The sequence below is a fragment of the Leucopleurus acutus genome (assembly GCF_964270905.1).
Source record: "Leucopleurus acutus genome assembly, chromosome: 20".
In the NCBI taxonomy this organism is placed as follows: Eukaryota; Metazoa; Chordata; class Mammalia; order Artiodactyla; family Delphinidae; genus Leucopleurus; species Leucopleurus acutus.
Window position 1 is genome coordinate 59175461 of NC_139162.1, and position 144179 is coordinate 59319639.

The following is a 144179-nucleotide window of genomic DNA, read 5'->3' on the forward strand; positions in this document are numbered from 1 at the left end:
AACTGAAAAAAAAATCAAGAAGTGGGCAGAAGGTCTAAGTAGACATTTCTCCAAAGAAGACATACAGATGGCCAATAGGCACATGAAAAGATGCTCCACATCGCTAATTATTAGAACAATGCAAATCAAAACTACAATGAGGTATTGCCTCATACCAGTCAAAATGGCCATCAATAAAAATCTACAAATAAATGCTGGAGGGGGTGTGGAGAAAAGGAAACCCTCCTACGTTGCTGGTCAGAATGTAAATTTGTGCAGCAACTATGAAAAGAAGCATGGAGGTTCCTAATAAAACTAAAAATAGAGTTGCTGGGGCTTCCCTGGTGGCACAGTGGTTAAGAATCTGCCTGCCAATGCAAGGGACACAGGTTCGAGCCCTGGCCCAGGAAGATCCCACATGCTGCGGAGTAACAAAGCCGTGTGCCACAACGACTGAGCCTGCGCTCTACAGCCCACAAGCCACAACTACTGAGCCCACATGCCACAACTACTGAAGCCCGAGTGCCTAGAGCCCATTCTCCCAACGAGAGAAGCTAATGCAATGAGAAGCCCACGCACTGCAACCAAGAGTAGCCCCCACTCGCCGTAACCAGAGAAAGCCCGCACACAGCAATGAAGACCCAACACAGCCACAAATAAAAAATAAAATAAATAAATTTATAAAAATATAAATAAAATAAAAATAGAATTGTCATATGAACCAGCAATCCCACTCCTGGGCACATATCCAGACAAAACTATAATTCGAAAATATACATGCACCACTGTGTTCATAGCACCACTATTCACAACAGCCAAGACATGAAAGCAACCCGTATGTCATCAACAGATGAATGGATAAAGAAGATGTGATAAATATATACAATGGGATATTGCTCAGCCATAAAACAGAGTGAAATAGTGTCATTTGCATCTACATGGATGGACCTAGAGGTTATCATATTAGTGAAGTCAGACAGAGAACGACAAAGAACATATGATATTACTTATATGTGAAATCTAAAATGAGACACAAATGAATCTACAAAACAGAAACAGACTCACAGAGATAGAAAACAGACTTGTGGTGGCCAAGTGGAAGACAGGGGAGGGATGGATTGGGAGTTTGGGATTAGCAGATGCAAACTATTATATATAGGATGGATAAACAACAAGGTCTTACTGTGCAACACAGGAAACTATATTCAGTACCCTGTAATAAACCATATGTATATATGTAATAAACAGTACGTGTGTGTGTGTATATATATCTGAATCACTTTGCTATACAGCAGAAATTAACACAGCATTGTAAGTCAACTATATTTCAATGAAATAAATTTTTAAAAAATTAGGTTGAGATTATACCATCAATTAGTTTGAAGACACTTTTATAAAGTAGGCCTTATTCTTCTTGTCCTTTCCTCCTGGGTCAAATGTATAACAGATAGAAACTAACCACGATTACTCCAGTTTGTACTCATATCACACAGAACTTTAACTGTTGAACAAACCATTAATACCAATTACACCATGGGATGCCTGATCCAATATCAAGTTTGTAAACCTTGTATCAAGCCTGCAGAATCCACTAACTTTGGAAATTCAAACTGAAATGAAGCCAACTATCCCATGACTTCTCCAAAACTAGTCATACGACAATCGATTGGAAACCATAGGCAATCAAATGAATGTAGACAGAAACAGCTCTACCCTTCCTTTTTTTTTTTCCTTTTAGATGAAGATGGTATTTAAGGTGATGTCTTGGGCCATGTCAGGGTGTTACTCAATTTCCTGGGTATCTCCCATGCACATAGGAGGTACACATGTTAGTTAACTTGTTTGTGCAACTATATGAAGGTAGCTAATACCACAAAACTGTATACGTAAAGTGAATTAAATGGCAAATGGCATGTTTTTTATTTTTAATGACAAAGAAACAAAAGTTTAGTGCTGATACTTCTTACAACGTAAATGAACATTAAAAACATTCTTAGTGAAAAAAGCCATGCAGAAAAGGCCACCCAGATCCCATACTCATCTTGCCTGCTTCAAATCCATCAAGGTTGTCCAAATGAGGGGGAAACTCAGTAATGGGTCCAGAAAAAGAAAACTGGATCGGGAGGGAATAGGACATTTTTATACAGTTGGGACAACAGGTGAAATTTGAGTATTAAATTCTAATGTAGACATCATGGTTTCCTCATTTAGGGGTTATGTATATGTATACATAACCTTATGTATAGGAGAGTGTCCCTCTCCCTATCCCATGGCTTCTCCAGAACGAGTCATGGTTTTGTGAGCATTTTGTGAAGTGGCAAATGTGAGTACTTTTGCCATTACTGAAGCTTTTCTGTACATTTTCAATTACTGGAAAGTAAATCACTTTTCAAAACATGTCAGTACTATGCCAGAAAATCAGATAAAACAGTTAACAAACTTTGTTATAGAGGCCAAGACTTACCCAGACAAAGTTCAACCAAAATTGTGACTGGTATTTCCTTTGTAGGAGTCCACATGGTATTAAGAGGCACAGTGAGAGGGACTTCCCTGGTGACGCAGTGGTTAAGAATCCGTCTGCCAATTCAGGGAACACGGGTTCAACCCCTGGTCCGGGAAGATCCCACATGCCGTGGAGCAACTAAGCCCGTGGGCCACAACTACTGAGCCTGTGCTCTAGAGTCCATGCATCACAAGAGAAGCCACTGCAATGAGAAGCCCACGTACTGCAACGAAGAGTAGCCCCCTCTCGCTGCAACTAGAGAAAGCCCGCATACAGCAACAAAGACCCAACACAGCCAAAAATAAATGAAATAAATTTGTTTTTAAAAAAGACATCATGAGAGGAGTATATTAGTAGCTACCAAGTCTTGGGTCCTGCGATTACCTGGGATGCAGTAGAAACAGTGAGATTTTAGCATTAAAATTTTTCACATTACTTCAAAAAAATGTTAAAAAAATAAATTCAGTAAAGTTGCAAAACATGGAATCAATACGCACAAATCAGTTTTGTTTCTATACACTTAACGAACCATCAGAAAGAAAAATTAAGAAAACAATCCCATTTACAACTCCATCAAAAAGAACAAACTATTTAGGAGTAAATTCAACCAAGGAGATGAAAGACCTATACTCAGGGAACTATAAAGCATTGATAAAGAAATTAAAGACACAATAGAAAACAATATTCCATGCTCATGCATCAGAAAAATTACTATTATTAGTGTTTATTCTACCCAAAGCCATCAACAAACAGAACCAGGAAAACCAGACACCAGCCTCCAAAGAATGACACTGGTCACCATCTACACTGCACATAAAACTAACTAAAAGCCCACAGTATTCTACATTAAACCTTTTCTCTCCTGAGTCCCCTGAAGATGCACCCCACCCACCCCACAGTCAGCTGCACAGGAGGATTCGCCACACCTTCTCATTTTTTCCTCTCGTGACATCTCCTCACCAGTGGGTCCTGAGAAAAGCCAGCTCCAGTCAGTATAGACACTGCCCCGTGGTCCAGAAACCTAAGCCCCGACAGGAGACAAAGCTCCCGTCAGTTTGTCACAGAGCAAAGTCTGTGGGCCGGATGCACCTGTGCCCCCAGGGTCAGACAGGTGTGTACATTGCCCACTGTGGGACATCAGAGAAGTACCGGGAGCGCCACACTCACAAACCCAGAGGCCTCATCCTGAATGCTGTTCTGCTGTTTATACTAAGTTTGGAAATCCAAACTGAAATGAAGCCAAGTATCTCACTGTATCTTCTCAAAACATGGTTAACAATTAATTAGAAACCGTATGTAATGAAATGAATGTAGACACAAACTTTACAACGTAAACCAAAATTCACTCAAAAGTGCCCACAGACAAGTTTAAATTACCAAACTATAAAAATTCTAGAAGAAAACAGAAAATCTAGGACTTCCCTTGTAGTGCAGTGATTAAGAATCCGCCTGCCAATGCACGGGACACAGGTTCGAGCCCTGGTCCAGGAAGATCCGCAGAGCAACTAAGCCCACGCGCCACAACTACTGAGCCTGTGCTCTAGAGCCCATGCTCCACAATTAGAGAAGCCACCGCAATAAGAAGCCCGCGCACAGCAATGAAGAGTAACCCCCGCTTGCCGCAACTAGAGAAAGCCCACGTATAGCAATGAAGACCCAACGCAGCCAAAAATAAATAAATAAATAAATTTATTAAAAAAAAAGAAAATCTACATGACCTTGGGTCTGGTGATGCGTTTTAAATACACAACACCAAAAGTCAATCTACAAAAGAAAAATAATTGATAATGTGGACTTTATAAAATTAAAAATTTCTACTCTATGAAAGAACTTATTCAGAAAACCAAAAGACAAACCACAAACTGGAAGAAACTATTTCCAAAACACATATCTGCTAAAAGGTTTGTACTCAAATTATACCAAACAGTGCCATTAAAATTTGGTAAAGATTGAAACACACACCTGGCCAAAGAAGATAAACAGATACTAAAACAAGCATACAAGAATATACTCAAGATGCTGGTGGAATGCATGTACAACCAAGATTGGAAGATGGTTTGGCAGTTTTTTCCAAATCTAAATAGTCTTACCTTAGGATCCAAGAAGCGTACGTCTTGTGTTTAGACAACTGCTTTGAAAACCTGTGTTCAAACAAAAACTAGGATCAAGTAATGCACAGCAGCTCTATGCATAATGGCTAAAAGCTTAAAGATATCAGGATGTCCTTCTGTAGATGAATTCATAAGCAAATTAGGGCACATCCATGTCAAGGGGAGTAGAATACACCACCCCAATATATGTCCCTTTGACAAAAGGATTATTTTGGACTGATTAATTTAAAAAAGAGCAGACCCAGGAGAATTTTTGAAAACCAAGTAGAAAATGCCCTTTTAGGAGGTAAATTTACATTTATTAAGGGTATCTCCATTTGTAAGGGTATGTCCCTCTCTGCACAGGAATTGAATGATGACTAAATATCAAGAAAGACTTGTCACGACTTCCCTGGTGGTCCAATGGTTAAGACTCCACACTCCCAGTGCAGGGGCCTGGGTTCGATCCCTGGTCACGGGGCTAGATCTCACATGCTGCAGCTAACCCCTGGTGCAGCCAAATAAATAAATATTAAAAAAAAAAGCTTGTCAATGAAATAGGTCTGGATGTAAATCTGCATAACAATCATCCCCTTGTTTACTGTGCTTTGCCTAAAACCTCCCTTAAATGGCGTCCTCCATTCCCTAACATCTTTCTTCTGTTCTTAGCTGAAGGTAGCCTTTAAGGTAATGGCTTGGGCCAGACTAAGTTTTCCTGGGTGTCTTTCAAGTATACAGGAGGTATGTATAGTGTATATTAATCTACTGATTGTTTTTTTCCAGTTCATCTCCCTTTCATTACAAGGGGGATCTCAATGAAGAACATAGAAGGGTAGAGGGAAAATTATTTTTCCTCTCCTATACATGCAATGCAATAATATTCAGAGATATAAAGGAATGAATCATCAACCCGTGCAAAAAAAATAGATGAATCTAACACTTATATTGCTAATATATTCTTTTACGAACCCAGTCTGAAGTGCTACACACTCTATGACCTCATTTATATGACATTCTAGAAAAGGCAAAACAGACATGGTAAACAGTTTATGGAATATGTGATTGAAAGGTCCGTATGATACTTTAGTGGTGAATACCTGTCACTATGCATTTGTCTACACCCACAGATTTTTTTACAACCCAACAAGTAAATTATAATCTATTCAAATTTACTTACTTCGGATATGGGAGTGTCAAAGACTGGCATAGAGAATGTAACAAACAATCTAACTGATTTAGAAAAGTATGAAAAAAACTCACGGTTGGTGGTGGGACAAAATGGGCTGACCTAAGTTAACTTTGGCAATGAGAGGACTCTGTAGGCCAAAGGCAAAATATGCCATACATACACAGTGGACTCTGTAAGTTCTTTCCCATGGGGAGTAGTAGCTAACAGTACTGGCACTACTATATCAGTCATCGGATGGAACAAGCACTGCATTTATTTATTTATTTTTAGGTTCACTTTTCTATTGATTTTTTTTACATCTTTATTAGAGTATAATTGCTTTACAATGGTGTGTTAGTTTCTGCTTTATAACAAAGTGAATCAGTTATACATATACCTATGTTCCCGTATCTCTTCCCTCTTGTGTCTCCCTCCCTATCCCACCCCTCCAGGCGGTCACAAAGCACCGAGCTGATCTCCCTGTGCTATGCGGCTGCTTCCCACTAGCTATCTATTTGACATTTGGTAGTGTATGTATGTCCATGCCTCTCTCTCGTTTTGTCACAGCTCACCCTTCCCCCTCCCCATATCCTCAAGTCCATTCTTTAGTAGGTCTGTGTCTTTATTCCTGTCTTATCCCTACGTTCTTCATGACATTATTTTTTCTTAAATTCCATATATATGTGTTAGCATACGGTATTTGTCTTTCTCTTTCTGACTTACTTCACTCTGTATGACAGACTCTAGGTCTATCCACCTCATTACAAATAGCTCAATTTTGTTTCTTTTTATGGCTGAGTAATATTCCATTGTATATATGTGCCATGACAAATGGTGGAAACCAGGTTTCTTACCACTGGAGTGAGAAGTCACAAACAAAGGAAGGTTGCAATATCCATGTCATAACAGATCAGGTTGGAGACATCAGTATAAACTATCTTTAGCCTAACAGAGACATACATAGTTCCACATGGAAATCTTTAGGATTATGTGTATATGCATAGGCTGGGATACATGCATATATTTCGATGTACTGTCAGCTGAGCATATTTAGCTCCCACATGTAAGTTTTTAATACCATTCGCTAATAAAAGGAACAAGGGCTCTGTGAAGAAAGGGCTGATGTTAGGACTGAGACAGTAAATATATGAAACAGGATAATCTTAAAATATCATAAAGTAAAGAAGTACCAAAAATTTAAAAAACCCCAAAAAGAAAAATTATGTAAAATGAAAACAGGAGCAAATGGAAAAAGCTCTCAACAGCCAAAGCAAGAATTAACTAGGCAGTCTAATAATGTAGTGCTGGATTATAACCAAGAGTTTACACTAATTATTCACGTGTCCAAACTGGTATAAATAAATTACAGAGTTTTTGATGAATGGTGTTAAATAGAAATCTCCTATGCAGAAAGCTTCTAAACAATGTATAGAGCCACTCAGCTGTCCATCAAGGATGTGAAGCTAACCCCTCTCTCCTCAAGTGTGGCTTCTGCATTATGACTGCCTCCTACATAAGACACACAGGATGGACATGGGAAAAAATTAACCTCACTGTGGGAAAACTTCACAAACACTACCTCAGCCTGGTGACCAAAGTTAAGAATATAAGGAAGAAGTTCCCTTAAGAGCCTGTTCTCTTGATATACAGTGAAGAGGAGTCAATTTACCTCTGTGATCTGCTTTTTCAAAGCCAAGTCTAATTACAACAAAATCACCAAGCAAATCCCAGTGCCCGGCAATCTATACAACACCTGAGCAGCCCTCCTCCACACTGTCAAGGTCATGGAAACAAGGAGAGTCTGAGCAACTGTCAGAGTCCAGAAGAGACTAAACAGACATGATGACCCCATGTCCTATGAGACCCTGGAACAAGGAAAGGTATAACAAAGGGAACATGAATAGAGACCTCAGTTAATAGTAAAGTATCAATATTTGTTCATTATTTGTGATGATTCTGTAGAAAATTAGACAGGAAAAGTTAAACGTCAAATAAGAGAAACCTACTGTAACAAACTGGAAATCTAGAGGAGAAGGGGGATTTCTTTGTAAAAACACATTACCAAAATGGACCCTAAATGAAGGAAAACACAAAAAGGCCAATTAACCACTGAGGAACCTTTTCCCCTACTGGCTATCCTATCACTGTTCCAGGCTTTCCCTCTCCCGGGACAGAGAAGGAGCAGGGACAGAGCTGTTTGGCAGCTCCCCTAGTATATGACCCCACCCAGTGTCTTCACCTCCCCCAGCCACGCCTACCCAGTGAGGACACCTGAGGAAGGGTCAGGGATTATTGACTGAGATGAATCAACCAGGACTTTTTCTTTTCCCAGCGACTGGACACACTTACGGAAGTAAAATAAATTAGTATTTATTGTAAGGGTAGAAATAATTTAATACTTGCAAGTGGCAACTTGAAGAATGAGTTTGGACCTGGCAGGTCTAGTGTCTCACACTGTCTCTGTGTGACCTTATTTCTTTCCAAACCTTTGTCCCGCTCAGTGCCTTTGGGGGACCCCATTCACAGGCACAGTCTCTCTCACTGCCCTTGGGCCAACAGAAATTCTAGGCTGACAACAACCCACCATCCTTTTTCCAAGAAAATTTTCTCTTTTCTTGGGTTCTAAGAAAGTCATGGTTTTGAATACCTTTGGCCTGGCTTGGGTTTAACTCTCATCCTTGACCCATCACCAGAAGATGGAAAATGGGACTGGCTAGATGTGGGTTGTAAACCCATCTTCGAGCTGGGTGGAACATGGGCTCATCCTTCTGGAACTATCTGGACTGGAAGCAGGTGAGATGTAATTCCCAAAGGAAAACTGAGGCACTAGGCTTGGACATGAGAATAGATGCTGGCTGGGAGAAAGCAGCAGATTCTATGTCAATGACGGCTCACTGCACAACACAGAATCTGACACAAGAGGAAGAAAGGGGTTCACTTAGGGTCAGGGGCTGCAGCGACTCATCCAGTGCTCTTACTGTCCTCCCAAGACTACAAGAAGTTCTTTCACTTGCTGAAAAGGCAGGATCATTTTTGTCGGTAAACTCAAGTCTCCTGCCTTGGGCATCAGGTCCTCACATCTCAGAGGCTGGCCCAGAACAGCCCATGTGCCCTCAGAAGACACACACACCTCATTCCTGCCCCTGAGAGGTGGGAGCCCTGAGTTATGCCGTCTCCCTGGCCATATTAATTGCCCATCCTTGAAAAGCAATACCGCTCCTTTTCCAGTTTCTTCTCTCTCCTTTTCTAAGGGAAGAAACCAAATGCTAGGGTGGTAAGGAAACTCTTGTGCAATGAATTAATGGGAGGCTCAAGAATTCTTCCATGCCATGGAACCCATAATTGGCAGGCTTTCCAGAGGCCACATCGATGCATATGGCTCTCCAGGACAATCCAGTCTCAGTGTGAACTTCCCATTGGGAGGCCCAGTTTCTCCCATAACTTTGATTCTTAATGAATATGAATGTCAAAATTTCTAACAACTAGTTCTAAATTATTACCCACACTTGTTATTGGTAGGCTTTACTTGACTAGTCATTATGTTGTAATATTTCACTGTGGTTTTTAACTTGTATTTCCCTGATGATGGGGGAAGTTGACCACCTTTACTGGTTTATCGGTTCTTTGGATTTTCTTCTCTGTGAAAAGCCTGTTCAAGTCTTTTGCCCATTTTTCTATTGGGTAGTCTGTCTTAGTGATTTGATTTTCAGAAATACTTTATTATACTCTGGGTACTAGTTTTGTGCCATGCAACTGTATTACAAATATATCATCTTCCATTGTGGGTGTTTTAATTTTCATTTCCTTTGTGGCTCATGAAGATCAACATCTTTTTATGTTTATTAAGCATTTGGACATGCTCTTGTGAGAAGGGTTCAACTCTTTTTGTACAGTTTTTTAATGTGTTGTGTAATTTGCAAGAGGTTACTGATTTGTAGGAGTTCTTTTTAATATATCATGGGTATAAGTTCTTTGTCAGATAAATATACTATGTTTTTTTTTCTGCCCATGGGTTTCTTTTATACACTATTATGCTTGTCTTGTTGAACATAAATTCTTAATAAAATTCCATTATAATTAAAAAAAATTTCTAACACCTAAGAGGACAAAGGATTGAAGGGCCATGGTGTGCTGTATGGTTGTTGTGTCAGGGACACACTCAAATATTTAGAGGGTTATTACCTCTCTTGGCAGGCTACGAGGCTGTGAAGGCTGTGAAGGGGAGGCCCTTTTCTCAACCACATGGATGTTGGTAGTTGAAACATCTTAAAGGAATGTCTACACTGCCCAGGTAGCTGTTCCATTACTCAGCAGCATGGTCAGCTCACTAATTGTCCGTGGGGTCTTGACAGGGCCCAGGCTGAACTGAGCTAGAGGACCACAGATGCCTGCCTGAATGGTCAGAGGCCAAGGACTGTCCTGCCTGAGACTTGATTGTCTATTGCTACCCACTCAGATGGGACAAAGGATGCCTGCAGCCCCAGGAGGGCCCCACCAGCCCTCAAGTAGGCAGGGGGCTGGCAGGTTGCTACACCCAGTCCTGCATTAATCCACACATGTCCACTGAATGCCCTCCTGTCTGGGCACTCTGCTGGAACTGGGGCTGCCCAGGCAGAGCAGGGCCAACACCACCTTTCCCAGATGGGAGGGCAGGAATGACTGTACTGTTAACAAGGATGCAACCATGCATGATTCCAGACACCCTCCACAACCCGTGACTGACATCGAGTTCGATGTGAAACACTCAGAGACAGTACAGAAATTTCATTCTTCTCTCAGAGCCCAGGACTGGGGGATAGAAAGACAGTGGTCCAGCTCACCTCCCTGACTCATGTGTGACCCTGGGCAAATCCTATCCATCCTGGAGACCTCAGAGAAGATAAAGGAAGGGCAATGGGGGCCAGTTATGTTTAAACCTAACCCTAACCCTAAGGAACACAAACCTCTAACCCTAACACCCTAACCCCAGACCCCTAGACCCTCTACCCTGACTCTCAAACCCTGACCCCTGACCCTTAAACTCTGACCTGACTCAAACCCCAGACCTAAACCCTAGCCCAGTGGATACTGAGGGATGATGGTACTCTGGAATAAACCAAGGGATTCATGACCTTGCATTTAGCAACAGTTTCTTAGATCTGACACTAAAACACAAGCAATGAAAGAAAAAAAACAGATAATCTGGAGTTCCACAAAATTACAAACCTTTGTACACCAAAAGAGGCTCTCCAGAAAGTAAAAAGACCGCCCACAGAATGGAAGAAAACATAGGCACATTATATATCTAATAAGAGTCTTTATCCAGAATATATCAAGAACTTTTTACCACTCAGTAAAAGGGCAACACAATTTTTGAAATGCACAAAGGACTTGCATGGACTGTTCTCCACACAAGGCATACAAGCGGTCAACAAACACATGAAAAGATGTTACACATCAGTAGTCATGATGGAAATGCAAATTAAAACCACAATGTGATAGCCCTTCACACACACTAGAATGGTTATATCAAAAATAAATAAAAATAACAAATGTTGGCAACAATGTAGGGAAATGGGGACCCTTAGACTTTACTTATAGAAATGTAAAATGGTGCAATCTATGTGTACAAATCTTTGGCATTTTCTCAAAAAAATAAAAATGTAACTATCATATGTTTCAACAATTCCACTCCTAGATATATACCCAAAGAACAGATAACAGTGTTCAAATAAAAATGTATACACCGATATTCATAGCAGCACTGTTCACAATAACCCAAGGTAGAAACAATTAAAATGTCCACCAGTGGGTGAATGGATAAACAAAATAAGGTAGATCCGTAAGCTGCATTATTCTGTCATATGAAGGAATAAAGTAAAATTGTGCAGTTGCTGTGGAAAACAGTATGGCGGCTCCTCAAAAACTTAAACATGGAATTAACATATGATCCCTCAATTCTGCTCCAGGGTATACACCCAAAATATTAGAAAGCAAGGAATGGAACAGATATCTGTACCCCATATTCATAGCAACATTATTCACAATAGCCAAAAGGTGGAAGCAACACAAGTGTCCTTCAACAGATGAATGGATAAGTACAGTGTAGTATATACACAATGGAATATGATTCAACCTTTAAAACTAAGGTAATTCTCACACAGGTTGCAATGTGGATGAACCTTGAAGTCATTATGCTAAGTGAAACCAGCCAGACACAAAAAGGACAAACATTCTATGATTCCACTAGTATGAGGTATCCAGATAAGTCAAATTCAAAGACAAAGTAGACAAAGGTTGCCAGGGGTTGAGGGGAATAAGTATTTAATGGTTACAGTTTCACTTGGGGAAAATGAAAATGTTCTGGAGGTGGGTGGTGAGGACATTTTTACAACAATGTGAATGTATTTACTGCTATAGAAGTGTATAATTAAAATGACTTAAATGATAAATGTTATGTGTTTTCAATCACAATGAAAAAAACGATACATGTTACAATATGGATAAACACTGAAAACATCCTAAGTGAAAGAAGCCATACAGGAAAAGCCATGAGATCATACTCATCTTGTACACTTTCAATCCATGAAGGTTTTTAAAATGAGGGAAAGCTCAGTGATGGTTCCAGAAAAAGAAACCTGGATTAGAATGGGAAAACATTTCCACAAAGTTGGGGCAGCTGGTGAAAGCTGAAGTGGTCCTGTGGATTGGATTATAATGTGGAAACCATAATTATCCCTCATTTTGGGGTTATGTCCTGGTTCCCTGGGAGACTGGCCTTGTGTTGGCTAAAACACACTGCAGTATTTGGTGTGAATGTAGAAAACTTTGTATTGCTATTTAAAATTTAAACTTTAAATTTGAAATTTACTAGAAAATACCTTTCAATACATGTCAGTAACATTACAGAAAATCAGAGATGACATCCAACATTGCTAGAGAGGTCAAGACTTACCCAGACCAAATTCAACCAAAGTGGTGATGCTAATCACTTTGTCCACATGGTATTGAGAGGCACCGTGGGAAGATAATATTAGGAGCTACTAGGTCTTGGGTGCAGTGGATGACCTGGATGTAGAGGAAAACAGTGGGATTTCTGAATTCTAGGTTTCCACATAAAACCACCAAAAAAACCTGTCAGAACTAAAAAAATGAATTCAGTAAAACTGCAGGATCATTTGTGACTCTATACACTAATGATGAACTATCAGAAAGAGGAATTAAGAAAACAATTCCATTTATAATCTCATCCCCCAAAAAACTAGGAATAAATTCAACCAAGGGCTTGAAAGACCTGCACACTGAACACTAAGACATTGATGAAAGAAACTGAACAGACACAAATCAATGGAAAGATATCCCGCGCGCGTGGGTGAAAATACTGTGAAAATGCCCATGCTACCCAAAGCAATGTACACATACACGCAACCACTACCAAAATTCAATGACATTTCATAGAATCAGGACAAACGATCTTAACATCTGTGTGGAGCCACAAAGGACCCAGAAGAGCCAAAGCGACCCTGAGGAAGGAGAACAGGCTGGAGGCATCTCGCTCCCTGACTTCACACTACATTACGAAGCTACAGTCCCAAAAAAGTGTGGAATGGGCACAGAAACAGGCACACGGAGCAGAGAGCCCAGAAATAAACCTACAGGTATGCGGTCAGTTCATTCACAAGAAAGGAGCCAAGAACACACACCAGGGAAAGGACAGTCCCCTCAATGAACGATGCTGGGAAAACCAGACGCCACACATCAAAGAACAACACTGCACTCTGTCTACACCACACACAAAAGGGGCCAAAAACGCAGTTTTCCACATCAAGCCCTTCCTCTCCTGGGTCCTCTGAAGACAGACACCCTCAGCGGTCAGCAACGTACAGGAACCTTGTCCCCACTTTTCCTCACCTTCTCCCTCAGCGGCATCACCTCCTGGCAGGTCCTGAGGAGACCAGGCTCCTGTCAGCATGAACTGGACCCCACAGTGTCCCAAAGCTGAAGCCCCAGCGGGTCCTGAGGAGACCCGGCTTCTGTTAGTGTGGACTTGACCCCGGCTTGTCCCGAAGCCTGGCCATCAGCGTGGACTCAGCCCAGCGTGTTCTAGAAGCCAAAGCCCCAGCAGGTCCTGAGGAGACAGGGCTCCTCTCCGCATGAACATGAACAGTATGATCTGAACAGACATCCCGCCGAAAAAGATATACAGATAGTAAAAGTCATACAGAAACAAGCTCAGCATCATATACCATTAGGGAATTACAAATTAAAATCATGAGCTATCACAGCACACCTATTAGGACTGCTAAGCTCCAAAACTATGACAATACCAATTGCTAGAGGGCGAGGAACAAAAGGAACTCTCCCTCATAGCTGGGGGGATGCATGTGCTGCCACTTTGTAAGACAATTTGGCAGTTTTTTCCAAAGCTAAACAAGTCTCACGTTGGGATCCAACAATCACACTTCCAGTATTTAGGCAACTGCTTTGAAAATCTATGTCCAAATGCAAAGAAGGATGCAATTATGAAGAGCAGCACTTCCATAATGGCTAAAAACTTGAAGAAATCAGGATATCCTTCAAAAGATGAATGCATAAGCAAATTGGGGTACATCCATGTCAAGGCGAGTAGAATATGCTACCCCAATATATGTCTCTCTGGCATAAGGATTATTGGTCTGCTTAAAAAAAAAAAAAAAGGCTTCCCTGATGGCTAAGTGGTTAAGAGTCCGCCTGCTGATTCAGGGGACACAGGTTCGAGCCCTGGTCCAGGAAGACCTCTCATGCCGCAGAGCAACTAAGCCTGTGCACCACAACTACTGAGCCTGCACTCTAGAGCCCGCGAATGACAACTACTGAGCCCGCGTGCCACAACTACTGAAGCCCGCATGCCTAGAGCCTGTGCTCCATGACAAGAAAAACCACCACAATGAGAAGCCCGCGCACCGCAATGAAGAGTAGCTCCTGCTTGCCACAACCAGAGAAAAGCCTGCACGCAGCAACGAAGACCCAATGCAGCCAAAAATAATAAACTTTTAAAAAAATCTCAGAAAACTGAGATTGCCGTTTTATGAAGGACATTTACAACAGAGAAATCTCCACTTATAAGGGTATGTCCCTCTTTGCACCAAACATAGAAGGATAATTAAATCTTAAATAACTATTTTCAATGGAGAAGTCCTGACTTAAATGTGCAAACAGTCATACCCTTGTTTACTGTGCTTTGCATGATAACCTGCCATAACTGGCCTTCCCCCCATCCCCAGCATCTTTCTTCTGTTTTTAGCTGAAGACGGTATTTAAGGGGATGGTTTTGGTCATTTCAGGGAGTGACTCAGTTTTCCGTGGTATCCCCCCTGTATTCAGAAGGTATACATGTTATTAAACTTCTGCTTTTCTCCTGGTAATCTGTCTTTTATTACAGGGGCAGGGGGCCTCAACCAAGAACCTAGAAAAGTAGAGGGAAAATTGTTTTTCCTCCCATACACATGCAGTGGAATACTACTCAGCAGAAAGGAATGCACCATCAACCTATGGAAAGACATGGATAAATCTTCAGTATATACTGCTAAGTGAAAGAATCCAGTCTGCGGAGGCTGCACACAGTATGACCCCATTGATGACATTCTGGGAAAGGCAAAGCTACATAGATGATAAGCAGATCATGGGGTGGGGGTTTGAAGTAGTCCATGTGATACTCTAGGGTAGATACCTGTCACTATGCATTTGTCTAAACCCATAGATGTGCATAGCCCAAGGGGCCAATCATAATCTATTCAAATTTAGTTATTTAGGATGTAGGAGTGTTGCAGGATGGAATACATAATGTCACAGAATCTAAATGTATTAGAAATATATGGAAGCAACTCACTGTAGGGGATGGGATAAAAGGTGCTGACCTAAGTCACCTTTGGAAATGAATGGAATCTGCAGACTAAAGGCAAAATGGACCGTATATAAATAGTGGGCTTTATTCTATGAAGTTCTTTCCAGGCTGTAGTAGCTAACAATTCTGAAACCTCTGCACATGTAACCTGGAAAGGAGCAATGCACAGATAAATGGCAGATGGTGGGAGCCAGGGAGCCAGCCACAGCCTTGCTGTGGGCGTGGGAAGTTACAGATAAGCAAGGGGAGAGACTCTGCCCTCGTAATCCTGGATCTGGGCTTCCTGGGAGGATGTTGACTGGCCGGGGGAAACACACAGATCTTCATGCTGGGAACACCCTGCAGACATAGGAATTTCACACCCCATCTTTCCACCCATACCTGCTGGAAACATTCAGCCCTCCATAATCAGTCAATTGCAGCTTTTAAGACATTGTCACCCCCAGGCAGATAAAGGAGTATGAGGGTTTTGCTTACCCCTAAGCTGTCCCAGAATCCAGGCCCTGGGGGTGGAGCCAGGTTGGGGGTTCCTGGGCCTCTGACCAGCAGGTGAGAGGAGGGAGGAAGACCGGTCCTGAGGACAGAGGTTCCCTGAAGTCTGTGAGCCCCGGTGCCCTGATGGGGTTCATTCCCAGTGAGGACATGGGCGGAGCCTGCAGTGGTTCTCTGTTCTCCCTGGGCCCTTTGATGAAGCCATGGCAGCACTGGGCCCAGACGTCTCCTGGAGGTGTCTCAAACTCTGACACAGCGGTTTTACAAAGGAACAAGAGAATGGAGCTGAGCCCCTAATGGCCACTCCTTTCTGGCTCTGAATTGCTTCCAACAGGACCGCAGTCACCTGCACATAGTCTGCTGTGACCTACCTGCCCCCACTGGCCTTTCCTCTCCCTCCCTGTGATGATTCCCATGACATTTCCAGCCTGCACCCCTCTCCCAGGCCAGACGCCTCTGTCCAGCCACTGCATCCCCATCTCACCTTGGGGGCTAACAGACCCCTCAGAAGACTGGGCCCGCAGCTCCCCACACCCAGGAGGAGCCCCAACTTCACAGGTTGCCCAGCCCAGGCACAGGGTGTAACCGAGCAGGAGGACCCTACAGGGCCTTCCCAGGACAGACCCCTCCCCCACATGCTCTGCTGTAGCTCCTCTCTGAAGTACCTGGATAACAGTGTCTGATGCACGCTTCCTGAGTTGTTTTACAGATGCTAAAACCACCACCAAGTGGAAGAACTTAACTACTTGATGATCATGAACAGGTAGCCCCGGAGCTTCTGGCGCCTAAGAATTTATAATGTTAACCGCCTGTTACCTCACCATCAACCAGAGAATTGCGCACCAGCTGATCACATACCCTGCGACGCCCCTCCTTCACCGGGCCTTTCATATTGCTTTACTGAAATCCTTCAGGGAGCTTGGGGTTTTAGAGCACAGGCCACCTGGCCTCCTTGTATTGGCACTTTTACAATTGAAGCTGCACTTTCCTCCACCACACCCGGTGTCAGTAGACTGGCTTTACTGCACTCGGGCAAGCCGACCCACGATTTCTTCGGTAACACTGGGGCCTCCCAGGCTCCCACCCTCCTTGTGCCCCAGTGACTGTCATCTGCTCCTCCAATCTTGTTGCAGCAAAAGTAGAAATGAAGTTTCCCCTGCCCTGAGAACAAGGAAAACAAAGGGAACAGCGAACAGGCTGGAGAAGAAACATAACCTGGCCTGAAAGTGCTCATCACTCCTTGTTTTACTTTGTCACTAATCTGTAATAACTAGATTTGTACTTTACAAAGCTAACCTCACTCCCTGACACTATGTAATTTACATTCAGCACCCATCACCCCTGACTCTGTGTGAGTTACATCCCCTGCCTCTCACTCCCTAACCTTATTATGTCCAGCACTTACATGCTATACGCCCCTCATAACAAATCACCCCCTATAGTTTTTGCATTTCAGAAACGAGGTCACCGCCGATAAACCAGAGGCAAACATATGCAATTACCAGGCAGCCTGATGCCAGCTATGACAGTTTTGAAATAATGCAGAAGAAAGGAGGAATGCAAGACCTTCACTACTTTTATCCTCATCCTATACCCCAGACTGTGGGAGCCCCACATATAAAATTTTTCCTGATTCTCAAGGAGAGGGGGCTGCCCAGTTCTTGAGGCGCTAGCCAGCTGTGTCTTCCCTTCTGCCTGACAGAAAAATAAAGCCATCTCTCTCTTCCTCCAAAACCCATCTCCGTATTTCTGTTCGGCCTCGGTGCACAGGGAAGCCGAGATTTCGACAACAGTCTGTGGCCAGTTCCCACACTAATTCCCCTCTACACCCACAGCCCTGGCCCAAGGCCGATCTTGTGCCTGGTTCCTCCATCAGGCCTGACAAAGCTCCCTGCCCGCACGGTGCATCTCACATCCCACCCCAACCTGGTCTTTCTGAAGCATAAACGAGACTGACTCTCTCCCGCCTGTAATCCCCCAAATGTTTCCCCACTTTCGCTAGGGTATCTGCCGGGAGAGACATCTGCCAAGGCCCTGAGAGTCCCCGGCATCCCCACTAGGCTGCTGGCTCCTGAGTGCCCTGACAATGAGCACCTCAGCAGGCCGGGAGACACGGCAGGAAACCCCAGAACTGCTCACCTCAGGACGGGGCCGGCACTGCCACGGCCTGATCAGAGACAGCAGAGAAGGTTCCCCAGCTGGGACACAAACTCTGCACGAGTGGCCTCTCCTTGAGCCATTACATCAACTCGTGTGACTTGAGGGAAGGAAGGACTGAAGCACACTTGGCTCCTAAGGAGGATGGTATAGGCTCAGTCACGTCCCTCCAAATTCACATGCTGAATCCCTAACCCCCAGGACCCCAGGATGTGGCTGTATTTGGAGATAGGATTTTTAAAGAGGTGATCAAGGTAAAAATGAGGTCACTAGGGTGTATCCTAATCCAATAGGATTGATGTCCTACAAGAAGAGATTAGGACACAGATAGGCACAGGGGGAGACCATGTGAGGACCTGGGGAGAAGATGGCTGTCTAAGCACCAAGGAGAGAGGCCTCAGGAGAAGCCAGCGTGCACACACCTTGATCTCCGACAGCATCCAGGACTGGGAGATAGGTCTGTTGCCCAAGCTGCCCTGTCTGTGCTATTTGTTACGGCGGTCCTGAGTAGACTCACACGCAGGGTTAACTCAGGGCTCAGACTGGACAGAGCCCACTCTCCATCCCCCTGTACATGGGTTACAGGAACCCCAGGAACTGAGGAGGGGGTCCCTGAGGGGAGGCACGAGATAGAAGATGCTAGGCATTAACATGGCTGCATTCACGTTAAACGTGCCTGAAGTCCAATCACACAAGATGGTTTTGTCCTGTATGTACATCGGCACCTTCAGTCTGAACTGCAGATCTCTGGCTTCACCAGCTTCACTGAAAGCATTAGCTTCACCTGCTGTGGACTGTCTCCTATAGGATTTCCAGAACCACAAAGCATCGAAGCTTCACAGGACCCAGTGTCTGTGCGCTACCGTCCAGGTGACCCTCACAACAGGGACGCGCAGCTGCCCATCAGAACCCATTTCCCTTTTTCCTGTTCACAGCTACCCTGCACCTCCCAGCCTTCCCACCCCTTACAGCTGGGGCACAGTGTCTCATGTTACCAAGGGGAAGGGGTGGAGGTGGTGAGGGCCTTGGCCAGCCTGCATCCTAGGACAGAGGGCATGATGCCCACCTGGTCACCCCACCCTGCTGGTTGGAGCTCTCACCTGGAAGCAGGGAGGAGAAACAAGGGGGCCAGAGCCTGGGACCTGACACCCACCTGCCCTGGACTCTCACAAGAAGGGGACAGACACATCTTGAGCTCCAGCCCAGTTTTGGGAGACACTTTGTTCCAGCAACAAACTTCTGCCTTAAAAGCCAAGGTGCTTTACAAACCCCTCCCCAGCTGTCACAGAAAGGCTTCATCTCATCACACTTTTCTCAAACCCCAGCTCACACGGAGACCACCTCTCAGGGGATGGTGCTTCAGAGCATCCCCTTTAAAAGATCCCTGGAGTTCAGCTCTCCCAGCCCTGTCTTCAGTTTAAGGGAGAAGCTTCCTTGACAAACCTTCTCAGTTTCCTTGACAACCAAACTTTTCAATCTCCCAAACTCTTCTCCTTCAAACATTCCTATTATAGGCTGGATGAGCCTAAAGAGACAGTGCTGTCATCACGTGCCAGAAACCGATTCCCCCAAGCCCGTAGTTATTGGTCACATGATGCTATTGATGATGAAATCCCAGAAGAGTCAGCTTTGCAATATAACCATTTCTGGACTCGGCACTGGGTCCCTTTCTACGGACAGAGTGGAGTGGCTGTTTCTGCCGGCCCCTTGGTGGAAGAGCTCACCTAATGAAGCCAGGACTTCATCCCTTCCAGGTGATTCCAGGGTCCTCATTCTCCCCAGACCCCACCCACATGGCTGCTGTCTGTGCCAGTCCATACGGGACCTTGGCAATCTCCTAAAATGAGGGTTATTTTATACACAGGCAATGGGTTGAATGCTGGTCCTGAAAGATGTGCCCCCCCAGAACACGTGAACAGGACCATATCTGGGAAAAGGTCTTTCTATATGTAGTTAAGGATCTCAAAGTGAGGTCATCTTGGGTTAGGGTGGCCCTCAATCCAATTGAGAAAGTCCTTATGAGAGACAAAAGAGGAGAAACACAGACACAGAGGAGAAGCCACGTGAAGACAGAGGCAGAGACGGGAGGGATGCAGCCGCAAGCCTGGGGATGCCTGGAGCCCCCAAAAGCTGGAAAAGGCAGGAAGAACCCTATCCTGGAGCCTCTGGAAAGACTTCCGTCCTGCAACACCTTGATCTCAGATGTCTGGTCTCCAGGCCTGCGGGGAGGATGAATTCCTGTTGTTCTAAACCACCCAGCTTGTGGTCATTTGTTACAGAAGCCACAGAGCAGTCACACAGACCCTGCTCTGTAGGATCCTGGAGTGCGGGTCTCATTAAAGGCCGACAGAGGCTGGATTGCAGAGCCCTTAGAGTCAGCACTGGGCCCCAGAAATCGTAAAGCAGAGGCTGGACACCAGAATGTTGAGGGGTCAGTCAGAAGCCCATTCCTAAGGGTGCCGGCTGCACACGGCCTCCCCAGGATTTTACGCCTGTTCATGCTGGGGATAAGTATTTCCATCCTGATTCAGGGCCTCTGATGTCACCGTTCACGTTGCTAATTAAGAACCCACTAGTTACACAGATGAAAACCCTATCAAGGCACTTGCTCCAGTGGTAAACCATTCTGAAGTTGGTCAGATGTGGGGAATCGTCTCGCATGCAGCCAGCAGCTCCCCCGCAAGGAGTGTCCTCATTGCAAGGCTGGGGGACGGTGCCGAGGCGTCTGTGAGTAAACGTGAGCTGAGCCCCAGGCCAGCTGCTGCTGAACTGTTCCCACCCTTCCCAGGTAAAACACCTGAATGTGTGCAAGGACTTGAAAGCCTACAGGAAGGGCCGTGGAGCCACACCAGCGACAGCACGCAGGCCGACTTGGTGCCTGCAGGCCAGCCAGGATGGTCCTGGCCACGGGCGCTCCTCTGGAAGCTTTCCATTTCCCTGCCTGAGATACCCCTCCTGTCCCGGCCCCCACTGCTTTTTTCCTTCCTCACCTCTGCCTGGGGAGAAATTCCAGCGGCAGGTATGGGTGACACATCCTCTTCTTTAGCAGGTGGCAGCCCAGCAACTCCTGCAGAAAGTTCAGCAGAGCCCCACTAACACAAGGACACCCACAAAGCCGTGGACCCTACTCCCTCCCACCAGCCCAACCCGAGACTGCTGACGGGGCAGAGAATATGGCGTCAGGCACAGCTGCAGGGGCTCTTGCTGCCTGGAGCGGTTTATATTGACCTCAAACCAGGCACACCTGGGAAGGGCTGGCCAGCCGGGTCATGCTGCCCAGGTCAGGCAATCCTCGCCCATCACGGGCTCACAGTTGCAGCAAATGGACCTTGCTGCACCGGCCAGGTCCAAGGAACAGGTGTGGGCTCCTGAGGGTCAGGATAGACAAGGGGCTGCAGCTCTAGCTTGTTTTCTAATAATTTTATCTGGTCCATGAGTGGGAGACAACTTCAAGAAGACCCTTTCCTAATGAGAGGAACCCAGGAGTCAGGGAGAGGAGGGGTGGTGGGTGGAGCCAGGGGCCTGGTGCCCCGGCTGCAGTGGAAGTTTCTGGAAGACCAGGCAGAGGGAGGCCGTCCAGAGTGAAGCCCAGGGTCACAGACCTGTCGGAGCTGCTGTCTGTTCGTTCAAGTCCTGCTCTGAGGTGCTCTGTGTCAGCTCTGAGCGACAGGTGAGCTGGGGGTGCTCTGCATTGAGGGCTACGTGCACGGTTCCTGCGTGCCCAGACTTGCTGGGTGCCTGCCCAGGCGAGCTCTGTATCCTGGGAGGGGCCTGACCACGAGAGCCCCGTGGGCTGCTGGGTGCCTGTCCAGGTGAGCTCCATACCTGGGGAGGGGCCTGACCACTAGAGCCCCGTGGGCTGCTGGGTGCCTGTCCAGGTGAGCTCCATATCCTGGGAGGGGCCTGACAACGAGAGCCCCGTGGGCTGCTGGGTACCTGCCCAGATCAGCTCCATACCTGGGGAGGGGCCTGACCACGAGAGCCCCGTGGGCTGCTGGGTGCCTGTCCAGGTGAGCTCCATATCCTGGGAGGGGCCTGGCCATGAGAGCCCAGTGGGCTGCTGGGTACCTGCACAGGTGAGCTCCATATCCAGGGAGGGGCCTGACCACGAGAGCCCCGTGGGCTGCTGGGTGCCTGCTCAGGTGAGCTCCATATCCTGGGAGGGGCCTGGCCATGAGAGCCCCGTGGGCTGCTGGGTTCCTGCCCAGGTGAGCTCCATATCCTGGGAGGGGCCTGACCACGAGAGCCCTGTGTGCTGGGAGGGGAGTATATGTATGAGCGTCCTCTCTGTGCAGCCAGCAGAGAGTTGCTTAGCAACTTCCCTGTGGGCAGTGCTGGGATGAAATGAGAACCACGGACCAGCAGATGCCATGGACCCCCTGAACCCCTGTCCATCCAGGGTGATGAGGTCAGTAGGTGGGTGCTGGCCACTGTGCTGCATGAGGGAGGCCCCACGGGTACCTCTTGTGTCTTCCACCTGACACCACGGAGGCTTCCCCAGGACAGAGAGCCTGTCTGGGGCAGGTGGGAGCTCCTGGTGACGCTGCAGGGGACATGAGAGGGACGGACCAGGCAGGAGGGGCTGGGAGCCCAGGCAGAGCCATGGGGCTCGGGGCCGAGGGGGCCTTTCTGGGTCTGAGCTGGGAGTGGACGTGCAGGTGGTGAGTGTGATCCAGGAAAGCTGCCCTGGTGACGTGAGGCTGATCGTGCTTCAGTGACAAGCTTCCGGGTGATCCCAGAACAGGATAGTGAGATGGATCCTGTTAGAAGAAGGTAAGTGAATCCCCCCAGGAGGAGGCTCTGTGAGCTGGCCCCGGGAGGGGGTGAAGGGAACAGGCGTGGAAGCTGCGGGGAGTGGGCAGTCCCCCTGGGCGGGCGGCGGGTGCAGACCCCACTCCGTGGTCCCACAGCTGTGCTTCCGGCTGGATTACTTGGCTTCTCGGAGCCTCAGCTTCCCGGTCTGCTCATGGGGTGATGGTAGCATAGATTGACTAGTAATTTGCTCAGAACAGGGTAGGAAGGGGTCTAGTGGAAATTCCACAGAACACCGTCAGTGTGGGAATCGCAGGCCCTGTTTCCCGCAGGTCTGTCTTCAGGATGGGGAGAGCAAAGCCGAGCAGACTTGCAGCAGAGCCTGGGGACGGGCTCCGTTTGGTGGGTCCCCCCGTTTCCTGAGTCTCGGAAGGAGCAGCTCCAGCGGGCAGTGGCCGGTTCACCGCACACCTGGGAGCATCCAGACCTCAAGGCCCAGCAGCCCCGAGCCCTGTGTCTGGGCCCCCGGGAGGAAGGTGGGACAGGCCGGCGTCCTCCTCGGCCCTCTTCCTGCCCAGAACACTTGGGGTCCGGGCCGTCATTAGGGAGAAGCAGGGATGGGGGTGTCCCATGTGGGAACAGGACACGGAGCACCTTGTGCACGTGGACATCCACACCGGGAATGTGGGTCGGTGGGACGCGGGCACCGGGAGGGGCAGGCGGTGGGCCTGCGGAAGCAGGGCGGGGCCGGGGGTCCTGGGGGTGGATGCGAGCTTTGCCTGTGCCGGGCCTCAGACTCCACAGGGCTTCCCTCCCCTGGTCACTGGGCAGGAGGGGCCGAGCAGCGTTGGTGGAGGGACCACTCGCGTCCCCAGGCCCTGCCAGCATCAGCCCTCCAGGTTATGGGTCGGGGAGCCTGAGAGGCACAGGCCCAGCTGTGCCCGCAGGGAGGCCTGGAGGGGTCGGGCGGGAAGCACGGGTGTGGTATCGCCTGTGCGGAAGCTCCCGAGCCAGTGTCCAGTGGGAGTCCTCACCGCGCACATGGGTTTCAAGTCCACGGCTCAGATCACCTTCTAGCCGCTTGGTTTGTTTTCTAGACACAAAGTCCTAATATCTCCTATATCCCCTGCCCGTGAAAAGGCACGTCTCACTTGGCACCAGGTGCTGCCTCTGGTCCCCCCTGACTGGACGCTCAGCAGCCAGTGTCACCACGTCACGACTGTCAGGGGGTGTCAGGCGTGGGGGGACGAGAGCACACGGTCCAGGCCCATGAGGGGCCGTGCCGTCCACGGAGCCGGTGCTGTGGCTGTAGGTGTTCCCTCCCCACCCCGCGGGCAGAGACCACCGTCCCCTTACAGACTGTTACCAAGTGAAGTCATGTGCACCCTGCTCGGGTCCCAGCCTGCGAGGCGCTCTGCCCCAGCGGGGAAGGTTTCCTTTTCCCACGTGGGTTCAAGTAGGCAAAGAACAGAACCAAAGCCGAGACCAACAGCACAGGCTCTATTCAGTGGCCAAAGGGTGGAGAAGCGGGAACTGAGTTCACAGATCGCCTTCTCGCCCTCCTGGAGAGAGTGGTTTAATTTTAAAGAGTAAAGACAAAGGGAGGAGGAGGGAGGCTAGTGATGGGATGAAGAGGCCTTCCGGGGAAGGGGAGGGGCTTCTTCCAAAGGGATGGGGTACCACCTCCTTTTACCCATTTCTGGTCCTTCATGTCCAGCCGTGGCCGCCAGTAGGTGTGTCACTTAATATGCTGATGTAGTAAACTCAACACGTGATGAGACTCGGGTCGGTTGGAGGTCACATTCATTGCCATCTTGGTCCCAGCTGGTTCCATCTGTTTGTTTGTAGCTTCCTTTCTTATCTCTGGACCCGTTAAATACTTAGGGGAACTCCTGCTGAAGGTGGGGGTGGAGGACAGCCCTGTGAAATGTGGGTGCACGGGGCTTGAGCAGGGCCTGGAGCAGCTCTGACAGCAAGAGGAGGCTGAGACGGGCGGTCAGTCTGACGCTCGCACTGGGGCCTGTGCTCGGCATGCGGAGGGGGTCAGCCGGGGGCACGTGTCAGGGAAGGTTCTCGGTGTCTACACAGAAGATGTGAACGTGGGCCCAGATGCAGAGCTGCCTGCAGACGCTGCTACAGAAACCCCCGATTCTTTCCTGAGAAAACTGCTGGGCGGTCATTCAGGCAACAGGGCAAACAGCTTGCTCTGGAGGCTCTTGTGGGGAAGTGGGGCGTAGCAACAGGGGCTCAGCCTGCATAACCCCAGAAGCCCTCCCAGGACAGCTCCAGAACCGCTTCTGGAATGGCAAGGAGAAGTGGGTCTTCCACCTACTAGACGTGGAGGAGAGGGCTGGGGTCTGCAGGGCCGCCCTCACCTTCAGGTATCGGCTGGGAGGCTCACAGGACCCAGCACATGCTCGTGACTTGTGTCCTCACAGCTGAGATGGGTCACAGCATGCAGTAGGGATACCCGGGAGGGAGGGGCCCTGCTCCAGTCACCTCATGACCCTTCATGCCCCCTCCTTCCCTCGAGGGTCTCTAGGATGTCTCTTCCCCCAGCGACGAAGGGCAGAACCATGACAGTTACCCCCACCCCCGTCCCCCCAGGGAAGCTCATTAGAGGTTTGGTACCCGGCTGGGGGCTGGTCACGTGGTGTTGTCTGCCCTCACCCTCCAAAATGCCGGTGCCCAGAAGGGGAGCCGGGGTTCAGCACGAGCCACCTGGTTTGTGCAAACAGCACAGGCGCAGCGGGCTGCCCCTAACGGGAGGAGGGAAGGTTTAGATCAGGCCAGGGAGCTGCTCACCAGCTGCATTAGCTTCCCGGGGCAGCTGTGACGAACGACCACAAATGGAGGCTCAGAGCAACAGAAACCTGTCCTCTCTCAGTCCCGGAGACCAGACGTCTGAGGTCAAGGTGTCCCAGGCCCGCGCTCCCTCCGGAGGCTCCAGGGGAGGGTCCTTCCCGCCTCTTCCAGCTTCTGGGGGCTCCAGGCCTCCCTGGGCTTGTGGCCTCATCCCTCCTGTCTCTGCCTCCATCTTCACATGGTGTCTCCTGTGTGTCTGTGTCTCTCCTCTAGTCTCTTAGAAGGACACTGTCACTGATTCAGGGCCACCCTGATCCAGATGACCTCATCTTCAGATCCATAACTAATTATACCTGCAAAGACTCTACTTCCAAATAAGGTTCCATTCTCAGATTCTGGGAGCCATGACATGGACATAACTTTTGGGGGGACCTCCCCATTCAACCCACTGTAGTACCAGTTCCCAGATGCCAGCCGACCTTCCTCAGGACAGCATCAGGCTGGTGATGTTCTGTGTTTCCTCACGGAGTTGTCTCTTGTTTCTTGTGGTAACAGTGAGGTTGGGTGGGGGGCGCTTCTGGCTGACCTCCCGGTCATTTCAGGGACCACGCTGACGTGTCCTTCCCGGGAGGGTGCGAGCACGGCCAGGGCTCCCTGGGAATACTCCACACTGACCTCTTGGTGGTCAGGCACCTGCATGGGCTGGACCGGTCCCCGGCACCTTCTACCACATCCACAGCCTGATGGACTCTGTGCGGGCCTATGACCAGGAGGTGTGGACCGGCAGGATCGGTGGGAGCCCTCCTGCCTGCCACGTGGCCTCCAGCCCACCACAGACCCTCCAGTCCTGCCATGGACACCCCCGTCGCATTAATCCCCAAGAGGGCTTCTGGGAGGGGTGAGAACTTGGCCATGAAGAAGACAGGGCAGGCCCTAACTGCAGCAGGTGGAGGCAAGGACTGGGGGTGCTTGGCCATTTGTCCACCAAAGACCCAGGATGTGGGCTCCGACTTGATGGGTCCATCTCCACCTGGGCTCACCTGGGGGGTCGCTGCAGGGATAGTGCGTCCTTGGGTGATTTCCAACTCTCCCCACATCAGCCTCACTCCCTGGGCCCCCCTCCCCCATTAATAGTCTTTAAATAGTGTCTCTCACCCATCAGGCCTGCGTGGGAGATTTTAATATTGTTTGGGAGTCCAGTGACCAGCGCCCATGTGTCCTGTGTGTCTTGGGAGGGGAGGGAGCCTCGCTCTCACATTCCTGCCCCAGTGCACCTGGGGTCGGGGGCAGCAGACCCAGGCTGTGTTCCGGCAGAAGCTCCCTTTCTGTGAACAAGTCTTCCCCCACTCCCGTTATCCTCCCTGGAGACTCAGGAGGCCACAGCATCGGGGCACCTCCAGCACCAGGACCCCACCCTAGGGAATCTCTCAAGAGCAGGGACCAGGCCTGGGGGCGGAGGGGAGGAGGGAGCCGGCCTCTTCAGGATCCCCGGGGCTAGGAAGCCTCCTATGCAGGAGGGCCTTGGACTCAGCTTAACTACCACCCAGGGTCTCCTACCCCTCCCCTGGTAGGGGGGCCCTTCAGATTCCAGGGCCCCAAGATCCTCCCCACCGACTTCTGACCCCAACTTCAGAGTCAGGGCTCCTCCGTGGCTTTTTTTTCTTGCTCCCAGAATTCCCTGAAGCTGTTATACCCAGGGTTTATTATGGTGAAGGATGCAAGTTAAAATCAGCGAGGACAGGGGGACGAGCGGGGTCCAGCCTCCTCGGCTGTGGCAGCCCAGGGAAGCCCACCTGAGTCCTGAAGTGCAGGGTTTATTGGGGTCTGTCACGTCAATGTGGGGACCGCCATGTGCCTGACCTTAGCCTCCAGCTCCCGGGGGTGGGGGGGACTCAGGAAGTCCCACCGTGTATCACGCCGTCAGCACAGACCAGCCTGGAGCGAGGCACATGGAGCACGGACACTCCCGTCAGACTCAAGGTGACCTCTGGAGCCAGGACAGAGGCCCGGCCTCTCTGTGGGCAGATGAACCCACACCGCACAGGCCCTGGTGCAGTGTCCGTTCCGTGGGGTCAGCATGGGTGCACGCGGCTCAGCCAGTGTCTGTGTCTCAGCCTGTGACCACAGACCACACTGTCCTGCTCTTCTCACAAGAGTGAGGCCAATGGAGGGACAACAGGGGTGGGAACAAAGCCGGGTCATGGTCCGGCTGGGTAAGAAAGTGTCCAAGGAGCGAAAACCCGGCTGCCCTTGCCTGGTGAGCCGAGAGCTGACGTCCACCCTGTGGGCAGCCCCTACCCCCACGTCCCGAGGTAAGGCTGCCTTTCCTGCACCTTGGGGCAGGGTCATGCCTGAGTATACAGCAGGACGCACAGCAGTGCACGCAGCAGGCCTGATGCCTGCCCTTGCCATGTACTTGGGGGCTTGCTGAGGGTGGAACATCCCGACAGGACATGGGCCGACCCCGGGGAGGATGTAGGGGTGAAGTGTTTGGGAGCCTCTCGAGGGGATCCTCACCTGTCTGCACAGGTGGATTGAGGACACAGATCAACGGTAGGAAGAGTTTTGGTGAGGATGGGACAGCAAATGCAGCCCCTTTAGAGTAATACTGCCTGGTCCCCAATCCATGGGTCGCAAAGGAAGTGTTTGGGAGCCTCTCGAGGGGATCCTCACCTGTCTGCACAGGTGGATTGAGGACACAGATCAACGGTAGGAAGGCGGGGGAGGCCAGTCCGGGGTCATCACTGAGGCTGGAGGAGGGGTGTAGAGCTGGGGGTGACGGCGGTGGGGACGAGGGTCTGATCACAGGACAGGGAGGAGACAGAGCATCCGAGGCAGCGGGGAAGGTGGAAGACTGTGTCCGATGGGAGGACGGAGAGACCAGCAGGCGGCGCTGTAGGCGCGGGTAGCAGGGCTGCTCCCTGCAGGACAGCGCCAGAGCCCCGCACCACTGGAAACCCCGCGGTGTCCGGACAGAACCCCAGAGGATGGGAGGCCGGATGGGCGGGAAGGGTTTGGAAAAGTCACCCCATCTCCACATGTCCTGGGGGAGGGGTCCCCGCTCCAGCCTCGTTCCTTAGAGTCTCCCCACCTGGGGAAGTCAGCACACTCAACAGCCGGTCGTGCACGGCTTGGAATTTGTCCGGAGGATGAAAGGGAATGAGGGGAAGGAATGACAGACAAGCTCTACGTGTTCGGACAGCACATGACACTCTAATTTCCCATCAGGAAGAGGAATTTCCCAAAGGCTCAGGCCGCCCCTGTAACCAGAATGGGGCTTGAAGCGATCCTGCCACTTTGTGGCCGGTTCCAGAAACAAGTTGAAGACAGGTGCTCAGGGGCACGGCAATCCACAACGCCTGCAGGGTTGTAAATGACAACTATGGTGGGAAAATGTCTTGGGGTAAGTAACTGAAAAGGACTTGAAAACAAGGCAGAATTGCAGGAACCGGATTGCAAGAGGTAGATTGGACTCGCCGTTAAAGCACGTGAAAGCTGCTCAACATTGCCTACGAGTCAGTTGGCCAAAAAGGGCGTAAAGGTGTAAATCCATACGCCCTTGTGCCAACCAAACATGCGGGAAAAACAAATCAACACTACAAAGATGTGTCACTTTGCCCAGTCAGAATGGCCATCCTCACAATGTGTAAAAACAAGAAATGGAGGAGAGGACGTGGTGAAAAGGGAATCCTGCTGCGCTGATGGTGGGAATGTCAACTGCTAACAGCCACGCTGCAGAAGGGTATGATGTTTCCTAAAAATTCTAAAACACAGAGCTATAGGGACTTCCCTGGTGGCGCAGTGGTTAAGAATCCAACTGCCAATGCAGAGGACACGGGTTCGAGCCCCGGTGCGGAAAGATAACACATGCCGCGGAGCAACTAAGCCCGTGTGCCACGACTACTGAGCCTGTGCTCTAGAGCCCGTGAGCCACAAGTACTGAAGTCTAACGCCTAGAGCCTGTGCTCCGCAAGAAGAGAAGCCAGTGCAATGAGAAGCCCATGCACTACAATGAAGAGTAGCCCCAACTTGCTGCAACTAGAGAAAGCCCGCACGCAATAACAGAGACCCAACCCAGGCAAAAAAAATGAATTAATTTAAAAAATAGAGCTACAGAGCATATGACACCTCCACGCCTGGGTGTATATCTCGGGATAACCATAAATCCATAGGACACAGGAACTTCAACTATTAGTGCAGCCCTTTTGCAGGAGCCTCGACTTGGAGACAATGTAAATGTCCTTGGAAGGAAAAACTGGATAAAGAAGATGTGGTACTTCTGTACAATGGAATATTACTCAGCCATGAAATCAATGAAATAAGGCCAGTTGCAGCAACTCAGGTGGACTTAGGTACGATCATTCTAAGTGATATAAGTCAGACACAAAAAGACACTTAGCATAAGAGATCACTTATAGGTGGAATCTAAAAATGGCTGCACATGAACTAAATTACAAAACAGAAACAGAGTCACACATTTAGAAAACAAACTTATGGCTGCTAAAGGGGAAAGGTGGGGTGGGGTGAGGCATAAACCAGAGGGTTGAAATTAGCACAGATACGTTCCAAAGACCAAATAGGTAATCGACAAGACCTACTCTATAGCTCAAAGAACTGGACTCAGCACACTCTAGCCACCAGAAAAGAATATATACGACTGGTAAGAATCCGAAAAAGAATTTATGGATGTCTCTCTGTAAGTGAATCAAGTGGATGTGCAGCAGCAAGAAAGACAGCATTCAAAGTGAGCTACACCCCATTATAAAAATAAATTACAAAAAAAGACAGAGAGAAACTGTTAGAAAATTCGTTCAGGGGCTGTGATGCAACCTGCATTGACCCCACCTAGATCCACAGCTAGACAGGACATAAGGCTGGACACTCGTGGGGATGAGAGTTTTGGTGAGGATGGGACAGCAAATGCAGCCCCTTTAGAGTAATACTGCCTGGTCCCCAATCCATGGGTCGCAAATCTTCAGGTGCAGGGGACCCTTTGTACAGCTAAAACATGCGTGGGACACACAGAGGATGGTACCCCATGTGATCGGGAAAGGTTTCTAAAACACACCTCATTTTTCATCTCCTGGTGCTCGGGTTCGCCATTCCAGCCTCTTTCCTAACAATCTCCCCACTTGGGGAATTCTGCACCTTCAACATCCTGTTTCGCACACTTTGGAATTTGTCCGAAGGATGAAGCGGAAGGGGGGGAAACAATGAGAGACAAGCCCTAGGTGTTTGGACAGGCACATGCCACTCTAATTTCCAATTAGGAAGAGGAACTGACCAAACGCTCACCTTGCCTCCGGAACCAGAATAGGGCTTGAAACAATCCTGTTTTGTGGACAGATCCCAAAGAAACAAGTTGAAAAATGGAGCTCAGGGGCACTGCAATTCACAATGCTGCAGGGTTGTAAAAGATTCCTAACATCGAAAAATGCCTTAAGGTAAGTCATGAAACTGGACTTGAAAGCAAGACAGAATTGCAGGAAAGGGATTTAAAGAGGTAGATTGGACTCGCCATTAAAGCATATGAAAAGCGGCTGAACTTCGCCAACGATGCAGTTGGCCAAAAAGGGCGTATGCGTTTTTCCAGAATATATTCAGGAAAAACGCATACGCCCTTTTTGGCCAACCAAACAGGTGCGCAGTGAAAATCAACAATCCAAAGAGGTATCACTTCATATCAATCAGAAGGGCCATCCTCACAAAGTGTAAAAACAAGAAATGCAGGATAGGACGTGGAGAAAAGGGAGACCCGTTACGATGATTGTGGGAATGTAAATTGCCGAGGGCACTCTGAAGAAGTGTATTGTGTTTCCTAAAAAATCTAAGAAACAGAGCTACAGAGCATAGGGCACTTCCACTCATGGCTGTATATTTGGGGAAACCAAAATTCGACAGGACGCAGGCACCCCAACGTTTAGTGCTGCTCTGTTTACAAGAGCCTCGACTTGGATACAACCTAAATGTCCTTAAAAGGAAAAAGTGGATAAAGAAGATGTGGTACTTATGTACAATGGAATATTACTCACCCATGAAGTCAATGAAATCAGGCCAGTTGCAGGAACTCAGGTGGACGTATGTACGATCATTCTAAGTGACATAAGTCAGGGAGAAAAATAGACTTATCATAAGATATCACTTACAGGTGAAATCAAAAAATGACTACACATGAACTAAATGACAAAACAGAAACAGAGTCATAGATTTAGAAAACACACTTACGATTGCTAAAGTGGAAAGGTTGGGTGAGGTGAGGCATAAAACAGGAGGTTGAAATGAGCACAGGTACCATTCCATAGACCAAATAGGGAATCAACAAGACATACTCTAAAGCACAAAGAACTGGATAAAGCACACTCTAGACACCGGAAGAGAATAGATACGACTGGTAAGAATCTGAAGAAGAATTTATTGATGTCTCTCTGTAACTGAATCAAGTGGATGTACAGCAGCAAGAAACACAGCACTGAAAATCACCTACACCTCATTATAAAGATAAATTCCAAAAACAAAAACAGAGAGAGAGAGAGAGAAATTATTACAAAATTCGTCCAGGGGCTGTGATGCAACCTGGATTGGCGACATCTAGATCCACAGATAGTTGAGACCTAAGGCTGGATGCTCGTTGGGCTGAGAGGCTTCATGAGGATGAGTCAGCAAATGCAGCCCCTTTAGAGTAATACTGCCTGGTCCCCATTCCAGGGGTCCCAAATCACCAGGTGCATGGGACCCTTCCTACAGCTAAAACATGCATGGGACACGCAGACGATGGTACACCGTCGGTTCGGGAAGAGTTTGGAAAAGGCACCTCATCTCCTCATCTCCTGGTGCTCAGGTTCTGCCCACCAGCCTCTTTCCTAACAATCTCCCCTCTTGGGGAATCAGCACCTTCAATATCCTGTTTTGAACAGTTTCGAATTTGTCCAGAGGATGAAGAGGAAGGGGGGGAACCAATGAGAGACAAGTCCTACATGCTTGCACAGGCACATGTCACTCTAATTTCCAATCAGGAGGACGAAATGACCAAAGGCTCAGCTTGCCTCCAGAACCAGAATAGGGCTTGAAGCAATCCTGCTGTTTTGTGGCCAGTTTCCCAAAAAGCAAGTTATAAAGTGGAGCTGAGGGGCACTGCAATTCACAAACCTGCAGGGCCGTAAATGATACCATCGTCGAAAAATACCGTGAGGTAAGTCAACAAAAAGGATTTGAAAGCAAGGCAGAATTGCAGGAAAGGCATTTCAACAGGTAGACTGGCCTCGCCCTTAAAGCACATGAAAAACGGCTGAACTTCGCCAAGGATGCAGTCGGCCAAATAGGGCGTATGCGTTTCTCCTGAATATTCAGGAGAAACGCATACGCCCTTTTTTGCCAAACAAAAAAGCGGGTGCTTCCCTGGTGGCGCAGTGGTTGGGAGTCTGCCTGCCGATGGAGGGGACACGGGTTCGTGCCCTTGTCTGGGAGGATCCCGCGTGCCGTGGAGCGGCTGGGCCCGTGAGCCATGGCCGCTGAGCCTGCGCGTCCGGAGCCTGTGCTCCACAACGTGAGGGGCCGCAGCGGTGAGAGGCCCGCGTATAGCAAAAAAAAAAAAAAAAAAAACAAAAAAAAAAAAAACCAAAAGCGGACAATGCAAATCAACAACTACAGAGGTATCACATCGCAGCCGTCAGAAGGGCCATCCTCACAAAGGGTAAAAACCACAAATGCAGGACAGGGCGTGGGGAAAAGGGAGCCCTGTTACACTGACGGGGGGTGGGGGGAATGTAAGTTGCCAACGGCCACTCTGGAGAAGTATATGGTGTTTCCTAAAACATCTAAAAAACAGAGCTACAGAGCCTAGGGCACTTCCACTCATGGGCGTATATCTTGGAAAACCCAAAAATCGACAGGACACAGGCACCCCAACGTGTACCGCTGCTCTGTTTACAAGAGCCTAGACCTGGGTACAACTTAAATGTCCTTGGAAGGAAACAGTGGATAAAGAAGATTTAGTACTTATGTTCAATGGAATATTGCTCAGCCCTGAAATCAATGAAATAAGGCCAGTTGCAGCAACTCGGGGGGACTTAACTACGGTCATTGAGAGTGAAATAAGTCAGACAAAATGAATGTTATCATAAGATGTCACTTATAGCGGGAATCTAAAAATCGCCACACATGAACTGAATTACAAAACAGAACACAGTCACACATTTACAAAACACACTTATGGTCGCTTAAGGGTAAAGGTGCAGTGGGGTGACGCATAAACCAGGAGGTTGAAATTGGCACAGATATCATTCCATAAACCGATACTGGAATCGACAAGACCTACTCATTGCTCAAAGAACTGGACTCAACACACCCTATTCACAGGGAAAGAATATATCTGACTAGTAGAAACTGAAAAACAATTTATTGATGTCTCTCCGTAAGTGCATCAAGTGGATGTATAGAAGCAAGAAACACAGCAATGAAAATCAGCTACAACCCATTATAAAAATAACTTTAAAAAAAAGACAGGGAGAGAGAGGAATTCTTACAAAATTCGATCGGGGGCTGCGATGCAACCTGGATTGACCACATCTAGACCCACAGCTGGATGGGACCTAAGGCTGGACACTCGTCAGGCTGAGAGGATTGGTGAGGATAGGCCAGCAAATGTAGCCCCTTTAGAGTAATACTGCCTGGTCCCCATTCTATGGGCCCCAAATCTCCAGGTGCAGGGAAATCTTCCTACAGCTAAAACATGCATGGGACACACAGAGGATGGTCCACCCTCTGATCGGGAAGAGTTTGGAAAAGGCCCCTCATCTTCTGGTGCTCGGGTTCCCTCCTCCAGCCTCTTTCTTAACAATCTCCCCACTTGGGGAACCAGCACCTTCAACATCCTCTTTCAAACAGCTTGGAATTTGTCCAGAGCGTGAACTGGAAGGGGGGGGGGCAATGAGAGACCAGCCTTAGGTGTTTGCACAGGCACATGTCGCTCTAATTTCCAATCAGGAAGAAGAATTGACCAAAGGCTCAGCTTGCCCCCCTGGAACAAGAATAGGGCTTGACGCAATCCTGCTCTTTTGTGGCCAGTTCCCTAAAAAGCAAGTTGAAAAATGGAGCTGAGGGGCACTGCAATTCACAAACCTGCAGGGCTGTAAATGATACCTATCATCGAAAAATATCTTGAGGTAAGTCAATGAAAAGGATTTGAAAGCAAGGCAGAATTGCAGGAAAGGGATTTCAAGAGGTAAATTGGACTCACCCTTAAAGCACATGAAAAGCGGCAGAACTTCGCCAAGGATGCAGTTGGCCAAAAAGGGCGTATGTGTTTTTCCTGAATATATTCAGAAAAATTGCATACGCCCTTTTTGGCCCACCAGACAAGCAGGCGATACAAATCAATACTACAAAGAGGTATCACTTCGCATCTGAAGGCAGGGCCATCCTCACAATTGTTAAAAACCAGAAATGCAGGACAGGGTGGGGAGAAAGTGGAGCCCTGTCAAGCTGATGGGGGGAATGTAAATTGCCAAAGGCCACTCTGGAGAAGTGTATTGCGTTTCCTAAAACATCTAAACAGCACAGCTACAGAGCACATAGCACTTCCATTCATGGGCTTACAGCTTGGAAAGCAAAGAGTCGACAGGACGCAGGCACCAAAACGTTTAGTGCTGCTCTGTTTACAAGAGCCTCGACTTGGGTACAACTTAAATGTCCTTGGAAGGAAAAAATGGATAAAGAAGATTGGGTACTTATGTACAATGGAATATTACTCAGCCCTGAAATCAGTGAAATAAAGCCAGTTGCAGCAACTCGGGGGAACATAGGTATGGGCATTGAGAGTGAAGTAAGTCAGAAAGAAAAAGAAACTTATCATAAGATATCACTTATAGGGGGAATTTAAAAATTACCACACATGAACTGAATTACAAAACAGAACAGAGTCATACATTTAGAAAACACACTTATGGCTGCTTAAGGGGAAAGGTGCGGTATGGTGATGCATAAACCAGGAGGTTGAAATTGGCACAGACACCGTTCCATAAACAAATAATGTAATGGACAAGACCTACTCCCTGCTCAAAGAACTGGACTCAGCACACTCTATTCACAGGAAAAGAACACATCTGACTAGTAAATACTGAAAAAGAATTTATTGATGTCTCTCTGTAAGTGAATCAAGTGGATGTACAGCAGCAAGACACACAGATTTGAAAATCAGCTTTACTCCATTATAAAAATAAATTAAAAAGAAAGACAGTGAGAGAGAGAGGAATTCTTACAAAATTCATTCAGGGGCTGTGATGCAACTCGATTAACCACATCTAGGCCCACAGCTGGATGGGACCTAAGGCTGAACACTCATGGGGCTGAGAGGATAGGTGAGGGTGGGCCACCATATGCAGCCCCTTTAGAGTAATACTGCCTGGGCCCCATTCCATGGGTCCCAAATCTCCAGGTGCAGGGAAATCTTCCTACAGCTAACATATGCGTGGGACACCCAAAGGATGGTACACCATCTAATCAGGAAAAGTTTGGAAAAGGCCCCTAATCTCCTCATCTCCTGGTGCCCGGGTTCCCACCTCCAGCCTCCTTCCTAACAATCTCCCCACTTGGGGAAGTCAGCACCTTCAAACCCTCTTTCGCACAGTTTGGAATTTGTCCAGAGGATGAAGAGAAAGGGGTGGAACCAATGAGAGACAAGCCATAGATGTTTGCACAGGCACTTGTCACTCTAATTTCCAATCAGGAAGAAGAATTGACCAAGGGCTTAGCTTGCCTCAGGAACCAGAATAGGGCTGGAAGCAACCCTGCTGTTTTGTGGCCAGTTCCCAAAAAAGCAAGTTGAAAAATGGAGCTCAAGGGCACTGCAATTCACAATCCTGCAGGCTTGTAAATGATACCCATCGTAGTAAAATATCTTGAGGTAAGTCAACGAAAAGGGTTTGAAAGCAAGGCAGAATTGCAGGAAAGGGATTTCAAGAGGTAGATTGGACTTGCCATTAAAGCTCGTGAAAAGCGGCTTAACTTCACCTATGCACTTGGCCAAAAAGGCGTATGCGTTTTTCCTGAATATATTCAGGGAGACCGCATACGCCCTTTTAGGACAACCAAACGAACGGGCAATGCAAATCAACACTACAAAGAGGTGTCACTTTGCATCGGACAGAAGGGCCAAGCTCACAAAGTGTAGAAACCAGAAATGCAGGACAGGGCGAGGAGAAAAAGCAGCCCTGCTTCGCTGATGGTTGGAATGTAACTTGCCAAAGGCAACTCTGGAGAAGTATATTGTGTTTCCTAAAAATTCTAAGAAACAGAGCTACAGAGCACACGGCACTTCCACTCATGGGCGTATATCTTGGGAAAACCAAAAATCGACAGGACGCAGGCACCCCAACGTTTAGTGCTGCTCTGTTTACAAGAGCCTAGACTTGGATACAACCTAAATGTTCTTGGAAGGAAAAAATGGATTAAGAAGATGTGGTACTTATGTTCAATGGAATATTACTCAGCCTTGAAATCAATGGAATAAGGCCAGTTGCAGCGACTCGGGTGGATTTTGGTTTGATCATTCTAATTGAAATATGTCCGACAGAAAAGAGACTTCTTATAAGATATCACTTACAGGTGGAATCTAAAAATTGCTACACATGAACTAAATTACAAACAGAAACAGAGACACACATTTAGTAAACACACTTTTGTTTGCTAAAGGGGAAGGTGGAGTGGGGTGAGGCATAAAGCAGGAGGTTGAAATTAGCACAGATACATTCCAAAGACCAAATAGGTAATCGACAAGACCTACCCTATAGCTCAAGGAACTGGACTCAATACACTTTAGTCACCGGAAAAGAATATATATGACTGGTAAGAATCTGAAAAAGAATTTACTTATGTCTCTCTGTAAGTGAATCAAGTCGATGTACAGCAGCAAGAACAGGGCATTGAAAGTCAGCTATACCTCATTATAAAAATAAATTACAAATAAAAAAACAAAGACACTGAGAGAGATAGAAATTCATACAGAATTCGTTCAGTGGCTGTGTTCCAACCTGAACTGACCATGTCTAGACCCACAGGTGGATGGGACCTAAGGTTAGACACTTGTGGGGTGAGAGGCTTTTTAAGGATGGGTACGCAAATGTAGCCCCTTTAGAGTAATACTGCCTGGTCCCCGTTCCATGGGTCCCAAATCTCCAGGGACAGGGGATCCTTCCCACAGATAAAACATGCATGGGACACCCAAAGGATCGTACACCGTCTGATCAGGAAAAGTTTGGAAAAGGCACCTCATCTCCTCATCTCTCTGTGGTAGGCTTTCTCCCTCGAGCCTTTCTTAATCTCCCCACTTGGGGAAATCAGCACCTTCAACATCCTATTTTGCACAGTTTGGAATTTGTCTGGAGGATGAAGCAGAAATTGGGAACCAATGAGAGACAAGCCCTAGATATTTGGACAGCCACATGCCACTATAATTTCCAATCAGGAAGAGGAATTGACCAAAGGCTCAGCTTGCCCCCAGAACCAGAATAGGGCTTGAAGCAACCCTCCTGTTTTGTGGAAAGTTCCCAAAAAAGCAAGTTGAAAAATGGTGCTCCAGGGCACTGCAATTCACAAACCTGCAGGCTTGTAAATGATACCTATTGTTGAAAAATCTCTTGAGGTAAGTCATCAAAAAGGACTTCAAAGCAAGACAGAATTGCAAGACAGAATTCGCCAATGATGCAGTTGGCCAAATGGGTGTATGCTTTTTTCCTGAATATACTGAGGAAAAACGCGTACGCCCTTTTTGGCCTACCAAACAGGCGGGCAATGCAAATCAACACTACAAGCAGGTATCACTTCGCATCAGTCAGAAGGGCTGTCCTCGCAAAGTGTAAAAAGCAGAAATTCAGGACAGGGCATGGAGAAATGGGAGCCCTCTATGCTGCTGGTGGGAATGTAATTTGCCAACGGCCACTCTAGAGAAGTGTAATGTGTTTCCTAAAAAATCTATAAAACAGATGTACAGAGCATACGGAACTTCCAGTCATCAGCATACATCTTTGGAAAAAAAAATCCGCAGGACACAAGCACCACAACGTTTAGTGCCACTCTCTTTACAATAGCCTTGAGTTGGTACAACCTAAATGTCCTTGGAAGGAAAACACGGATAAAGCAGATGTTGTACTTATGTACAATGAAATATTACACAGCCATGAAATCAATGAAATAAGGCCAGTTGAAGCAACTCTGGTGGACTTAGGCACGATCATTCTAAGTGAAATAAGTCAGACAGAAAAAGAGACTTATCATAACATATCACTTATAGGTGGAATCTAAAATTTGCTACACATGAACTAAATTACAAAACAGAAACAGAGTCAGACATTTAGGGCTTCCCTGTTGGCGCAGTTGCTAAGAAACCACCAGCCAATGCAGGGGACTCTGGTTCAAGCCCTGATCCGGGAAGATCCCACATGCCATGGAGTAACTAAGCCAGTGCACCACAAATACTGAGCCTGCACTCTACAGCTCATGAGCCACAACTACTGAGCCCACGTGCCACAATTACTGAAGCCGGCACGCCTAAAGCCTGTGCTCCGCAACCAGAAAAGCCACCGCAATAAGAAGCCCGTGCACCGCACCTAAGACCCAACGCAGCCAAAAAATTAATCAATTAATTAATTAAAAAAAAGAACAAGTTGCCAGCTGCCTTATTGTCTGGTGAGGGACCAATTTCTGGTTAATAATGTGGGTTTTCTGGCTCTGCAATGAAATGATGTAATGGGCATAAGATCTTCTGTTGCTACATTTATTAGGTCACTAATCCCATGTTTGAGGTCTCTGGCCTCATGACCTAATCACCCCCCAAAAGCCCTATCTCCTAATACCATCAACATGGGAGCTGGGCTTCAAAATTTGAAAATTAGAGGTACAATATATTTACACCATAACAGGGACCACAGAGTTAGATGATTTTTCTTTTCATGTTAAAGGTTTTGCACATATATATTTATTATATAATCCTCAAACCCTTGGTTTTTTTTAAGATTCTTTTCCCATATAAGCCAGTGCAGAGCACTGAGTAGAGTTCCCTGTGCTATACAGCAGGTCCATATCAATACTTATCCATTTAATATATACTAGTGTGTATATGTCAGTCCCATTCTCCCAATTTATCCCTCCCCCACTTATCCCCTGGTAACCATAAGTTTGTGTTCTATATACATGATTCATTTGTGTTTTGTAAATAAGTTCTTTTGTACCATTTTCTTTTTAGATTCTGCATATAAGCAATATCATATGATATCTTTCTGTGTCTGACTTGCTTCACTCAGTGTAACAATCTCTCATTCCAACCATGTTGCTGAGAAACCCTTACTTGTTAGGGATAACTGTCAATTTTTTCCAGTATCATCAGCAATTCTTTCTGGCAGACATGTGATAACACTTTTTAAACAGGGATATTGAGACCAAGCTTCCTAACCTGCAAACAAACAAGACATCATCATATAGTGAAAACTTCGAACATCAAAGGATGAAAGCTCTTGGTCTAAATCCTTTTTCACCCACTGCTGACAGAGGCAGAGGAGTTTGACTCACTAATCTTCCTTACGTGCACTTTTTCCTAATGGGGTATTCCACCTAAAACTTATAAGAAGTGGGATTGCATCATGGAACACACCAATCTCTACTACAGGTTCTGAAGCAGCAAAAAAGAAATTAAAATAAAAACATGATGAATCCTTCCAAAGTGTTCTGTCTACATTGTTATAGTAGTTTCTCTCACACTGTGAACCCTTTTCAAATCCTGTCACTTGAACCTGTTTTTATTTTTTTCAACAAAATAATGTTAATCTGCAGTCACACGCTCCAGTAATATTACACTATCCCTTGTGCAAGGATGTAGGGATTTGAGGAGCTATGGGAGGATATCATGAGAGGTTGCCTAGAGTAATTAGGACATTTCATTTAATGTTGGCTCTTCTCCCTAAGATGTCTGCTGTCCTCTTCTTTTGTAGCTACTAGCATTGAGAAAGTGACCAAGGCCCTTCTCTTTTCTTGCCCATGAATGCAGCTCTGATTAACCCCACAGACCTTGCTGCTTCCAGAATCCCCTGAACCTACTGACCCTCCATGCATGGCATGACATAGATAAGGATGGTGACGTGTATACTTGTATAAAACATGCTATGAAATTTTCGAGTCTTCCCTTCCTCATAATTCCAAAGAATAGATTTCTTTGGATTTCTGCTTAATGCTGCTGGAGGTAGTACATAAGTTGAGGGAGGTATCAGGGCACACCAAAAGAGAGGGTAACTGCACAGAAAATACAAGCAGGTACATTTCTGTGTAGTTTCAAGCAGCTCATTTCCTATATCAACCATGGTGACAGGTTGAGCCTTCCTCTTTCTACTAGTAGTACAACAAACAAATATAAAGGATACTTAGGCTGCTTGTCTTATCCCCACCTCTCACAATTGATCTGCATTCACATATAGGACAATGAAGGGCCCTTTCTACCATCTTAACCAATACCGGAGAACTAGAGAATGTCCAGATTCTTCCGGGGATTATTTTCACGTTCCCTAATCAGGCCTATGAAGGAAACTTACCTATAGTGTTTAATGAAGTCATATCTCTGACGGCATCCCATCATCAACAAAACTGGAAAGAAATATGGTCTTAGATTTTACCATATTTGAAAGTCCAATATTTTAGCCTGACACATTTTTGGATTTTAGAAAAAAATATTTTAAATGAGACAAAAAATCATTTTTATGACACAAACAGACAGCAATAGTTTTCTATTTTTATCTGTTCCACTTGCACACAAAAGTCTCATGGGGTTATGTAAAGCAGTCCTGTTGGGTGCTGTGCATGGTGCAAGTGTGGATTAAAGCTTAGGAATCTTAAGCTTCAGTCACCTGAAACTTTTAAAGTAGGATGAAAGCAATACTGTCCAACATTTGAACAGAGCAAGACACTGTCTTTATTTTATTTGTCAGGTAATTAATCCATCTTTTGCCCCAGGGAGAGAAACAGCTGGCATCTTCCATCAATGTGTTGTACAAAAATCTTTGAATAGAGAGTGCAAGCAGAGGTTGATAAAAGACGTGAAAAAAAGAGAGACCCTTGTGGCATTTTCTCCTAACTTATTGCAATCTCCCATTTAAAATGTGGGAATAATCAATCTTCTGAGGAAAAAGGCCCAAGGAGGGTTTTTGCTTTTGTGGAATAATGGGATTGCTAAAGATTTCAGGATGTAAGAATTGGTGAGAATGACCATGAGACATCAGAGAAAAGTCAGATCCATGGATGAAGTGGTGTTTACCTCTGTGAATCAATAGAGGTAGGAGCAAATGAAAAGAAAGCTGAATACAACATTTTTTGAATAAATGTAACCTTTCAGCTGTCATAGAAAAAATTAATTTTCACTATGATGCAACATATTTAGTTTGGAAAGTTAACTTAAATTTAAAGCTTAATAATTAGATATATTGAAGAAATGAAGATATCTTTGTGGTTTAGAATAAATAATGTGCTCTGCTACAGATAAGAAGACTACATAAATAAATAGAAATATGACTAAATAAATAAATAAAGAGAAAATAACAAATTAGAGGTTATTAACATTAAAAACTGACAATCATCTAAAGAAAGAGAAGGAGTGACAGAAAGAGAGAAGAACTCATATCAAGCATATATAAAAAACTCCTAAATAAGAAGTCTTCAGATGTTTTTTAAAAAAAAGCCTTCAATAAGAAGATAATGTAAGAGAAAAAATGGGGAAAATATACCAAAAGATATTTCAAAAAAGAGAGTACAGAATGTTAAGTAAACATATCAAAAGATGCTTGGCTTCTTAGTAGTCAATGAAAGGAAACAAAAGCAATCCTTGGAATTATCACTTACGAACCACAAAGTTCAAATGAAAACGACAGGTATTATCAGGTTTGACAAGAATGTGTGGAATCGTTGAATCTCATTCACTGCTGCTGAGCATGAAAATTCATACAAATGTTTTGAAAATATTTAGAAGTATCTAAAAAGATAAACACATGAAAGTTATGACTCAAAAATTTTACTACTACATGTATACTGAACAATAATTTATACACACACCACCAAAGCTCAAGTTCTAGAATTTATATACCAGTGCTATTCTCAAGAGACACAAACTAAAAAGAACTCATATTGTAATACACATTGGAATAAATTACTTAGTAGTTAAATGTTTACACTATGGAATCCTATGCAACAGTGTCAATACATGATCACAACAGGCAACCATATAGGTATATTCACAAACAACATAAGGAATAAAAAAGCCCTGTCCAAAAGTGGTTATACTGTGTCATAGCATTTATATAAAATACAAAATACAGGGAAAGTGATCTTTTTGTTACATACCAGAACAATAGTAAACCTTAAGAAGAGCCACTAGAATGGGACCAGGGGGCCTCTCAGTGTCTGGAAATTTTCTGTGTCTTTATCTAGAAGCTAGGTATAGAGTGTATTCAGATTCTGAATTTTCAAAATTTGTCATTTTCTTACAAACCGTGTATGTTTTTAGTTGTTTTTTATACATAACAAAAAGTAAAAAATATAGACTAGGGAAGGTAATTATATTAGCAATTTAATATCCATGCTTTTCAAGGTGGAAGTGAAAGGTATTAAACACTTGACCTTGTGATTACTTCTTAAAAGTAAGCTGAAAATTTGAGATTAATAAATAAGACATACTTCTTCATATATAATAATCAAAGAGGAGGGGTAGAAAGGGGTATTATGTTTTAAATTTAATACAGAATAGTTAAGATAGAAAATAAAGGAAACAGACTAGGTTTAAAAAGGAGCACACTGGACTTCCTTGGTGGCAGAGTGGATAAGAATCCGCCTGCCAATGCAGGGGACAGGGGTTCAATCCCTGGTCTGGGAAGATCCCACATGCCACAGAGCAACTAAGCCTGTGTGCCACAGCTACTGATCCTGTGCTCTAGAGCCCGCAAGCCACAACTATTGAGCCTGCATGACACAACTACTGAAGCCCATGCACCTAGAGCCCACACTCCACAAGAAGAGAAACCACCACAAGGAGAAGCCCGTGCACCACAACGATGAATAACCCCCACTCGACACAACTAGAGAAAGCCCTGTGCAGCAACGAAGACCCAACACAATGAAAAATAAATAAAATTATATCTTTTGACTTATGAAATGACTTACTAACGTGGCTGCAGTTGGAGGCCTCAGCTCCTTGCCACATGGATCTCTACTTAGGACTGCTTGAGTGTCCTCATGACATGGCAGCTGGCTTACCCCAGGATGAGTGATCTAGCAGAAAACAAATCAGAAGCTGCAATGTCTTTTATGACCCACCTTCGGAAGCTGCACTTTGTAATTTCTGCAATGTCTTAATAGTTAAACACTCAGTCCTTTTCAAGTGTGAGGGGCCACACAGGTGCATGAAGATTGGGAGATAATTAGGGGATGATTAGGGCCATCTTGGAGGCTGGCTACCAAAGTGGCTGACTAGCCGAAGACTGAATTCTGTTTTCTTCACTTCTGGAGAGAAAATGGTCTGTGAATCCCATTGGTGGTCTTTGAGGTGTACGAAAGTTACCTCTTGCTCTCACCTCCAGCCGTGTGGCTGAAGGGTCTTGGTGCTCGGGCCGGGTGTCAGGCCTGTGCCTCTGAGGTGAGAGAGCCAAGTTCAGGACATTGGTGTACCAGAGAACTCCGGCGCCATGAAATATCAAAAGGCGAAAGCTCTCCCAGAGATCTCCATCTCAATGCTAAAACCCAGCTCCCCTCAAAGACCAGCAAGCTCCTGTGGTGGACACCCTATGGCAAACAACTAGCAAGACAGGAACACAGCCCCACTCATTATCAGAGAGGCTGCTTAAAATCATAATAAGGTCCCAGACACCCCAAAACACAAACGGATGCGGACCTGCCCACCAGAAAGACAAGATCAAGCCCAACCCACCAGAACACAGGCACTAGTGCCCTCCACCAGGAAGCCTACACAACCCCCTGAACAAAACATAGCCACTGGAGGCAGACACCAAAAACAATGGGACACTACGAACCAGAAGCCTGCAAAAAGGAGGCCCCAAACACAGTAAGTTAAGCAAAATGAGAAGACAGAGAAACACACAGCAGATGAAGGAGCAAGGTAAAAACCCACCAGACCTAACAAATGAAGAGGAAATAGGCAGTCTACCTGAAAAAGAATTCAGAGTAATGATAGTAAAGATGATCCCAAATCTGGGAACTGGAATGGAAAAGATACAAGAAACGTTTAACAAGGACCTAGAACGAAAAAGTAAACAATGATGAACAACACAATAAGTGGAATTAAAAATTTTCCAGAAGGAAACAATACCAGAATAACTGAGGCAGAAGAATGGATAAATGACCTGGAAGATAAAATAGTGGAAATAACTATCACAGAGCAGAATGAAGAAAAAAAATGAAAAGAATTGAGGACAATCTGAGACACCTCTGGGACAACATTAAACACAACAACATTCGAATTATAGGGGTCCCAGAAGAAGAAGAGAAAAAGAAAGGGACTGAGAAAGTATTTGAAGAGATTATAGTTGAAAACTTCCCTAATATGGGAAAGGAAAGAGTTAATCAAGTCCAGGAAACCCAGAGAGTCCCATACAGGATAAATCCAAGGGGAAATATGCCAAGACACATATTAATCATACTATCAAAAATTAAATACAAAGAAAAAATATTAAAAGCAGCAACGGAAAAACAACAAATAACATACAAGTGAATCCCCATAAGGCTAACAGCTGATCTTTCAGCAGAAACTCTGCAAGCCAGAAGGGACTGGCGGGACATATTTAAAGAAATGAAAGGGAAAAACCTACAACCAGGATTACTCTACTAAGCAAGGATCTCATTCAGATTTGACGGAGAAATTAAAAACTTTACAGACAAGCAAAAGCTAAGAGAATTCAGCACCAACACACCAGTTATACAACAAATGCTAAAGGAACTTCTCTAGGCAGAAAACACAAGAGAAGGAAAATACCTACAATAACAAACCCAAAACAGTTAGGAAAATGATAATAGGAACATACATATCGATAATTACCTTAAATGTAAATGGATTAAATGCTTTTGACAAAATTAAACACCCATTTATGATAAAACCCCTCCAGAAAGTAGGCATAGAGGGAACTTTCCTCAACACAATACAGGCCATATATGACAAACCCACAGCCAACATTGTTCTCAGCGGTGAAAACATGAAACGATTTCCACCAAGATCAGGAACAAGACAAGGTTGCCCACTCTCACCACTATTATTCAACACACTTTTGGAATTTTTAGCCACAGGAGTCAGAGAAAAAAAAGAAATAAATGGAATCCAAAATGGAAAAGAAGACTTTAAGCTCTCACTGTATGCAGATGACATGATACTATACATAGAGAATCCAAAAGAGGCTATCAGAAAACTACTAGAGCTAATCAATGAATTTGGTAAGGTAGCAGGATACAACATTAATGCACAGATATCTCTTTCATTTCTATACAATAAAGAAGAAAAATTTGAAACAGAAATTATGGAAACACTCCCATTTACCACTGCAACAAAAAAAATAAAATACCTAGGAATAAACCTACGTAAGGAGACAAAAGACCTGTACTCAGAAAACTATAAGACACTGATGGAAGAAATCAAAGATGACACAAACAGCTGGAGAGATATACCATGTTCTTGGCTTGGAAGAATCAACATTGTGAAAACGACTATACTACCCAAAGCAATCTACAGATTCAATGCAATCCCTATCAAACAACCAATGGCATTTTTTCAGAGAAATAGAACAAAAAATTTCACAATTTGTATGGAAACACAAAAGACCCCGAATAGCCAAAGCAATCTTGAGGACGAAGAATGGAGCTGAAGGAATCAGGCTCTGTAACTTCAAACTGTACTACAAAGCTACAGCAATCAAGAGAATAGTACTGGAGCAAAAACAGACATAAAGATCACTGGAATAGAATAGAGATCCCAGAAATAAACCCACACACTTATATTTAATTGATTTATGACAAAGCAGGCAATATGGAGAAAAAACTGTCTCTTCAATAAGTGGTACTGGGAAAAGGGTCAGCTACATGGAAAGGAATAAAATTACAATATTTTAGCACACCATATATAAAATAAGCTCAAAAGTGAATAAAGACCTAAATGTAAGACCAGAACCATAAAACCTCTAGAGGAAAATATAGAACATTCTTCTGCATAAACGATAGCAATAGTTTTAGGTTCAGTCTACTAAGGCTAATGAAACAAAGCCAAAAATAAACAAATGGGACTTCACTAAACTTAAAAGATTTTGCATAGCAAAGGAAACCAAAGACAATATGAAAAGACAACGTGCTGAAGGAGCAAAAATACTTGCACATGATAAGAAGTTAACACAAAAAGAGGACCAATCAAGGGTTAATATCTAAAATATAGAAACAGCACATACAACTCAATATCAAAAAAACACCCAAAATCTTTTTTAAAAAAGTGAGAAGACCTAAATAGACATTTTCCAAGGAAAAAATACAGATAGACAGCCAGAACACACAAAGATGCTAAACACAGCTAATTGGCAGTAAAATGCAAATCAAAACTGTGAGATATCACCTCACTCTTGTCAGAATGGCTGTCATCAAAAAGATCACAAATAACAAAGGTTAGTGAGGATGTGGAGAAAGGGAAACTCTTGTACACCCTTGATGTGAATGTGAATTAGTGCAGCTACTGTGGAAAGCAGAATGGAGGTTCCACAAAAAACTAAAAATAGAACTACCATAATATCCATCAATCTCACTCTTGGGTGTATATCAGAAGAAAACAAAAACACTATTTCAAAAAAATAACTGCACCCCAAAGTTCAAAACAGTGTTATTTGCCATAGACAAGATATAGAGTCAAACTAAGTGTTCGTCAATAGGTTACTGGATAAAAAAAGATTTTTAATGATGACTTCAACAAAAAATGAAATTTTGCCATTTGCGAGAACATGGATGGACTTGGAGGGTATTATGCTTAGTAAAATAAGTCGCAGAGAAAATAAGCCTGGTATGATGTCATTTACACGTGGCATCTAAACAACTGAATACAACAACAACAACAAAACAGACGCACAGATTAAAGAACAGACTAGTGGTTACCATCAGGGAGAGACAGTGTGCAGGAGCAAAATAGTGGTAGGAGATTCTGAGGAAGAATCCACTACATATAAAATCAATAATCTACAGTGACGTACTGTATAGCATGGGGAATAGAGCCACTCTTTTATAATAAGTATAAATGGAGAAGAACCTAAACATTTATGAATCACTACGTTGTACCTCTGAAACTGATATAATAATGTAAATTAACTATAGATCAATAAAATATAAAGTAAGAAACAATAAAGGGGAGACACAGATTATTAGACAGAAATCAATTAAATAAACACAAGTTTTGGAAATCAAGAAAATAAAAAACAACATGTAAGAAATAACATTGGCATTTAAAGTGTTCCATCTATTCATTTAAAAGAAATCATTTAAGTGGTAAAAAATGTTACCCATTCTCACAATTTTGTATATCTAGGGTAAATTATTATCTACAAAAATATGTTACAAATATTCACTCAAAAAGAAAGAGAAAATTTGGATTAACCAATTTTAGTGTAGAAATTTAATATCAAAGACTCTATCTAAAATTGATTTGAATAAGTTCTGTCAACGTTGAATAAGTTCTGTTAGCCACTTCTAGTCTCCTTGTGATGTAAAATCTTTTAAAGCATGAAAATCAACCTTTCTACATTATTCCATTAGACATACATAGAAGTTAAAGAAATGAGAAGACAGAACAATCAACCAGGAAGGTGAGTTTACTGAGAAACAGTCATTCGTTCTCCCTCCTCCTTTTCTTTTCCTCCTTTTCCAGGTCTCTTTCGTTCCAATCAAGAGAAGTCTTGAGAGTTCTGAGACTATTTCTTTAAGGGCTTCAAATCGCCATACCTACATCCTCTGCCACAACTACACACACGGGAACAAAAATAAACCTCTGCTATCTACTCATGTAGGAGGGATTCGTGCAAAATAAACTCCTACATGGAGACCAACAGGTGAGTTTTCTACCTGTTCTTCATAATGTCTTTCCATTACAGTAAATCCCACACATTATGAGGCAGAAGGGGTTATGAGCTCTTCCTTGAAGTCAAAAAACTTGCATTCATTTCAAGTACCTGGTGATCACAGGGTACAGCCAGGGAAGATGCCATCCCCCTTGGGGGGGGGGGCGGTGAATGGGCTCCCGCAGCCATGCACCTCCTGATGTACAGATTCTGGAGAAACCAAGGGCGGTCACACCGCACTCAGCCTGTCAGGCTGTCGGGCCACTGCGCAACCCCACCAGCCTGGAAGTGCCCCATTAGTTGCTGAAAGCAAAACTGTGTCCCCCCTGTGAAGCCAGGCAATTTGGGCCAGAGAGTCAGAGGAGACCGGTAATCAACTCCTCCTCTCTGCTCTCCTCCTTGGGGTTACAGCAACCCCATTTCCAAACCCAAATCTGACCCTGCAGTGCCAAACTGGGAGCGCAGGTGGGCTCTGCCGGTGCTTCGGCGCCCTCTGGAGGTTGTCTGCTCTAATAGCAACTCTCAGCCCTGCCTCCTCCTCCTTCCCTAGTCCTGGGGGCTGCCTGGCCTCCTGCAGCTGCTGACATGATTTCATTCTTATTTTTTCTCCAATTACAATGAAGTATCCTACAGAGGTTTGGAATCTCTTGAAGAAGGAAGATCTTTTAGTCAATACACCTTAACCGTGAGAAGCTGGTTTCAAGAATGAACCTGATATACTGTATGTTTGTCCTGATGATTCCAAGGGGAGACAGCTCAAGTTTCCTAAATCATAAGAAAAACCAAGGTAAATAGGATATTCTGAGCCAGAGATGAAAAGTCAGTTTTTAGCTCCCACTCCTCATATCATACGATTGGATTTAAATCAATCAGCTGCCACTGGTTTTTAAATCACATGACCCAACTTTAAATCAATCAGCTGCTTACCTCTAACTCACGTGACTTGGCTTTGAATAGTTAGACATGTAGAGGTATAAAAATGATGTTCTGAACAATAAATGGAAAAAAACATCTTAGAAAGCTTTTTTCTTTTCGAATGGATGATTCATTGCATACAGAGTAAAGGATTCTCTTCTGGATTTCTTGAACTGTAAACACATACAGTGTCTCCGTTGGTGCGGTTGACTTAGTTTTTTGTTTTTTTCGGTGTTGTTGTTAACATCTTTATTGGAGTATAATTGATTTACCATATTGTGTTAGCTTCTGCCGTATAACAAAGTGAATCAGCTATTCGTATACATATATCCCTATATCCCCGCCCTCTTGCATCTCCCTCCCACCCTCCCTATCCCACCCCTCTAGGTGGTAACAAAGCACCGAGCTGATCTCCCTGTGCTATATGCAGCTGCTTCCCACTAGCTATCTATTTTACATTTGGTAGTATATATAAGTCCATGCCACTCTCTCACTTTGCCCCAGCTTATCCTTTCACCTCCCCATGTCCTCAAGTCCATTCTCTATGTCTGCATCTTTACTCCTCAGCAGCGACTCCTGCAAGGGGTGGACACTTCCTTTTATGCTCAGGGGTATCCCCTAGTTTAAATACGATTTGAGTTTGATCCTGTGAAACCATCAGAACTTCCCACCAGAGATAAATGAGGAGATTCTGGCCTTTATTACTATGCACAACAAACATGGGTGTCCTGGCTGTACTTGCCAACCCTCCTATTATACCCATCTAATTTTATCCACCTTCCACCCTGTGAGTACCTTTGACCAACCCTGAGCTCAGACCCCTGACTTATTAGAGTGACTTTTTCACTCTTCCTTTAAAAATGGACAGGTAATAAAATGAATTTAACCTAGAAGCAGCAGCTCAGTAAGGGAAATAAAATCACCAGAAGTTATATAATCAGAGCCACAGCCATCCAGGGCTCTTTTCTCATCTGCTGGGTCATAAGAATGGGACCTTCCTAAATTTGAAGGGCATCCAATCAAATAAGTAAAGGCGTTGCTCACCTCTGGCTCTTGGAGGGATTGCTAGGCAGTCTACCCAGTGTATACTAACTGCAAAACACTGTCATAGTTTTGAAACACCTATGTTCCAGGAAAGCTTTTTGGGGTGCATGGGGAAGTTTTATTTATTTTTTTGACATGAAGCAAAAAATAAATCACCAAGTTCTTTGTGCACAGGACTTCTTAAGAGGACAGTAGAAGGAAGGAATGGGCAGAAAAGACTATCTCCTCTGAAGTGAAGGTCATTTTTCCAAAAAAGTAGGATTTAGTCTCAGTTTAAGGAGAACACTTTTAAATAGCTGGGACAGCTCCAAACTGCAGTTTAGGGAACAAGTGCTTCAAAAGAACAGTGCTTTAAAAGTCCTGGCAAGGCAGCAAGAGGATGAAGAGTTGGTTTTGCGTAGTTTTGAACACAGGAGTAAAGAAGCAGAGGCATCTCTGACTAAAAGGCCCTGAGACCCTATGACATCAATGGGTCAGTTGCAGGGGGCAGGGGGTGTGGGGAGCGATATTTCTCTCTCAACGTCTCCCAGGGCAGCCACCCCTCCCTACCCCACCCCCCTACTCCCTTCACCCTTCCTCCCTCCACTGTTGGGTCCCCAGGGACAGCAATTCTTAAGCTGGAGTGCTCAGGCACCATCTCTGCAGTCTGGATTCTTCCTGGAGCCTGGCAAGTTCTGGTACAAGATGGCAGGTCTGCAAGGCCGCTGGGGTGCAGTCGGACCTGGAGGCCTGGAGGGGAACTGGAGCCCTGAAGCCCACCCACGTCCTTGAAGCTGAGGGAGGAACACATCCTCCTAACAGTACTTCTCAGGGCTCAGCGGGCTCCCCACCCGACGGTGATCCATACTCACTTGAGGCAGCAAGGACTGCCTCTAACTGGCCCCCTCGATTCCGCCTTAAGGGTCCTCGCACATGTGTGAGAGCGCAGGCCCCGGATCTCTTTAGTCGGCAGAGGCCAGTGCTGCCGGGGTCCCTCCAGTCCCATCCCCCAGCCCCTCCCTCTGGGACTGTATCTAATAGAAGAAAGAGCACAGAGGAATTGGCTGAATCAAGGGACCTGGGAGCCTGTGTATGAGTTTGAAGACCGAGAACCTAAGGCGCAATTACATATTACTGGAAACTCTTGTGGGGTGTGTGCGGGGAGGTTAGGAGGCTGAGAGGCTGAGTCGACCTGGTGAGTCCAGCCCCAGGACACCACACAGGCGCGTCCCCCTTTCCCTGCCATCAGACAAGGGCTGCCGCAACTCCAGCCGGGACTCTGCACTTCCCCCTCCCTGATTCTTCTCCAGAAGAGCAGGTGGCCCCCCTCTGAGGGCAGCGGCAAGACAACGGACCAAGTCTCCCTGCACTAAGGCGCTACTGGAAGCTCTTCCTGAACAGCAGTGCTGGCTTGGAGTGAACCCGTGCACCACCAAGTTGGTCTCGTCCTGCAGCTGAGGGACGCAGGGTTTAAGTCAGCTGCCCTGGCTTTAAATCAATCAGCCCCCCCTTTAAGTCAGGTGACCCGACTTAAATCACTGTCTGCCCCTCAAGCCTGCAACTTGAAAAGTTGGGAACTTCACATTTATCCCAGCAGCTCACATAGCAAAATGCACACTGTAGTCACCCCCCAAGCCTGGCTTAGAGGCAGGATATAAGGTAAGGGGATGGGCGTGCACACATGGTGATGAGGGTGTACTTCATGTACCAGAAGGGTCTAGGCACTCTGGGGTACAGCAAGCAGTGCACGATACAGCAGCTCCCTGGCAAAGCTGGTGATGCACAGGGAGAGCAGGCACACCCAGGTGTGCAGAGGGTCCAGGACGGGAGCCGGGGCACAGCCAGCCGGGAGGGTCTGAAAGCGGAGGATCTGAGCCTTCTTGAGAAAGGCAGACACAGAGGATGGATGAGAAGCAAAGACCAGATGAAATATGGGTTTGAAAACACACCCTGCTCTTGAGATTGGGGTGGGGGCACCCCAGATTTGAATCCTCTTACTCCCCACTTGCTAGTGCTTTGGCCGTTGCCCAGTTATTTAAAAAATGTGACTGATAATATCTAACACATAGAATACTGAATTTGTAGTCGTTTTGCGTGTTTATGTTTCTATAGTGGAATAACCTTTTCTACAAGAAAAATGTATATTTCCTGAAATAAATTAAAACCCCTTTTTAAAAAGTATTATATCGGACTTCCCTGGTGGCGCAGTGGTTAAGAATCTGCCTGCCAAAGCAGGGGACATGGGCTCGAGCCCAGGTTATGGAAGATTCCAAAAGCCGCGGATCAGCTAAGCCCATGCGCCACAACTACCGAGCCTGAAGGCCACAGCTACTGAAGTCCGCGTGCCTAGAGCCGGTGCTCCACAATAAGCGCAGCAAGAGAAGCCACCGCAATGAGAAGCCCGTGCACCGCAACAAAGAGCAACCCCCGCTCGCTGCAACTAGAGAAAGCCCACATGCAGCAACGAAGACAAAACGCAGCCAAAAATAAATTATTTTTTTAAAAAAGTACTAATCCTTCTGTACATGTTCTCTGGGAAGAACAGAGGGAAGGAGTGGGAGAGTGAGAAAGACCAAAACTTAGTGCACATCCATGACGCAGGTGCTCTGCTGGCTCAGATAGTTTTATCCCTACTTTTACAAAGGAGGAAATAAGCTCAGAGAGGTTTAGTAATTTTCCCAAAGCCAAACAGCTATTGAGTGGCAGAACCAGGATCTGAACCAAGTCTGTTACCTTCAAAGCCTAAGCCATCATCACAACAAAACTCAATAAATATTTACATTTATCGAAATACATTGCAACCTGGTGATTTCTTGGCACAATCCTGAATAAGAGTGAGAAAGAAAGAAATAGCATTGTTCATACAGTCAACCAAAATTTTTAGAGCAGCTGCTAGATGCCTGGCCCTGCTTGGCGTTCAGCAGTGATCAACTTGGGCAAGGGATTTCACCTTGCTGGGCCCCTGTTTTCTCATCTGGAAAATGGGATGGGGTGTTTCTCATTTTGTGGGATTGTCCAGCCCTCACATTCTCTGATTCCATAAGAAGCATTTGTTTTCCTGTTTCTTTAAAATTCAATCAGGCCAGGGCTTCCCTGGTGGCGCAGTGGTTGAGAGTCCACCTGCCGATGCAGAGGACACGGGTTCGTGCCCCGATCTGGGAAGATCCCACATGCCGCGGAGCGGCTGGGACCGTGAGCCATGGCCGCTGAGCCTGCGCGTCCGGAGCCTGTGCTCCGCAACGGGAGAGGCCACAACAGTGAGAGGCCCGCGTACCGCAAAAAAAAAAAAAAAAAATTCAATCAGGCCATGAGCTGTGATGAATGTTGTTAGCTGCTCCCCAAATCACTCTATTTCCACCCATTTCCTGTGATCAGGTCTTTCCTCCAACATGACTCACAATCAATCAAGTCACAGAAGCTAAGGGGCACCCAGCAGAATTCCAGCCCTGGCTTCTCAGGAGCTCTGCGGTCTACCTGGCCAGGTAAACTTAACTCACCTGGGACAAGGTGGCCATCCCTAGTTTTGCATCAACATGATCTCAGGCACAAACCTCCTTGTTTTTCCATTTTGTCTTTAAGTTACTTGTTGAAACAACTGCACAAATATGAAAAAGATATAAAATCAGTCATTCTCTGCCCCCAGTGCCTACGAATAAATGATTTTCTGCCACTTTAATGGTAAAGAGAGAACATTTCAGCATTCTGCTGCCCTTATTATTTGTCATTTTTGTTGATATTTGTACTGAATACATCTTTCAATATTTTAACAATGGTACATTTATTTAGGTTGTTCCAGACCCAGCCTTTAGTGGTAAGGGTTTTGTTGTTATATTTCTATTATGTTTCCTTTAAAAATCATTATCCTGTTTAAATGGATTAAGTCAATTTTATAGGCATTTATCTTATGATATTGATGAAATGAATACATAGAGGGCAGTAGTACAAGTTGATTGGACTTGAGAACCTCTATTAGCACAGTTACGTGTAAATATCATCTATATGTAAACCAAAGTACCTGCCGATTGAGATTCTCCGACTCTTTTTCACTGTCTGCCCCTCAAGCCTGTGAGAAATGGAGTATTTCTTGCCATCTCAGTAAACAAAGGATGTCCCAGTCATCAGCACTTGCAGCCCTCCAGTGTGAGCCGCGAGCCCTGAGGAGCTCAGGATATGCAAATACAGAATGCAGGCCCCAGGGAGCTGAGATGCACATCAAAGGAAGGATTTCAGCGAGCCCACACTCTGGCATCTTCGCATACGAAGAAAAGCGCTACATTCCTCCCGTCGGGAGAGCTGGTTTTCCTTAGTTAACAATCACCTTTTATGTTCCCCATTACGTGCGCCAGTCCCCTGCCCTGTCCCCTCCCCCCGGTACTTTAGCTCAGGGAGGAAGGAGCGCAGAGGGGCTCGGCTGAATAAGGGGCCTGCGAGCCTCGGGAGGAGTTTTCAGCCGCTTTCCCCGCAGTCGGGAGGAGGGGCGCTGACGCTGCAGCGGGACCCTGCGCCTCCCTTGCCCCGTTTCCCCTCAGGACGCTCTGGCCCACCCCCTCCCCACGCCCCCCAGGCCCCGCGAGCCAGGCCGAGGGCAGGGGCGAGAGGAGGGACCGAATTTCCCCGGGACCAGACGCTGGGGGCCGCCCTTTCTGCACAGCAGCGGCGGGTGGCAGCGACCCCTGCCCCTCAGAAGCTGGGCTTGCGCTGCCGCCCGGGCACCGGACCAGGCGGAGGGTCGGCGCCCACCTACCCGGCCCGCCGTCCGCACGACTGTCGCGGCTTCGGCCGCCGGGGCCCCTCCAGAGCCGGCAGCCTCAGTGAGGCCGCCCTCCCCTCGGGCTCCGGGGAGTTCCGTGACGGCGGAGGGAAGAAACCCCGAGCCGGGAGTTCCAGCTCTGCGGAAACGCGGGCTCAGTTCTGGGCGCAGCGGGTGGGACCGCTCTGCCCCGAGGCCTTCTGGGAGGGAGGGGGGCGCCGGGGGAGGGAGCCGCCAGGAGCGCAGGGCCCCGTCGTGGTTCCTGGAGGGGCGGCCCGGCCTGGGGGCCCCGCCCACTGTGACCGCCGCCCAGGCCTTTTTCCTGGAAACCTACACAAAAAATTTAGAAAGAAACACGGTCTACAGTAAATGTTCACAAATGATTGTTGCTGCTGTGCTTCCTATTCTATTACACGTGTAAAATCCATAAAACACTTTAAGTTCAAGGTTACCTATGAATTTTTACCTGTCCTTATTATGTCTCTGCTATTCCCAATTGTAGTTAATGACAAAGACTGTGGCATCACTAGTTAAAAATGAGCTTGTGAAAAAAAGGGAATTCAAGCCCATCAGAACTACTGGATCAGAATCTGCACTTTTACGACCTCCCCAGTGTACTTGTGTACCCATGAATAGTTGAAAGGTTCATTTCTACCTCGACATGTCTTTTATGTCTGAGAAATACATTTTATCCAGTTTGATATAAATAAAACACTCAAAAATGCATATGCCTGTGTTGAAACCATCATTTTATCATTTCTTTTCCAGATAAGTATAGTCTCTATAATGGTTTTGTGGATCACATGCCATACTCTTTTCTTGTAGTTAGAAATAAGGTAGAGAAAGTTACTTTGTAATATATATATACATATATATATGTATATATATATATATATATATATATAAGTGGATAATTGAAGACACTCTTCTAAATTAAAACCACTTCTCTTAACTTGCTGTTTTCTCCTTGGGTCACATTATGAACTCTTCCCGTGACCACATGGTATGTGTACTTTTAATTTCAGGGACTGCTGACATTCCAGGATGTGCCCATAGATTTCTCTCAAGAGGACTGGGAATGCCTGACCCAAGATCAGTGGGAATTGTACAGGGATGTGATGTTAGAGAAGTATAGGAACCTGCTCTCCTTGGGTGAGGATACCTTCCTTCCAGAATTCCTTATCCAACCACAGCGTTTAGAGTCCTTCATTTGTAGAATGTCTCCTGGAATCTTCTGCTTCCTACAATAGTGTTTCAGATTGCAACGTTTCAGGAAAGATTGGGAGTTTATTGGTATAATTTATCTTATTCTTTAAAATTGAAGTCTCCCTTTTAGTATACTTTGTAACTGCTTGTGATGTGTCTATATGAACTGTGTACTATATGCTTCTTTTATAGTCCTTATAATATTTTATTGTCTTATTTTCTGTAACAATTTCCCAAGGATTATTTGGGCTTAAGGTATATTAAAAGGGAGACTGCAATTCTGGGACTTCCCTGGTGATGCAGTTGTTAAGAATTCGCCTGCCGATGCAGGGGACACGGGTTTGATCCCCAGTCTGGGAAGATCCCACGTGCCACGGAGGAACTAAGCCAGGGGGCTACAACTACTGAGCCTGCACGCCACAACTACTGAAGCTGGGGTGCCTTGAGTCCGTGTGCTATTTATTTTTTGGAGAATAAAACCACCTCTGAGTGATTAAAATTTAGACCAACTAGTCAAAAGGCTATATCACCTGTTCTTCTAAAACACTGATCAACAGAACAAGTTTTACTAGGGATAACAGTGTAATTGTATTCTAGAGTTCATATCAGCAATATGGTTTATGACCTTGATGCTGGATCACGACATTTCAATGGTATAACTGCTATTAACTGTCTGTTCAACGATTAAAGTCTCACGTGATCTGAGTACAGACTGGAGTCATCCTGCTTGGTTTCTGTCTATTGCAGATTTCTCCCAGTATGAAAGGACAAGAGCAATACGGCTTACTTTACAAAATGTCTTCAAACTAAATGATGATATAATCTACATTCAATTAATTTTTACATACCCTACTGTAGAACAGGGTTTGTTACGGTGGCAGAGCCCGGTAATTATGTAAAACGGAAATCTTTGTCTGCAAAGGTTCAAGTCCTCTTCTTAAGAATATGTTTATAATCAACATTCTTTCACAAATTACCCGATTTAATTCACCATAGCATTCCTCATATTAACTAAATGGAAAATCCTAGGCTATATACAAATCCAGAAAGGGCCAACAATCATCAGCCCGCATGGATTATTACAAACCATTGCTGAGGCATTCAAATTACATATTAAAGAGCCACTATTCCATCAACATCATCAATTTATATATTATTGCCCCAATGCTAGCCTTAACCCTCGCTCCAACAACATGAATTCCTCTTCCCATATTTATCCACTAATTCATGTAAATGTAGGCATACTATTTCTATTAGCCATATCACACCCAGCCATTTATTCCATCCTCTGATGTGAATGAGCTTCAGATTCAAAATACTCACTCACTGGAGCCCTAGGGACAATAGAACATACAATCTCATATGAAGTAATGTAGCAGTTATTCTATTCTCAGTCTTACTGATAAATGGATCATTTGCACTTTCAACAGTAATTATTACACAAGAACACCTATGACTAATTTTCTCTTGACCGCTACCCTGAATTTGATTATCTCCGCAGTAGCAGAAATCCAATGAAACCCCACTTGATTTAACAGAAGTAATTGTCTTCAGTGCAGAAAAAGTAGCAGGCCCACTCACCGTGTCCTTCCTAGAGAATATGTCAATTTCTTTATAATAAACATTTCCACAACAATCTATTTTTAGGAGCATTCGACAATCCCTAGGTGCCAGAATTATATACAGCCCAAGTCATCATTAAAACACATCTAACAATCTCCTTTCTATGAATTCGAGCATCCTACCCACAATGTTGATATGATCAATGTCTACATCTGTTATAAAAAGTTTTTTTACTACTAACATTAGCCTGATGTATATGAGAGTTTTCACTACCTGTCATCATACCAGGCAACCCACCACAAACTTAAGAAATACGATTGACAAAAGAGTTACTTTAATAGAGTAAATCATAGAAGTTTCAATGCTCTTATTCCTGGAATTGAATTCTTCCTAAGAATTTTACATTCCCCATGCTACCACATTACACCACATGCTATATAGTAAGGTTCAGGCCCGTACCCTCAAAATGTTGTCGTAAATCCTTCCTGTACTAATAAACTCTCATGGTTTTTACTATCATTCTACTGACCATTTTCTCAGGAAATATAATTGTATAACAAGCTCACGCTGGTTAATGGTATCCCCATTCTAATAAAAAACACGAACCCATAAGCTACAGAAGCATTCAACAAATATTTCCTAAAACAATCCACCACATCAATACTACTTATAATGGCTATTATCATTAATCTAATACACTCTGGTCAAGGAACACAAAGAATAACAAAAATCTTTAATCCAGCAGCATCCACCCTCATGACAATCGCCCTTGTCACAAAAGTAGGGCTTTCCCCATTTCACTTCTGAGTGTCTGAAGTCACACAAGGCATCCCATGAACAGCAGGCCTGCTGTTATCAGCCTGACAAAATTGCACCCCTATCAGTTTTATACCACATGTCACCATCCATCATGCTAAATATACTATTAATCATAGTGATATTATAAATCATAGCTGGAGGCTGAGGCAGACTTAGCCATACTCACCTGGAAAAAATTACACCCTCCTCATCAATTGCCCATATAGGATGAATGACAGCTATTATAAAGTACATTCCAATTATAACAATCCTAAACATACGAATTTATATCATAACAACACTCTCTTCTTCTTATTTATGCCCAGATCATGTACTACAAGAGTATCATTATCACACACATGAGATAAAACACCTCGCATCACAATTTGTTTCCTCACCATTATAGTATCATTAGGACATTGCCCATCATTATCAGGGTTTTCACCCAAATGAATAATTATCCAAGAGATAACAAAAATGATAACATCATTCTACCAACACTAATAGGCATCATAGCAGTCCTCAGCATATATTTCTACTTGCAGCTAACATACTCCACATCACTAACTATGTTCCCTTCATTAAACAACACAAAAATAAAACAATTTGAACATACAAAGAAATAACCTTCCTATCATTACCAATCATAATATCCACACGATTACTACACATAACACCCATTCTATCAGTGCTGGACTACGAATTTAGGTCAGTTCAGACCAAGAGCTTTCATAACCCTAAACAAGTAAAATTTACTTAATTCCTAAAAATAAGGATTGCAAGACTTCATCCTACATCAATTGAATGCAAAGCAAACATTGTAATTCAGCCAAATCTTTAGGAGATTGATGAGTTTTAACCCCAGGAAACTTCAGTTAACAGGCAAATCCTCTAGTCAACTGGCTTCAATCTGCTTCTCCTTCATTTGAGAAAGAAAAAAAAGAGAAAAAAAGCAGGAAAAATCTTTGGCAGAATTGAAGCTGCTTCTCTGAAATTACAGTTCAATTTGTTGATTCACCACAGGGTTTGCTCAATCTCTGTCTTTACATTTACAGTCTAAAGCTAGCTCAGTCATTGTACCTCTGTTCATACACTGCTGATTATTTTCAACAAATCACACGGATATCAGCATTTTATATTTACTATTTGGTGCTTGAGCTGGAGTACCAGGCAGCACCTTAAGTATATTCATCCAGGCTGAGCTATGCTAACCCGGAGTGCTACTTGGAGATGTCCAAATCTTTAACAGTCCCTGCACTTGTAATAATTTTCTTTATACTTGTACCCATTATATTGCAGGGTTTGAAAACTGACTTGGGCCACTAATAACTCAGACACCTGAGGTAGCATTTCCCCGAATAAATCATGTAAACTTTTGACTATTTCCCCCATCATTCTTACTCCTACTCATATCACCAATAGTAGAAGCTGGTTCTGGTACCAGTGGAACCGTGTATTCAGCTCTGGCCTGCAATCTGGCCCACGCAGGAGCCTCTGTCGACCTAACCATTTCCTCCTTACATTTAGCAGGTGTCTCTTCAATTCCTGTGCTATTACTTTTATCACTATAGTCTTTCATACAAAACCAGCAGTCGTATCCCAATACCAAACACCATTATTAGTTTAATCTTCCCCAGCTATAGCCATATTACTATAATTACCACTCTCAGTCCGAGCAGCCAGGATTGCCATACTGTTAAGAGACAGAAATCTCAACACTACCTTCTTTGACGCTGCAGGAGGAGACCGAATCCTATACCAGCACCTATTCTGATTCTTTGGTCACCCTGAAGACTGCGTTCATGGCCTACCAGGGCTTGTTATAAACTCACATAACATTACATACTATTTAGGATGAAAAGTGCCTTTCAGCGATTTGGGAATGTTATGAGTCATGTCCACTGGCTTTTCAGGATTTCTCTTGTGGGCCCATCATATGTTTACCATGGGGATAGCTGTCGACTCAGAAGCATACTTCGCATCAGCTACCGTAATTACTTCTATCCCTACAGGAGTAAATGTATCTAGTTGATTGGCAACCCTTTCTTTAATTTTTCTTTTTTTTGCTTTTGGCTGTGTTGGGTCTTGGTTGCCGCACGTGGGCTTTCTATGCTTGCGGTGAGCGGCAGCTACTCTTCGTTGTGGTGCGCAGCCTTTTCATTGCAGTGGCTTCTCTTGTTGTAGAGCACGGGCTCTGGCACGTGGACTCAGTAGTTGTGGCACACGGGCTTTTTGCTCCGTGGCATGTGGAATCTTCCCGGACCGGGGATCGAACCCGTTTCCCTTGTATTGGCAGGCCAATTCTTTACCACCGCATCACCAGGGAAGTCCCTGATTAGCAACTCTTCACGGAGGTAATATTATATGACCTCCCACTGTATTATGAGTTTTAGGCTTTATTTTCCTTTATACAGTAGGTGGTTTGACAGGAATCATCTTAGCCAACTCATCCCAGACATTGTCCTCCAGGATACACACTATGTAGTAGCACACTTCCATGACGCAGTGTCCATGGGAGCAGTCTTCACTATTATAGGAGGCTTCCTACACTGATCCCCACTATTCTCAGGTTATACACTTAACTCAGCGTGAGCAAACAGTCACGTCACAGGTATATTTGTCGTAGTAAATACGACTTCCTGCAGCACTTTCTTGGGCTCTCAGGGATGCCACTACGTTAGTCTGAGTACCCTGAGGCACACACAACATGAAATATTTTGTCTTTAGGCTCATTCGTCTCAGTAGCAGCAGTAATGCTAATAATCTTCATACTGTGAAAAACATTTGTGTCCAAACGAGAAGTCTCAGCACTAGAAACTGCTACTCCTAACCTAGAATGGTTACACAGAGGCCCTCCACCGTATCCTATATTTGAAGATCCTACCGATGTAAATGTAAAATAAGGAAGGGCTCAAGTCCTTTTCAAGCAGTTTGAAGCCAACAGCATAACAAATATGTCTTTCTCAAAAAATGAGATAAAAGTAAAAAGTGATGCAAATTTTTCAAAGTAAAATTATAGGTTAAAATAGTGTCTATCACGAAGGCATACCAATTTCACCTAGGGTCTCAAGATACAGCATTATCGATTATGGAAGAACTTTTATATTTTCATCATCACACAATAGTGATTTTTAAAATAAGTTCTCTAGTCCTCTATATTATTTCACTAATGTTGACAACTAAACTACCTCATATACATAAAATAGATGCACAGGTAGAGAAAATGTGAACAATTTACCAGCCATTATTGTAATCTTAGCTGCTCTATCATCATTGGGAATCCTTTACATGACACATGAAAGCAATAACTCTTCCCAAACCATACAAACTATGGGTCAGTAATGATACTGAAGCTGCAAATACACAGATTATGAAGATTTAAATGTTGACTCCTCTGTAATCCCCACATCAGAGCTAAAACCAGGAGAATAATGACTAATAGAAGTCAACAACCTAGCAGTATAGAGATAGTCATTGAATATTAGTTTCATCTGAAAATGTTTTACACTCCTGAGCTGTTCCTTCTCAGGCCGAAAAAGAGCTGCTAACCCAGGATGGCTAAATTAAAGAACCCTAATACCAACAGGACCAGGCCGATGTTGTGGGCAATGATCAGTAGAGGTCGTTTTCCTGAGTTCAAAGACAGCACAGAGGGATATGGCTGAGATATGGGGTGAATCTGGAGCCCACGGGGATGCACTCTCCAAGCTCCAGGATAGGAATGGGGCCTCCGGGGTCCCAGGCCACCCACCACGCCCTCCCAAGCAGCATCTTGGCAACGTTCCCTGTCAGTGATGAGGCAGCCCTAGCACTTGTCATGCCCCAGTGCTGTGCCCTATGTGAGCCCCATGCTCTTGGGACCACACCCACACTCTGCAGGTCCATGCTGCAGGGTCCTTCATGCCTCAGGAGTAGAGACCACACAGCAAGCAGCTCACTCCCCAACCAGCAGGAGGAGGGGAGGAGAGCAGGGGCACCAGGGGAATCTCACTCAGACAACACCCCAGGGGTGCCAGTGGGGCCAGTGATGATGCAGATGAGGCCCAGGCCAAGAGATGGGACCAGAGGACCCAACAGGCAGCTGGTCAGGTCCTGGCTCATCTGCACCCCAGATGCCTTTGTCCCTCATACACCCCCTTCCTCATACACCCTCTCCTTAAATGCAGATTCTTCAGATGCAAACAGGCAGAGCTTCAGACTGAAAGTCAGCTCTTCCAAAGTGACCCGTCAGCAAACACTGCAGGATTCCACTCCAGTGGGTGCCCTGGAGTCGACAACTCAGGGACTGAAGTGGACGTCGGTGCCAGGGGCAGTGGGAGGGAATGGGGAGTGAGACTTTCACGGTTGTGGAATTTTGGTTTTGCAAGATGAAAAGTCCTAGGGATGGTGGTGACGGCTCCACGAGAAGGTGAGAATATCTGATGCCTCAGAAACGGGCACTTAACATGGTGACGATGGTAAAGGGATGTGACGTGTCTTATTTCACTTAAAATAAATTCCTAAAATAATGTCTTGTTAATTGAGATTCCATTTCGACTCCCCTTCATCACAAATGTCAGAGGCCAGACACAGTCCCCTACCTTAGGGGCCATCATGGTACCCTCAGAGTACGTGGGAGACCATTCTTAGGGAGGGCTAGTCTGTGCTCACCTGACCTCTGTCCAGGGGGACCCAGGCAGTGGAGACCCCCATAGATTAGACATATGATATGCTATGATATTAATATGATACCACCAAGCGTTGTCACTCACCAGAACACAGGGCAGCAGCCCACTCAAACATGCCTGACCTCATATGAATGTGACAAGATTAAGAGAAGAAAAGGAACCACAGGTTAATCAGGGCAACATCCTCAATGCAGAGGTTGGAAATCTCAAAGGGGAAAAGACACACTGCAGGCAAAGAGCACATATGGGGTCTCCCCGTACATGTGATCCTGACCCATGCAGATGTGGTGAGACCCACACAGACCTGCACTCTATACCTGGGGTCGCACATCCACACTCACAAGGGTGACCCACCTTCCCAGACCCTGCACCTAAAGTCACACGTTCTCTCTCAACAGGTGACACCTCCTACACAGACCCTTCCACCTGAGTCACATGTCCACAGTCCCAGGGTGAACAGCCCTCCCCAGACCCTGCACCAGGGGTCACACATCCCCTTGGTCAGGCCACCATGGCTCTGCTGGTGGCTCCCCTACTGTGGAAACAAGCTGGGTCCCTGGGATGGGAAAAAGTGGCAGGTGGGTCTCCTCTCCCCACACTTGTCCCAGAGAAGTCCTCCTCTTTCCCTTTGGTTCTGTTGATTTTACCTGTGTTTAAAGCTTTCATGCTAGAGGTGAACACACTGCTTGGTTCTGGCAGGCTCAGTCCCTTCTTGTCTCACATACTTGTTGAGAAAACTCACAGGACAGCAGGGCTGAAAGCCGAGGGGCAGCTCTGGACGCTGCTGAGTAGGGACGGGAGACTGGAAGGAGAGCTCAGCAGCAGCCTCAGCTGTTACCCATCGGCCTTTTGCCCAAACTGCGTGCCCTGCAGTCATTTCACCAGCTAAACCTGCCTCCCTACACACCATGCACGTGCCGGTGAACTGGAATAATCGGCAGGTAGCCCTCCTAAGGATTCTCCACGAGCCCCAGGGAAGGTGAACCTTGCAGGGATTAAGACTAAGGCCCCGACCACAGCACTGACCCTTGGGAGGACCAGGTAACCACACTCACAAAAGAGGCTGTTATGTAGACAAGCCCACCTCAGCTCCAGACCCCAGATATCTAAGCACTGTCCTTCAGATGCAGGCACAGAGCTTCCCAGTACTGAGGCCAGGCCGGGTTTCTACCCAGGTCCCCATAGTCCTAGCGTACACAGAACATGGTCAGGTCTAAATCTTCTTATTATAGACAACACATGGTCAGCTCTAAACATAATCAGTAGACAGGACAGACAGAGGTCTAAATCTACCGTGTAGACAGAGCTTGATCATGTTTAAACTAGCTTAGGGCTGATCTCATAGGAGGTACAGATCACACACATGCGTCTCTCATCTTTGGACACTCACATCAGGAAACTGAACAAAATCTTTGTCATTAAACATTTCAACAGGCAAAACAGAAATGTTACCAATATCTCTGGCCACCTGATGGTCAGGATCCACGGGTGAGCCACGAACTTCTTAGAGTGCAGCCCAGTCTGCTGCCAGGATTGACAAGAAGGGGCCTGATTCCAGCCTCCCAGGCTTCTAGAAAGAGGCGGCAGCACTGGAAGCCCGGGCAGGACAGTCCTGCATGGTCCGGGCCGGGAGATCTGGTCTGTCCATTCTGCTGGCTGATTCTGGGTGGGGTGCTCAGGGCCTCTGAGAGCCCTGCACTCAGGTCCTGCTTCCCTGCAGCGTGTGCATGTGCGTGTGCATGTGCGTGTGCGTTTGTGTGTAGAGGGGGCGGTGGCCGACGGCTCCTATGGCTCCCGTCCCAGGCACTGTGTTGTCTTCGAGGTGAGGCACGGGGAGAGGTAGGTGCACAGAAGCCTTTGGAGAGGAGAACCCACCGCGGAACTCCTTGCACACTGGCTCGCCCCACCCGGGGACCCGCCTGCCCATCGTGGGCCGCATGTCACCCCCCAGCCCCCACCCCCGAGGGCAGGGCGCCTGCTCTTTCAAAAGCACAAGGTCTCACATGAAGGAGACCCAATGGAGCTGTCACGTCCCCACTCCTGATGCTGAGTTTGGGAGAATGAACCCCCTTGACTGGGCGATGGGACCCTGTGAGGAAAGAGGTGGCGGCCCCAACCAAGTCGGGGCCTGGCTGAGAGATGGGAACACAGGAGCCAAGTGCAGAGCCTGGAGGCCAGGCCAACAGGAGGGGCACCCCAGGCAGTGGCCGGGCTCTCCAACTGTGACATTGTAGCTTTAGGGGACCTGGGGCAGGTGACTGAATGTGATGGGGGTCTAAGCTGCACCCTGAATGGGGTTTAAAGAAGGTGTGAAGGATGTTACTGAGACAGTGACAGTCATTGGAAGAGAGACTCTGTGTCAGGACATCCTGCTCCATCCATTTAAATCCCTGAGATCTGTGACCTTTGCGTGGCTACACAGGATTGTTAGAGCAGGTGCGTGCGGACATATCTGGGGCACAATTCAGTCTGCAACCAACTTGCAAGTGGTTCCAGAAAACACACAGTGTGCGCACAGGCAAGCACAGCACAAACATATGCAGGTGCACAGCACAAATATATTCACACACTAGCATATGAACACACACGCACACATATGCCCATGCACACACTAACGTGTGCAAGTGCACGTACCTATGCACATGCACACGCATAGCACACACACAGGGAATAAAGTGAATTCGTAAAGCATTAATTCCTGAACACAAGTGAAGCTGACATGTATTCTTCCCTTTTTCTTAGCTTTGATGATTTTCACAATAAAAAAGTTTAAGAAAAAAGTTAACGGCAAATGACTTTTGATTCATAGGACTTTCTGACGTTATTCCACAAATATTAGGACATGAGAAATGAATGTAGATATTACATGTGTCCATTAACGGACGAATGGAGAAGCAAACCATGGTCCATCAATACGAGGGAATGTTATTCAGCCTAAAGAGGAAGGCAGTTCTGACACAGGCTGCAGCAGGGATGAACCTTGAGGGCATTACGCTCAGTGATGTAAGCGAGGCACAAAAAACAAACAGTGCTTGACCCACTCATACAAGACCCCTAGAGCAGTCGGAAACATAGAGACAGAAAGTAGGGTGGTGGGTGCCAGGGGCTGAGGGAGGGACCATGGGGAGTGAGTGTTTAACGGGGACTGTTTCAGTTTTGCAAGATGAAAAAGTTCTGGAGGAGGATGGTGGTCAGGTTTGCACAACAGTGTGAATTACTTCTTGACCCTGAAATGTGCACTTAAACATGGCTAAGATAGTACATTTTATGTTATGTGTATTTGACCACAATTTTCAAAACTTTTAAAAAAAGAACAGGAAATAGTCCATGAATGCGACAAGATGCACAACTTCACTAACAACCAAGGGGTTAAAACCATAAGAAAACGACTGTGCACAAACCTACCAGAATGGCAGACATGAAGACACAGTATGAAATCTCAGCAGGACGTGGAGCAATGGAAAGCCTGGTGCGCAGCGGGCGGTGCAACCACTTCTGAAACAATCTGGCCTCAGAGAGCGCACTCCGTGCACAAAGACCCACAGTGTTCCTCCCAGCTGAACACAAACCCCCCAGCCCTGCACCAGGACACACGGACATGGACTCCACAGCCTCAGGAGCCAAACCTGAGAGTACCTGAAGGCCATCACAGGCAGATGCAGAAATAAACCATGCACACTCTTAGGAAGGAATATTCCACAGCAATGGAGTATGTTTTGTTTAAAGGTAGTAAAACTATAAAATTTATTTTTAAAAAACTATATTCACAAGATGAAAGAATCTCATGGCCACAATGCTGAGCCATCAAGAGCAATAAAGCAGCGAGCACGGTCCACCCCCTTACGGACTTTGGAACTAGGCAAAGCTGGGCAAGCACGGTCCACCCCCTTACGGACATTGGAACTAGGCAAAGCTGGGCTGCGTTGTTTAGGGACGCGTGCTTGGGCGTAAGCTATGAGGACAAGTCACTGACACTACATCGGGAGAACAGCTACCTCACGGCGGGGGGGAGGCTGGGACGAGGGAAGGGCACTCCTGGGTGTCCACTCGTCAGGTTCTGTTTCTTGATGTTTATGATTATTCTTTACATGTATATAACCTAATCCTTAATATGTACTTACAGCTTATCATTTTGGTTTATTAAAAAAGGGGTCTCCCCAACAAAGTAGAAGGACACCTGCTTCTCCCAGGGAAGAAAAGGAATAGTTTCTACCAGTGAGGTATCGATCCCATGGCTGCTTCAACCATCAAGCCTGACAGCAACTCCCGTGAGAGGGGCACCGGGGCCACGACACTCCGAAGGAGGCTGTGGGGCCTCAGTCCTGGGCCACTGCCTCTGCGGAGCCCACGGCACCTGGCCAGAGTCCCCAGTCATTCCCTGCGCGACCCTTTTGCCTTGGTTGCTCTGGCACAGCTCGGCCGGCACCATCGCTGGGAGAGAAAGAAGAAACGTGCGGAAGAGGGAAGCGGGCTTCCAGCTGACCCACCTCCTTCTACGGAGACGATGCCACAGTCCCTAAGAGAGGACAGCAAGGCCACGGAATCCAGCCTCTCTGCCTGAGCCTGGCCACACTAGCGCCCCACGCTTCTGAGGCCACAGGGAGAATTTCGCGAGGTGCCCTCAGCCCACCTGGTTGGACGCACGGGGCTTTCAGACACGCAGGTCCTGTCCGACCCGCACCTCTGGGTCACATTCTGGAGGTGCGCCTGCAAGCCTCCAGGTTTTCGCTTTTGGTAACAGCTTTACTGAGACTGAATTTCTGTACCACACAGTTAGTTCACCCACTGTAAGTATTAAGCTCAGCGGTGCTTTGCATATTCACAGGGCTGTGCAGCCACCAGCACAATGCATCTGACAACATTTCCATCGTCTCCCCAAACCCCACTCTTCAGAGGTCACCCCTCCTTTCCCGCAGCCCCGGCATCCCCGGTCCACGTTCTGTCTCTGTGGGCTTGCCTGTTCTGGATGTCTCATGTACGTGGAATCCCTAATTGTCTTTTTCTGTCTGGCCTCTCTCACTGAGCGTCATGTTTTCGAGGTTCATCCTCATCATAGCTTGAGTCAGTGCTTCACTCCTTTTCTGTGGCTGAGTCACCCTTAGCCTCTCTGCTTTTAACTCTATAATTAATTGTGTCGCCCTGCCTGCACCACACAGGGCTGATGAGGATTTCACCTTCCATCATTCTTGGGCTGTAAGCTGAACTTTGAACCAACACCAAGGGATCTTGTGCAGAGGCTGAAAGGCCAGTCCCACACGGTGCATAGTCGCCGTGTATGACCAGAGCCCAGGAGGAAGGGTGAGAAGGGCCTGCCTGTTTACGGGACCAGCATCCTACGGTCTCGTGGGAAACCAACTCACTCGTCAGCGTCTCGTGAGAGCTGCTCCCCACCGTGCCAAGCGGGCAAGACAGACTGGTCAGGGACCACGGTGCTGCCTTCAGTTCAGGCCCACTCCTACTAACTGTCTAGTTGGAAAGTGCTGAGGCTCCAGAGGAGAGTCCTTCCTGCTTCTTCCAGCTTCTTGGGGCTCCAGGCATCCCTGGGCTTATGGCTGCATCCCTCCCATCTCCGCCTTCATCGTCATGGGGCTTTCCCTCTGTGTCTGTGTCTCCATCATCATATAAGGACGCAGTTACACAGGATTGGGACCACCCTAAGGCCCCTGTATCACCTAGGTACACCACCAGGCCCTACTTCCAAATGAGGTCCTGGCCTGAGCCCCTGGGGTCAGGGCATGGACGTCTCTTTCCCTGGGGGGTACACAATCCCCCTTCAGTCTGAGGTAACAGTAATGTTGCCCAGGAAACAAGCCAGCCCCTTACCTAAGCCAGCGCCTCGAAGAGGTCTGAGCCCGCCTGGTCTCCTGGAAACTGACTGGGCAGGAGAGTGTGGCTCCGGACCCGAGTGTGAAGGACACCAGGAAGCATCCGTGTGAGGCTCCCCTTCGCAGCGGCAGCGCTGGACCAGCTGATGAGCTCCAGCAGGGCAACCCCGAGCTCCTTAGAGGACACGACCCACGTGGACTGGGGGCGACAGGCAGCAGTGAGTGGGCGTGTGATGAAGCGTATGTGACGGGCCTGCAGTGAGCACATCTGTGTGTGTGACAACAGGCACACGTGATGGGTCAGCAGTGAGCACACATGTCTGAGATCAGGTGCGGTGCACACTCACGTGATCAGGTTCGCATGGCGTCTTAGCGGGCAGGGCACCACAGGGCTGCAGTGCTGCCACGGGCTCGAGCCACCACCCTGCCTGGTGTGGAGCATCCCTCCCCCACCACGTGCCCCAGCAGCTCCTACGTCCGCAACTGTGCAGTGGCTGCACCTGCGCAGAGTACTTCCCCTGGGCAAGTACTTCTTGAAGAGGGTCGCCTCCGTGGTGACGGCGACCTTCCTCTTCTGCTGCTTCAGTGGTGGCGCCCCTGCCTGCTTTCACCAAGGCATCCGGCCGCAGAGGGCTGGTCCCTGCACCTGAGACCAAAGAGAAGGACTTGAGGGGCTGCGCTTTCTCCCACCAGGAGTCTCATATCCAGGGGCCCAGCGGGGGCACGTCAGACACACAGGGCCGGACATTCTGGTTCATCTTCCCCCAACACGGTGGGCGAAAGGACAGCCACGTGGGACCTCAGACCACGTAGGACAAGGCACGTGTCGAGGACCAGTGAGTGTCCGTTGTTGCAGCACATCCATCCTTGTCGGGCCGGCCCCGCTCCCACGAAGGCTTGGTCTATTAACACAGGGGACCCTGTAAGGGAATTTTCTGTCTGCTGGCTCACTGAAACTGGGTGTTTGGGGGACATGGGGCAGTCTGCAGTTTTGGTGAAGACATTGTTATCTCCAGGGAAAGAGGTGAACACTCAGTCCCCTCTCTGTGGATGGTCTAGTCCTCTGGGTGTCTTGTCTCTTCTTGGGGGTCACTGGGGCTTTATCCTCACTACGTGGGGTACAGGAGGGGAGGGATGCACACGCCCCGGGCTCACTGTGCCTGGGCTCCTGGGGAGGAGCTCTCTGGCCCACATGTTCACAGGCCTCAGTCACCCCTGCTCGACAGCCTCCTCCAGAGACTCGGCAAGAGGACCTGCCCTGTGAAACAGGCTGTCTGGGTCGGGGGGCTTGTGGGTCCCTTCTCAGATGGCCACACTCAGGTCTCGGGGTGGGTGCGGTGGCCTGTGGCCACTCGCCAAGTTCACCACGCTGCTGCGGCTCCTATCTGGGGCCTGAGATGTCCCAGGGGTGGCTGGGTGAGGGGGGGAGTTTGCTGTGACAGGGAAGTGTGGGACAGGGGTCCTGGGCCCTGGGTCCCTCCTCGAGGAGGAGTGGGGGTCATGCCCAGCGGGGGTGAGGCCGGTGACGGTCCTGGGTGTCAGCAGGCACAGTGCCACGCCCCGCAGGCCGGGTGTGGGATTCCTGTGGCCCCGGCACAGAACACCAGACGGGGGGCAGGGTTGGGACAGGGGACTTTTTCTCTCAGGCCTGGAGCCCGAGGTCAAGGTGCTGGGGGCCCGCTCCTCCACGGGTTCTGGGGTCAGTCGGTCCCAGACCACTCCCAGCCCCGTCTCCGTCTCTGCCATGACATCGCCTTCTCCCCCGTGTGTCTGGGTCTAAATGCCCCCCATGAGGACGCCCGCACACAGGTCAGTGACCTCGGCTCACCGCGGGCAGCTCTGTGGTGGCCCATCTGCACACCAAGTCCCATTCTGAGGTCCCGGGGAGTCCGTCTTCCGGGGCCTCTTGAGGTGACAATCCTCTTGGTCGACACAGCTCGTGGGGGCCCCCAGGCCGGAATCCAGGAGCCTCACGGAGGAAGCCGTGTCCTGACTCAGGGAGGATGGACGGACGGGCAGAGGGGGGAGGGAGGCCGAGGGGTGGTCAGCCCTGCCCTCCGGGGAGTGGGGAGTCTCTAGAGGGCCGGGCCGTCAGAGGCGGGCGGCCTGGGCTGCGACGGGTGGCGTCACTTAGGGGCAGGGGCACGGGGGCCTCATGGATGCCCTCTGTCTGCTCCTACGAAGGCGGTGGACCGTGGGCTCCCAGCCAGGTTGGGCCAAGCGTGGAGCGGTTTGAAGACACACCCCAGGGCCGCCTTTGAGAAGGGTCTTGTGCCTGGGGACACGGAGCCTCCAGCCTGCCGGGGAGTGTGGGCTGGTGGCACGTGGGGCTGCCTCAGGGCCCTGAGGAGCTCGAGATGCCTGCTCCAGGCCTCACCTGGTCCGGGACGGAGGGCGGCTGCCCAGGGCCTCCTGCTTCGGGCACCGCCCCTGGGCTGGGCGGGGCCAGCCGGTCCCCTGACCCGTCTCTGCAGCCAAGCTAAGGTTGCTGAGCGGCCAGGGCCGGAGCCCGGCCTGTGGGTGGGATGTGCGTGAGGAGGTCGCAGGACAGTCGTGGGGCGCCCGCATCAACAGAGGCGGGTCATCCACTGGACATACGACAGGAGCGAGCGGGACAGCAAGGCAACCCGACGCCCAGCTCGGGTGGGGAGGCGGCTGCGTGTCCTCCATCTTCAGCACCCAGACGCGTGCGTAGAGATGCTCGTCCAGATACCGAGGGGCTCTTTCCTCCAATGCCTCGTGTCTCATCATCTGGCAGGTGTGGGGGTCCTGGGGTGACTGTGACAACATGCCACAAGCTGGGGTGTCACAACAGCAGAGATTTCTCTCTTGCAGCTCTGGACGCTGGAAATACACAATGAAGGTGTGGTTGGTTCCTTCTGGAACTTCAGGGAATATGCCCTGGCCTCTCCCGGCTTCTCTGGTCTCCAGATGTCCTTGGGCCCATGGACTTGGGGCTGCATCACCCCCACCTCTGCCTCCATCATCACGTGACTTCTCCTCTGTGTCTGTGTCCAGATTTCCCTCTTCTTATAAGGACACCACCTGCTGGATTTAGGGCTCTCCCTAATCCAGCATGACCTCATCTTAACCACATCTGCAGAGACCCTGTTTCAGAAATAAGGCCTGATTCTGGGGTCAGAACGGATGTAAATTGGGGGAGGGGGGACACTACTGAACCCACAGTAGTAAGTGAGGTGTTAGCGGATGGAGGGAACGAGAAGTGCACACCGAACTGACAGGGCATCGTCAGACTGAAAACCGAGGCAGGCAGCTCCAGGTATTAACGGATCAGTTTATTATCGGGTAGTTTACCCACAGGGTGGGATTGGGATGTGGTGAACAACGACTGGAAGCTTGTGCTGCTGCGCTCTGCATGGCCAAGGGGCCACCGGGACAAGTTATGGTTAACTTGTGGGCGGGGTGTGCTTGGAAACAGGACACACATTCCTAAGTCAAGGTTCATGAATGGGTAACTGGCCTCATGGGCACCGGGGACACATCAGTGAAGGTCTTCCTTGTTTGGGGACTAACAAAGCATAGAGGCCACCTGGTCCCGATAATTACTAAACAGCCTCTATTAACTACAAAAGGCTTGAGGACAGAGAAGTGATTGACCACACAGTACAGTCCTGGGTAAGGTCAGCGGAAGGACGAGCCCAGGATGGCATCAGGTATGCTGACAGCCTTACATGGCGGGGAGGCAGGCCTGGGGAAGGTGCGGGCTTGAGTTCCGCAGGTGGCCCAGAGAAAGGGACATGGGCTGGCAGTGGGGTGGGCCTTGCACCTCGAGTGGAACAGGGGTGTGGCCCTCAGAAGTAACCTGACACTTGTTCGTAGGGACCCCTCTGTGCAGGGTGGACACACCTGTGTCCAGGGTCATGTCCTGCTGCATGGGGCCCGACCACTGTGTGACTTCTGCTGGCCGTCCTGAGTGGGAGTATATTGTGTCAGGAGCCTCAGGTAGGACATCCTCCGGGTATGGGGAGGACCCCCAGGAGGCCTTGGAGGTCAATTTTTGTCGGGGAGGGGTGAGGGTTCAACTCTGCCGCCGTAAGTGTGGCGTCCACACATCGAGGGGCCAGTGTTATCAGTTTACCTGAGGAAACACACTTTCAGGTACCCCTTGCGTTACGGGAAAATCCTGTCTCTAACATGCGGATGTTCAGGTAACTGGAAGTGCTCCAGCCTTACTCTGTGGCTGGGCCCGTGCTCCTGCAACTCCCGAAGACTGACTGCAGCACCGTTGGCTTCACCTGGCAGGTCCCAGGCTTGGGGCGAGGGAGATTGGGCAATGGCCTTGGTGTCCAGGGCTGCAGTCAGGCAGTGCCCGGCCACCGGCCCCATGGAGCTGTTCACAGTGCGATGACAAATCCAAACGGATTCTGTCCTGTGCTGTTGGGAACAAGCCCTGGGTCTGCCTCTGGACTGTCCCTGCGTGGGGTTGTTCATGCCCTCATTTACACTCCACAGCCCCCACGAGGTCACCTGGGGTCCCAGGAATCACCTGGGAAAGCCGACAGGTTCTCTTGGCAGAAATGGAAATTCCCTGAGGTGTCAAGTTGTTGATGTGACGAATTATTTTTTTAGTTGCGATTAAAATATATGTAACATAAAATGCACCATTTACCATTAACTTGAACAACTCCGTGGTATTGATCACATTCACGATGTTGAGCCAGCACCACCTCCATCTGGTTGTACAACATTCTCACCCCGCCAAAAGGAGACCCCTCCCCCTCCCCTAGCCCTCGGCACCACTAACCCCCTCCTGTCTCTGTGGCTTTGCCTCTAATGGACATTTCCTATAAATGGAATCATAGTTTGTGGTTGCTCTTGGCTGAATGTTTGTGTCCCACCAAAATTCACATGTTGAAATCCTTACCCCCAAGGTGATGGTATTAGGAGGTCGTGCTTTTGGGAAGTGATTAGATCATGAGGGTGGAGCCCCTATTATGGGATTAGTGTCCTTATAAAAGAGATGTCAGAGAGCTCCCTCACAACTTCTCCATGTGAGGACACAGGGAGATGCCACGTACAACCAAGAAGAGAGCCTCACCAGAACCTGACCGTAGTGGCATCCTGATCTCTGACTTCTGTCCTCCAGAACTGCAGGAAATACATTTCTGTTGAATACCCCAGCCTGGTAGTTTCTTATGGCAGCCCAAGCGGACTAAGACAGTGTCCTTCTGTGTCTGGCTTCTCTCACTGAGCACTGTGTTCTTGAGGATCGTCAACACTGTAACGGGTGTCAGTGCTTCACTCCTTTTCGTGGCTGAGTACTATTCTATTGTGTGGATGGAGCACATTGTGTGTATCTGTTCTCTGTTTACCTGTTCATGGTCATTTGGGTGGTTTCCACGTGTTGGCTGCTGTGAGTCATGCTGCTATGAACATGCATGTACAAGTGTTTGTGTGGACGTGTGGTTTCCTTTCTCCGGGGTTTATACATAGGAGTGGAATTGCTGGGCCTTGTAGCGACTCCGTGCTTGACATTTTGAGGAACTGCCGGACTGTCTTCCAAAGTTGTGGCACCATTTCACATTCCCACTGGCGCTGTTTGAAGCTTCCAATTTCTCTCCTTTTTATTGTCTGTCTTTTGGATTCTAGCACCTTAGTGGGAATGAAATGCTATGTCATGGGTGTTCTGTCAGCCCATTAGACCCTCACCCCTTTTATACCAAGTACTTTGTAATGCTCCCCTCGCTTTCTGAAATCAGAGGCAGAGATGAGATAATCTCTCTACACATATAATTTAAGTATAATTATGTATATGTGTATATGCATCTCTAGTTACAATAGAGAGAATTAAAGATAAATACATTTTATTGAAATAATACATAACTTAATAGGTGAATGCTTGGCTTCAACTACACTAAGTAATCAGATGTTTGCTTAAATTTTTCTTCAATTTAGATTTAAGAAAAGGCAGGTAACATTCAACTCGATTCAAACTCTATACTTAATGTTTTTAAATGAGGACAAATAGGCATTGTTGTATAGAATTCGAATTACTTTGGTGACAGCAATCCTGGTGCATTTACTGACAATTCAGAAACTCTGAGCCACTTTACCAGGAGATTGGATTTTCCAAAATGTCAGAGAATTCTTGGTAAAGGTCTCAATACCTGTGAGAACAAGCTTTCCTAGAATCACATGGTTGTTCTATTCCTGCAAAATTCAGTATATCTTAAAGCCATATAGAAATAACTTGTGTGTAAAGCAGAAGAGAGTCAGATTCTCAGCTCAGAAAATCACGAGCAGGTCCTTCCCAGGAAGGGCGGGCAGGCACAGGACAGTGCCTAAAACAACTGTCAAATACATAGTTCTATAAGATCAGTGATTGTAACAGTATAACTCTAGATATGGGAAGACTCTACAAGAGGGAGCCATTTCCTGGACCATAACACTAGTAGGACAGGCGACCCAGCGGCTCTGGACTACTGTTAACAGGGCCTAGTCCAGTAACAGCACATTGAATGGCCTATCAAGGAAATCCTCGCCTGAACTGGGAATGCGTATTCCAGGTGCCGTGGGATAAATTGGTCATGAAACGCCTCCTAAACCTTGGTCAAAATTAAGACCAAAAGAGAGGGGATTGTAACATAAAGAAAGTTGCCCACAATTCAGTTCTACAAGAATTAAGTCATCATCCACCACAATCGCTGACTTACAGGACACCCTGAAAGGAATTCAGGGCAAAGGTCAGGATGCGGCACTTTGTGCTCTGGGCCAGAACCGGCCCGCAGAAAGTTCGATATTTTCAGAGAAAATTTTTATGAACCTGGATTCTTGCCTCTTCCCACATTTAGAAAAGTACTAAAACCATTGAGGTATCTGTCCCTCCTGAATAGCAGTAACCTCTTATCAAGCTGTGTGCTTCGTTGCACGCACCCCTTCACCAAATTCACACAAATGGGTCACTTTTTAAATACAAGCAGTTCTTTTCAGTTTTCACGTAGAGAAAAGACAGTCATGAACAGCATTTCACAGGAGAGCAAACTGAATGGGCCAAATGACAGTGGTGAGATGCGCGCCGTGTCCTACGTGGTCTGAGGTCCCACGTGGCTGTCCTTTCGCCCACCGTGTTGGGGGAAGATGAACCAGAATGTCCGGCCCTGTGTGTCTGACGTGCCCCCGCTGGGCCCCTGGATATGAGACTCCTGGTGGGAGAAAGCGCAGCCCCTCAAGTCCTTCTCTTTGGTCTCAGGTGCAGGGACCAGCCCTCTGCGGCCGGATGCCTTGGTGAAAGCAGGCAGGGGTGCCACCACTGAAGCAGCAGAAGAGGAAGGTCGCCGTCACCACGGAGGTGACCCTCTTCAAGAAGTACTTGCCCAGGGGAAGTACTCTGCGCAGGTGCAGCCACTGCACAGTTGCGGACGTAGGAGCTGCTGGGGCACGTGGTGGGGGAGGGATGCTCCACACCAGGCAGGGTGGTGGCTCGAGCCCGTGGCAGCACTGCAGCCCTGTGGTGCCCTGCCCGCTAAGACGCCATGCGAACCTGATCACGTGAGTGTGCACCGCACCTGATCTCAGACATGTGTGCTCACTGCTGACCCATCACGTGTGCCTGTTGTCACACACACAGATGTGCTCACTGCAGGCCCGTCACATACGCTTCATCACACGCCCACTCACTGCTGCCTGTCGCCCCCAGTCCACGTGGGTCGAGTCCTCTAAGGAGCTCGGGGTTGCCCTGCTGGAGCTCATCAGCTGGTCCAGCGCTGCCGCTGCGAAGGGGAGCCTCACACGGGTGCTTCCTGGTGTCCTTCACACTCGGGTCCGGAGCCACACTCTCCTGCCCAGTCAGTTTCCAGGAGACCAGGCGGGCTCAGACCTCTTCGAGGCGCTGGCTTAGGTAAGGGGCTGGCTTGTTTCCTGGGCAACATTACTGTTACCTCAGACTGAAGGGGGATTGTGTACCCCCCAGGGAAAGAGACGTCCATGCCCTGACCCCAGGGGCTCAGGCCAGGACCTCATTTGGAAGTAGGGCCTGGTGGTGTACCTAGGTGAGACAGGGGCCTTAGGGTGGTCCCAATCCTGTGTAACTGCGTCCTTATATGATGATGGAGACACAGACACAGAGGGGAAGCCCCATGAAGATGAAGGCGGAGATGGGAGGGATGCAGCCATAAGCCCAGGGATGCCTGGAGCCCCAAGAAGCTGGAAGAAGCAGGAAGGACTCTCCCCTGGAGCCTCAGCACTTTCCAACTAGACAGTTAGTAGGAGTGGGCCTGAACTGAAGGCAGCACCGTGGTCCCTGACCAGTCTGTCTTGCCCGCTTGGCACGGTGGGGAGCAGCTCTCACGAGACGCTGATGAGTGAGTTGGTTTCCCATGAGACCGTAGGACGCTGGTCCCGTAAACAGGCAGGCCCATCTCACCCTTCCTCCTGGGCTCTGGTCACACACGGCGACTGTGCACTGTGTGGGGCTGGGCTTTCAGTGTCTGCACAAGATCCCTTGGTGTTGGTTCAAAATTCAGCTTACACCCCAAGAATGATGGAAGGTGAAATCCTCATCAGCCCTGTGTGGTGCAGGCAGGGGGACACAATTAATTATAGAGTTAAAAGCAGAGAGACTAACGGTGACTCAGCCACAGAAAAGGAGTGAAGCACTGACTCAGGCTATGATGAGGATGAACCTCGAAAACATGACGCTCAGTGAGAGAGGCCAGACAGAAAAAGACAATTAGGGATTCCACGTACATGAGACATCCAGAACAGGCAAGCCCACAGAGACAGAACGTGGACCGGGGATGCCGGGGCTGCGGGAAAGGAGGGGTGACCTCTGAAGAGTGGGGTTTGGGGAGATGATGGAAATGTTGTCAGATGCATTGTGCTGGTGGCTGCACAGCCCTGTGAATATGCAAAGCACCGCTGAGCTTAATACTTACAGTGGGTGAACTAACTGTGTGGTACAGAAATTCAGTCTCAGTAAAGCTGTTACCAAAAGCGAAAACCTGGAGGCTTGCAGGCCCACCTCCAGAATGTGACCCAGAGGTGCGGGTCGGACAGGACCTGCGTGTCTGAAAGCCCCGTGCGTCCAACCAGGTGGGCTGAGGGCACCTCGCGAAATTCTCCCTGTGGCCTCAGAAGCGTGGGGCGCTAGTGTGGCCAGGCTCAGGCAGAGAGGCTGGATTCCGTGGCCTTGCTGTCCTCTCTTAGGGACTGTGGCATCGTCTCCGTAGAAGGAGGTGGGTCAGCTGGAAGCCCGCTTCCCTCTTCCGCACGTTTCTTCTTTCTCTCCCAGCGATGGTGCCGGCCGAGCTGTGCCAGAGCAACCAAGGCAAAAGGGTCGCGCAGGGAATGACTGGGGACTCTGGCCAGGTGCCGTGGGCTCCGCAGAGGCAGTGGCCCAGGACTGAGGCCCCACAGCCTCCTTCGGAGTGTCGTGGCCCCGATGCCCCTCTCACGGGAGTTGCTGTCAGGCTTGATGGTTGAAGCAGCCATGGGATCGAGATTTCACTGGTAGAAACTATTCCTTTTCTTCCCTGGGAGAAGCAGGTGTCCTTCTACTTTGTTGGGGAGACCCCTTTTTTAATAAACCAAAATGATAAGCTGTAAGTACATATTAAGGATTAGGTTATATACATGTAAAGAATAATCATAAACATCAAGAAACAGAACCTGACGAGTGGACACCCAGGAGTGCCCTTCCCTCGTCCCAGCCTCCCCCCGCCGTGAGGTAGCTGTTCTCCCGATGTAGTGTCAGTGACTTGTCCTCATAGCTTACGCCCAAGCACGCGTCCCTAAACAACGCAGCCCAGCTTTGCCTAGTTCCAAAGTCCGTAAGGGGGTGGACCGTGCTTGCCCAGCTTTGCCTAGTTCCAAAGTCCGTAAGGGGGTGGACCGTGCTCGCTGCTTTATTGCTCTTGATGGCTCAGCATTGTGGCCATGAGATTCTTTCATCTTGTGAATATAGTTTTTTAAAAATAAATTTTATAGTTTTACTACCTTTAAACAAAACATACTCCATTGCTGTGGAATATTCCTTCCTAAGAGTGTGCATGGTTTATTTCTGCATCTGCCTGTGATGGCCTTCAGGTACTCTCAGGTTTGGCTCCTGAGGCTGTGGAGTCCATGTCCGTGTGTCCTGGTGCAGGGCTGGGGGGTTTGTGTTCAGCTGGGAGGAACACTGTGGGTCTGTGTGCACGGAGTGCGCTCTCTGAGGCCAGATTGTTTCAGAAGTGGTTGCACCGCCCGCTGCGCACCAGGCTTTCCATTGCTCCACGTCCTGCTGAGATTTCATACTGTGTCTTCATGTCTGCCATTCTGGTAGGTTTGTGCACAGTCGTTTCTTATGGTTTTAACCCCTTGGTTGTTAGTGAAGTTGTGCATCTTGTCGCATTCATGGACTATTTCCTGTTCTTTTTTTAAAAGTTTTGAAAATTGTGGTCAAATACACATAACATAAAATGTACTATCTTAGCCATGTTTAAGTGCACATTTCAGGGTCAAGAAGTAATTCACACTGTTGTGCAAACCTGACCACCATCCTCCTCCAGAACTTTTTCATCTTGCAAAACTGAAACAGTCCCCGTTAAACACTCACTCCCCATGGTCCCTCCCTCAGCCCCTGGCACCCACCACCCTACTTTCTGTCTCTATGTTTCCGACTGCTCTAGGGGTCTTGTATGAGTGGGTCAAGCACTGTTTGTTTTTTGTGCCTCGCTTACATCACTGAGCGTAATGCCCTCAAGGTTCATCCCTGCTGCAGCCTGTGTCAGAACTGCCTTCCTCTTTAGGCTGAATAACATTCCCTTGTATTGATGGACCATGGTTTGCTTCTCCATTCGTCCGTTAATGGACACATGTAATATCTACATTCATTTCTCATGTCCTAATATTTGTGGAATAATGTCAGAAAGTCCTATGAATCAAAAGTCATTTGCCGTTAACTTTTTTCTTAAACTTTTTTATTGTGAAAATCATCAAAGCTAAGAAAAAGGGAAGAATACATGTCAGCTTCACTTGTGTTCAGGAATTAATGCTTTACGAATTCACTTTATTCCCTGTGTGTGCGCTATGCGTGTGCATGTGCCTGTTTGCGTACATGTGCTGTGCATGTGCATAGGTACGTGCACTTGCACACGTTAATGTGTGCATGGGCATTTGCGTGCATGTGCCTGTTTGCATACATGTGCATAGGTACGTGCACTTGCACACGTTAATGTGTGCATGGGCATATGCGTGCGTGTGTGTTCATATGCTAGTGTGTGAATATATTTGTGCTGTGCACCTGCATATGTTTGTGCTGTGCTTGCCTGTGCGCACACTGTGTGTTTTCTGGAAACACTTGCAGGTTGGTTGCAGACTGAATTGTGCCCCAGATATGTCCGCACGCACCTGCTCTAACAATCCTGTGTAGCCACGCAAAGGTCACAGATCTCAGGGATTTAAATGGATGGAGCAGGATGTCCTGACACAGAGTCTCTCTTCCAATGACTGTCACTGTCTCAGTAACATCCTTCACATCTTCTTTAAGCCCCATTCAGGGTCCAGTTTAGACCCCCATCACATTCAGTCACCTGCCCCAGGTCCTCTAAAGCTACAATGTCACAGTTGGAGAGCCCGGCCAGGGCCCGGGGTGCCCCTCCTGTTGGCCTGGCCTCCAGGCCCTGCATTTGGCTCCTGTGTTCCCATCTCTCAGCCAGGCCCCGACTTGGTTGGGGCTGCCACCTCTTTCCTCACAGGGTCCCATCGCCCAGTCAAGGGGGTTCATTCTCCCAAACTCAGCATCAGGAGTGGGGACGTGACAGCTCCATTGGGTCTCCTTCATGTGAGACCTTGTGCTTTTGAAAGAGCAGGCGCCCTGCCCTCGGGGGTGGGGGCTGGGGGGTGACATGCGGCCACGATGGGCAGGCGGGTCCCCGGGTGGGGCGAGCCAGTGTGCAAGGAGTTCCGCGATGGGTTCTCCTCTCCAAAGGCTTCTGTGACCCTACCTCTCCCCGTGCCTCACCTCGAAGACAGCACAGTGCCTGGGACGGGAGTCATGGGAGCCGTCAGCCACCGCCCCCTCTACACACAAACGCACATGCACACACACACACATGCACATGCACACACACACACGCACACGCTGCAGGGAAGCAGGACCTGAGTGCAGGGCTCTCAGCGGCCCTGAGCACCCCGCCCAGAATCAGCCAGCGGAATGGACAGACCGGATCTCCCGCCCGGACCATGCAGGACTGTCCTGCCTGGGCTTCCAGTGCGGCCGCCTCCTTCTGGAAGCCTGGGAGGCTGGAATCAGGCCCCTTCTTGTCTGTCCTGGCAGCAGACTGGGCTGCACTCCAAGAAGTTCGTGGCTCACCCGTGGATCCTGACCATCAGGTGGCCAGAGATATTGGTAACATTTCTGTTTTGCCTGTTGAAATGTTTAATGACAACGATTTTGTTCAGTTTCCTGATGTGGGTGTCCTAAGATGAGAGACGCATGTGTGTGATCTGTACCTCCTATGAGATCAGCCCTAAGCTAGTTTAAACATGATCAAGCTCTGTCTACACGGTAAATTTAGACCTCTGCCTGTCCTGTCTACTGATTATGTTTAGAGCTGACCATGTGTTGTCTATAATAAGAAGATTTAGACCTGACCATGTTCTGTGTACGCTAGGACTATGGGGACCTGGGTAGAAACCCGGCCTGGCCTCAGTACTGGGAAGATCCGTGCCTGCATCTGAAGGTCAGTGCTTAGATATCTGGGGTCTGGAGCTGAGGTGGGCTTGTCTACATAATAGCCTCTCTTCTGAGTGTGGTTACCTGGTCCTCCCAAGGGTCAGTGCTGTGATCGGGACCTTAGTCTTAATCCCTGCAAGGTTCACCTTCCCTGGGGCTCCTGGAGGATCTGCAGCGGGGCTACCTGCCGATTATTCCAATTCACCAGCACGTGCATGGTGCGGAGGGAGGCAGGTTTAGCTGGTGAATTGACTGCAGGGCACGCAGTTTGGGCAAAAGGCCGATGGGTAACAGCTGAGGCTGCTGCTGAGCTCTCCTTCCAGTCTCCCGTCCCTACTCAGCAGCGTCCAGAGCTGCCCCTCGGCTTTCAGCCCTGCTGTCCTGTGAGTTTTCTCAACAAATATGTGAGACAAGAAGGGACTGAGCCTGCCAGAACCAAGCAGTGTGTTCACCTCTAGCATGAAAGCTTTAAACACAGGTAAAATCAACAGAACCAAAGGGAAAGAGGAGGACTTCTCTGGGACAAGTGTGGGGAGAGGAGACCCACCTGCCACTTTTTCCCATCCCAGGGACCCAGCTTGTTTCCACAGTAGGGGAGCCACCAGCAGAGCCATGGTGGCCTGACCAAGGGGATGTGTGACCCCTGGTGCAGGTTCTGGGGAGGGCTGTTCACCCTGGGACTGTGGACATGTGACTCAGCTGGAAGGGTCTGGGTAGGAGGGGTCACCTGTTGAGAGAGAACGTGTGACTTTAGGTGCAGGGTCTGGGAAGGTGGGGTCACCGTGGTGAGTGTGGATATGTGACCCCAGGTATAGGGTGTAGGGACTGTGTGGGTCTCACCACATCTGCATGGGTCAGGATCACATGTATGGGGAGACCCCATATGTGCTCTTGCCTGCAGTGTGTCTTTTCCCCTTTGATATTTCCAACCTCTGCATTAAGGGTGTTGCCCTGATTAACCTGTGGTTCCTTTTCTTCTCTTAATCTTGTCACATTCATATGAGGTCAGGCATGTTTGAGTGGGCTGCTGCCCTGTGTTCTGGTGAGTGACAACGCTTGGTGGTATCATATTAATATCATAGCATATCATATGTCTAATCTATGGGGGTCTCCACTGCCTGGGTCCCCCTGGACAGAGGTCAGGTGAGCACAGACTAGCCCCCCTAAGAATGGTCTCCCACGTGCTCTGAAGGTACCGTGATGGCCCCTAAGGTAGGGGACTGTGTCTGGCCTCTGACATTTGTGATGAAGGGGAGTCGAAATGGAATCTCAATTAACAAGACATTATTTTAGGAATTTATTTTAAGTGAAATAAGACACGTCACATCCCTTTACCATCGTCACCATGTTAAGTGCACGCTTCTGAGGCATCAGATCTATTCACTTTCTCGTGGAGCCGTCACCACCATCCCTAGAACTTTTCATCTTGCAAAACCAAAATTCCACAACCGTGAAAGTCTCACTCCCTATTCCCTCCCACTGCCCCTGGCACCGACGTCCACTTCAGTCCCTGAGTTGTCGACTCCAGGGCACCCACTGGAGTGGAATCCTGCAGTGTTTGCTGACGGGTCACTTTGGAAGAGCTGACTTTCAGTCTGAAGCTCTGCCTGTTTGCATCTGAAGCATCTGCATTTAAGGAGAGGGTGTATGAGGAAGCGGGTGTATGAGGGACAAAGGCGTCTGGGGTGCAGATGAACCAGGACCTGACCAGCTGCCTGTTGGGTCCTCTGGTTCCACCTCTTGGCCTGGGCCTCATCTGCATCATCACTGGCCCCACTGGCACCCCTGGGGTGTTGTCTGAGTGAGATTCCCCTGGTGCCCCTGCTCTCCTCCCCTCCTCCTGCTGGTTGCGGAGCGAGCTGCTTGCTGTGTGGTCTCTACTCCTGAGGCACGAAGGACCCTGCAGCATGGACCTGCAGAGTGTGGGTGTGGTCCCAAGAGCATGGGGCCCACATAGGACACAGCACTGGGGCGTGACAAGTGCTAGGGCTGCCTCATAACTGACAGGGAATGTTGCCAAGATGCTGCTTGGGAGGGCGTAATGGGTGGCCTAGGACCCCAGAGGCCCCATTCCTATCCTGGAGCTTGGAGAGTGCATCCCCATGGGCTCCAGACTCACCCCATATCTCAGCCATATCCCTCTGTGCTGTCTTTGAACTCAGGAAAATGAGCTCTCTTGTCCACAACATTGGCCTGGTCCTGTCGGAATTAGGATTCTTTAATTTAGGCGTCCTGGGATAGCAGCTCTTTTTCGGCCTGAGAAGGAACAGCTCAGTGGTGTACAACAATTTCAGATGAAACTAACTAATATTCAGTGACTATCTCTATACTGCTGGGTTGTTGACTTCTATTAGTCATTATTCTCCTGGTTTTAGCTCTGATGTGTGGATTACAGAGGAGTCAACATTTAAATCTTCATAATCTGTGTATTTGCAGCTTCAGTATCATTACTGACCCATAGTTTGTATGGTTTGGGAAGAGTTATTGCTTTCATGTATCATGTAAAGGATTCCCAATGATGATAGAGCAGCTAAGATGACAATAATGGCTGGTAAATTGTTCACATTTTCTCTACCTGTGCATCTATTGTATGTATATGAGGTAGTTTAGTTGTCAATATTAGTGAAGTAATAGAGAGGACTAGAGAACTTATTTTAAAAATAACTATTAATGTGTGATGATGAACATGTAAAAGTTCTTCCATAATGGGTGATGTTGCATCTTGAGAGCCTAGAAGAAATTGATGTGCCTTTTGATACACGGTAATTCAGCCTAGGATTTAACTTTGACAAAGTTACAGCACTTTTAACTTTTATCTCATTTATTGAGAAAGACATAATTGTTATGGTGTTGGTTTGAAACTGGTTGAAAAGGACTTGAGTCCTTCCTTATTTTACATGTACATCGGTAGGATCTTCAAACATACGATATGGTGGAGGGCATCCGTGTAACCATTCTAGGTTAGGAGTAGCAGTTTCCAGTGCTGAGACTTCTCGTTTGGACACAAATGTTTTTCACAGTATGAAGATTATTAGCGGGCTTCCCTGGTGGCGCAGTGGTTGAGAGTCTGCCTGCCGATGCAGGGGACACTGGTTCGTGTCCGGGTTCGGGAAGATCCCACATGCCGCGGAGCGGCTGGGCCTGTGAGCCGTGGCCGCTGAGTCTGTGCGTCCGGAGCCTGTGCTCCGCAACAGGAGAGGCCACAACAGTGAGAGGCCCGCGTACTGCAAAAAAAAAAAAAAAGAAAAGATTATTAGCATTACTGCTGCTACTGAGACGAATGAGCCTAAAGACAAAATATTTCATGTTGTGTGTGTCTCAGGGTACTCAGACTAACGTAGTGACATCCCTGAGAGCCCAAGAAAGTGCTGCAGGAAGTCGTATTTACTACGACAAATATACCTGTGACGTGACTGTTTGCTCACGCTGAGTTAAGTGTATAACCTGAGAATAGTGGGGATCAGTGTAGGAAGCCTCCTATAATAGTGAAGACTGCTCCCATGGACACTGCGTCATGGAAGTGTGCTACTACATAGTGTGTATCCTGGGGGACAATGTCCGGGGATGAGTTGGCTAAGATGATTCCTGTCAAACCACCTACTGTATAAAGGAAAATAAAGCCTAAAACTCATAGAGTGGGAGCTCATATAATATTACCTCCGTGAAGAGTTGCTGCTCAGGGACTTCCCTGGTGACGAAGTGGTTAAGAATAGGCCTGCCAATGCATGGGACACGGGTTCGATCCCCGGTCCGGGAAGATCCCACATGCTGTAGAGCAGAAAGCCCGTGCGCCGCAACTACTGAGCCTGCGCTCTAGAGCCCGTGAACCACAACTACTGAAGCCCACGCGCCTAGAGCCTGTGCTCTGCAGCAAGAGAAGCCACTGCCATGAGAAGCCCGTGCACAGCGACGGAGAGTAGCTCCCGCTCACTGCAACCAGAGAAAGCCGGCGTGCATTAACGAAGACCCAACGTAGCCAAAAAAAAAAAAAATTAGGGCTTCCCCGGTGGCGCAGTGGTTGAGAGTCCGCCTGCCGATGCGGGGGCGCGGGTTCGTGCCCCGGTGCGGGGGGATCCCACATGCCGCGGAGCAGCTGGGCTCGTGGGCCGTGGCCGCTGGGCCTGCACATCCGGAGCCTGTGCTCCGCAACGGAAGAGGCCACAACGGTGAGAGGCCCGTGTACTGAAAAAAAAAAAAAAAAAAAAAAAAAAAATTAAAAGAAGAGTTGCTAATCGGCTAGATACTTTTACTCCTGTAGGGATAGAAGTAATTACGGTAGCTGATGCACAGTATGCTACTGAGTCGACAGCTATCCCTATGGGAAATATAAGATGGGCCCACAAGAGAAATCCTAAAAAGCCGGTGGACATGACTCATAACATTCCCAAATAGCTGAAAGGCAGTTTTCGTCCTAAATAGTATGTAATGATATGTGAGTTTATAACAAGCCCTGGTAGGCCATGAATACACACTTCAGGGTGACCAAAGAATCAGAATAGGTGCTGGTATAGGATTCGCTCTCCCCCTGCAGCGTCAAAGAAGGTAGTGTTGAGATTTCTGTCTCTTAACAGTATGGCAATCCTGGCTGCTCGGACTGAGCGTGGTAATTATAGTAATATGGCTATAGCTGGGGAAGAGTAAACAAATAATGGTGTTTCGTACTGGGATACGACTGCTGGTTTTGGATTAAAGACTATAGTAATACAAGAAATAGCAGGAAGAATTGAAGAGACACCTGCTAAATGTAAGGAGGAAATGGTTAGGTCGACAGAGGCTCCTGCGTGGGCCACACTGCAGGCTAGAGCTGAATACACGGCTCCAACTGTGCCAGAACCAGCTTCTATTGGTGATATGAGTAGGAGTAAGAATGATGGGGGAAATAGTCAAAAGTTTATATGCTTTATTTGGGGAAATGCTACCTCAGGTGCCCCAGTTATTAGTGGCCCAAGTCTGTTTTCAAACCCTGCAATCATAATGGGTACAACTGTAGAGAGTATTATTACAAGTGCAGGGACTGTTATGACTATGTTAAAGATTTGGGCATCTCCAAGTAGCGCTCCGGGTTAGCATAGCTCAGCCTGGATTAATATACTCAAGATGCTACCTGGTACTCCACTTCAAGCACCAAATAGTAAATATAAAACGCCGATATCTTTGTGGTTTGTTGAAAATAATCAGCAGTGTATGAACAGAGGTACAATGACTTGAGCTAGCTTTAGACTGTAAACCTAGAGACAGAGACTGAGCCCTCTGCTCTTGTCCCGTCTAGCTGTGGATCTAGATGGGGTCAATGAAGGTTTCATCACAGCCCCTGAACGAATTTTGTAACGGTTTCTCCCTGTGGTTCTTTTTTTTTTTTTTGTAATTTATTTTTATAATGAGGTGTAGCTGATTTTCCATGCTGTCTTTCTTGCTGCTGCACATCCACTTGATTCACTTACAGAGAGACATCCATAAATTCTTTTTCACATTCTTACCAGTCGTACATATTCTTTTCTGGTGACTAGAGTGTGCCCAGTCCAGTTCCTTGAGCTCTAGAGGAGGTCTTGTCGATTACCTATTTGGTCTTTGGAACGGTATCTGTGCTAATTTCAACCCTCTGGTTTATGCCTCACCCCACCCCACCTTTCCCCTTTAGCAGCCATAAGTTTGTTTTCTAAATGTGTGACTCTGTTTGTTTTGTAATTTAGTTCATGTGTAGCCATTTTAAGATTCCACCTATAAGTGATATCTTATGCTAAGTGTCTTTTTGTGTCTGACTTATGTCACTTAGAATGATCGTACCTAAGTCCGCCTGAGTTGCTGCAACTGTCCTTATTTCATTGATTTCATGGCTGAGTAATATTCCATTGTACATAAGTACCATATCTTCTTTATCTATTTTTTGCTTCCAAGGACATTTATATTGTTTCCAAGTCAAGGCTCCTGCAAAAGGGCTGCACTAATAGTTGAAGTTCCTGTGTCCTATGGATTTATGGTTATCCCGAGATATACACCCACGACTGGAGGTGCCGTATGCTCTGTAGCTCTATTTTTTAAATTAATTCATTGTTTTTGCCTGGGTTGGGTCTCTGTTATTGCACGTGGGCTTTCTCTAGTTGCAGCAAGTTGGGGCTACTCTTCGTTGAAGTGCGTGGGCTTCTCATTGCACTGGCTTCTCTTCTTGTGGAACACAGGCTCTAGGCGTTGGACTTCAGTACTTGTGGCACATGGGCTCAGTAGTGGTGGCTCATGGGCTCTAGAGCACAGGCTCAGTAGTCGTGGTGCACGGGCTTAGTTGCTCCGCGGCATGTGTTATCTTTCCGCACCAGGGCTCGAACCCCTGTCCTCTGCATTGGCAGTTGGATTCTTAACCACTGCGCCACCAGGGAAGTCCCTATAGCTCTGTTTTTTAGAATTTTTAGGAAACATCATACCCTTCTGCAGCGTGGCTGTTAGCAGTTGACATTCCCACCATCAGCGCAGCAGCGTTCCCTTTTCACCACGTCCTCTCCTCCATTTCTGGTTTTTACACTTTGTGAGGGTGGCCATTCTGACTGGGGCAAAGCGATGCATCTTTGTAGTGTTGATTTGTTTTTCCCGCATGTTTGGTTGGCACAAGGGCGTATGGATTTACACCTTTACGCCCTTTTTGGCCAACTGACCCGTAGGCAATGTTGAGCAGCTTTCACGTGCTTTAACGGCGAGTCCAGCCTACCTCATGCAAGCCGGTTCCTGCAATTCTGCCTTGTTTTCAAGTCCTTTTCAGTTACTTACCCCAAGACATTTTTCCACCATAGTTGTCATTTACAACCCTGCAGGCGTTGTGGATTGCCGTGCCCCTGAGCACCTGTCTTCAACATGTTTCTGGAACCGGCCACAAGGTGGCAGGATCGCTTCAAGCCCCATTCTGGTTACAGGGGCGGCCTGAGCCTTTGGGAAATTCCTCTTCCTGATGGGAAATTAGAGTGGCATGTGCCGTCCGAACACGTAGACCTTGTCTGTCATTCCTTCCCCTCATTCCCCTTCATCCTCCGGACAAATTCCAAGCCGTGCACGACCGGCTGTTGAGTGTGCTGACTCCCCAGGTGGGGAGACTCTAAGGAACGAGGCTGGAGCGGGGACCCCTCCCCTAGGACATGTGGAGATGGGGTGACTTTTCCAAACCCTTCCCGCCCATCCGGCCTCCCATCCTCTGGGGTTCTGTCCGGACACCGCGGGGTTTCCAGTGGTGCGGGGCTCTGGCGCTGCCCTGCAGGGAGCAGCCCTGCTACCCGCGCCTACAGCGCCGCCTGCTGGTCTCTCCGTCCTCCCATCGGACACAGTCTTCACCTTCCCCGCTGCCTCGGATGCTCTGTCTCCTCCCTGTCCTGTGATCAGCCCCTCGTCCCCACCGCCGTCACCCCCAGCTCTACACCCCTCCTCCAGCCTCAGTGATGACCCCGGACTGGCCTCCCCTGCCTTCCTACCGTTGATCTGTGTCCTCAATCCACCTGTGCAGACAGGTGAGGATCCCCTCCAGACTCCCAAACGCTTCACCCCTACATCCTCCCCGGGGTCGGCCCCTGTCCTGTCGGGATGTTCCACCCTCACCAAGACCCCAAGTCCATGGCAAGGGCAGGCATCAGGCCTGCTGCGTGCACTGCTGTGTGTCCTGCTGTATACTCAGGCATGACCCTGCCCCAAGGTGCAGGAAAGGCAGCCTTACCTCGGGACGTGGGGGTAGGGGCTGCCCACAGGGTGGACGTCAGCTCTCGGCTCACCAGGCAAGGGCAGCCGGGTTTTCGCTCCTTGGACACTTTCTTACCCAGCCGGACCATGACCCGGCTTTGTTCCCACCCCTGTTGTCCCTCCATTGGCCTCACTCTTGTGAGAAGAGCAGGACAGTGTGGTCTGTGGTCACAGGCTGAGACACAGACACTGGCTGAGCCGCGGGCACCCATGCTGACCCCACGGAACGGGCACTGCACCAGGGCTGTGCAGTGTGGGTTCATCTGCCCACAGAGAGGCCGGGGCTCTGTCCTGGCTCCAGAGGTCACCTTGAGTCTGACGGGAGTGTCCGTGCTCCGTGGGCCTCAGTCCAGGCTGGTCTGTGCTGACGGCGTGATACACGGTGGGACTTCCTGAGTCCCCCTCGGGGGCTGGAGGCTAAGTTCAGGCACATGGTGGCCCCACATTGATGTGACAGACCCCAATAAACCTTGCACTTCAGGACTCAGGTGGGCTTCCCTGGGCTGCCACAGCCGAGGAGGCTGGACCCCGCTCGTCCCCCTGTCCTCGCTGATTTTAACTTGCATCCTTCACCATAATAAACCCTGGGTATAACAGCTTCAGGGAATTCTGGGAGCAAGAAAAAAGAAGCCGGGGAGGGGGTCTCTGGGTCCCCGACTTTGCAGTTGGGGGCAGAAGTCGGTGGGGAGGATCTTGGGGCCCTGGCATCTGAAGGGCCCCCCTACCAGGGGAGGGGTAGGAGACCCTGGGTGGTAGTTAAGCTGAGTCCAAGGCCCTCCTGCATAGGAGGCTTCCTAGCCCCGGGGATCCTGAAGAGGCCGGCTCCCTCCTCCCCTCCGCCCCCAGGCCTGGTCCCTGCTCTTGAGAGATTCCCTAGGGTGGGGTCCTGGTGCTGGAGGTGCCCCGATGCTGTGGCCTCCTGAGTCTCCAGGGAGGATAACGGGAGTGGGGGAAGACTTGTTCACAGAAAGGGAGCTTCTGCCGGAACACAGCCTGGGTCTGCTGCCCCTGACCCCAGGTGCACTGGGGCAGGAATGTGAGAGCGAGACTCCCTCCCCTCCCAAGACACACAGGACACATGGGCGCTGGTCACTGGACTCCCGCACAATATTAAAATCTCCCACGCAGGCCTCATGGATGAGAGACACTATTTAAAGACTATTAATGGGGCCAGGGGGGCCCAGAGGGGGAAGCTGGGGGTGGGGAGAGTTGGAAAATCACCCAAGGACACGCTCTTCCTGCAGCGACCCCCCAGGTGGAGGTGGACCCATCAAGTCAGAGCCCACATCCTGGGTCTTTGGGGGGCAAATAGCCAAGCACCCCCAGTCCTTGCCTCCACCTGCTGCAGTTAGGGCCTGCCCTGTCTTCTTCATGGCCAAGTTCTCACCCCTCCCAGAAGGCCTCTTGGGGGTTAATGCGATGGGGATGTCCATGGCAGGACTGGAGGGTCTGTGGTGGGCTGGAGGTCACATGGCAGGCAGGCGGGCTCCCACCGATCCTGCCGGTCCACACCTCCTGGTCATAGGCCCGCAGAGTCCACCAGGCTGTGGATGTGGTAGAAGGTGCCAGGGACCAGTCCAGCCCATGCAGGTGTCTGACCACCGAGCGGTCTGTGTGGCGTATTCCCAGGGAGCCCTGGCCGACCTCACACCCTCCCGGGAAGGACACATCAGCGTGGTCCCTGGAATGACCGGGAGGTCAGCCAGAAGCGCCCCCACCCAACCTCACTGTTACCACAAGAAACAAGAGACAACTCCGTGCAGAAAGACAGAACATCACCAGCCTGATGCTGTCCTGAGGAAGGTCGGCTGGCATCTGGGAACTGGGTGCTATGGTGGGTTGAATGGGGAGGTCCCCCCAAAATTTATGTCCACGTCATGGCTCCCAGAATCTGAGAAAAGAACCTTATTTGGAAGTAGGGTCTCTGCAGGTATAATTAGTTATGGATCTGGAGATGAGGTCATCCTGGATCCGGGTGGCCCTGAATCAGTGACAGTGTCCTTCTAAGAGACTAGAGGAGAGACACAGACACACAGGAGACACCATGTGAAGATGGAGGCAGAGACAGGAGGGATGAGGCCACAAGCCCAGGGAGGCCTGGAGCCCCCAGAAGCTGGAAGAGGCGGGAAGGACCCTCCCCTGGAGCCTCCGGAGGGAGCGCGGGCCTGGGACACCTTGACCTCAGACGTCTGGTCTCCGGGACTGAGAGAGGACAGGTTTCTGTTGCTCTGAGCCTCCATTTGTAGTCGTTCGTCACAGCTGCCCCGGGAAGCTAATGCAGCTGGTGAGCAGCTCCCTGGCCTGATCTAAACCTTCCCGCCTCCCGTTAGGGGCAGCCCGCTGCGCCTGTGCTGTTTGCACAAACCACGTGGCTCGTGCTGAACCCCGGCTCCCCTTCTGGGCACCGGCATTTTGGAGGGTGAGGGCAGACAACACCACGTGACCAGCCCCCAGCCGGGTACCAAGCCTCTAATGAGCTTCCCTGGGGGGACGGGGGTGGGGGTAACTGTAATGGTTCTGCCCTTGTTGCTGGGGGAAGAGACACCCTAGAGACCCTCGAGGGAAGGAGGGGACATGAAGGGTCACGAGGTGACCGGAGCTGGGGCCCTCCCCCCCGGGCATCCCTACTGTGTGCTGTGACCCATCTCAGCTGTGAGGACACAAGTCACAAGCATGTGCTGTGTCCTGTGAGCCTCCCAGCTAGTCCCTGAAGGTGAGGGCGGCCCTGCAGACCCCAGCCCTCTCCTGCACGCCTAGTAGGTGGAAGACCCACTTCTCCTTGCCATTCCAGAAGCGGTTCTGGGCCTGTCCTGGGAGGGCTTCTGGGGTTATGCAGGCTGAGCCCCTGTTGCTACGCCCCACTTCCCCACAAGAGCCTCCAGAGCAAGCTGTTTGCCCTGTTGCCTGAATGACCGCCCAGCAGTTTTCTCAGGAAAGAATCGGGGGTTTCTGTAGCAGCGTCTGCAGGCAGCTCTGCATCTGGGCCCACGTTCACATCTTCTGTGTAAACACCGAGAACCTTCCCTGACACGTGCCCCCGGCTGACCCCCTCCGCATGCCGAGCACAGGCCCCAGTGCGAGCGTCAGACTGACCGCCCGTCTCAGCCTCCTCTTGCTGTCAGAGCTGCTCCAGGCCCTGCTCAAGCCCCGTGCACCCACCTCTCACAGGGCTGTCCTGCACCCCCACCTTCAGCAGGAGTTCCCCTAAGTATTTAACGGGTCCAGAGATAAGAAAGGAAGCTACAAACAAACAGATGGAACCAGCTGGGACCAAGATGGCAATGAGTGTGACCTCCAACCGACCCTGAGTCTCATCACGTGTTGAATTTACTACATCAGCATATTAAGTGACACACCTACTGGCGGCCATGGCTGGACATGAAGGACCAGAAAGGGGTAAAAGGAGGTGGTACCCCAGCCCCTTGGAAGAAGCCCCGCCCCTTCCCCAGAAGGCTTCTTCATCCCATCACTAGCCTCCCTCCTCCTCCCTTTGTCTTCACTCTTTAAAATTAAACCTCTCTCTCCAGGAGGGTGAGAAGGTGATCTGTGAGCTCAGTTCCCGCTTCTCCACTCTTTGGCCACTGAATGGAGCCTGTGCTGTGTTGGTCTCGGCTTTGGTTCTGTTATTTGCCTACTTGAACCCACGTGGAAAAAGGAAACCTTCCCCGCTGAGGCAGAGCGCCTCACAGGCTGGGGCCCGAGCAGGGTCCACATGACTTCACTTGGTAACAGTCTGTAAGGGGACGGTGGTCTCTGCCCGCGTGGTGGGGAGGGAACACCTACAGCCACAGCAGCGGCTTCGTGGACGGCACGGCGCCTCGTGGGCCTGGACCGTGTGCTCTCGTCCCCCCACGCCTGACACCCCTGACAGTCGTGACGTGGTGACACTGGCTGCTGGGCGTCCAGTCAGGGGGGACCAGAGGCAGCACCTGGTGCCAGGTGAGACGTGCCTTTTCACGGGCAGGGGACATAGGAGATATTAGGACTTTGTGTCTAGAAAACAAACCAAGCGGCTAGAAGGTGATCTGAGCCATGGACTTGAAACTCACGTGCGAGGTGAGGGCTCCCACTGGACACTGGCTCGGGAGCTTCCGCACAGGCGAGACCACACCCGTGCTTCCCGCCCGACCCCTCCAGGCCTCCCTGTGGGCACAGCTGGGCCTGCGCCCCTCAGGCTTCCCGACCCATAACCTGGAGGGCTGATGCTGGCAGAGCCTGGGAATGCGAGGGGTCCCTCCACCAACGCTGCTCGGCCCCTCCTCCCCAGTGACCAGGGGAGGGAAGCCCCGTGGAGTCTGAGGCCCGGCACAGGCGAAGCTCATACCGCCCCCACCCCGGGACCCCCAGCCCCGCCCTGCTTCCTCAGGCCCACCGCCTGCCCCTCCCGGTGCCCGCGTCCCACCGACCCACATTCCCGGTGTGGACGTCCACGTGCACAAGCCGCCGCGTGTCCTGTTCCCGCATGGGACACCCCCATCCCTGCTTCTCCCTAATGACGGCCTGGACCCCGAATGTTCTGGGCAGGAAGAGGGCCGAGGAGGATGCCGGCCTGTCCCGCCTTCCTCCCGGGGGCCCAGACACAGGGCTCGGGGCTGCTGGGCCTTGAGTTCTGGATGCTCTCAGGTGTGGGATGAACCTGCCCATTGGAGCTGCCCCTTCCAAGACTCAGGAAACAGGGGGACCCACCAAACGGAGCCCGTCCCCAGGCTCTGCTGCAAGTCTGCTCGGCTTTGCTCTCCCCATCCTGAAGACAGACCTGTGGGAAACAGGGCCTGCGATTCCCACACTGACGGTGTTCTGTGGAATTTCCACTAGACCCCTTCCTACCCTGTTCTGAGCAAATTACTAGTCAGTCCATGCTACCATCACCCCACGAGCAGACCAGGAAGCTGAGGCTCCGAGAAGCCAAGTAATCCAGCCGGAAGCACAGCTGTGGGACACGGAGTGGGGTCTGCACCCGCCACCCGCCCAGGGGGACTGCCCACTCCCCGCAGCTTCCACGCCTGTTCCCTTCACCCCCTCCCGGGGCCAGCTCACAGAGCCTCCTCTTGGGGGGATTCACTTACCTTCTTCTAACAGGATCCGTCTCACTGTCCTGTTCTGGGATCACCCGGAAGGCTTGTCACTGAAGCACGTTCAGCCTCACGTCACCAGGGCAGCTTTCCTGGATCACACTCACCACCTGCACGTCCACTCCCAGCTCAGACCCAGAAAGGCCCCCTCGGCCCCGAGCCCCATGGCTCTGCCTGGGCTCCCACCCCCTCCTGCCTGGTCCGTCCCTCTCATGTCCCCTGCAGCGTCACCAGGAGCTCCCACCTGCCCCAGGCAGGCTGTCTGCTCTGTCCGGGGAAGGCCTCCGTGGTGTCAGGTGGAAGACAAAAGAGGTACCCGTGGGGCCTCCCTCATGCAGCACAGTGGCCAGCACCTGCCTAGTGACCTCATCACTCTAGATGGACAGGGGTTCAGGGGGCCCGTGGCATCTCCCGGTTCTCATTTCATCCCAGCACTGCCCACAGGGAAGTTGCTAAGCAACTCTGTGCCGGCTGCACAGAGAGGACGCTCATACACACGCCCCCCGCCCCCCCCCAGCACACAGGGCTCTCGTGGCCAGGCCCCTCCCAGGATATGGAGCTCACCTGAGCAGGTCCCCAGCAGCCCCCGGGGCCCTCGTGGTCAGGCCCCTCCCAGGATGTGGAGCTCACCTGAGCAGGTCCCCAGCAGCCCGCCCCCCCCCCAACCCGGGGCCCTCGTGGTCAGGCCCCTCCCAGGATATGGAGCTCACCTGGGCTGGCACCCAGCAGCCCACGGGGCTCTCGTGGTCCAGCCCCTCCCAGGATACGGAGCTCCCCTGGGCAGGTACCCTGGCAGGGCTGGACACACAGGAACCGTGCACGTAGCCCTCATTGCAGAGCACCCCCAGCCCACCTGTCGGTCAGAGCTGACACAGAGCACCTCAGAGCAGGACCTGAACTAACAAACAGCAGCTCCGGGACACGTCTGTGACCCTGGGCTTCACTCTGTGTGGTCTCCTTCCGCCTGGTCTTCCAGAGGCTTCCACTGCAGCCGGGGCACCAGGCCTCTGTCTCCACCCACCACCCCTCATCTCTCTGACTCCTGGGTTCCTCTCATTAGGAGAGGGTCTTCTTGAAGTTGTCTCCCACTCAAGGGCCAGATAAAATGATTAGAAAACAAGCCAGAGCTGCAGCCCCTTGTCTATCCTGACTCAGGAGCCCACACCTGTTCCTTGGACCTGGCCGGTTCAGCAAGGTCCATTTTCTGCAACTGTGAGCCCCTGAGGGGTGATGATTGGCTGACCTGGGCAGCCTTACCGTGCCGGCCAGCCCTCTCCAGGTGTGCCTGGGTTGAGGTCAATATAAACAGCGCTCCAGGCAGCAAGGGCCCCTGTAGCTGTGCCTGACGCCATATTCTCTGCCCCGTCAGCAGTGTCGGGGCTGGGCTGGTGGGTGGGAGTGAGGGGCCACGGCTTTGTGGGTGGCCTGGTGTGAGTGGGCTCTGCTGGACTTTCTGCAGGAGTTGCCAAGCTGCTACCTGCTAAAGAAGAGGATGTGTCACCCGTAACTGCCGCTGGAATTTCTCCCCGGGCAGAGGTGAGGAAGGAAAAAAGCAGTGGGGGCTTGGACAGGAGGGGTATCTCAGGCAGGGAAATGGAAAGCTTCCAGAAGAGCGCCCGGGGCCAGGACAATCCTGGCTGGCCTGCAGGCACCAAGTCGGCCTGCGTGCTGTCGCTGGTGTGGCTCCATGGCCCTTCCTGTAGGCTTTCAAGTCCTTGTACATATTCAGGTGTTTTACCTGGGAAGGGTGGGAACAGTTCAGCAGCAGCTGGCCTGGGGCTCAGCTCACGTTTACTCACAGACACCTCGGCACGGTCCCCCAGGCTTGCAATGAGGACACTCCTTGCGGGGGGGCTGTTGGCTGCATGCGAGACGATTCCCCACCTCTGACCAACTTCAGAATTGTCTACCACTGGAGCAAGTGCCCTGATAGGGTTTTCATCTGTATAACTGGTGGGTTCTGTTTTTTTTTTTTCTTTTTTGGTTCAAGGTAGGTTTTATTCCTCTTTTTTGTACTTATAGATATAAGCATGGAAATAATTCATTCATATAAATACATGTATGTGAAGGGAATAACTTTTTTCCGTTTTTTAAAAAATTTTATTTTTCATTTTATTTTAGTTATTTTTTATACAGCAGGTTCTTATTGGTTATCTATTTTATACATATAAATGTATACATGTCAATCCCAATCTCCCAACTCCTCCCACCGCCACCCCCCCCACGGCTTTCCCCTCTTGGTGTCCATACATTTGTTCTCTACATCTGTGTCTCTATTTCTGCCCTTCAAACCGGTTCATCTGTACCATTTTTCTAGGTTCCACATATATGTGTTAATATACAATATTTGTTTTTCTCTTTCTGACTTACATCACTCTGTATGACAGTCTCTAGATCCATCGACGTCTCTACAAATGACCCAATTTCATTCTTTTTATGGCTAATAGTCCATTTTATATATGTACCACATCTTTATCCATTCGTCTGTCTGTGGGCATTTAGGTTGCTTCCATTACCTGGCTATGGTAAATAGTGCTGCAATGAACATTGTGGTGAATGTGTCTTTTTGATTTATGGTTTTCTCTGGGTATATGCCCAGCAGTGGGTTGCTGGATCATATGGTAATTCTATTTTTAGTTCTTTAAGGAACCTCCATACTGTTCTCCATAGTGACTGTATCAATTTACATTCCCACCAATCGTGGAAGAGGGTTCCCTTTTCTCCACACCCTCTCCAGCATTTGTTGTTTGTAGATTTTCTGATGATGCCCATTCTAACTGGTGTGAGGTGATACCTCACTGTAGTTTTGATTTGCATTTCTCTAATAATTAGTGATGTTGAGCAGCTTTTCATGTGCTCCTTGGCCATCTCTACGTCTTCTTGGAAGAAATGTCTATTTAGATCTTCTGCCTATTTTTGTATTGGGTTGTTTGTTTTTTTAATATTGAGCTGCATGAGCTGTTTATATATATTGGAGATTAATCCTTTGTCCATTGATTTGTTTGCAAATATATTCTCCCATTCTGAGGGTTGTCTTTTCGTCTTGTTTGTAGTTTGCTTTGCTTTGCAAAAGCTTTTACGTTTCATTAGGTCCCATTTGTTTAGTTTTCTTTTTTATGGCATTACTCTAGGAGGTGGATCAAAAAAGATCTTGCTGTGATTTATGTTAGAGTATTCTTCCTATGTTTTCCTCTAAGAGTTTTATACTGTCCGGTCTCTAATCCATTTTGAATTTATTTTTGTGTATGGTGTTAGGGGGTGTTCTAATTTCATTCTTTTACATGGAGCTGTCCATTTTTCCCAGCACCACTGATGGAAGACACTGTCTTTTCTCCATTGTATAGTCTTGCCTACTTTGTCATAGATTAGTTGACCATAGGTGTATAGGTTTATCTCTGGGCTTTCTTTCTTTTTTTTTCCTTTTACACCTTTATTGGAGTATAATTGCTTTACAATGGAGTGTTAGTTTCTGCTGTATAACAAAGTGAATCAATTATACGTATACATCTATCACCATATCCCCTCCCTCTTGCATCTCCCTCCCACCCTCCATATCCCACCCCTTTAGGTGGTCGCAAAGCACCGAGCTGATCTCCCTGTGCTATGTGGCTGCTTCCCAGTAGCTATCGATGTTACATTTGGTAATGTATATATGTCCATGGCACTCTCTCACTTCGTCCCAGCTTACCCTTCCCCCTCCCCGTGTCCTCAAGTCCTTTCTCTACGTCTGTGTCCTTAATCCTGTCCTGCCCCTAGGTTCTTCATAAACTTTTTTCTTTAGATTCCATATATCTCTGTTAGCACACGGTATTTATTTTTCTCTTTCTGACTTACTTCACTGTGTAGGACAGACTCTAAGTCCATCCCCCTCACTACAAATAACTCAGTTTTGTTTCTTTTTATGGCTGAGTAATATTCCATTGTATATATGTGCCAGATATTCTTTATCCATTCATCTGTCGATGGACACTTAGGTTGCTTCCATGTCCTGGCTATTGTAAGTAGAACTGCAATGAACATTGTTGTATATAACTCTTTTTGAATTATGGTTTTCTCAGGGCAAATGCCCAGTAGTTGGATTGCTGGGTCGTATGGTACTTCTATTTTTAGTTTTTTAAGGAACCTCTGTACTGTTATCCCTAGTGGCTATAGCAATTTACATTCCCAGCAACAGTGCAAGAGCGTTCCCTTTTCTCCAGTAAATGCCTCTCCAGCATTTATTGTTTGTAGATGTTTTGATGATTGCCATTCTGACTGCTGGGAGGTGATACCTCACTGTAGTTTTGATTTCAGCATCCTTTCATGTGATGTTCAGCATCCTTTCATGTGTTTGTTGGCAATCTGTATATCTTCTTTGGAGAAATGTCTATTTAGGTCTTCTGCCCATTTTTGGATTGTGTTGTTTGTTTTTGTGATATTGAGCTACACGAGCTGCTTGTAAATTTTGGAGATTAATCTTTTGTCATTTGCTTCATTTGAAAACATTTTCTCCCATTCTGAGCGTTGTCTTTTCATCTTGTTTATGTTTTCCTTTGCTGTGCAAAAGCTTTGAAGTTTCATTAGGTCCCATTTGTTTAGTTTTTGTTTTTATTTCCACTTCTCTAGGAGGTGGGTCAAAAAGGATCTTGCTGTGATTTATGTCATAGAGTGTTCTGCCTGTTTTCCTCTAATAATTTTATAGTGTCTGGTCTAACATTTAGATCTCTAATCCATTTTGAGTTTATTTTTGTGTATGATGTTATGGAGTGTTCTAATTTCATTCTTTTACGTGTAGTTGTCCAGTTTTCCCAGCACCACTTACTGAAGAGACTGTCTTTTCTTCATTGTATATCTTTGCCTCCTTTGTCATAGATGAGTTAGCATAGGTACGTAGGTTTATCTCTGGGCTTTCTATCTTGTTCAATTGATCTATATTTCTGTTTTTGTGCCAGTACCATATAGTCTTGATTAATGTAGCTTTGTAGTATAGTCTGAAGTCAGGAAGTCTGATTCCTCCAGCTCTTTTAATTTCCCTCAAGACTGCTTTGGCTATTCGGGGTCTTTTGTGTCTCCATACAAATTTTAAGATTTTTTTGTTCTAGTTCTGTAGAAAATGCCAGTGGTAATTTGATAGGGATTGCATTGAATCTGTAGCTTGCTTTGGGTACTATAGTCATTTTCACAATATTGATTCTTCTAATCCAAGAACATGGTTTATACCTCCATATGTTTATATCATCTTTGATTTCTTTCAGCAGTGTCTTACAGTTTTCTGAGTACAGGTCTTTTACCTCCTTATGTAGGTTCATTCCTCCGTATTTTATTCTTTTTGTTGCAGTGGTGAATGAGATTGTTTCCTTAATTTCTCTTTCTGATCTTTCATTGTTAGTGTATAGGAATGCAAGAGATTTCTGTGCATTAATTTTGTATCCTGCAACTTTATCAAATTCATTGATTAGCTCTAGTAGTTTTCTGGTGGCATCTTTAGGATTCACTATGTGTAGTATCGTGTCATTTGCAAACAGTGACAATTTTACTTCTTCTTTTCCAATTTGTATTCCTTTTATTTCTTTTTCTTCTCTGATTACTGTGTCTAGGACTTCCAAAACTATGGTGAGTAATAGTGGTGAGAGTGGACATCCTTGTCTTGTTCCTGATCTTAGAGGAAATGCTTTTAGTTTTTCACTATTGAGAATGATGTTTGCTGTGGGTTTGTCATATACTGCCTTTATTATGTTGAGGTAGATTCCCTCTATGCCCACTTTTTGGAGACTTTTAATCATAAATGGGTGTTGAATTTTGTCGAAAGCTTTTCCTGCATCTATTGGGATGATCATATTTTTATTCTACAATTTGTTAATATGGTGTATCACATTGATTGATTTGTGTATATTGAAGAATTCTTGCATCCCTGGGATAAACCCCACCTGATCATGGTACATGATCCTTTTAATGTGTTGTTCAATTCTGTTTCCTAGTATTTTGTTGAGGATTTTTACATCTATATTTATCAGTGATATTGGTCTCTAGTTTTCTTTTTCTGTAGTATCTTTGTCTGGTTTTGGTATCAGGGTGATGGTGGCCTCATATAATGAGTTTGGGAGTGTTCCTTCCCCTGAAAAGTTCTGAAGAGTTTGAGAAGATTGGGTGTTAGCTCTTGTCTAAATGTTTGATAGAATTCACCTCTGATGCCATCTAGTTCTGGACTTTTGTTTGTTGGAAGATTTTTAATCACACTTTCAATTTCGTTACTTGTGATTGGTCTGTTCATGTTTTCTATTTCTTCCCGGTTCAGTCTTGGAAGGTTATACCTTTCTAAGAATTTGTCCATTTCTTCCAGGTTGTCCATTTTATTGGCATAGAGTTGCTTGTAGAGGTCTCTTAGGATGCTTTGTATTTCTGTGGTGTCTGTTACAACTTCTCCTTTTTCATTTCTAATTTTATTGATTTGAGCCCTCTCCCTCTTTTACTTGAGTCTGGCTAAAGGTTTATCATTTTTGTTTATCTTCTCAAAGAACCAGCTTTTAGTTTTATTGATCTTTGTTCTTGTTTTTATTTCATTTATTTCTGCTCTGATCTTTATGATTTCTTTCCTTCTATTAACTTTGGGTTTTGTTCTTCGTTCTCTAGTTCCTTTAGGTGTAGGGTTAGATTGTTTATTTGAGATTTTTCTGGTTTCTTGAGGTAGGCTTTTATTGCTATAAACTTCCCTCTTAGAACTGTTTTTGCTGCATCCCATAGGTTTTGGATCATCGTGTTTTTGTTGTCATTTGTCTCTAGGTAGTTTTTGATTTCCTCTTTTATTTCTTCAGTGATCTCTTGGTTATTTAGAAACGTATTGTTTAGCCTCCATGTGTTTGTTTTTTACGTTATTTTCCCTGTAATTGATTTCTAATCTCATAGCATTGTGGTCGGAACAGCTGCTTGATATGATTTCAGTTTTCTTAAATTTACTGAGGCTTTATTTGTGACCCAAGATGTGATCTATCCCGGAGAATGTTCCGTGTGCCATTGAGAAGAACTTGTAGTCTGCTGTTTTTGGATGGAATGTCCTATAAATATCCATTAAATCTATCTGGTCTATTGTGTCATTTAAAGCTTGTGTTTCCTTATTAATTTTCTGTCTGGATGATCTCCATTGGTGTAAGTGAGGTGTTAAAGTCCCTTGCTATTATTGTGTTACTGTTGATTTCCTCTTTTATAGCTGTTAGCAGTTGCCTTATATATTGAGGTGTTCCTGTGTTGGGTACATATATATTTATAATTGTTATATCTTGGATTGATCCCTTGATCATTATGTAGTGTCCTTCCTTTTCTCTTGTAACATTCTTTATTTTAAAATCTATTTTATCTGATATGAGTATTGCTACTCCAGCTTTCTTTTGATTTTCATTTGCATGGAATATATTTTTCCATCCCCTCACTTTCAGTCTGTATGTGTCCCTAGGTCTGAAATGGGTCTCTTGTAGACAGCATATATATGGGTCTTGTTTTTGTATCCATTCAGTGAGCCTGTGTCATTTGGTTGGAACATTTAATCCATTCACATTTAAGGTAATTATCAATATGTATGTTCCTATTATTATTTTCTTAATTGTTATGGGTTTGTCTTAGTGGGTCTTTTTCTTCTCTTGTGTTTCCCACTTAGAGAAGTTCCTTTAGCATTTGTTGTAGAGCTGGTTTGGTGGTGCTGAATTCTCTTAGCTTTTGCTTGTCTGTAAAGCTTTTGATTTCTCCATCAAATCTGAATGAGATACTTGCTGGGTGGAGTACTCTTGGTGGTAGGTTCTTCCCTTTCATCACGTTAAATTTATCATGCCACTCCCTTCTGGCTTGTAGATTTTCTGCTGAGAAATCAGCTGTTAACCTTATGGGAGTTCCGTTGTATGTTGTCATTTTTCCCTTGTTGCTTTCAATAATTTTTCTTTGTCTTTAATTTTTTCAATTTGATTACTGTGTGTCTCGGCATTTTTCTCCTTTGGTTTATCCTGCCTGGGACTCTCTGCGCTTCGTGGACTTCGGTGGCTATTTCTTTTCCCATGCTAGGGAAGTTTTCAACTATAATCTCTTCAGATATTTTCTCGAGTCCTTTCTCTCTCTGTTCTCCATCTGGGACCCCTATAATGCGAATGTTGTTGCATTTAATATTGTCCCAGAAGTCTCTTAGGTTGTCTTCATTTATTTTCATTCTTTTTCTTTATTCTGTTCCATGGCAGTGATTTCCACCTTTCTGTCTTCCAGGTCACTTATCCGTTCTTCTGCCACAGTTATTTTGCTACTGATTCCTTCTAGTGTATTTTTCATTTCAGTTATTGTATTGTTCATCTCTGTTTGTTTGTTCTTTAATTCTTCTAGGTGTTTGTTCCTTAATTCTTCTAGGTCTTTGTTAAGCATTTCTTGCATCTTCTCGATCTTTGCCTCCATTATTTTTCTAAGGTCTTGGATCATCTTCACTATCATTATTCTGAATTCTTTTACTGGAAGGTTACCTATCCCCACTTCATTTCGTTGTTTTTCTGAGGATTTATCTTGTTCCTTGATCTGGTATCAAGTCCTCTGCCTTTTCATTTTCTCTATCTTTCTGTGAATGTGGTTTTCCTTCCACAGGCTGCAGAATTGCAGTTCTTCTTGCTTCTGCTATCTGCTCTCCAGTGATTGAGTCTATCTGAGAGGCTTGTGCAAGCTTCCTTATGCAAGGGACTGGTGGTGGGTAGAGCTGGGTGTTGCTCTGGTGGGCAGAGCTTTAATCTGCTTGTCTGTGGATTAAATAAAAGTTTAATAAAAAGTTTAATCCGCTTGTCTGCTGATGCATGGGGCTGGGTTCCCTCCCTGTTGGTTGTTTGGACTGAAGCGACCCAGCACTGGAGCCTACCTTGCTCTTGGTGGGGCTAATGGTGGACTCTGGGAGAGTTCACGCCAAGGAGTATTTCCCAGAACCTCTGCTATCAGTGTCATTGTCCCCATGGTGAGCCGCAGCCACACCCCACCTCTGCAGGAGACCCTCTAAAACTAGCAGCTAGGTATGATCATTCACCTACGGGGTGACTGCTCCTTCCCCTGGGTCCTGATGTGCACACTACTTTGTGTGTGTCCTCCAAGAGTGGAGTCTCTGTTGAGACTCTGAGTCTCTGAGTGCAGTTGAGACTCTGAGTGGAGTCGCACAGACTCTGGGTCCTGTGAAGCTTCGATGCTTTGTGGTTCTAGAAATCCTATAGGAGACGGTCCACAGCAGGTGAAGCTAATGCTGTCATAGAGGTGGTGAAGCCAAAGATCTGCAGTTCCGACTAGAGGTGCTGATGTACAAACAGGACAAAATCATCTCGTGTGAATGTAGTTCAGGCACGTTTAAAATGAATGCAGTCATGTTAATGCCTAATATCTTCTATCTTGTGCCTCTCCTCAAGGACCCCCTCCTCAGTTCCTGAGGCTCCTGTAAGTCATGTACAGGGGAATGGAGAGTGGGCTCTGTCCAGTCTGAGCCCTGAGTTACCCTGTGTGTATCTTAGGATACTTTGTATTTCTGTGGTGGCTCTTGTAACATCATCTCTTTCAGTTTTGATTTATTTGGGCCCTCTCTTTTTAAAAAAAATGCTACTGTTGTCTTTTATTCTTTACAGAAGTTTAATAAGTGTTTGATCTACTACCCTTACTCTATGTATACTTTTTGCCGTGAGATTTTTACTTTTGTTTGTTTTCTTGTTACTGTCAATAATTAGTGAGAATTCTTTTAAGCTACCTTCAACATTGCTTATAAAGCTGCTTTATTAGTGATGACAGAGCTTTAATGGAAGTTGTGTTCTGGTTGTAAACTAGGATGCAATGTGCCAGCAAAAAGCCCCTTAAGTGTATGTCTCATTACTTCTTGTTCTTTTTTTCCTTTTTTCTCTCTTTTTTTTTCTTGTTCTTTTTTTAATTTTTATTTTTTATCAGAGCAAATTTGATTAAAATGTTTTGTTTGTTCTAGGTGTGTAAGATGTGGTTCTTTTACACATATACATGTATCTATACTTCTTCAGATCGTTTTCTCATGTAGGTTATGACACAATGCTGAGTAGTCTTCTCTTGGTATTCCGTAGGTCTTTGGTGATTATATATTTCACATGTGTTTCTATATCTATGTTAACCCCAATATCCTAATATATCCAGTCCTCACACCTTTCCATTTGGTGAACCATAACTTTGTTTAATGAATCTGTGATTGCCTTTCTCTGTGGAAATATCTTCATTGGTATCAATTTTTAGCTAACACCTATAAGTGATATTATAGGATATGTGTCTTTTGCTGTCTGACTTAGTACAATTTGCCTGATTACCTCTAGAATCATCTACGGTGCTGCAAATGGCATTGTTTCATTTTTTTCCCTAGATAATATTCCATCTGTACATGTACCAGTTTTTCTTTGTCCACTCACTTCTTGATGGACTTTTTGGTTGCCTCCATGTCTTGGCTATTGTAATACTGCTGCACTGCACATTTGCCTGCCTGTGTCTTTCCAATTCTGTCTTCTTATGTTATAGGTCCAAGAGTGGGCATCCTGTATCATATAGTATTTCAGGGTTTACCGTTTAAATGCACCACGATTCTGTGCTCATTAGTGGCTCTTTCCAGGTTACATCCCACTTAAAGTTGAGGGTATGCATTTCTCCACAACACCTTCAGCACTTATTTATTTTTAACATCTTTATTGGAGTATAATTGCTTTACAATGGTGTGCTAGCTTGTGCTTTACAACAAAATGAATCAGTTATACATATACATATGTTCCCATATCACTTCCCTCTTACGTCTCTCTCCCTCCCACCCTCCCTCCCCTCCAGGCGGTCACAAAGCACCGAGCTGATCTCCCTGTGCTATGCTGCTGCTTCCCACTAGCTATCTACCTTACGTTTGGTAGTGTATATATGTCCATGCCTCTCTCTCCCTTTGTCACAGCTTACCCTTCCCCCTCCCCATATCCTCAAGTCCATTCTCTAGTAGGTCTGTGTCTTTATTCCTGTTTTACCCCTAGGTTCTTCATGATATTTTTTTTTCTTAAATTCCATGTATATGTGTTAGCATACGGTATTTGTCTCTCTCTTTCTGACTTACTTCACTCTGTATGACAGACTCTAGGTCTATCCACCTCATTACAAATAGCTCAATTTTGTTTCTTTTTATGGCTTCAGCATTTATTGTTTGTAGTTTTCTTGCTGATGGATATTCTGACTGGTGTGAGCTGATACCTCTTTGTGGTTGAATTTGCATATGACTCATAATCCTTTGAAATTGAGCTTTAAGGCATGTTCTTTTTATTTTTCAAACTGTGATTACAGCTTAGCTCTTCAAAGTGTTTTCTAAAGTATGTGTTACATTTTGAAATTTATTGGCCATTACCTCCCTCAAAACATTTTGAGGGCAGGTTTCATTTACAGCCCTGCAGTACTTGTTCACATGAAGCGACCATTAGCACAGGCTTTAAAGCTGTTTTTGCAGGTAACGGCCAGATTGCGGCAGCCTTTCTTTGTTCCCCATGCTGGTACTAGGGAAACAGAGCTTCCGGCCAGTGGTCTTCCTCGGTTATAAATTAGAGTGGAATGTGCCCGGATAAACCCCCAAAGGCTGATGTCTCCTTACTTTTGTTTGTTTTTTTAATTTAATTTATATTTTTATCGGAGTAATATTCCATTGTGTATATGGACCACTTCTTGGTGCATTGCTCTGTTGAGGGACATTTTCGTTGCTTCCAAGTGTTGGCTATATTAAATATTGCTGGAGTGCAAGATTGCCAGCCTGTGACTTTTTGATTCTCATTTTCTCAGGTGATAGGCCCAGCAGTGGGTGTGACTGATTGACTAGTAGCTCAATGTTTACCTTTTCAAAGCACCTCCATTGTGTTTTCATTAGTGGCTCTTACCATGTCTCCCTTAGAACCGAGGGTACGAACTTCTCCACAATCCCTTCAGCATTTATAGTTTGCAGCATTTTTGCTAATGGCCAATCTGACTGCTGTGACCTGATAGGTTTTTGTAATTTGGGTTTGCATGACTTTAAAAATTCCTAAAATTCATCATTTTCCACGCCTTTTTCCTTTCTGTTAAAAATCAAGTGTGAGTACAATATATCTCTTGAAACTGTCTTCTTGGAAGGTTGCCCTCTTTTGAATTTTTGGTGGATATTCGACCCCAGGATTTTTTTGGAGGGCAGACGTCATTACAGAACTGCAAGTTTGGTGAATATTTAGTGACCATTAGCACTGGGTTTAAAGCTGCTGTTGTGGGAAACGGCCACAAGGAGGCAGCATTTGTCCTTTCCCAAATCTGGGTACTAGAGCAGCAGAGCCTTTCTGGAAGTCGTGGTCCTAGGTTTTAAGTTAGAATGGAATGTGCCAGGAGGAACGCCCATAAGTTTATGTCTCATTACATCATGGTTTTTAAAATTTATTTAATCGGGGTAATGATTAGATATTGTTTGTCCAGATGTACACAATCTGGTTCATTTGTACAATATATATGTCTATTCATGTTCAGATCCTCTTCCCATGTAAAATATTACAGTGTTCCGTAGACCTCCCTTGCTATATGGTCCGTCTTTTTGATATATGTTTATTATATGTATTTGTATACGTATGGTAACGTTAATCTTAATTTATCCATTCTGCCCACCTTTCCTTTTAGATAAGCATACTTAATTTCTAAGTCTGTGAGTGTCTTTCTCTGTGGAAATATGTTCATTTGTGTTAGTTATTAGATAACGCCTATAAGTGATATCATAGGATATAGGTCTTTTGCTTTCTGACTCACCTCATATTCTGTGATTATCTCCAAGCTCATCCATGGCGCCTCAAATAGCAGTGTTTCATTGTTTTCCATGGCTAATATGCTATTCTGAGCGTGGACCACTTCTTCTTCATCCATACATCTGTTGATGGACATTTTGGTGGCTTCACTGTCTTGGCTATTGTGAATAAGGCTGCAGTGCAGCTTTTGCAGCCCGCGTCTTCTCGATTCTGGTCTTCTCAGGTGAGAGGCCCAGTGGTGTGACTGCTGCATCGAATGGCACCTCAACTTTACTTTTAATCGTAGCCCCTTTCTGTTTTCATTATTGGCTCTTACCACGTTACATCTCACCAGCAGCTAGAGGGGACACAGTTCTCTAAAGCCCCTTCAGAATTTATTGTTTGTAGACCTTTTGCTGATGGTCAGTCGACTGGTGTGAGTTGAAACCTTTTTGTACATTAGATTTGCATGAGTCTAATAATTCCTGAGGTTGAGCTTTCACCCATTTTCCTTTTTTTAAACAAGAGAGTGAGTCAAACTTACCTCTTCATACTATCGTCTTGAAAAATTTGCCCGTTTTGAATTTTATTGTCCATTCCCTACCTAAGCACAGTTGTTTAGGGCAGATGTCCTTTGCAGCCCTGAGTCCTTGTGAATGTTAAGAGAACATTAGCTGTGGGCTTAACGCCGCTCTTGCGGAAAACGGCCACAAGGCAGCAGAATTTCTACATTTCCAACTCTGAGTTTTTGGGCAGCAGAGCCTTCCTGGAAATCGTGTTAGTAGGCTGCAAATTAGAGTGGAATGTGCCAGAGCACATCCCCAAGAGCTTATATCTCCTTACTTCTTGTTTGTTTTATAAATTTAATTTTTATTAATTATCAGAGCAAACTTGATAAAAATATTTTGTTTCTCCTAGGTGTACAGAATCTGGTTCATTATATCAATGTATCTGTCATTTATCTTTGCATTCTTTACCGTGTAGGTTATTACAGAGTGTTGCCTAGACCTCTCTTGGTATTCCATAGGTATTTTGTGATTATATATTTCATATGTATTAGTACATGTCTGTTAACTCTCATATCCTAATTCACACATTCCTTACACTTTTCCATTGGTTAAACATAATTTTTTTTTCTTAATCCATGCTTTTCCTTCTCTTGGAAATAAGTTCATGAGTATCAACTTTTAGGTAACACCTAGAAGTGATGTCATAGGATATCTGTCTTTCACTTTCTTTCTTTAATTTGAGTGATTATCTCTAGGTCCTTATATGGTGGTGCAAACGGCACTGTTTCATTGTTTTCCGTGGCTAATATTCCATTGTTTACATGGACCACTTCCTCTTTGTGCATTTTTCTGTTGATGGACATTTTGGTTTCTTCCAAGTCTTGGCTATGTTAAATATTCCTGCAGTGCAGGATTTCCAGCGTGTGTCTTTTCCATTCTGCTCTGCTCAGGTGATAGGCACATCAAAGGACCTACCAGATCACATGGTAGCTCAATTTTTACCCTTAAACGCACCTCCATTATGTTCTCACTACTGGCTGTTACCAGTTTACATCCCCCCAGCAGCTGGAGGGTACACAGTTCTCTGAAACCCCTTCAGCATTTATTCTTTGTAGACTTTTTGCTGAAGAACATTCTGACGGCTGTGAGGTGAACATTTCTGTAATTGGATTTGCATGGCTTTATTCATTGCTGATGTTGCGCATTTTTCAATTCCCTTTTATTTTAAAGAGAAAAAAAAGAAAAGACAAAATGTGCGTAAAATATGCCTCGTGACATTGTCTTCTTGAAATGTTGACGTCTTTTGAATTTTCTGGTCGATTACGACCCCAGGACATTTTTTGAGGCCCGATGTCCTTTACAGTGCTGCACATATTTTGAATATTAAGTGACCATTACCTCTTGGTTTAAAGCTGCTGTTGTGTGAAACAGCCACAAGGCGGCAGCATTTCTCCTTTACCAAATCTGGTTACCAGGGCAACAGAGCCTTAATGGAAGTCCTGTTCTAGGTTGAAAATTAGAATGGGATGTGCCAGGAAAAATTCCTTTCAGTTTATGTCTCATTATTTCTTGTTCATATTTTTAATTTAATATTTATTTTTTATCGCAGCAAATTTGATTACAATGTTTTTTTTTTTTGTTCTAGGTGTGCAAGATGTGGTTCTTTCACACACATACATATATCTATTCTTCTTCGGAACCTTTTCCCAGGTAGGTTATGACACAATGTTGAGTAGTCTTCTCTTGGTATTCCGTAGGTCTTTGGTGATTATATATTTCACATGTGTTTCTATATCTATGTTAACCCCAATATCGTAATGTATCCAATCTGCACACCTTTCGATTTGGGGAACCATAAGTTTGTTCAATGAATCTGTGATTGCTTTTCTCTGTGGAAATATCTTCATTGTTATCAATTTTCGGGTAACACCTATAAGTGATATACGTTAGGTGTCTTTCACTTTCTCACTTACTACAAGTTGCATGGTTACCTCTAGACTCATCTATGGTGCTGCAAATGGCATTGTTTCATTTCTTTCCCGAGCTAATATTCCATCTCTACATGTAACAGTTCCTCTTTGTCCACTCATCTGTTGATGGACTTTTGGTTGCTTCCATGTCTTGGCTATTGTAATACTGCTGCAGTGCAGATTTGCCTGCCTGTGTCTTTCCAATTATGTCTTCTTATGTTATAGGCCCAGGAGTGGGCCTGCTGGATCATATAGTAGCTCAATGTTTACCTTTTAAAGGCACCTCCACCCTGTTCCCATTAGTGACTCTTACCAGGTTACGTCCCACTTCAAATTAAGGGTATGCATTTCTCCACAACCTCTTCAGCATTGATCGTTTGTAGTTTCTTTCCTGATGGTTATTCTGAATGGTGTGAGCTGATACCTCTGTGTGGTTGGATTTGCATGTGTCTCATAATCCTTTGAAATTGAGCTTTCAGGCATGTCCTTTTATTTTTCAAACGGTTATTACAGCTTAGTTCTTCAAATGGTTTTCTTAAAATATGTGCCACATTTTGAAATACTTTGGCCTTTACCTCTCGCAAGACATGATGAAGGCAGGTTTCCTTTACGGCCCTGCAGGACTTGTTCATATGAAGTGAAAATTAGCATAGGTTTTAAAGCTGCTTTTTCAGGTAATGGCCAGAGGGTGGAGCATTTCGTAATTCTATGAAACGTAACTGAACACACAATATATATTTTTTCTTTTAAATTTGCATTGTTACTTTTTTAAAGTACAATTATAATTGAAGTTCTTTGTAACAAGTGAAATTTAAAAAATTAAAGGAAAAGATAACATTTTACCACTTGCCATCCTTTCCCATTTACTGAAACGACCAGCATAATGTGTAGAGTTCTCATTTTATCCAGGTGTTCTATACATCTGGAATATCATGCTTCTCACTGTAGAAAAACAGATTTAGCTCTCACACTTTTTATAGGCTACATAACAGTCCGTAGAACAGAAGTACCAACTATTTCAGACTTAGCTTTTTGAGGGACACTCAGGTTACTTTCTGTTTTATTTTGTTGTTCTTTTTTTGGGGGGGGGTAGGAGTTTATTATTTATTTATTTATTTTTGTTGTGTTGGGTCTGAGTTTCCGTGTGAGGGCTTTCTCTAGTTGTGGCAAGTGGGGGGCCACTCTTCATCTCGGTGTGCGGGCCTCTCACTATCGCGGCCTCTCTTGTTGCGGAGCACAGGCTCCAGATGCGAGGGCTCACTGGTTGTGGCTTATGGGCCTAGTTGCTCCATGGCATGTGGGATCCTCCCAGACCAGGGCTCGAACCTGTGTCCCCTGCATTAGCAGGCAGATTCTAACCACTGCACCACCAGCGAAGCCCCCTATTTTGTTGTTCTGCTAGTTTGTTTTAACCCAAGAAAATATTTTTTTAAATACAAAAAAACAAAATTAAGCTAGGGGTAAGGATTAGGGTTTAGGGTAAGGTTTAGGGTTAGGATACAGGTTAGGATTATTGTACGGCTTAGAATATGGTTTAGGGTTATGGTTATGGTACGGGTTAGTGTTAGGGTACAGTTTAGGGTATGGCTATGGTTTAGTGTTAGGGTACGGGTTAAGGTATGGGTTAGTGTTAGGGTATGGGTTAGGATTAGGGTACGGTTTACGTTCAGGGTTATGGTTAGGTTTAGTGTATGGGTTAGTGTTAGGTACGGGTTAGGGTAAGGGTTAGGGTTAGGTTTAGTGTTAAGGAAGGGGTACAGTTTAGGGTACAGTATAGGGAACAACAAAGGGTTAGGGTTAGGGTACGTGTTAGGGTACAGTTTAGTGTTAGTGTACGGGTTAGGATTAAGGTATGGTTTAGGGTAAGGTTTAGGGTTACGGTTAGGGAACGGGTATGGTTTGGGGTACAGTTTAGGGTATGACCACGGGTTAGGAGTAGGGTAAGTGTTAGGGTACGGTTTAGTGTTAGTGTACAGGTTAGGATTATGGTACGGGATAATGTAAGGGTTAGGGTTAGGGTTAGGGAATGGGTACGGATTAGGTTACAGGTTAGGGTATGACAACGGGTTAGGGTTAGGGTACGTGTTAGTGTAAGGGTTAGGATTAGGGTATGGGTTAGGTTATGGGTTAGTGTTAGGGGATGGGTTAGGATTAGGGTACGGGTTATGGTACGGTTTAGGGAAAGGGTTAGGATACGGGGTAGGGTTAGGATAAAGTTTAGTGTATGGCTATGTGTTACTGTTAGGGTACATGTTAGCGTACGGGTTAGTGTTCGTGTACACCTTAGGGTGAGGTTTAGGGTTAGGGAACGGGTACGGTCTCAGGTACAGGTTAGGGTACGGTAGCGGGATAGGGTTAGGGTACGTGTTAGGATGAGACTTCTTTGTAGTGCAGATTTGAATTTCCCGCTTGCTTTGTTGGCCAAAAAGTGCGTATGCGTTTTATCCTGAATATATTCAGGATATTCAGGCCCTTTTTGGCCAAGTGCATCGTGGCCGAAGATCTGCCGCTTTTCATATGCTTTAAATGCAATTCCAATCTACCTCTTGAAATCTGTTTCCTGCAATTGTGCCTTGTTTCAAGTCCTCTTCACAGCCTTACCTCAATATATTTTTGGACGATAGTTGTCCTTTATAACTCTGCAGGTTTGTGAATTGCAGTGCCCATGAGCTCCTTTTTTCAACTCGCTCTCTGTGAGCTGGCCACAAATCAACAGGATTGCTTCAGGCCCTATTCTGGTTCCGGCACGGCACGCTGAGCCTTTGGTTAATTCTACATCCTGGTGGGAAATTAGAGTGAAATGTGCCCGTCCAAACAACTACAGCTAGTCTCTCATTGGTTCTCCCTATTCCCGTTCATCCTCCGCAGAAATTGCAGAGTGTGCCAAACAGGAGGTTACAAGCACTGACTCTCCAAGTGGGGAGATTGTTAGTAAAGCGTCTGGAATGGCGAACCCGAGTACCAGAGGACGAATAATGAGATGTGTTTTAGAAACCTTGCCTGATCACACTGTGGACCATCCTCTGGGTTTCCCACGCATGTTTTAGCTGTAGGAAGAATCCCTTAAACCTGGAGAGTTGGGACCAATGGAATGGGTAGCACGCAGTACTGCTTCAAAGGGTCTGCATTTGCTCACTGAACCTCACCAATCCTCACAGCCCCAAGTGTCCAGCCTTATGTCTCACCCAGCTGTGGGTGTAGATGTGGTAAATCCAGGTTTCATCACAAGCCCTGAACGAATTATTTAAGAATTTATCTCTCTTTCACTGTCTTTGTGTTTTGATCTTGAAATTTATTTTTATAATGGGGTTTAGCTGATTTGCACTGCTGTGTTTATGCCGCTCGATGCACACTTGATCCTCTTACGGAGACCTATAAATACATAGGTTTTAAGATTCTTACTAGTCAGATGTATTCCTCTGCAGTGAATAGGGGGTGTTGAGTCCACTTCGTTGAACAAGGAGTATATCTTGTCTATTACTGGCTTATGGAACGGTATCTGTGCTAATTCAATCTCTGGATTTATGCAGCACCCCAACTCACCTTTCCCCTTAAGCAAACATGTTTGTTTTCTAAATGTGAGACTCTGTTCTGTTTTGTAATTCAGTTCATGTGTAGCCAAGTTTACATTCCCTCTATAAGTGATATCTTATGACTAGTTTCTTTTTCTGTGTGACTTATTTCACTCAGAATCATCGTACCTAAATCCACTCATTATGCTGCTACGGGCCTGATGACATTGATTTCATTGCGGAGTGATATTCCATTGTATGTAAGTACCACAACTTCTTTATCCATTTTTCTCTTTCTGGGATATTTAAGTTGTTCCGTTGTCGAGGTTCTTGTAAACACAGCAGCCCTAAACTTTGGGGTGGCTGTGTCTTTTTGATTTTAATTTCCCTAAGCTATAGGGCCATAGGTGGAAGTGCCCGAGTCTCTGTAGCTTTGTTTTTTAGAGGTTTCAGGAAACACCATACACTTCTCCAGAGTGGCTGTTGGCCATTTACATCCCGCCCATCAGCATAACAAGGCTCCCTGTTCTCCATGGCCTGTCCTGCCTTTCTGGATTTTACACTTTTTTCAGATGGCCCATTTGACCGGTGGGAAGTGAGACTTCATTGTAGTGCGGATTTCCATTGCACGCTTCCTTGGTTGGCAAAAAAGGCCGTATTCGTTTTTTCCTGGATATATTCAGGAAAAAACGCATATGCATTTTTTGGCCAAGTGCATCATTGTCGAAGTTCTGCCGCTTTTCATATGCTTTAAATGCAATTCCAATCTACCTCCTGAAATCTGTTTCCTGCAATTGTGCCTTGCTTTCAAGTCCTCTTCGCAGCCTTACCTCAATATATTTTTGGACGATAGTTGTCCTTTATAACTCTGCAGGTTTGTGAATTGCAGTGCCCCTGAGCTCCTTTTTTCAACTCGCTTTTTTGTGAGCTGGACGCAACACGGCAGGATTGCTTCAGGCCCTAATCTTGTTCCGGCGTGGCACGCTGAGTCTTTGGTTAATTCTTCTTCTTGGTGGGAAATTAGAGTGAAATGTGCCCGTCCAAACAACTACAGCTAGTCTCTCATTTGTTCTCCCTATTCCCGTTCATCCTCCGCAGAAATTGCAAACTGTGCCAAACAGGAGTTTTAAGGCACTGACTCTCCAAGTGGGGAGATTGTTAGTAAAACGTCTGGTCTGGCGAACCCGAGTACAAGGTGACGAAAAATGGGATGCGTTTAAGAAACGTTGCCGGATCACACGGACCATACTCTGGGTTTCCCATGCATGTTTTAGCTTTAGGAATAATCCCTTAAACCTGGAGAGTTGGGACCAATGGAATGGGTAACATGCAGGATTACTTCAAAGGGTCTGCATTTGCTCACCGAACCTCACCAATCCTCACAGCCCCAAGTGTCCAGCCTTATGTCTCACCCAGCTGTGGGTGTAGATGTGGTAAATCCAGGTTTCATCACAAGCCTGAACGAATTATTTAAGAATTTATCTCTCTTTCACTGTCTTTGTGTTTTGTTTTTGAAGTTTATTTTTATAATGGGGTTGAGCTGATTTTCACTGCTGTGTTTATGCATCTCTACACACACTTGATTCTCTTACGGAGACATATAAATACATAGATTTTAAGATTCTTACTAGTCAGTTATATTCCTCTGCGGTGAATAGGGGGTGTTGAGTCCACTTCGCTGAGCAAGGAGTAGGTCTTGTCTATTACATATTTGGCTTATGGAACGGTATCTGTGCTAATTTCAATCTCTGGATTTATGCAGCACCCCAACTCACCTTTCCCCTTAAGCAAACATGTTTGTTTTCTAAATGTGAGACTCTGTTCTGTTTTGTAATTCATTTCATGTGTAGCCAAGTTTACATTCCCTCTATAAGTGATATCTTATGATAAGGTTCTTTATCTGTGTGACTTATTTCCTTAGAATCATCGTACCTAAATCCACTCATTATGCTCCTACGGGCCTGATGATATTGATTTCATTGCTGAGTGATATTCCATTGTACATAAGTACCACAACTTCTTTATCCATTTTCCTCTTTCTGGGATATTTAAATTGTACCGTTGTCGAGGTTCTTGTAAACACAGCAGCCCTAAACTTTGGGGTGGCTGTGTCTTGTTGATTTTAATTTTCCTAAGCTATAGGGCCATAAGTGGAAGCAACCTAGGCTCTGTAGCTTTGTTTTTTAGATGTTTCAGGAAACACCATACACTTCTCCAGAGTGGCTGTTGGCCATTTACATCCCGCCCATCAGCATAACAAGGCTCCCTGTTCTCCATGGCCTGTCCTGCCTTTCTGGTTTTTACACTTTTTTCAGATGGCCCATTTGACCGGTGGGAAGTGAGACTTCATTGTAGTGCAGATCTCCGTTGCAGGCTTGCTTATTTGGACAAAAAGAGCGTATGCGTTTTTTCCTGCATGTATTCAGGAAAAAAACGCATACGCCCTTTTTGGCCAAGTGCATCATTGTCGAAGTTCTGCCGCTTTTCATATGCTTTAAATGCAGTTTCCATCTACCTCCTGAAATATATTTCCTGCAATTGTGCCATGCTTTCAAGTCCTCTTCGCAGCCTTACCTCAATATATTTTTGGACGATAGCTGTCATTTATAACTGCAGGTTTATGAATTACAGTGCCCCTGAGGTCCTTTCTTCAACTCGCTTTCTTGTGAGCTGGCCGCAGAACTGCAGGATTGCTTCAGGCCCTAATCTTGTTTCATCACGGCACGCTGAGCCTTTTGTTAATTCCTCTTCCTGGTGGGAAATTAGAGTGAAATGTGACCGTCCAAACACCTACAGCTAGTCTCTCATTGGTTCTCCCTATTCCCGTTCAACCTCCGCAGAAATTGCTAACTGTGCCAAACAGGAGTTTTAAGGCAATGACTCTCCACGTGGGGAGATTTTTAGTAAAGCGTCTGGAATGGCGAACCCGTGTACCAAGGGACAAAAAATGAGATGGGTTTTAGAAACGTTGCCCGATCACATGGTGTACAATCCTCTGGGTTTCCCATGCATGTTTTAGCTGTAGGAAGAATCCCTTAAACCAGGAGAGTTGGGACCCATGGAATGGGTAGCATACAGTATTACTTCAAAGGGTCTGCATTTGCTCACCGAACCTCACCAATCCTCTCAGCCCCAAATGTCCTGCCTTATGTCGCACCCAGCTGTGGGTGTAGATGTGGTAAATCCAGGTTTCATCACAAGCCCTGAACGAATTATTTAAGAACTTTCTCTCCTTCACTGTCTTTGTTTTTGAAATTTATTTTAATAATGGGGTTTAGTTGATTTTCACGGCTGTGTATACTGCTCTACACACCCTTGATTCTCTTACGGAGACATATAAATACATATGTTTTAATATTCTTATTGTCAGATATATTCCTCTGCGGTGAATAGGCGGTGTTGAGTCTAATTCGTTGAGCAAGGAGTATATCTCGTCTATTACATATTTGGCTTATGGAATAGTATCTGTGCTAATTTCAATCTCTGGTTTTACGCAGCACCCCAACTCACCATTCCCCTTAAGAAAGCATAAGTTTGTTTTCTAAATGTGAGACTCTGTTCTGTTTTGTAATTCAGTTCATGTGTAGCCAAATTTACATTCCCTCTATAAGTGATATCTTATGATAAGTTTCTTTTCTGTGTGACTTATTTCCTTTGAATCATCGTACCTAAATCCATTCATTATGCTTGTACGGGCCTGACGACATTGATTTCATTGTTGAGTGATATTCCATTGTACGTAAGTACGAAAACTTCTTTATCCATTTCTCTCTTTCAAGGATATTTAATTTGTACCATAGTCGAGGCTCTTGTAAACAGAGCAGCCCTAAACTTTGCGGTGGTTGTTTCTTGTTATTTTAATTTTCCTGAGCTATAGTGCTATAAGTGGGTTTAGGGTTAGGGTTAAGGTTAGGGTTAGGGAACGGGTATGGTTTAGGATGCGACAATGGTTTAGGGTGAGCGAAAGTGTTAGGGTACAGGTCAGTGTTAGTGTACCGTTTAGGATTAGGGTAAGTGTTAGGGTAATGCTTCAGGTTAGGGTTACGGTTAGGGAACGGGGACAGTTTAGGGTACAGGTTAGGGTACGACAACGCTTTAGGGATAGCGTACATGTAAGGGTAAGGTTTAGTGTTAGTGTACGGGTTAGGATTAGGGGACGGGTTAGGGTAAGGCTTCAGGTAAGGGTTAGGGTTAGGGTTAGGGGAGAGGGACAGTTGAGGGTACAGGTTAGGGTGCGACAATGGTTTGGGGTGAGCGTACGTGTTAAGGTACGGGTTAGTGTTAGCGTACGGGTTAGGATTAGGTGACGGGTTAGGGTAAGGCTTCGGGTAAGGGTTAGGGTTAGGGTTAGGGTTAAGGGACGGGGACGGTTTAGGGTACAGGTTAGGGTACGACAATGGTTTAGGGTGAGCATACGTGTGAAGGCATGGGTTAGTGTTAGCGTACAGGTTAGGATTAGGGGACGGGATAGGGTAAGGCTTCGGGTAAGGGTTAGGGTTAGGGTTTGGGCTAGGGTTAGGGTTAGGGGACGGGGACGGTTTAGGGTACAGGTTAGGGTATGACAACGGTTTAGGGTGAGCGTACGTGTGAGGGCACGGGTTAGTGTTAACGTACGGGTTAGGATTGGGGATGGGTTAGGGGACGGGTTAGGGGAAGGGATAGGGTTAGGGTTGGGGAAGGGGACGCTTTAGGGGACAGGTTAGGGTTAGGGTGAGGGGACGGGGAGGGTTTAGGGGACAGGATAGGGTACAACAACGGTTCAGGGTGAGCATACATGTGAGGACACGGGTTAATGTTAGCGTACGGGTTAGGATTAGGGGACAGGTTAGGGTAAGGCTTCGGGTAAGGGTTAGGGTTAGGGTTCGGGTTAGGGGACGGGGACGGATTAGGGGACAGGTTAGGGTACGACAACGGTTTAGGGTGAGTGTACGTGTGAGGGCATGCGTTAGTGTTAGCGTACGGGTTAGGATTAGGCGATTGGTTAGGGTAAGGCTTCGGGAAAGGGTTAGGGTTAGGGTTAGAGGACGTGGACGGTTTAGGGGACAGGTTAGGGTACGATAACGCTTCAGGGTGAGCGTACGTGTGAGGGTACGGGTTAGTTTAGCGTACGGGTTAGGATTAGGGGACGTGTTAGGGTAAGGCTTCCAGTAAGGGTTAGAGTTAGGGTTAGGGTTAAGTTTAGGGGATGGGGATGATTTAGGGGACAGGACAGGGTAGGACAACGGTTTAGAGTGAGCTTACGTGTGAGGGCACGGGTTAGTGTTAGCGTACGGGTTAGGATTAGGGTATGGGTTAATGTAAGGCTTCAGGGAAGGGTTAGGGTTAGGGTTTGGGTTAGGGGACGGGGTCGGTTTAGGGGACAGGTTAGGGTACGACAACAGTTTAAGGTGAGAGTACGTGTGAGGGCACAGGTTAGTGTTAGCATAGGGGTTAGGATTAGGGGACGGGTTAGGGTAAGGCTTCGGGTAAGGGTTAGGTTTAGGGATAAGTTTAGGGTTAGGGTTGGGGACGGGGACAGTTTAGGGGACAGGTTAGGGTACGACAACGGTTTAGGGTGAGTGTACGTGTGAGGGCATGGGTTAGTGTTAGCATACGGGTTAGGATTAGGGGACGGGTAAGGGTAAGGCTTCGGGTAAGGGTTAGGGGATGGGGATGGGGACGGGAATGGTTTAGGGTCCAGTTGAGGGTACGTCAACGGTTTAGGGTGAGCGTACGTGTGAGGGAATGGGTTAGTGTTAGCGTACGGGTTAGGATTAGGGGACGGGTTAGGGTAAGGCTTCGGGGAAGGGTTAGGGTTAGGTTTCGGGCTGGGGTTAGGGTTAGGGGACGGGGACGGTTTAGGGTCCAGGTGAGGGTACGACAACGGTTTAGAGTGAGCGTGCCTGTGAGGGCATGGGTTAGTGTTAGCGTACGGGTTAGGATTAGGGTATGGGTTAGTGTAAGGCTTCGGGGAAGGGTTATGGTTAGGGTTTGGGTTAGGGGACGGGGTCGGTTTAGGGGACAGGTTAGGGTACGACAACGGTTTAGGGTGAGCGTATGTGTGAGGGCACGGGTTAGTGTTAGCGTACGGGTTAGGATTAGGGGACGGGTTAGTGTAAGGCTTCAGGTAAGGGTTAAGGTTAGGGTTAGGAGATGGGGACGGTTTAGGGGACAGATTATGGTACGACAATGGTTTAGTGTGAGCGAACGTGTGAGGTCACGGGTTAGTGTTAGCGTACGGGTTAGGATTAGGTGACGGGTTAGGGTAAGTCTTCGGGTAAGGGTTAGTTTTAGGGTTAGGGTTAGGGGACGGGGAAGGTTTAGGGGACAGGATAGGGTATGACAACGTATTAGGGTGAGCGTACGTGTGAGGGCATGGGTTAGTGTTAATGTACGGGTTAGGATTAGGGGACGGGTTAGGGGATGGGTTAGGGGAAGGGTTAGGGTTAGGGTTGGGGACGGGGATGCTTTAGGGGACAGGTTAGGGTTAGGGTTAAGGGACGGGGACGGTTTAGGGGACAGGTTAGGGTACGACAACGGTTCAGGGTGAGCATACATGTGAGGACAAGGGTTAGTGTTAGCGTACGGGTTAGGATTAGGGGACGGGTTAGGGTAAGGCTTCAGGTAAGGGTTAGGGTTAGGGATAGGGTTAGAGGACGGGGACGGTTTAGGGTCCAGGTGAGGGTACGACAACGGTTTAGTGTGAGCGTAAGTTTGAGGGCACGGGTTAGTGTTAGCGTACGGATTAGGATTAGGGGACGGGTTAGGGTAAGGCTTCGGGTAAGGGTTAGGGTTAGGGGACGGGGACGAGGACGGTTTAGGGTCCAGGTGAGGGTACGACAACGGTTTAGTGTGAGCGTAGGTTTGAGGGCACGGGTTAGTGTTAACGTACGGGTTAGGATTAGGGGACGGGTTAGGGTAAGGCTTCGGGTAAGGGTTAGAGTTAGGGTTAGGATTAGGGTTATGGGATGGGGACGGGGATGGTTTAGGGGACAGGTTAGGTTACGTCAACGGTTTAGGGTGAGCGTACGTGTGAGGGCATGGGTTAGTGTTAGCGTACGGGTTAGGATTATGGGACGGTTTTGGGTAAGGCTTCGGTTAAGGGTTAGGGTTAGGGTTAGGGATAGGGGACTGGGACGTTTACGGGACAGGTTAGGGTACGACAATGGTTTAGGGTGAGTGTATGTGTGAGGGCACGGGTTATTGTTAGCGTCCGGGTTAGGATTAGGGGACGGGTTAGGGTAAGGCTTCGGGTAAGGGTTAGGATGAGGTTTAGGGTTAGGGTTAGGGGACGGGGAAGGTTTGGGGACACGTTAGGGTACAACAACGGTTCAGGGTGAGCGTACGTGTGAGGGCACGGGGTAGTGTAAGCATACGGGTTAGGATTAGGGGACGGGTTAGGGTAAGGCTTTGGGTAAAGGTTAGGGTTAGGGTTAGGGGACAGGGACGGTTTAGGGGACAGGTTAGGGTATGACAACGGTTTAGGGTGAGCGTACGTGTGAGGGCACGATTTAGTGTTACTGTCCGTGTTAGGATTAGGGGACGGGTTAGGGTAAGGCTTCGGGTAAGGTTTAGGGTTACGTTAGGGTTAGGGTTAGTGTTTGGGGACGGGGACGGTTTCGGGGACACGTTAGGGTATGACCACAGTTTAGGGTGAGCGTACGTGTGAGAGCATGGTTTAGTGTTAGAGTACGGGTTAGGATTAGCGGATGGGTTAGGGTAAGGCTTCGGGAAAGAGTTAGGGTTAGGGTTAGGGGATGGGGATGGTTTAGGGTACAGGTTAGGGTACGACAACGGTTTAGGGTGAGTGTACGTGTGAGGGCATGGGCTAGTGTTAGCGTACGGGTTAGGATTAGGGGACGGGTTAGGGTAAGGCTTTGGCTAAGGGTTAGGGTTAGGGGATGGGGACGGTTTAGGGGACAGGTTAGGGTACGACAACGGTTTAGGGTGAGCGTACGTGTGAGGGCACGGGCTATTGTTAGCGTACGGGTTAGGATTAGGGGACGGCTTAGGGTAAGGCTTTGGGTAAGGCTTGGGTAAGGGTTTGGGTTAGGGTTAGGGATCGGGGACGGGGATGGTTTAAGAGATAGGTTAGTGTACGACAACGGTTTAGGGTGAGCTTACGTGTGAGGGCACAGGTTAGTGTTAGCGTACGGATTAGGATTAGGGGACGGATGAGGGTAAGGCTTCGGGTAAGTGTTAGGGTTAGGTTTAGGGTTAGGGGATGGGGACGGTTTAGGGGACAGGTTAGGGTACGACAACGGTTTAGGGTGAGCTTACGTGTGAGGGCACGGGTTATTGTTAGTGTACGGGTTACGTTTAGAGGACGGGTTAGGGTAAGGCTTCGGGTAAGTGTTAGGGTTAGGGTTAGGGAACAGGGACGGTTTAGGGGACAGGTTAGGGTACAACAATGGTTTACGGTGAGCGTACCTGTGAGGGAATGGGTTAGTGTTAGCGTACGGGTTAGAATTAGGGGACGGGTTAGGGTAAGGCTTCGGGTAAGGGTTAGAGTTATGGTTATGGTTAGGGTTAGGGGACGGGGACGGTTTAGGGTCCAGGTGAGGGTACGACAATGGTTTAGGGGGAGCGTACGTGTGAGGGCGTGGGTTAGTGTGAGCGTACGAGTTAGGATTAGGGTACGGGTGAGGGTAAGGCTTCGGGGAAGGGTTAGGGTTAGGGTTCGGGCTAAGGTTAGGGTTAGGGTACGGGGATGGTTTATGGGCCAGGTGAGGGTACGACAACGGTTTAGGGGGAGCGTACGTGTGAGGGCGCGGGATAGTGTGAGCGTACGCGTTAGGATTAGGGGACGTGTGAGGGTATGGCTTCGGGGAAGGGTTAGGTATAGGGTTCGGGCTAGGGTTAGGGTTAGGGGACGGGGATGGTTTAGGGTCCAGGTGAGGGTACGACAACGGTTTAGGGGGAGCGTACGTGTGAGGGCGTGGGTTAGTGTGAGCGTACGGGATAGGATTAGGGGCCGGGTGACGGTAAGGCTTCAGGGAAGGGTTAAGGTTAGGGTTCAGGCTAGGGTTAGGGTTAAGGGAAGGGGAAAGTTTAGGGGCCAGGTGAGGGTACGACAACGGTTTAGGGGGAGCGTACGTGTGAGGGCGCAGGTTAGTGTGAGAGTACGGGTTAGGATTAGGGGACGGGTGAGGGGAAGGCTTCGGGGAAGGGTTAGGGTTAGGGTTCGGGCTAGGGTTAGCGTTAGGAGACGGGGACGGTTTAGGGTCCAGGTGAGGGTACGACAACGGTTTAGGGGGAGGGTAGGTGTGAGGGCGCGGGTTAGTGTGAGCGTACGGGTTAGGATTAGGGGACGGGTGAGGGGAAGGCTTCGGGGAAAGGTTAGGGTTAGGGTTCGGGTTAGGGTTAGGATTAGGGGATGGGGATGGTTTAGGGTCCAAGTGAGGGTACGAAAACGGTTTAGGGGGAGTGTACGTGTGAAGGTGCGGGATAGTGTGAGCGTACGGGTTATGATTAGGGGACGGGTGAGGGTAAGGCTTCGGGGATGGGTTAGGGTTATGGTTCGGGCTAGGGTTGGGTTAGGGAACGGGGATGGTTTAGGGTCCAGGTGAGGGTACGACAACGGTTTAGGGCGAGCGTAAGTATGAGGGCGCGGGTTAGTGTGAGCGTACGGGTTAGGATTAGGGGACGGGTGAGGGGAAGGCTTCGGGGAAGGGTTAGGGTTAGGGTTCGGGCTAGGGTTAGGGTTAGGGGACGGGGACGGTTTAGGGTCCAGGTGAGTGTACGACAACAGTTTAGGGGGAGTGTATATGTGAGGGCGCGGGTTAGTGTGAGCGTATGGGTTAGGATTAGGGGACGGGTGAGGGGAAGGCTTCGGGGAAGGGTTAGGGTTAGGGTTCGGGCTAGGGTTAGGGTTAGGGGACAGGGACGGTTTAGGATCCAGGTGAGGGTACGACAACGGTTTAGGGGGAGCGTACATGTGAGGGCGCGGAATAGTGTGAGCGTACGGGTTAGGATTAGGGGACGGGTGAGGGGAAGGCTTCGGGGAAGTGTTAGGTTTAGGGTTCGGGCTAGGGTTAGGGTTAGGGGACGGGGACGGTTTAGGGTCCATGTGAGGGTACAACAATGGTTTAGGGGGAGCGTACGCGTGAGGGCGCGGGTTAGTTTGAGCGTACGGGTTAGGATTAGGGGACGGGTGAGGGGAAGGCTTCAGGGAAGGGTTAGGTTTAGGGTTCGGGCTAGGGTTAGGGTTAGGGGACGGGGACGGTTTAGGGTCCAGATGAGGGTACAACAACGGTTTAGGGGGAGCGTACGTGTGAGGGCATGGGTTAGTGTGAGTGTAAGGGTTAGGTTTAGGGGACGGGTGAGGGGAAGGCTTCGGGGAAGGGTTAAGGTTAGGGTTCGGGCTAGGGTTAGGGTTAGGGGAGGGGGACGGTTTAGGGTCCAGGTGAGGGTATGACAACGGTTTAGGGGTAGCGTACCTGTGAGAGGGCGTGTTAGTGTGAGCGTACGGGTTAGGATTAGGGGACGGGTGAGGGGAAGGCTTCGGGGAAGGGTTAGGGTTAGGGTTCGGGCTAGGGTTAGGGTTAGGGGACGGGGACGGTTTAGGGTCCAGGTGAGGGTTCGACAACGGTTTAGGGGGAGCGTACATGTGAAGGCGCGGGTTAGTGTGAGCGTACGGGTTAGGATTAGGGGACGGGTGGGGGGAAGGTTTCGGGGAAGTGTTAGGGTTAGGGTTCGGGCTAGGGTTAGGGTTAGGGGACGGGGACGGTTTAGGGTCCAGGTGAGGGTACGACCACGGTTTAGGGGGAGCGCACGAGTGAGGGCGCGGGTTAGTGTGAGCGTACGGGTTAGGATTAGGGGCCGGGTGAGGGGAAGGCTTCGGGGAAGGGTTAGGGTTAGGGTTCGGGCTAGGGTTAGGGTTAGGGGATGGGGACGGTTTAGGGTCCAGGTGAGGGTACGACAATGGATTAGGGGGAGCGTATGTGTGAGGGCGCGGGTTAGTGTGAGCGTAATGGTTAGGATTAGAGGACGTGTGAGGGGAAGGCTTCGGGGAAGGGTTAGGTTTAGGGTTCGGGCTAGGGTTAGGCTTAGGGGACGGGGACGGTTTAGGGTCCAGGTGAGGGTACGACAACGGTTTAGGGGGAGCGTACGTGTGAGGGCGCGGGTTAGTGGGAGCGTACGGGTTAGGATTAGGGGACGGGTGAGGGGAAGGCTTCGGGGAAGGGTTAGGGTTAGGGTTCGGGCTAGGGTTAGGGTTAGGGGACGGGGACGGTTTAGGTTCCAGGTGACGGTACGACAACTGTTTAGGGGGAGCGTACGTGTGAGGGCGCGGGTTAGTGTGAGCGTACGGGTTAGGATTAGGGGACGGGTGAGGGGAAGGCTTCGGGGAAGGGTTAGGTTTAGGGTTCGGGTTAGGGTTAGGGTTAGGGGACGGGGACGGTTTAGGGTCCAGGTGAGGGTACGACAACGGTTTAGGGTGAGCGTACGCGTGAGGGCGCGGGTTAGTGTGAGCGTACGGGTTAGGATTAGGGGACGGGTGAGGGGAAGGCTTCGGGGAAGGGTTAGGGTTAGGGTTCAGGCTAGGGTTAGGGTTAGGGGACGGGGACGGTTTAGGGTCCAGGTGAGGGTACGCCAACGGTTTAGGGGGAGCGTACATGTGAGGGCGCGGGTTAGTGTGAGCGTACGGGTTAGGATTAGGGGACGGGTGAGGGGAAGGCTTCGGGGAAGGGTTAGGGTTAGGGTTCGGGCTAGGGTTAGGGTTAGGGGAGGGGGACGGTTTAGGGTCCAGGTGACGGTACGACAACTGTTTAGGGGGAGCGTACGTGTGAGGGCGCGGGTTAGTGTGAGCGTACGGGTTAGGATTAGGGGACGAGTGACGGGAAGGCTTCGGGGAAGGGTTAGGGTTAGGGTTCGGGCTAGGGTTAGGGTTAGGGGACGGGGACGGTTTAGGGTCCAGGTGAGGGTACGACAACGGTTTAGGGGGAGCGTACGTGTGAGGGCGCGGGTTAGTGGGAGCGTACGGGTTAGGATTAGGGGACGGGTGAGGGGAAGGCTTCGGGGAAGGGTTAGGGTTAGGGTTCCGGCTAGGGTTAGGGTTAGGGGACGGGGACGGTTTAGGGTCCAGGTGAGGGTACGACAACGGTTTAGGGGGAGCGTACGTGTGAGGACGCGGGTTAGTGTGAGCGTACGGGTTAGGATTAGGGGACGGGTGAGGGGAAGGCTTCGGGGAAGGGTTAGGGTTAGCGTTCGGGCTAGGGTTAGGGTTAGGGGACGGGGACGGTTTAGGGTCCAGGTGAGGGTACGACAACGGTTTAGGCGGAGCGTACGTGTGAGGGCGCGGGTTAGTGTGAGCGTACGGGTTAGGATTAGGGGACGGGTGAGGGGAAGGCTTCGGGGAAGGGTTAGGGTTAGGGTTTGGGCTAGGGTTAGGGTTAGGGGACGGGGACGGTTTAGGGTCCAGGTGAGGGTACGACAACGGTTTAGGGGGAGCGTACGTGTGAGGGCGCGGGTTAGTGTGAGCGTACGGGTTAGGATTAGGGGACGGGTGAGGGGAAGGCTTCGGGGAAGTGTTAGGGTTAGGGTTCGGGTTAGGGTTAGGGGACGGGGACGGTTTAGGGTCCAGGTGAGGGAACGACAACGGTTTAGGGGGAGCGTACGTGTGAGGGCGCGGGTTAGTGTGAGCGTACTGGTTAGGATTAGGGGACGGGTGAGGGGAAGGCTTCGGGGAAGGGTTAGGGTTAGGGTTCGGGCTAGGGTTAGGGTTAGGGGACGGGGACGGTTTAGGGTCCAGGTGAGGGTACGACAACGGTTTAGGGGGAGCGTACGTGTGAGCGCGCGGGTTAGTGTGAGCGTTCGGGTTAGGATTAGGGGACGGGTGAGGGGAAGGCTTCGGGGAAGGGTTATGGTTAGGGTTCGGGCTAGGGTTAGGGTTAGGGGACGGGGACGGTTTAGGGTCCAGGTGAGGGTACGACAACGGTTTAGGGGGAGCGTACGTGTGAGGGCGCGGGTTAGTGTGAGCATACGGTTTAGGATTACGGGACGGGTGAGGGGAAGGCTTCGGGGAAGGGTTAGGGTTAGGGTTCGGGCTAGGGTTAGGGTTAGGGGACGGGGACGGTTTAGGGTCCAGGTGAGGGTACGACAACGGTTTAGGGGGAGCGTACGTGTGAGGGCGCGGGTTAGTGTGAGCGTACGGGTTAGGATTAGGGGACGGGTGAGGGGAAGGCTTCGGGGAAGGGTTAGGGTTAGGGTTCGGGCTAGGGTTAGGGTTAGGGGACGGGGACGGTTTAGGGTCCAGGTGAGGGTACGACAACGGTTTAGGGGGAGCGTACGTGTGAGGGCGCGGGTTAGTGTGAGCGTACGGGTTAGGATTAGGGGACGGGTGAGGGGAAGGCTTCGGAGAAGGGTTAGGGTTAGGGTTCGGGCTAGGGTTAGGGTTAGGGGACGGGGACGGTTTAGGGTCCAGGTGAGGGTACGACAAAGGTTTAGGGGGAGCGTACGTGTGAGGGCGCGGGTTAGTGTGGGCGTACGGGTTAGGATTAGGGGACGGTTGAGGGGAAGGCTTCGGGGAAGGGTTAGGGTTAGGGTTTGGGTTAGGGTTAGGGGACAGGGACGGTTTAGGGTCCAGGTGAGGGTACGACAACGGTTTAGGGGGAGCGTACGTGTGAGGGCGCGGGTTAGTGTGAGCGTACGGGTTAGGATTAGGGGACGGGTGAGGGGAAGGCTTCGGGGAAGGGTTAGGGTTAGGGTTCAGGCTAGGGTTAGGGTTAGGGGACGGGGACGGTTTAGGGTCCAGGTGAGGGTACGACAACGGTTTAGGGGAAGCGTACGTGTGAGGGCGCGGGTTAGTGTGAGCGTACGGGTTAGGATTAGGGGACGGGTGAGGGGAAGGCTTCGGAGAAGGGTTAGGGTTAGGGTTCGGGCTAGGGTTAGGGTTAGGGGACGGGGACGGTTTAGGGTCCAGGTGAGGGTACGACAAAGGTTTAGGGGGAGCGTACGTGTGAGGGCGCGGGTTAGTGTGGGCGTACGGGTTAGGATTAGGGGACGGTTGAGGGGAAGGCTTCGGGGAAGGGTTAGGGTTAGGGTTTGGGTTAGGGTTAGGGGACAGGGACGGTTTAGGGTCCAGGTGAGGGTACGACAACGGTTTAGGGGGAGCGTACGTGTGAGGGCGCGGGTTAGTGTGAGCGTACGGGTTAGGATTAGGGGACGGGTGAGGGGAAGGCTTCGGGGAAGGGTTAGGGTTAGGGTTCAGGCTAGGGTTAGGGTTAGGGGACGGGGACGGTTTAGGGTCCAGGTGAGGGTACGACAACGGTTTAGGGGAAGCGTACGTGTGAGGGCGCGGGTTAGTGTGAGCGTACGGGTTAGGATTAGGGGACGGGTGAGGGGAAGGCTTCGGGGAAGGGTTAGGGTTAGGGTTCCGGGTAGGGTTAGGGTTATGGGACGGGGACGGTTTAGGGTCCAGCTGAGGGTACGAAAACGGTTTAGGGGGAGCGTACGTGTGAGGGCGTGGGTTAGTGTGAGCGTACGGGTTAGGATTAGGGGACGGGTGAGGGGAAGGCTTCGGGGAAGGGTCAGGGATAGGGTTCGGGCTAGGGTTAGGATTAGGGGACGGGGACGGTTTAGGGTCCAGGTGAGGGTACGACAACGGTTTAGGGGGAGCGTACGTGTGAGGGCGCGGGTTAGTGTGAGCGTACGGGTTAGGATTAGGGGACGGGTGAGGGGAAGGCTTCGGGGAAGGGTTAGGGTTAGAGTTCGGGCTAGGGTTAGGGTTAGGGGACGGGGACGGTTTAGGGTCCAAGTGAGGCTACGACAACGGTTTAGGGGGAGCGTACGTGTGAGGACGCGGGTTAGTGTGAGCGTACGGGGTAGGATTAGGGGACGGGTGAGGGGAAGGCTTCGGGGAAGGGTTAGGGTTAGGGTTCGGGCTAGGGTTAGGGTTAGGGGACGGGGACGGTTTAGGGTCCAGGTGAGGGTACGACAACGGTTTAGGCGGAGTGTACGTGTGAGGGCGCGGGTTAGTGTGAGCGTACGGGTTAGGATTAGGGGACGGGTGAGGGGAAGGCTTCGGGGAAGGGTTAGGGTTAGGGTTCGGGCTAGGGTTAGGGTTAGGGGACGGGGACGGTTTAGGGTCCAGGTGAGGGTACGACAACGGTTTAGGGGGAGCGTACGTGTGAGGGCGCGGGTTAGTGTGAGCGTACGGGTTAGGATTAGGGGACGGGTGAGGGGAAGGCTTCAGGGAAGGGTTAGGGTTAGGGTTCGGGCTAGGGTTAGGGTTAGGGGACGGGGACGGGGACAGTTTAGGGTCCAGGTGAGGGTACGACAACGGTTTAGGGGGAGCGTACGTGTGAGGGCGCGGGTTAGTGTGAGCGTACGGGTTAGGATTAGGGGACGGGTGAGGGGAAGGCTTCGGGGAAGGGTTAGGGTTAGGGTTCGGGCTAGGGTTAGGGTTAGGGGACGGGGCGGTTTAGGGTCCAGGTGAGGGTACGACAACGGTTTAGGGGGAGCGTACGTGTGAGGGCGCGGGTTAGTGGGAGCGTACGGGTTAGGATTAGGGGACGGGTGAGGGGAAGGCTTCGGGGAAAGGTTAGGGTTAGGGTTCGGGCTAGGGTTAGGGTTAGGGGACGGGGACGGTTTAGGGTCCAGGTGAGGGTACGACAACGGTTTAGGGGGAGCGTACGTGTGAGGGCGCGGGTTAGTGTGAGCGTACGGGTTAGGATTAGGGGACGGGTGAGGGGAAGGCTTCGGGGAAGTGTTAGGGGTAGGGTTCGGGCTAGGGTTAGGGTTAGGGGACGGGGACGGGGACGGTTTAGGGTCCAGGTGAGGGTACGTCAACGGTTTAGCGGGAGCTTACGTGTGAGGGCGCGGGTTAGTGTGAGCGTACGGGTTAGGATTAGGGGACGGGTGAGGGGAAGGCTTCGGGGAAGGGTTAGGGTTAGGGTTCGGGCTAGGATTAGGGTTAGGGGACGGGGACGGTTTAGGGTCCAGGTGAGGGTACGACAACGGTTTAGGGGGAGCGTACGTGTGAGGGCGCGGGTTAGTGTGAGCGTACGGGTTAGGATTAGGGGACGCGTGAGGGGAAGGCTTCGGGGAAGGGTTAGGGTTAGGGTTCGGGCTAGGGTTAGGGTTAGGGGACGGGGACGGTTTAGGGTCCAGGTGAGGGTACGACAACGGTTTAGGGGGAGCGTACGTGTGAGGGCGCGGGTTAGTGTGAGCGTACGGGTTAGGATTTGGGGACGGGTGAGGGGAAGGCTTCGGGGAAGGGTTAGGGTTAGGGTTCGGGCTAGGGTTAGGGTTAGGGGATGGGGACGGTTTAGGGTCCAGGTGAGGGTACGACAACGGTTTAGGGGGTGCGTACGTGTGAGGGCGCGGGTTAGTGTGAGCGTACGGGTTAGGATTAGGGGACGGGTGAGGGGAAAGCTTCGGGTAAAGGTTAGGGTTAGGGTTCGGGCTAGGGTTAGGGTTAGGGGACGGGGCCGGTTTAGGGTCCAGGTGAGGATACGACAACGTTTTAGGGCGAGCGGACGTGTGAGGGCGCGGGTTAGTGTGAGCGTACGGGTTAGGATTAGGGGACGGGTGATGGGAAGGCTTCGGGGAAGGGTTAGGGTTAGGGTTCGGGCTAGGGTTAGGGTTAGGGGACGGGGACGGTTTAGGGTCCAGGTGAGGGTACGACAACGGTTTAGGGCGAGCGTATGTGTGAGGGCGCGGGTTAGTGTGAGTGTACGGGTTAGGATTAGGGGACGGGTGAGGGGAAGGCTTCGGGGAAGGGTTAGGGTTAGGGTTCGGGCTAGGGTTAGGGTTAGGGGACGGGGACGGTTTAGGGTCCAGGTGAGTGTACGACAACAGTTTAGGGGGAGTGTATATGTGAGGGCGCGGGTTAGTGTGAGCGTATGGGTTAGGATTAGGGGACGGGTGAGGGGAAGGCTTCGGGGAAGGGTTAGGGTTAGGGTTCGGGCTAGGGTTAGGGTTAGGGGACAGGGACGGTTTAGGATCCAGGTGAGGGTACGACAACGGTTTAGGGGGAGCGTACATGTGAGGGCGCGGAATAGTGTGAGCGTACGGGTTAGGATTAGGGGACGGGTGAGGGGAAGGCTTCGGGGAAGTGTTAGGTTTAGGGTTCGGGCTAGGGTTAGGGTTAGGGGACGGGGACGGTTTAGGGTCCATGTGAGGGTACAACAATGGTTTAGGGGGAGCGTACGCGTGAGGGCGCGGGTTAGTTTGAGCGTACGGGTTAGGATTAGGGGACGGGTGAGGGGAAGGCTTCAGGGAAGGGTTAGGTTTAGGGTTCGGGCTAGGGTTAGGGTTAGGGGACGGGGACGGTTTAGGGTCCAGATGAGGGTACAACAACGGTTTAGGGGGAGCGTACGTGTGAGGGCATGGGTTAGTGTGAGTGTAAGGGTTAGGTTTAGGGGACGGGTGAGGGGAAGGCTTCGGGGAAGGGTTAAGGTTAGGGTTCGGGCTAGGGTTAGGGTTAGGGGAGGGGGACGGTTTAGGGTCCAGGTGAGGGTATGACAACGGTTTAGGGGTAGCGTACCTGTGAGAGGGCGTGTTAGTGTGAGCGTACGGGTTAGGATTAGGGGACGGGTGAGGGGAAGGCTTCGGGGAAGGGTTAGGGTTAGGGTTCGGGCTAGGGTTAGGGTTAGGGGACGGGGACGGTTTAGGGTCCAGGTGAGGGTTCGACAACGGTTTAGGGGGAGCGTACATGTGAAGGCGCGGGTTAGTGTGAGCGTACGGGTTAGGATTAGGGGACGGGTGGGGGGAAGGTTTCGGGGAAGTGTTAGGGTTAGGGTTCGGGCTAGGGTTAGGGTTAGGGGACGGGGACGGTTTAGGGTCCAGGTGAGGGTACGACCACGGTTTAGGGGGAGCGCACGAGTGAGGGCGCGGGTTAGTGTGAGCGTACGGGTTAGGATTAGGGGCCGGGTGAGGGGAAGGCTTCGGGGAAGGGTTAGGGTTAGGGTTCGGGCTAGGGTTAGGGTTAGGGGATGGGGACGGTTTAGGGTCCAGGTGAGGGTACGACAATGGATTAGGGGGAGCGTACGTGTGAGGGCGCGGGTTAGTGTGAGCGTAATGGTTAGGATTAGAGGACGTGTGAGGGGAAGGCTTCGGGGAAGGGTTAGGTTTAGGGTTCGGGCTAGGGTTAGGCTTAGGGGACGGGGACGGTTTAGGGTCCAGGTGAGGGTACGACAACGGTTTAGGGGGAGCGTACGTGTGAGGGCGCGGGTTAGTGGGAGCGTACGGGTTAGGATTAGGGGACGGGTGAGGGGAAGGCTTCGGGGAAGTGTTAGGGTTAAGGTTGTGGCTACAGTTAGGGTTAGGGGACGGGGACAGTTTAGGGTCCAGGTGAGGGTACGACAACGGATTAGGGGGTGCGTATGTGTGAGGGCGCGGGTTTGTGAGAGCGTAAGGGTTAGGATTAGGGGATGGGTGAGGGGAAGGCTTCGGGGAAGTGTTAGGGTTAGGGATCGGGTTAGGGTTAGGGTTAGGGGACGGGGACGGTTTAGGGTCCAGGTGACGGTACGACAACTGTTTAGGGGGAGCGTACGTGTGAGGGCGCGGGTTAGTGTGAGCGAACGGGTTAGGATCAGGGGACGGGTGAGGGGAAGGCTTCGGGGAAGTGTTAGGGTTAGGGTTCGGGCTAGGGTTAGGGTTAGGGGACGGGGACGGTTTAGGTTCCAGGTGACGGTACGACAACTGTTTAGGGGGAGCGTACGTGTGAGGGCGCGGGTTAGTGTGAGCGTACGGGTTAGGATTAGGGGACGGGTGAGGGGAAGGCTTCGGGGAAGGGTTAGGGTTAGGGTTCGGGCTAGGGTTAGGGTTAGGGGACGGGGACGGTTTAGGTTCCAGGTGACGGTACGACAACTGTTTAGGGGGAGCGTACGTGTGAGGGCGCGGGTTAGTGTGAGCGTACGGGTTAGGATTAGGGGACGGGTGAGGGGAAGGCTTCGGGGAAGGGTTAGGTTTAGGGTTCGGGTTAGGGTTAGGGTTAGGGGACGGGGACGGTTTAGGGTCCAGGTGAGGGTACGACAACGGTTTAGGGTGAGCGTACGCGTGAGGGCGCGGGTTAGTGTGAGCGTACGGGTTAGGATTAGGGGACGGGTGAGGGGAAGGCTTCGGGGAAGGGTTAGGGTTAGGGTTCAGGCTAGGGTTAGGGTTAGGGGACGGGGACGGTTTAGGGTCCAGGTGAGGGTACGCCAACGGTTTAGGGGGAGCGTACATGTGAGGGCGCGGGTTAGTGTGAGCGTACGGGTTAGGATTAGGGGACGGGTGAGGGGAAGGCTTCGGGGAAGGGTTAGGGTTAGGGTTCGGGCTAGGGTTAGGGTTAGGGGAGGGGGACGGTTTAGGGTCCAGGTGACGGTACGACAACTGTTTAGGGGGAGCGTACGTGTGAGGGCGCGGGTTAGTGTGAGCGTACGGGTTAGGATTAGGGGACGAGTGACGGGAAGGCTTCGGGGAAGGGTTAGGGTTAGGGTTCGGGCTAGGGTTAGGGTTAGGGGACGGGGACGGTTTAGGGTCCAGGTGAGGGTACGACAACGGTTTAGGGGGAGCGTACGTGTGAGGGCGCGGGTTAGTGGGAGCGTACGGGTTAGGATTAGGGGACGGGTGAGGGGAAGGCTTCGGGGAAGGGTTAGGGTTAGGGTTCCGGCTAGGGTTAGGGTTAGGGGACGGGGACGGTTTAGGGTCCAGGTGAGGGTACGACAACGGTTTAGGGGGAGCGTACGTGTGAGGACGCGGGTTAGTGTGAGCGTACGGGTTAGGATTAGGGGACGGGTGAGGGGAAGGCTTCGGGGAAGGGTTAGGGTTAGCGTTCGGGCTAGGGTTAGGGTTAGGGGACGGGGACGGTTTAGGGTCCAGGTGAGGGTACGACAACGGTTTAGGCGGAGCGTACGTGTGAGGGCGCGGGTTAGTGTGAGCGTACGGGTTAGGATTAGGGGACGGGTGAGGGGAAGGCTTCGGGGAAGGGTTAGGGTTAGGGTTTGGGCTAGGGTTAGGGTTAGGGGACGGGGACGGTTTAGGGTCCAGGTGAGGGTACGACAACGGTTTAGGGGGAGCGTACGTGTGAGGGCGCGGGTTAGTGTGAGCGTACGGGTTAGGATTAGGGGACGGGTGAGGGGAAGGCTTCGGGGAAGTGTTAGGGTTAGGGTTCGGGTTAGGGTTAGGGGACGGGGACGGTTTAGGGTCCAGGTGAGGGAACGACAACGGTTTAGGGGGAGCGTACGTGTGAGGGCGCGGGTTAGTGTGAGCGTACTGGTTAGGATTAGGGGACGGGTGAGGGGAAGGCTTCGGGGAAGGGTTAGGGTTAGGGTTCGGGCTAGGGTTAGGGTTAGGGGACGGGGACGGTTTAGGGTCCAGGTGAGGGTACGACAACGGTTTAGGGGGAGCGTACGTGTGAGCGCGCGGGTTAGTGTGAGCGTTCGGGTTAGGATTAGGGGACGGGTGAGGGGAAGGCTTCGGGGAAGGGTTATGGTTAGGGTTCGGGCTAGGGTTAGGGTTAGGGGACGGGGACGGTTTAGGGTCCAGGTGAGGGTACGACAACGGTTTAGGGGGAGCGTACGTGTGAGGGCGCGGGTTAGTGTGAGCGTACGGTTTAGGATTACGGGACGGGTGAGGGGAAGGCTTCGGGGAAGGGTTAGGGTTAGGGTTCGGGCTAGGGTTAGGGTTAGGGGACGGGGACGGTTTAGGGTCCAGGTGAGGGTACGACAACGGTTTAGGGGGAGCGTACGTGTGAGGGCGCGGGTTAGTGTGAGCGTACGGGTTAGGATTAGGGGACGGGTGAGGGGAAGGCTTCGGGGAAGGGTTAGGGTTAGGGTTCGGGCTAGGGTTAGGGTTAGGGGACGGGGACGGTTTAGGGTCCAGGTGAGGGTACGACAACGGTTTAGGGGGAGCGTACGTGTGAGGGCGCGGGTTAGTGTGAGCGTACGGGTTAGGATTAGGGGACGGGTGAGGGGAAGGCTTCGGAGAAGGGTTAGGGTTAGGGTTCGGGCTAGGGTTAGGGTTAGGGGACGGGGACGGTTTAGGGTCCAGGTGAGGGTACGACAAAGGTTTAGGGGGAGCGTACGTGTGAGGGCGCGGGTTAGTGTGGGCGTACGGGTTAGGATTAGGGGACGGTTGAGGGGAAGGCTTCGGGGAAGGGTTAGGGTTAGGGTTTGGGTTAGGGTTAGGGGACAGGGACGGTTTAGGGTCCAGGTGAGGGTACGACAACGGTTTAGGGGGAGCGTACGTGTGAGGGCGCGGGTTAGTGTGAGCGTACGGGTTAGGATTAGGGGACGGGTGAGGGGAAGGCTTCGGGGAAGGGTTAGGGTTAGGGTTTGGGCTAGGGTTAGGGTTAGGTGACGGGGCCGGTTTAGGGTCCAAGTGAGGGTACGACAACGGTTTAGGGGGAGCGTACGTGTGAGGGCGCGGGTTAGTGTGAGCGTACGGGTTAGGATTAGGGGACGGGTGAGGGGAAGGCTTCGGGGAAGGGTTAGGTTTAGGGTTCGGGCTAGGTTTAGGGTTAGGGGACGGGGACGGTTTAGGGTCCAGGTGAGGGTACGACAACGGTTTAGGGGGAGCGTACGTGTGAGGGCGCGGGTTAGTGTGAGCATACGGGTTAGGATTAGGGGACGGGTGAGGGGAAGGCTTCGGGGAAGGGTTAGGGTTAGGGTTCGGGCTAGGGTTAGGGTTAGGGGACGGGGACGGTTTAGGGTCCAGGTGAGGGTCCGACAACGGTTTAGGGGGAGCATACGTGTGAGGGCGCGTGTTAGTGTGAGCGTACGGGTTAGGATTAGGGGACGGGTGAGGGGAAGGCTTCGGGGAAGGGTTAGGGTTAGGGTTCGGGCTAGGGTTAGGGTTAGGGGACGGGGACGGTTTAGGGTCCAGGTGAGGGTACGACAACTGTTTAGGGGGAGCGTACGTGTGAGGGCGCGGGTTAGTGTGAGCGTACGGGTTAGGATTAGGGGACGGGTGAGGGGAAGGCTTCGGGGAAGGGTTAGGGTTAGGGTTCAGGCTAGGGTTAGGGTTAGGGGACGGGGACGGTTTAGGGTCCAGGTGAGGGTACGACAACGGTTTAGGGGAAGCGTACGTGTGAGGGCGCGGGTTAGTGTGAGCGTACGGGTTAGGATTAGGGGACGGGTGAGGGGAAGGCTTCGGGGAAGGGTTAGGGTTAGGGTTCCAGGTAGGGTTAGGGTTATGGGACGGGGACGGTTTAGGGTCCAGCTGAGGGTACGAAAACGGTTTAGGGGGAGCGTACGTGTGAGGGCGTGGGTTAGTGTGAGCGTACGGGTTAGGATTAGGGGACGGGTGAGGGGAAGGCTTCGGGGAAGGGTCAGGGATAGGGTTCGGGCTAGGGTTAGGATTAGGGGACGGGGACGGTTTAGGGTCCAGGTGAGGGTACGACAACGGTTTAGGGGGAGCGTACGTGTGAGGGCGCGGGTTAGTGTGAGAGTACGGGTTAGGATTAGGGGACGGGTGAGGGGAAGGCTTCGGGGAAGGGTTAGGGTTAGAGTTCGGGCTAGGGTTAGAGTTAGGGGACGGGGACGGTTTAGGGTCCAAGTGAGGCTACGACAACGGTTTAGGGGGAGCGTACGTGTGAGGACGCGGGTTAGTGTGAGCGTACGGGGTAGGATTAGGGGACGGGTGAGGGGAAGGCTTCGGGGAAGGGTTAGGGTTAGGGTTCGGGCTAGGGTTAGGGTTAGGGGACGGGGACGGTTTAGGGTCCAGGTGAGGGTACGACAACGGTTTAGGCGGAGTGTACGTGTGAGGGCGCGGGTTAGTGTGAGCGTACGGGTTAGGATTAGGGGACGGGTGAGGGGAAGGCTTCGGGGAAGGGTTAGGGTTAGGGTTCGGGCTAGGGTTAGGGTTAGGGGACGGGGACGGTTTAGGGTCCAGGTGAGGGTACGACAACGGTTTAGGGGGAGCGTACGTGTGAGGGCGCGGGTTAGTGTGAGCGTACGGGTTAGGATTAGGGGACGGGTGAGGGGAAGGCTTCAGGGAAGGGTTAGGGTTAGGGTTCGGGCTAGGGTTAGGGTTAGGGGACGGGGACGGGGACAGTTTAGGGTCCAGGTGAGGGTACGACAACGGTTTAGGGGGAGCGTACGTGTGAGGGCGCGGGTTAGTGTGAGCGTACGGGTTAGGATTAGGGGACGGGTGAGGGGAAGGCTTCGGGGAAGGGTTAGGGTTAGGGTTCGGGCTAGGGTTAGGGTTAGGGGACGGGGCGGTTTAGGGTCCAGGTGAGGGTACGACAACGGTTTAGGGGGAGCGTACGTGTGAGGGCGCGGGTTAGTGGGAGCGTACGGGTTAGGATTAGGGGACGGGTGAGGGGAAGGCTTCGGGGAAAGGTTAGGGTTAGGGTTCGGGCTAGGGTTAGGGTTAGGGGACGGGGACGGTTTAGGGTCCAGGTGAGGGTACGACAACGGTTTAGGGGGAACGTACGTGTGAGGGCGCGGGTTAGTGTGAGCGTACGGGTTAGGATTAGGGGACGGGTGAGGGGAAGGCTTCGGGGAAGTGTTAGGGGTAGGGTTCGGGCTAGGGTTAGGGTTAGGGGACGGGGACGGGGACGGTTTAGGGTCCAGGTGAGGGTACGTCAACGGTTTAGCGGGAGCTTACGTGTGAGGGCGCGGGTTAGTGTGAGCGTACGGGTTAGGATTAGGGGACGGGTGAGGGGAAGGCTTCGGGGAAGGGTTAGGGTTAGGGTTCGGGCTAGGATTAGGGTTAGGGGACGGGGACGGTTTAGGGTCCAGGTGAGGGTACGACAACGGTTTAGGGGGAGCGTACGTGTGAGGGCGCGGGTTAGTGTGAGCGTACGGGTTAGGATTAGGGGACGCGTGAGGGGAAGGCTTCGGGGAAGGGTTAGGGTTAGGGTTCGGGCTAGGGTTAGGGTTAGGGGACGGGGACGGTTTAGGGTCCAGGTGAGGGTACGACAACGGTTTAGGGGGAGCGTACGTGTGAGGGCGCGGGTTAGTGTGAGCGTACGGGTTAGGATTTGGGGACGGGTGAGGGGAAGGCTTCGGGGAAGGGTTAGGGTTAGGGTTCGGGCTAGGGTTAGGGTTAGGGGACGGGGACGGTTTAGGGTCCAGGTGAGGGTACGACAACGGTTTAGGGGGTGCGTACGTGTGAGGGCGCGGGTTAGTGTGAGCGTACGGGTTAGGATTAGGGGACGGGTGAGGGGAAAGCTTCGGGTAAAGGTTAGGGTTAGGGTTCGGGCTAGGGTTAGGGTTAGGGGACGGGGCCGGTTTAGGGTCCAGGTGAGGATACGACAACGTTTTAGGGCGAGCGGACGTGTGAGGGCGCGGGTTAGTGTGAGCGTACGGGTTAGGATTAGGGGACGGGTGATGGGAAGGCTTCGGGGAAGGGTTAGGGTTAGGGTTCGGGCTAGGGTTAGGGTTAGGGGACGGGGACGGTTTAGGGTCCAGGTGAGGGTACGACAACGGTTTAGGGCGAGCGTATGTGTGAGGGCGCGGGTTAGTGTGAGTGTACGGGTTAGGATTAGGGGACGGGTGAGGGGAAGGCTTCGGGGAAGGGTTAGGGTTAGGGTTCGGGCTAGGGTTAGGGTTAGGGGACGGGGACGGTTTAGGGTCCAGGTGAGTGTACGACAACAGTTTAGGGGGAGTGTATATGTGAGGGCGCGGGTTAGTGTGAGCGTATGGGTTAGGATTAGGGGACGGGTGAGGGGAAGGCTTCGGGGAAGGGTTAGGGTTAGGGTTCGGGCTAGGGTTAGGGTTAGGGGACAGGGACGGTTTAGGATCCAGGTGAGGGTACGACAACGGTTTAGGGGGAGCGTACATGTGAGGGCGCGGAATAGTGTGAGCGTACGGGTTAGGATTAGGGGACGGGTGAGGGGAAGGCTTCGGGGAAGTGTTAGGTTTAGGGTTCGGGCTAGGGTTAGGGTTAGGGGACGGGGACGGTTTAGGGTCCATGTGAGGGTACAACAATGGTTTAGGGGGAGCGTACGCGTGAGGGCGCGGGTTAGTTTGAGCGTACGGGTTAGGATTAGGGGACGGGTGAGGGGAAGGCTTCAGGGAAGGGTTAGGTTTAGGGTTCGGGCTAGGGTTAGGGTTAGGGGACGGGGACGGTTTAGGGTCCAGATGAGGGTACAACAACGGTTTAGGGGGAGCGTACGTGTGAGGGCATGGGTTAGTGTGAGTGTAAGGGTTAGGTTTAGGGGACGGGTGAGGGGAAGGCTTCGGGGAAGGGTTAAGGTTAGGGTTCGGGCTAGGGTTAGGGTTAGGGGAGGGGGACGGTTTAGGGTCCAGGTGAGGGTATGACAACGGTTTAGGGGTAGCGTACCTGTGAGAGGGCGTGTTAGTGTGAGCGTACGGGTTAGGATTAGGGGACGGGTGAGGGGAAGGCTTCGGGGAAGGGTTAGGGTTAGGGTTCGGGCTAGGGTTAGGGTTATGGGACGGGGACAGTTTAGGGTCCAGGTGAGGGTTCGACAACGGTTTAGGGGGAGCGTACATGTGAAGGCGCGGGTTAGTGTGAGCGTACGGGTTAGGATTAGGGGACGGGTGGGGGGAAGGTTTCGGGGAAGTGTTAGGGTTAGGGTTCGGGCTAGGGTTAGGGTTAGGGGACGGGGACGGTTTAGGGTCCAGGTGAGGGTACGACCACGGTTTAGGGGGAGCGCACGAGTGAGGGCGCGGGTTAGTGTGAGCGTACGGGTTAGGATTAGGGGCCGGGTGAGGGGAAGGCTTCGGGGAAGGGTTAGGGTTAGGGTTCGGGCTAGGGTTAGGGTTAGGGGATGGGGACGGTTTAGGGTCCAGGTGAGGGTACGACAATGGATTAGGGGGAGCGTACGTGTGAGGGCGCGGGTTAGTGTGAGCGTAATGGTTAGGATTAGAGGACGTGTGAGGGGAAGGCTTCGGGGAAGGGTTAGGTTTAGGGTTCGGGCTAGGGTTAGGCTTAGGGGACGGGGACGGTTTAGGGTCCAGGTGAGGGTACGACAACGGTTTAGGGGGAGCGTACGTGTGAGGGCGCGGGTTAGTGGGAGCGTACGGGTTAGGATTAGGGGACGGGTGAGGGGAAGGCTTCGGGGAAGTGTTAGGGTTAAGGTTGTGGCTACAGTTAGGGTTAGGGGACGGGGACAGTTTAGGGTCCAGGTGAGGGTACGACAACGGATTAGGGGGTGCGTATGTGTGAGGGCGCGGGTTTGTGAGAGCGTAAGGGTTAGGATTAGGGGATGGGTGAGGGGAAGGGTTCGGGGAAGTGTTAGGGTTAGGGATCGGGTTAGGGTTAGGGTTAGGGGACGGGGACGGTTTAGGGTCCAGGTGACGGTACGACAACTGTTTAGGGGGAGCGTACGTGTGAGGGCGCGGGTTAGTGTGAGCGAACGGGTTAGGATCAGGGGACGGGTGAGGGGAAGGCTTCGGGGAAGTGTTAGGGTTAGGGTTCGGGCTAGGGTTAGGGTTAGGGGACGGGGACGGTTTAGGTTCCAGGTGACGGTACGACAACTGTTTAGGGGGAGCGTACGTGTGAGGGCGCGGGTTAGTGTGAGCGTACGGGTTAGGATTAGGGGACGGGTGAGGGGAAGGCTTCGGGGAAGGGTTAGGGTTAGGGTTCGGGCTAGGGTTAGGGTTAGGGGACGGGGACGGTTTAGGTTCCAGGTGACGGTACGACAACTGTTTAGGGGGAGCGTACGTGTGAGGGCGCGGGTTAGTGTGAGCGTACGGGTTAGGATTAGGGGACGAGTGACGGGAAGGCTTCGGGGAAGGGTTAGGGTTAGGGTTCGGGCTAGGGTTAGGGTTAGGGGACGGGGACGGTTTAGGGTCCAGGTGAGGGTACGACAACGGTTTAGGGGGAGCGTACGTGTGAGGGCGCGGGTTAGTGGGAGCGTACGGGTTAGGATTAGGGGACGGGTGAGGGGAAGGCTTCGGGGAAGGGTTAGGGTTAGGGTTCCGGCTAGGTTTAGGGTTAGGGGACGGGGACGGTTTAGGGTCCAGGTGAGGGTACGACAACGGTTTAGGGGGAGCGTACGTGTGAGGACGCGGGTTAGTGTGAGCGTACGGGTTAGGATTAGGGGACGGGTGAGGGGAAGGCTTCGGGGAAGGGTTAGGGTTAGCGTTCGGGCTAGGGTTAGGGTTAGGGGACGGGGACGGTTTAGGGTCCAGGTGAGGGTACGACAACGGTTTAGGCGGAGCGTACGTGTGAGCGCGCGGGTTAGTGTGAGCGTACGGGTTAGGATTAGGGGACGGGTGAGGGGAAGGCTTCGGGGAAGGGTTAGGGTTAGGGTTTGGGCTAGGGTTAGGGTTAGGGGACGGGGACGGTTTAGGGTCCAGGTGAGGGTACGACAACGGTTTAGGGGGAGCGTACGTGTGAGGGCGCGGGTTAGTGTGAGCGTACGGGTTAGGATTAGGGGACGGGTGAGGGGAAGGCTTCGGGGAAGTGTTAGGGTTAGGGTTCGGGTTAGGGTTAGGGGACGGGGACGGTTTAGGGTCCAGGTGAGGGAACGACAACGGTTTAGGGGGAGCGTACGTGTGAGGGCGCGGGTTAGTGTGAGCGTACTGGTTAGGATTAGGGGACGGGTGAGGGGAAGGCTTCGGGGAAGGGTTAGGGTTAGGGTTCGGGCTAGGGTTAGGGTTAGGGGACGGGGACGGTTTAGGGTCCAGGTGAGGGTACGACAACGGTTTAGGGGGAGCGTACGTGTGAGCGCGCGGGTTAGTGTGAGCGTTCGGGTTAGGATTAGGGGACGGGTGAGGGGAAGGCTTCGGGGAAGGGTTATGGTTAGGGTTCGGGCTAGGGTTAGGGTTAGGGGACGGGGACGGTTTAGGGTCCAGGTGAGGGTACGACAACGGTTTAGGGGGAGCGTACGTGTGAGGGCGCGGGTTAGTGTGAGCGTACGGTTTAGGATTACGGGACGGGTGAGGGGAAGGCTTCGGGGAAGGGTTAGGGTTAGGGTTCGGGCTAGGGTTAGGGTTAGGGGACGGGGACGGTTTAGGGTCCAGGTGAGGGTACGACAACGGTTTAGGGGGAGCGTACGTGTGAGGGCGCGGGTTAGTGTGAGCGTACGGGTTAGGATTAGGGGACGGGTGAGGGGAAGGCTTCGGGGAAGTGTTAGGGTTAGGGTTCGGGCTAGGGTTAGGGTTAGGGGACGGGGACGGTTTAGGGTCCAGGTGAGGGTACGACAACGGTTTAGGGGGAGCGTACGTGTGAGGGCGCGGGTTAGTGTGAGCGTACGGGTTAGGATTAGGGGACGGGTGAGGGGAAGGCTTCGGAGAAGGGTTAGGGTTAGGGTTCGGGCTAGGGTTAGGGTTAGGGGACGGGGACGGTTTAGGGTCCAGGTGAGGGTACGACAAAGGTTTAGGGGGAGCGTACGTGTGAGGGCGCGGGTTAGTGTGGGCGTACGGGTTAGGATTAGGGGACGGTTGAGGGGAAGGCTTCGGGGAAGGGTTAGGGTTAGGGTTTGGGTTAGGGTTAGGGGACAGGGACGGTTTAGGGTCCAGGTGAGGGTACGACAACGGTTTAGGGGGAGCGTACGTGTGAGGGCGCGGGTTAGTGTGAGCGTACGGGTTAGGATTAGGGGACGGGTGAGGGGAAGGCTTCGGGGAAGGGTTAGGGTTAGGGTTTGGGCTAGGGTTAGGGTTAGGTGACGGGGCCGGTTTAGGGTCCAAGTGAGGGTACGACAACGGTTTAGGGGGAGCGTACGTGTGAGGGCGCGGGTTAGTGTGAGCGTACGGGTTAGGATTAGGGGACGGGTGAGGGGAAGGCTTCGGGGAAGGGTTAGGTTTAGGGTTCGGGCTAGGGTTAGGGTTAGGGGACGGGGACGGTTTAGGGTCCAGGTGAGGGTACGACAACGGTTTAGGGGGAGCGTACGTGTGAGGGCGCGTGTTAGTGTGAGCGTACGGGTTAGGATTAGGGGACGGGTGAGGGGAAAGCTTCGGGGAAGGGTTAGGTTTAGGGTTCGGGCTAGGGTTAGGGTTAGGGGACGGGGACGGTTTAGGGTCCAGGTGAGGGTACGACAACGGTTTAGGGGGAGCGTACGTGTGAGGGCGCGGGTTAGTGTGAGCATACGGGTTAGGATTAGGGGACGGGTGAGGGGAAGGCTTCGGGGAAGGGTTAGGGTTAGGGTTCGGGCTAGGGTTAGGGTTAGGGGACGGGGACGGTTTAGGGTCCAGGTGAGGGTACGACAACGGTTTAGGGGGAGCGTACGTGTGAGGGCGCGGGTTAGTGTGAGCGTACGGGTTAGGATTAGGGGACGGGTGAGGGGAAGGCTTCGGGGAAGGGTTAGGGTTAGGGTTCGGGCTAGGGTTAGGGTTAGGGGACGGGGACGGTTTAGGGTCCAGGTGAGGGTCCGACAACGGTTTAGGGGGAGCATACGTGTGAGGGCGAGTGTTAGTGTGAGCGTACGGGTTAGGATTAGGGGACGGGTGAGGGGAAGGCTTCGGGGAAGGGTTAGGGTTAGGGTTCGGGCTAGGGTTAGGGTTAGGGGACGGGGACGGTTTAGGGTCCAGGTGAGGGTACGACAACTGTTTAGGGGGAGCGTACGTGTGAGGGCGCGGGTTAGTGTGAGCGTACGGGTTAGGATTAGGGGACGGGTGAGGGGAAGGCTTCGGGGAAGGGTTAGGGTTAGGGTTCAGGCTAGGGTTAGGGTTAGGGGACGGGGACGGTTTAGGGTCCAGGTGAGGGTACGACATCGGTTTAGGGGAAGCGTACGTGTGAGGGCGCGGGTTAGTGTGAGCGTACGGGTTAGGATTAGGGGACGGGTGAGGGGAAGGCTTCGGGGAAGGGTTAGGGTTAGGGTTCCGGGTAGGGTTAGGGTTATGGGACGGGGACGGTTTAGGGTCCAGCTGAGGGTACGAAAACGGTTTAGGGGGAGCGTACGTGTGAGGGCGTGGGTTAGTGTGAGCGTACGGGTTAGGATTAGGGGACGGGTGAGGGGAAGGCTTCGGGGAAGGGTCAGGGATAGGGTTCGGGCTAGGGTTAGGATTAGGGGACGGGGACGGTTTAGGGTCCAGGTGAGGGTACGACAACGGTTTAGGGGGAGCGTACGTGTGAGGGCGCGGGTTAGTGTGAGCGTACGGGTTAGGATTAGGGGACGGGTGAGGGGAAGGCTTCGGGGAAGGGTTAGGGTTAGAGTTCGGGCTAGGGTTAGGGTTAGGGGACGGGGACGGTTTAGGGTCCAAGTGAGGCTACGACAACGGTTTAGGGGGAGCGTACGTGTGAGGACGCGGGTTAGTGTGAGCGTACGGGGTAGGATTAGGGGACGGGTGAGGGGAAGGCTTCGGGGAAGGGTTAGGGTTAGGGTTCGGGCTAGGGTTAGGGTTAGGGGACGGGGACGGTTTAGGGTCCAGGTGAGGGTACGACAACGGTTTAGGCGGAGTGTACGTGTGAGGGCGCGGGTTAGTGTGAGCGTACGGGTTAGGATTAGGGGACGGGTGAGGGGAAGGCTTCGGGGAAGGGTTAGGGTTAGGGTTCGGGCTAGGGTTAGGGTTAGGG